Genomic DNA, 144,179 nt, shown 5'->3' with positions numbered 1-144,179 from the left:
ATGAAATGGAAAATGAACGAAATGTAACGGAGACTTGAGGGAAAAAGTGAAATGAGTGAGGATGCCTCAGAGTTAATTTTACATCTCTGGCTGGACTAGAGAGAGAGAGAGAGAGAGAGAGAGTAAAAATTTGCGTTATTTACACCCCCAGTGCTGGCGTTGGTTAAGTGTGCAATATATTACCTGTTTTAAGACGCGATATTTTTCTTACTTCGAACGGGAAAAATATTAGTGTCATGATACCCTGCTTACAACAACAACAACAAAAAATAAAAGGAAAAAGAAGAGAGCCAAAAACATAAAAGAAAAATTCCACAGTATATAATTATTCTTGCTTCTAGTTTTTTTTTTTTTTTTTTTTTTTTTTTTTTTTTTTGTGGTAACCCTTTTTGTGAATACTGTCGGTCGTGTTATTAAAACCTGACTAGAGGAAGGGAAAGCATAGACCCCAATTTTTGACGACACTGTAGGAAATGGCGAGGGTAAAAAAACGTCTGACCTTTTTATTATCACTGTTGACCTCACTGTAATGCAGGATGGAGTCTAATCATCTTTTACAGTCACTGGCGTCCCATGAATAGCCGTCAGAAATTAGAGAATGTCATCAGAGAGAGAGAGAGAGAGACGTAAGTGAGTATTCCGATGTACCCATTATACAGTAACGTTAGCTGTGATTGAAGAGTTACAGAATATTCCTCCTTACTAAACATTCTACACTTAGCGATTTATCCAAGGAGCATTATTCGTTTTTCACTGCTCCTCTTTCGCTCTCAGGTGTTAGGAATTCGTGGCTTAATCACCAGGTGCGTGCGACATACCTGTTATCATTGAAGGTGTTTTGTGTTTTAATTATCTCGGCTTTATGGGTTAATAAACAGAGGCGGGCAGCGTGACTTTGGCCTTTATTGAGTGTGTGCGTGCGTCTGTGGGTCTGATCTGTGAATATTAATACGTATATAATGCATGTATATCTGCTAATAGATAGATAGATACAAGTAGATAGGTGGATGGATAGATGGATGGATGGATAAATAGATAGATGGATGAATAAATGGATGAATGGATGCATGGATAGATAGGTAGATAGAAAGATGGATGGATGCATGGATAGATAGGTAGATAGAAGGATGGATGGATGAATGGATGGATAGATGAATGGATGGATGGATAAATAGATAGATGGATGGGTAGGTGGATGGGTGGATGGATGGACAGATAGATAGTTAGATAGATGGATAGATAAATAAATAGATAGAAGGGTTGATGGGTGAATGGATGGACGGATAGATAGATAGATAGATAGATAGACACAGATAGATAGTAAGGTGAATGGATGATGGATAGATAGATAGCTAAGTACAAAGGCTTTTCGCCTCATTAACTTTCCTCCTCTTACTGACTCCCTTCAACCTTTGTCTCTTCGCCGCACTGTTGCATCTTTATCTCTCTTCTATCGCTATTTCAATGGTCACTGCTCCTCTGAACTGTCTGCATGCATTCCTCCACCCCTACGACGGACGCATAGCACCCGTCTAGCAGCAAACTCTCATCCCTTTTCTGTCCAACTCTCTAATGCAAGAGTTAACCGTTACTCCCAGTCCTTCATTTATGCAACAGGTCAACTCTGGAACTGTCTCCCTCTGTCTGTATTTCCTACTTCCCATGATCTCCAGTTTTTCAAACGCAGTGTGTCCAGGCATCTGGAAATGATCGGATCTTGAATTTGGCTCTCTCTTATATTTTGTTTTTCTCTTGGAAGGAATAGTTTTGCAGGCTCGTTGCCTTTGGTTCCTTCTTCCTCACAAAAAAAAAAAAAAAAAAAAAAAAAGTTGAGGCTTTTCCATTCGTAGGGTGTAGCAAAAAGAAAAATCAGAATCAGGACCCATTCACTTTTCGATGCCAGTACACAACGTTTGAAAGATTGGATTTGAATTGCGAAAAGTTTGGACTGCGTTTTACTAATATGAATAAAAATCTCTTTGCAATAGATATTAAAAAAATCTCTGTAGTCATTTTTGCGTGTAAGGTCATCATCATGTCATCCTTGTGTTACTTTATTTATTTATTTATTTATTTTTTTTTGAACAAGTGTCGTAATGAAGCAACTACCTTTCCACTTCGCATAAATAAAATACTTCTCGTTAAGCTTCTGTTCCTTATTACAGACAGACAGACAGGATTACAACACCCCAGCTAAATGAAAGACATAACAAGCGAAAGAATGTATGGTAATAGAGAAATGTCACTCTAGAGGCCAAAAAATAATAATAATAATAATAATCCTTACTTTTCAACCTGTCTTTTTTTTTTTTACGTTTTACATCTTATTTCTTTACTTTTTAGCCTTTTTGCTTTTAGGTGTTTTTTCCCTTACACTTTTTTCTCTGTATAGGTGCTATCGAGTGCCATTTTGCTGTCTTTTATAAAAATTGTTGATATTTGCTGTTTTTTTTTTTATTAATGCTTTTTGTTGTTCTTTATTGATAAGATTTGCTGGACTGGAATTTTTTAGTACACGAAAAAGAAAAAACAGCTACACACACACACACACACACACACACACACACACACACACACACACACACACACACACACACACACACACACACACACACACACACACATTCTGCTTCACCCTCACCCTTCTCCACTGGCATCCTCCTCAATAATATTTCTTCCTTGTTTCCCCTGTCCGTCTCTCCCCTTGCCTCTCTCTCGTCCCCACAGTCCCCAGTGTCCCGAATTCCCCTCATGTTGACCAGAATGTTGAGGAATGGGGAAGGGGAAAGACGGATGGATGGAGGAAGAAGAGACGGGGAAGGGATGGGAGGAAGGAAGAAGAAAGAGTAGGGAGGAAGGGAAGGGGAGAAGGAGTGTGCAGGGAAAGGAAAGAGATAAGGAAAGGGGAGAATAGGGGAGGATTATGGGGAAGAGGAAGGGAGGGGAGAAGGGGATGGAAAACGGGTAAGATTTAAGGGGAGGAGGAGAGGGAAGGGGAGGGGAGAGAGGAGGGAGGAAATGAGAGGGGGAAGAGGAGGGAAGGAGAGAAAGGGATATTTTATAAGTTGGAGCCTGAAGTATGTTTTTTAATCTCTAATATGATGTTGATATTAGTTATAGCGGAGTAGGAGGAGAAGAGGTGGGTTTTTTCCTGATTGAAACACCTGTGGTCGTCCATAGCAACGATAGACGCTCCATTATTCCAATTTAATAGATAGATAGATAGATGAATACTGGAGAGAGAGAGAGAAAGAGAGAGAGGGGGGGGGGACAGCATGCACCGGTTCATTTCAGCGTCTGCCACTACCCTCCAAAAAGCACAGATGTTACGAATGCAGTGTGACGTAAAAAAATAAAGTAAAAAAAAATGAGGACGAAAGAAAAGAAAAGAGAAAATCGTCCTAAAGAAAAGAAAGAAAAACAGATAATCGTCCTATAAGAAAAAAAGACAAAAGAAAACCGTCCTAAAGAAAAGAGAGAAAAACAGAATCGTCCTAAAGAAAAGAATGAAAATCGTCCTAAAGAAACGAAAGAAAACAGAAAATCGTCCTAAAGAAAAGAAAAAAAACAGAAAAGCGTCCTTAAGAAGAAACGAAAAAAAAAGAAAATCGTCCTAAAGAAAAAGGAAAACAAAATCGTCCTAAAGAAAATAAAGAAAAAAATCGTCCTGGTCGCTAGTTCAGTGTCTGCATTGCGCTTTTTTTTTTTTTTTTTTTTTTTTTTTTTAATTCATTGGTGTTTTTTTTCCTTCTGTTTTTGTAGCACTGTGGTAAATTGGTTGGTGGTGCATGGACCGGGAATCTGTTGGTGTGTAAGTTGATGTGTGTGTGTGTGTGTGAGAGAGAGAGAGAGAGAGAGAGAGAGAGAGAGAGAGAGAATGCTAAAACCGGATTCAGGATTGAACTACTCGGGCGAACTCAAAAAAAAGAAAAAAAAAAATCCCTCGGCTCTAATCCTCGGAAGGGAAGAGATTGGCTGGGAGAGAGAGAGAGAGAGAGAGAGAGAGAGAGAGAGAGATGGAAACGGAGAGAAAAGATAAGGGTTGTGAGAAAGATAGGACAGAGTAAGAAATGGGAGACAATTGGAGAAAAATTGAGGCAGATAGGAGAAAGAGATAAGTGAGTCAGTGAGAGAGAGAGAGAGAGAGAGAGACACACACACACACACACACACACACACACACACACACACACACAGATTCTGTTTCCGTTTAGGATGACAATGTGCATATATATCTTTTTCTTATGCAGCAAGGATAATATAACAAGACAGCGGTGCAGAGGGGTGTTTTGGAGAGAGAGAGAGAGAGAGAATCAGCACCGATCACCCCTCCCATCCACCCACCTCCCCCGACAAACCTACCCATCTCCCCCGACAAGCCGTCCTCCCAATATGCAGAATTTCACCCTCCCCTTTCCCCTTTCCCCTCTTCCCTTTCCCCTTCCCCTTCCTCTTCCTCTTCCCCTCGACAAACAGATGCTTCCTCATTTGTTGTTTATTGTCCTAGTCTCACTCACACTTTCACCTTCATCCACACTTTCATCCGCATTTTCACCCTTTCCCACACCAAATCTCACACTCACCCACACTGTCATCCTCATCCTTACCTTTACCATCACCCTTACCTACACCCACACCCACAACCTTACCCACACCCACACATACATCCTTACACACACACACACACACACACACACACACACACACACACACACGCCAGGCTCACAACTGCACGGAAACATGCACATCCAAACAGCCTGCCTCATAGTCAAACGTGGAAGGAAAGCAAACACGTGTGTGCATACATACATACACTCACACACACATACACGCACATACAAAGACACTCTGAAGCGTACCAAATATTCGTGCACACATACAACCTGACTACACACACACACACACACACACACACGCATGGTTACTTTTCAAACGTACACATCACACACACACACACACACACACACACACACACACACACACACACACACACACACACACACACAGCCTTGCCACACTGAACCACACCAGCTTCTCCGATCTGTATATACAACACACCAGGTAGTTTGGCAATATACTGCTGACTCATCCCAACCAACACCCATGCCACCCCATCACCCCTGCCACCCCACACCCCATCACCCCACACCCTCATCCTTTCCCCAGCCTCCCCTCACCCCACCACCCCTGCCACCACACACCCCATCACCCCACACTCTCATCCTTTCCCCAGCCTCCCCTCACCCCACCACCCCATCCCTTCCCCGCCATCACATCTGTTGTTGCCTCCTCTCTCCTTCATCTCACCCTCACATTATTTGCTATGTTTTTCTTTTCTCTCCTTCAACCCTGTCTAGTAATCGAAGAGAGACAAAAGGGGACGGGGAGGAGGAGGAGGAGGAGGAGGAGTATCATCGTCATCATCATCATAACTTTAACATACTTATACAGTTTTAATCATTCAGGCATTCAGAAGCACACACACACACACACACACACACACACACACACACACACACACACACACACACACACACACACACACACACACACACACACACACACACATATATGCGTACACAAAAACAACTTTCCTTTAAATGACCCACTTGGATGCAAACGCCTACATTTTGGCTTAAACACTCATAACAGATTCAGCTGTGGGCCGGCGAGGGACGTACACACACACACACACACACACACACACACACACACACACACACACACACACACACACACACACACACACACAGAAATGGCAGAGCTTTTAAGATGACAGTGTGCATATATATCTATTTCGTATGCAGCAAGGACAGTATAACGAGAGAGAGAGAGAGAGAGAGAGAGGAGAGAGAGAGAGAGAGAGAGAGAGAGAGAGAGAGAGAGGGAGAGAGAGAGAGAGCGCACCATACCTGAACTTTGATCCTGACCTCTGTTAGATCTTACCCCTAATCGACTCACTTCTTCCAAGGCAGTACATAGTTTTATATTTTGGCTCATTTTCCGGACATTATTGACTAGCATAGATAAATAATTCGGTAAATGATAGATAGGTAGATGATAGATAAAAAGATAGATAGACAGAGATAGAGATAGCCTACGTGCCTTGAAATGAAGTCCCTCGCTGTAATTTCACCCTTGACGTCACTAATAATAAAGGCGATTTCACCCTACTATCGTCGAGCCAAATCTACTCTTATTAAATTACCTAACTAGATTATTTTTATTCAGTTGAACCGTATTCTCGTCGGTTGAGGAAGCTCCCTAACACCTTTTCCCAAGCGATTTATTTAGCTTATAACACCTTATTTTCCTATTCCGTGTCATGTAATTCCTTCCACTATCCCCATACCCTGCATAAACAACGTATAAAAAGATATTAACCTCCCATAACCAAAAATAAATCGCTAAGGAAGATGCGTTAGGGTGCTTCCTTGACGGGCGTGGATAAGGAGTTTTGGAGTATTAAACAGGTCCTCCTTCTAACGGTGCATTTATTCATTCATTCATTGCCCCTTACAACTCTATACACGCATTCATTCATAACTCCATACGCCTCAGTACACGCATTCATTCATAACTCTGTAGGCTACTTTACCTGTCCATTCATTCACACGCTGCTCATTACACACACACACACACACACACACACACACACACACACACACACACACACACACACACACACACACACACACACACACACACACTCATCCTCCCCCTACATTCAACTCTCACTCATAAACACTTCGCACGAGAAAATAAACCGTCTTGTATACAGTTCCCAACGTCTGCACAGAACACTCTTCTCATTCGTCTTACACGTCATGTTCACTCACTTTCCTCATCTTACTCATCTTATTCACTCGTTTTACTCACTCATTCAGTCATTCTCTTATTTATCTTCCTCATCTTAATCGTCTTATTTGCTTGACTTAGCCATCTTATTCACACACTTATCTTACTCATACACTCATTGTACTCATAGATTCATCTTCCTTGTCCCATCTTTCCTGTCATCTTTGATTACGCTTCTTTCCACTGAAGGTGGCTCTTCACTGAATAACAAACCTAATGGTTTCGTGTAAGCCAGGAAACCTTTTACAACGTTAGGTGGTAACCATTTAACCAAATAACGGGATGTTTTGGAGCCTGCTATGGTGCCCCTGTTAACTGAGTGAACTGACGCAAGTGCGGTGTCCATCCACGAATCAAACCTCCAAATTCTTCCCAGCGCCTCTCTGGGGCATGACACTGTCTGCCCTAAGGGAACATCGGTTCACGACGCGGAAGGGCGATTTTTTGTCTGTGGTTGATAGGCTTGTCCGACCAGACAGACCGGGATCACTCAACAACAACAACTCACTCATCTTATTCCCTTATCTTATTCACTCCTCCCACTCACTTTACTCATCTGCTCATCTCTTTCACTTGTGGGTACAAGGAGGAGGCAAACTCATGGTTATTTTTACGAGTACTCAGAGTAGACATGATGGACGTCAGGTTAAACAGGGAACAGAGCTTTGATCTGTGTGCTGAATGTTTACGTGGTCTCTGGGAGTGGTGATGGAGACGTGAGGGCCGTGCATGTGTGTTTATATGCGTCATATTTACCTGGATTTGTAAATAAATACGGTAGTTTGATGCACGTGAGGTTACACACACTGATGGATACACAGTACACACATACATACTTGGATGTACATACATACATACATACTGCACACGCCACATCATACACACATATTCACAGACGCACACGCGTGCACACAGACGTGCATATACTTACTGTACACACCATTCAGGCACACTGGTCATACATGCATGCTTACATACATAGATAAATAAGTACATACACTCTGCTCAGAAGTGATGGACAGACAGTTAGAAGAATAGTTTGTTTTTCATAATATCTAAGTTCGAGCTTAGATTTGGCAGGAAATAGTTTGAGAAACGGAATATCGTTAAAATGGTGTTTTGTCTCAGCGAATAGGCACACACACACACACACACACACACACACACACACACACACGATAGAAGCTAATACATTATGCAACCCAGGACTGCGCACTCCTCCGTTTACGAACACTCTTATTAACGCTAAGGCGGTAATAAGGCTAAGTGGTAACGTTATATTATGCTGTCCCTTCCCTCGCATCTCCTCACAGCACCTCCCGCCTTTCTTACACACTTTAACACCTCTCTCACATACCCTTATATCCCTGTCACATACCCTCATACCTCCCACATATATCATAACCCTCTCTCATACTCTTGATACCTCCTTCGCATATCTCTTTCACATACCTTAATACCTCTTTTACGTATTTCTTTCACATACTCTCCCATCTTTCACACACACCCACATACTCTACCTTGTTAGGCTTCCCACTCCCTTATACATCCTCACACTACCCTGATATTAGTTCATCCTTCCTCACATCCTCGTCACAGCACTCTTTCATCTACGCATTTCCTCATACTCCGTACATCCTCTCACCCACCCTCATCTCCGTCACACCGTCACACTACCTCATCCCTCTTATCTCACATCCCCTCATCCATCGCACTCCCCCACCCATCACACTTACTCACACTTCTCTCACGCTTCACCCTGCCTCATAAAAAAGTTTGACAAGGGGCGTGGAGCAATATTCGACCTATTGACCCACACAGTTGTTTTGATGACAGGAGAGGATATTGCTGAGTGAGTCTGTTCTATGCAAAATGAGGATGGACAGGGTACAGTAGGGGACGCTTTACTTGTATCAATATCTGTGACTATATTTTTCTGTCTATGTCTCCGTAATTTTATCTGTATCTATCCCTGTATATATTCCTGGTATCTATATTTGTATCTCTCACGCCCACTTTTATCTCTCTTACTTTACTCATAATTCTTGGTAGAAAAAGGAGATTCTCTTTACGTATCTCCCTGATATCTCAAAAATTCTCTCTCAGTTCACAAATTCTCATCCCACAAATTCTTTCACTCATGCATTCCACCCTGCCTTCCTGTCTGCCTGCTCTTTCTTCCCTGCGTGTTTTCTTCTTGTTTTCTTCCTTCCTTCCTGCAGACCATCCCTCTTCCCTGCCATTCATCCTCCCCTCCTTCATTTCATCCTTCCTTTCTGCCTTTCGTATTTCCTTCCGTCTATTGTTCCTTCTTCCTTACTTCGACTTTCCTTTCTTCCCTTCCTTTTCCTTCCTCGTTTTAATCTTTTCTCCCTCCTCGCCACCAGGCTTTCTCTTTCTCCGTCCTGACACGCATCCGGTTTCCTTCCTTCCAATTTTCTTTATTCTTTCCCCTCTTTTTTTCTCCTTTCTGCTTTAAATCTTTCCTTCTCTTGCTCCTTTCTCCTCCTTCCTTCCTTCCTTCCTTCCTTGCTTCCTTCTTTCCCTCCTTCCTTCCTTCCTTCCTTGCTTCCTTCTTTCCTTCCTTCCTTCTTTTCCCATCCTCTTTCCCTCTCTTTCTTCCTCTGCTCCGTATTACTTTACCTCAGAAATTTCCCTCACTCATTTTCCTCCCTTTCCCTTTTTCATTTCGATTTCTTTCCTCCCTGTCCCCCTCTGTTCCCCTTCCTTTCCTCTTTTTTCTTTATTTCCTCTTTTTCCCGTCTTCCCTTCCCTTCCTTTCTATATCCTTCCTTTCTCTTTTCCCTTTCATCCCCTTCATTTTTTTCCTCCCATCATCCATCGCATTCTCCAATCCTTCCCCATCTCTTCTTTCTTTTTTCTTCTCATCTCTTTATTCTCTCTCTCTCTCTCTCTCTCTCTCTCTCTCTCTCTCTCTCTCTCTCTCTCTCTCTCTTCTCCAGCCTCACCCTCTCTCTTGTGACATTCTTCGGCTTCCTAAGATGTGATCTCGCTTTCTTGCAATTTCCTTCTCTCTCTCTCTCTCTCTCTCTCTCTCTCTCTCTCTCTCTCTCTCTCTCTCACACACACACACACACACACACACACACACACACACACACACACACACACACACACACACACATATCTTTCTTCTGCCTACACCAGCCCATCTCCCAAGAGAATACCCCAGCTCCCACACGCTCCCAATCACACTATCTCACACTCCCACGCACCTACAAACACTCTTACGCTGACAAACACTCCCAGCCACACTCCCAAACACTTACTAACTCACCCACTCACCCACCCACTTGCTGTTACTCTTCCTGCCTGCACTGTTCCTCTCATAGTCACATATTTCCACTCACTCATTCTCCTTTCACCTACACGCTCTTCTTTACTCTCACACTTCCAAGCACTCACTCACTCACTCACTCACATACATTCCTCCCTGCCATTATTTCCTCCACAAACCCACACCAAACACATCCATCACACTGATCCCAAACTTACACCTATTCTCTCTCTCTCTTTCTTTCTCTCTCACACACACACACACACACACACACACACACACACACACACACACACACACACACACACACACACACACACACACACACACACACACACAATCACCCAGCCACCCACAAACCCACACCCCACACAGATCCAAACTTCGTGGCAGGTCGTTTCGAGATCAGTGAAGTTCTCTACGGGGGTGAAATCAGGGATCGTAAATCCTGGGGGCTGTTACTGCTGCCATCGAGTGTGTGGGGACTTCGGGATTTCAGTCCACTTGGAAGACAAAAGAATCGGACACTAGTAAACTTTTTCTCCCCCCCCCCCTCCTTTTTTTTTTGGCCTCTTGGATACGGTGAAGATTTTTTTTTTTATATATATATATTTACTTCTTTTCTTTGTTGCTATCGTGCGTTTTTTTTTTTTTTTTTTTTTTTTTTTTTTTTTTTTTTAAGGTTCATCCATTCAGCTGGTTAGGCAGACAAAATTTCGGACACTTCTAACCTTGTTTTATTTTATTTTTTCATTTTTTTTGGTCTCTTGGATACGGTGAAGGTTCTTATCTTTTCCTTGCTACTACCAAACGATTGTATTGACCCTTTTTCATTCAACTTGTAACTTTTTTATTTTTGCAGCTTCCAGAATCCCAACGATCCGGAGACTTTGTAAAAATCTTATTCTCGTCATTTCCAGACAGTTTTATGTACTTTATTTTTTTCTTTTTACTGGAGGGGTTACACAGCCAAAAATCTCGAGGTAGCGACGGCTGTCATGGAAGGCCTGGAACTGAGTCAGAGCGGCAGATAAAATTTCGGACACTTTTCATCTACACTCTTACACTTTTTTTTAGCCCCTTGACGCCAGTGATGTCTTTTCTTTTTTTTTGTGTAACTTCCTTTGATATCTCTAAATTGATTCATTGAAAATCCATGGCGTTGGTACGGCTGACATCGAGTTAGGGGATGTGAGTCAGCTGGGAAGACTAAATATCCGACCCATTTTCATGTTTTTCTTTCCTACACTTGTGCTTAAATTCAATGATCATGCTTCAAGCGTTAATGAAAAGTAACTGAGTAACATCCATGCGTTTCTCACAAACTTACATCACCTTTCTCACAAGCTTCCTTACTGTGTACCACCTTTCTGACACTCTTCCCTACTCTGTACCACCTTTCTGACACACTTCCTTACTCTGTACCACGTTTCTGACAATCTTCCTTACTCTGTACCACCTTTCTGACACTCTTCCTTACTCTGTACCGCCTTTCTGACACTCTTCCTTACTCTGTACCACCTTTCTGACACACTTCCTTACTCTGTACCACCTTTCTGACACTCTTCCTTACTCAATACCACCTTTTTCTCACAATCTTACTCTATACCACCTTTCTCTCAAGTTAATACCACACTTCTTTCCATCCTCCATACTTAATACCACCCTTCTCCCACCCACCTTTCTCTCAAGCTTATCTCCATTCTCTCCAGCTAATCTTCTCTCTCTCCAGCTTAACCTTTGCCCCTCCACCTCCTGATATTTGCCTCCAGTCATGCGTAGATTAGCTTCCATTTTTTCCACACTCTGCTCTTCCCTCTTTCTCTCTCTCCATCTCTCCCTAACCCACACCACTTTCAGCATGATTCTTTTATTTATTTTTCCCCTCGTAATCTTCTTTCTTTCCACTCTATTTCCCTTTCTGTGTGTGTGTGTGTGTGTGTGTGTGTGTGTGTGTGGACGCTGAACTAGACACATAAATAGTAGAGAGGCTTGGAGTGACTAACACAAAATGGAATCTGAAACACCTTGGGTCTTTCAGGCTTCAGCAGACAAAAGGTTTCCGTCTCTATGAGTGGCTTATCTGGGAGGAGAGAGAGAGAGAGAGAGAGAGAAGGGAAGGAAAATAGGAGGGCTTAAGGAGAACAATAAAAGACAGGGAGTGAAGCAATCAGTTTTGAGGGGAGAGAGAGGATGATGATGATGATGGGAGGGAGACGAGGCGGAAGAAGAGGAGGAGGAGGAAGAAGAAGACAGGAGAAGAAGAACGCAGAAGCAATGAAAGGAGGAGGAGGGGGATTAGAGGATGAGAAAGATGGGTTGAGGAAAAACAGTGAAATGATAATAAGAGAGAGAGAGAGAGAGAGAGAAACAAAAGCGAGATTATAAAAGGGATTAGCACTGAAGGGAAGATGATGATGCGAGGGAGGTGAGGCGGAAGAGAGAGAGAGAGAGAGAGAGAGATGGAAGCGAGAAGCAGGATAAAGATAAACATAAGTGTGGAAAGATAAAAGAAAGAATATGATGTAGAAAGAGAAAAACTGGCCAATAATGCGCCCCTGAAAACAGTACAACATTTGTTTTAAAAACGTCAGTAACTGAGTCTGAAGAGTAGTGGAAAGATGTTAATAAAAAAAGAAAAAGAAAAATATCAGTCGTGCAACGGGTGTCCAAATCCAATAACCTAACGAGCCTCCAGTCAGCGCAGGGTCCTAATTGACAAACACTATACTAATCATCATCATCATCATCATCATCTTCGTCGTCGTCGTCGTCGTCGTCGTTGTGGTTGTCGTCGTCTTATTGTTATTATCTCCTTTATCTTTGTTTTTTCTTCATCGTCGTCTTCGTCAAAATCACCATCATCATCATTTTTATCTTTGTCATCGTTGTTTTCGTCTTCTTCATCATCGACATATTCATCACCTAAAATCTGTCTTTGTCATCGTCGTCTTCGCCTTCTTTATCATCATCATCATCATCTCCATCGCCATCATCATCACCATCTTCATAACCATCTCCATCATCATCACCATCTTCATATCCATCTCCATCATCATCATCATCATTTCCTTCTCCATCATCATCACCATCTTCATCTTCATCTCAGGAGTTTACAGCCACATTCTTAAAGGAGATCATAAAGTTGCTGACTCTCCTTCAACTTCAGAGTCATTTATGATACTTGAAATGCGAGGCAGGTGCATTTGGCTTCACCTCGTAGCTAAGTGTGCTGTGAAAAGTGGCATGCAGGAGAGAGAGAGAGAGAGAGAGAGAGACGTCATCAACCTCAGTACCTGCCCCACTTAATGCTCTGTACCTGCGTGTGAAGAGACCTGTTAGAGTTTTCCACACCTTGCTTCCTACATCACTCTATATGCGCGGTAGCCTAATAGGGGGGCGTAAAGACCCAGGAAGCCCCCAGACCCCCCTCCCCGAGTGATTTATAATTCCCCTCACCTCGTGCATACCTGGTTATGGCCGGTGAAACAGCCAGAAGTTCAGAATTTTTACGAGGATAATTTTGAAGTGCATGCGAAGTTTAGGGTCGAGCGGCTGCGGCTGTGGGCTTGACATACGGGCTGGCGCGCGACACACACACACACACACACACACACACACACACACACACACACACACACACACACACACACACACACACACGAGACAAAAAGGCAAGCGGTCAGTGTCGCATGAATAAGTGACAATTACAAGGCACTTCCGGAGTCAGACTCTCTCTCTCTCTCTCTCTCTCTCTCTCTCTCTCTCTCTCTCTCTCTCTCTCACACACACACACACACACACACACACACACACACAATAGGACAGGACTCAGGAATAGAGGGATACGTAAGAACTGAAGGAAATCGTCAGGTGGGAGAGTGTAAATAGACTTAGGAAAGACCTCTCGTATGGAAAGGGTTAATCTAAAAACCCCTTAAAGAATCTCACTTCAAGGAAAACCGTCTTGAGATAGAAAGAACCAGAGATTAATATGCTTTTAGATGGAATGGGTTTTGAATGAGAAGCTAGACTACGAATATGATGATGACGATGGTGGTGGTGATGATGATGGTGATGACGATGATGGTGAAGATGATGATGATTGTGAACATGGTGGTGATGATAATGATAGCGATAATAATGATAATGGTAAATATCTTTTTTCATCCCTATTTATCACGCTGAAAACAAACACTGATTTATTCCTCCACAGGCACGATTTATTTAGCGCTGGTAATTAAACCGCGGCGTGTAAACAGCGATTAAAAAGGTGATTAGTCTCTTTAATTACCCCCTCGATAAGACAGGATATTCATTAGGGTGGTCATTAGGGAGCGCGTATGGCCAGATGGATATTATCATTATTTTTATTATTATTTTTAGTTTTAATTTAGAAATTATGAAGAAGATGGGTTTTGAAATTCTGATCAGTGTCGTGTGATTAGACTGCAATGTTTATTATTATTATTATTATTATTATTATTATTATTATTATTATTATTATTTAGATTTGGGAAGGGTGGATTTTTTTATTACCAGTGTCGTGTGAATAGGCTGTGATTTTATATTCATTTATTTATTTATTATTTTTATTTCTAGATTGTGATAAGGTAGTATTTTCAGAACAGTGTCGTGTGATTGGACTGTGATGGAAGATGATGGAACTAGGGTCTCAGTAGCGTGCATACCTCCGTCAATTTTTTTTTCTCTGAGGTTGTCTGTCTTGTCCTTGCTATGTTCAGACGGTTTTATTCAGCTCAGGAGAGATATCCGGAGCTGGGGAGGTTAGGTATAGGCTCAGTAATCGTCAGGACTTGGGGGTTTTCTCAGTACTGAATATAATCGTCTGCTGTTGGCCAGAGTGAGGCAGACAAATCGTCTTCAAGGTGTAAGTAGTAGTAGTAGTAGTTGTTGTTGTTGTTGCTGTTGTTGTAGTAATAGTAGTAGTAGTAGTAGTGTGTGTGTGTGTGTGTGTGTGTGTGTGTGTGTGTGTGTGTGCAGGTAAGAGGCACACCGTTTACCGTTGTGCTAACAGTTGGCGTGGCCCTATAAACAGTTTAACTCCTGTCTACCAGCAAACCCTTCCATAACCCAGCCAGGCGCTCGACGGATGGACACACAGGGACTCACCACACAGGGACTCACCACACAGGGACTCACCACACACTGACTCACCACACAGGGACTCGACGGATGGACACACTGACTTGGGACTTACCACACACTGACTCACCACACAGGGACTCACCACACACTGACTCACCACACAGGGACTCACCACACACTGACTCACCACACAGAGACACATACAAGGACACTGGGATCAAGGGTCTTCCTGCTTTTCTGTCCTTGTCTTTAGCTGATAGATTAATTTCGTTAGTTATAACCTTCCCTATACCAAACAGCCACGAAACGACCAATACGTATGTCGGTGTTTGCTTTCCTATATACTCTCTCTCTCTCTCTACGAAGCACACTTTTCCCATAGAACAGAACACCTGCTGTGAAGAATATATATACCAATGTTTTTTATATGCTCGAGGTCGCAAACTAGATCAAGCTCTACTTCAAACTACTGTGTCTATTTGAATTTTGTGTAGATGAGTATAAAAGTAGTTTGGAGTTAGTAGAATAATTACCTGTTTGCGTCTATAACTAAGAGAAAATTACGATGCTGAGGACAGTGTAATGAAAAAAAAAAATCCTCTCAGTTCTCTAGCAAAAGAAAAAAGGAAAATTATTAAAGGAAATATAGTAAAAAGGAAAAAGGAATATTATAAAAAAGGGCAAAGGCTGTATATAAGAAACCCGAGGTGTAAATAAATCGCTGGCTGGACGAAATTATAGGCGAAGCAAAAAAAATTCTGGCCCTATTGTTGACTGTGGTTGTTATCCTGTCTCGTGAGGGGAATTGGGGAGAGGGGAGTGAAGAGGGGAGGGGAGATGGAGAGAAGAATCATGATGGGGAGGGAGAGAGGAAGTAGGGAAATTGGTGATGTGGGTTCAGTTCTGAGGGAAGAGAGGAGGGAAAAGAGGGGAGAGGAGAAACGTGAGAGGAAAGGGGAGAAAGAAAGTAGGAATCGTGATGGGAAGTGAAGGAGGAAGGAGGGAAATTGATGATGTAGGATAAGTGCTGTGAGAGGGGAGGAGGAGGGGAGAGAAAGGAATAGGGGAGAGGGGAGGTAATGAGGGGGGAGTCGAGGGGAGAGGGGAAATGGGGGAGGAAAGGGAGGAATCATGATGGGAGGGGAGCGAGGAAAGAGGGAAATTCACGCTGTAGGTTGCGTGCTGACAGAGAGGAGAGAGGGAAGGGAGAAAAGAGAGGAGAGAGGAAGGGAAAGGAGAGGAAATGAGAGGTAGTAGGGAGAATTATTACTGTAAGGAGAGAGAGAGAGAGAGGAGAGGGGTAAGAATGAGGGTGGCAAGGGGGGGGGGAGAGAAACCATGAAGGGAAGATGAAAGGGAGAAATAGGCGTCTATCCCTCACCCTCTACGGCGAGTACACACACACACACACACACACACACACACACACACACACACACACACACACACACACACACACATACACGACACGACAAGGGGTGTGTTAGGGAGAATGGACACGGGTCTGAGGATGTCAGTCTAGACTTTTTGAGTGTGCGTACGTGTGTGTGTGTGTGTGTGTGTGTGTGTGTGTGTGTGTGTGTGTGTGTGTAAGTGCTTATCTATGTATATCTATCTAGCTATACATATTTATCTGCTTGCTTATGTTTATATTTGTGTCTGATTCTCCAGCTCAGTATTTTTTTATCAGTCTGTCCATCTGTCTACAGTATATCTATCTATCTATCTATCAAACTTTCCCCTCTCTATCTCCTCTCTTCTCATTTCTTTCCTCTTACTATCAGTATCTATCTAGCTCTCTTCCTTTCCTTTCTTTCTGTCCATCTATCTGTCTATCTATTTGTCTGTCTCATCTATCTATACCTACATACGTCGTGGTATTGAAGGATATGAAGGCTTTGATCAATACGTACCCAGATCAGCAGGACAGGTAAGCAAGTGCACGTGCCACCTGCTCCACCATCACTGCTTTCCCCTGTCTCTCTCTCTCTCTCTCTCTCTCTCTCTCTCTCTCTCTCTCTCTGACCAACTTCCTTGTCGAAATTCTCATATGCTGAACAAAACCATCTGTAAGTAGCAAGATTAAAGCGAAAGAAAAAACGTCATCGGACTGAATGGATAAAATATGGCCCGTTTTTTGTTGTCTTGCAAATCATGAGTAAATCCTGAAAAACATTCATTGCGATGTTTGTTATTCAACTGTGGTGCCACTAGACGATTCTGTTGAGCCTTAGAAGGACCTTTTACATCTTCTGGGCCCTTTCCGAGGTGCATAAAATCGTCTGGTGACAAAGAATTTATCAGAAAGCAGTAACAAGACCGACGGAGAGGAATCGAAAGCTTCCCACGATAATTTCAATTTTTCCTGTCGTTATTACAGCGAACCCGAGTAATGTAAAGGTACCAGGGATATCAAGACCAATGTGTCTTGCACTGTAGCTATTAAGTGAATAACGTAGTCAGCATTAAATTAAGACTTTCTGTGAAAAAGTTACGTCTCGCTGATGCTAGGCGCCACCGCGGATGCGAGTCAAGGCTGCCAACCGTTCCAATAATGATCCCAAAATGACGCTTTAGTATATTGTTATTTTTTCTCAGGTTATTGTACCATATGATCCCGTATATGCACACCTAACGTAAATAATATTGATTTTTAAAAGAATGTGTGGAGAAGGGCTGAGTAACTGGTATTTCAAGCTTTTATTTTTGTTAGGATATTTACTCCCTGGTTCGTATGCCTCGCTCAGCTATGTTCGATCGTCAGGTATTAGTTGGACTAGAGCTGTGCCGACTATGGAAACGTTATTAACGACTATATTAGTACGAATCTTCAATAAACAGATTAATTTTATCATATGAATGTTGCTGGAAATGAACAACCAAGTTATTTCGATATTTACAGGATGACAGGGTTGGCTATCCTGATGTCAACACGCCGCGGACCTCAGTCGAGTTAATAATGTTCGGCGGGGCGGTGTATGGTTGTATTTTTCGCCACAATACCACATCTTTGTTTTGAATTACGTGTGTGGCGACCCTGTGCATGCTGAAGTGACAGGATAAATACTTAGTGAAGCTCCAGGAGTGGAAATAATGCGTCAACACAGCCTACTAGTGACGAAAACGAGTGAAAAAGGACGTGATGCTGGGAAGCACGCGGGTGTTTAAAAGGACGAAGACAACATAAACACTGGGTAATTTAAAAGGAACATGAGATTGATGAAAGCACGTAAATGAAAAGAAGGAAGTAAAAAAGGAGCATGGAGGAATGTCTTGTTTAAAATGAACGTGATGTTGAAGAAAACCCTTGTAAGCTTGAAAGAATGGTGATAAACGCGCGTTAGTTTAAAATGATGCTGGCTCGTTGTGGCATCGCGGAAGTGAGTCCATCTTTACGTCCATTATTTTGCTGGCTGGTGGTTTTACAGCGAAACCAAAAGTGATGGAGTTTGTAGCTGCCAAGAGTAGTTGTGATGGTGAGTTAAATATTATTTATGGTAAATTATAGTCGCTTTATTTTCGTCTGATGGAACTTGCTTCACACTTTTAATACTCATTTGTAACTGCTTCAGATTCGATTATCCCAAGTTACTTGGCAGAAACGAGTATCTTTGGTTGCTATTTTAATAAACCCACTAATCTGACTACGCTTTGCCATCAGCTGAGCAGAAAAGAATCAGGGTTCTGGCAGGTTCGAGTAAATGCGCTGTAATATAATGTGATGACTTCGAACCCCTTCTCTACGAGAGGTGGCTCCAATTTGAGTGAATGTGGTAGTAATAATTTAATTTCAGTCTAATAACGTGCAAATATTGTACGTCCTTTTTAATTGCTATTTTTCGATGGCTTTTTTCTTTTCTCCGACGATTTTCTTCAAGTTAGGAAGGATTAGCATTGAAGGAATTGATGAAGCCTGCGTCTGACCTTACCGAGTACAACATCAGCCTCATGTGAATAAAATGTTGTGGTGTTAGAAAGAATAATTTGGATGTTACCAGACTAGAACTGAACAGTACTTTGTCATGGGCAGGGGGTTTGACTTGGCAAAATCAGTATAAGTAGTTTTTATCCAGTTTTGACCAAACTTAGGAAAGTGTTGAGGGTATGGCAAGAATGAAAAGATTATATTTTAAGAACAATCAAACGTCAGATTCTTAGAGCAAGGTCAAAATTCAGGCCGTGTGTGTGTGTGTGTGTGTGTGTGTGTGTGTGTGAAGAATATATGTAACTGTTTTTTTTACCGATTTTAGGTAGACTTAGTGGAAGTGGTGAGGGTCATCCAAGACACAGACTATTTTATTAACTTCAGCTAACATCTCTAAAATCTCCCTTTGTAATTTCTGCTTTACTTTGGACCGTATTTTTATTGGTTTAGCTGGACTGCAGTGAAGGGGTTAATCGGTTAATTTATAGTCTCGCGTATGTTAACTCTGTGGCTACGATTACCCCCCCCCCTTTTTGTTTTTCGCTACGATAGACGGTTTTGCAGTGTTCGAGAAAACCCTGGGACACCGAAAATGTTAAAGAATTGCTAAGATACTTTAAGTGAGAATAAAGACCATTTTAGTCCGGATTACGACCTACAGTGTTCATTCAGAGACTCATTGCAGTCAAAGGGGTGTTTAGGAAGACTGAAGAGAAGCAGTGTATGAAACAGTCTACCTCACCAGCCATGGCACGACACACACTATCTCCGTCACTACCTGCACGTCACACCTTCATACGTACCCACAATACTACAGACTCACTAAGCAGCACACTCACCGAATCACACCACTCCACACCACACCCATTTCCACCCCTGCCTCACGCCCTCAAGTCGAGCCAAAGCACTGCAGACTTAGTAGCCTAAATAAAAGACCAAACCACACAAAACCACACCACCAAAAAACACTCACTCACACTTGTCAACGTACCTCCACCCACGCCAACATCTACACACACACACACACACACACACACACACACACACACACACACACACACACATCAACGGCCTTGATGAATGCCGTCCTAAATACATCACTCACACATTTCTCGGCCTAAAACGAATGCATGTTTAATCACCGTCATACACGTTCGCTTGCAGGCAGGTACCGGTATTGGCTTTACCTGTTTGAGTCACCAGGTGGAGCAAGATTTTGGGAAAGATTTTGGGATTATAATGAAGATGGATTTAGGGGTGTATTTTGAGTGGATTCAGAGATTTCATAATACCTTTTCCTTAGTGAGTTATTTATTAGTTTGAGACGGATTTGGGGATTATAATGAAGTTGGATTTAGGGATGTATTTTAAGTGGCCCTGAAGATTCCGTAACACCTCTGCCTTAGCGGTTTATTCTGCTTATTATGCCTCAGTGTTTCCTTGTTGTTATTGATCCGAACTTTGTCGATATTAAAATGATATAAATAGCTAGGAGAGAATGTTAAAATGTACTACGCAAAATAAATCACTTAGGAAGAAGTGATACATACCTACCTGCGCCATTTAGAATATGGATGTTAGTACGATGAGAATAAACACTACCGTATAGGTTTTGCTTTTAAAATGACACTGAAGGGGATTTTTACCAGTTAAGTGAATCATGAATTTATGTGTACTCATTACTCGAACGACCGAAAATTGCCATCTCTCCACCTTGAATGCTGAGCTGTAACAATAGATTAACAATAGAATGTGGTGCCAGTCGCGAAGAAGTTATGGAAAGGGTGTAGGACTTTAGCACTTTCTTCCTCTGCCATTCAGCTAGATGAAATAAGCTACAAAAATACGAAAATCTGGGCCAAGGTGAAAAGGCTACAGTATATACATTTTACGTGAAAGTTGGTAGTTTGAATTATGAGGCTGGTGGTGTTATATTTTTCATTGTTACTGAAAAAAGTGCACGATAAAATTTGTACTATAGTTTCAGTTTTGAGGATGATGGTATTACATTTCTACTTGTTATTAGGAAAAAGATATACGTGAAAAATTGTGTTGTTAATTTTGAGGTACTTACAGATTCAGACATGTTTTTTGGGGAGGACGTTGTTATTGTATGTATGTTCAAGGTTTATATCGCTGGAAGTAGAGCTGAAATTTATGCGCCGTGGTGGTGATGGGTCTAAAATGGAAGAAACCTTTTACGGTCACAAGGTTTAGTGTTGTTATGAGGTGGAGTAAAGCAGTGGAGCAGGCCAGGTGGTGGTGTGGTAGTGATGATGTTGTAGGGAAGGTGATAATGGTTATATATGTGATGGTGGTAGTGATGGTAGTGGTAGTGATATTGCTGACGGCATTGTAGTTGTAGTAGCGGGTAGTAGAGGTGATGGTAGTGGCAGTGACAGTGGTACTAGGGGTAATGATGGCAGTAATAATAGTAATGGTGATGATGGTAGTAACTGTAACTAATGGTAGTGGTGATAGTGATACTGAAAGCTGTTAGTATAGTCCTCCTCCTCCTCTGTGAACTAACGTGTAAATGTAATCGTGCATCAACCCTGCAATTCCCAGCCAAACCAGTTCATCATTATTGAATTTCCGTGTTTCCAGACCCAGTATTTTTAGTCTGTAAACACGGACGAGAATATTATGAGTATCTTGCAAATACTGGTAATATTCTCAGCTAGTTATGTGACACGTAATTATTGCCAAAGTCGTGTTGATGTTGATTATCACGCCTTTATTACGTTAAGTTCTCGTCTGCTATTTATTTATTCATTTATTCATTAAACACGTAAGATGGATGATTAGCCTTGTGGGAATGAGTCGAAAAATTTTGAAGGCTTGAAAGATGAGTGAATGGAGGTGTTTTTCCCTGGCCACTCTTCTGATAGTTTTTTTTTTTTTTTTTTTTTTTTTCCCCCCCTGCTTGTGGACCTTTCCCACTTCAAGCCCAGTAGTGGAAATAAGGGTAGGGTGATGGTGATGATTGTTGATAATGATGATGACACTCCTCTTAATTAAAAGAAAAAAATCTCCCAAAAACAGAATGAAAATTTTTTTTGGCACTAACAGGAGAAAGCGAGTATCGGTATTTAACATTTTATCGAAGTCTCCCCCAAGCATGACGAGTTCCAAACGAGTACGGAACAGAAAATGAGAACTTCATCTAATATTCTGCTTGGGTGTGAGATTAAGAAGACGGGCGCAGGATTCCTAGGTCGCCAGGGAAATTAGTCAGGTGGATGTCAACCGTGGTGGATGTCAGATAGCTTGGCTCGGTGGATTTCAGGGTGGATGCCAGTCTTGTGGTTGTCAAATAACTGGATGTCATTTAGGTGGAGGGTAGTTAGGTGGATGTCTGGCGGATGGTAGACAGGTGGATGTCAAGTGAGGCGGATGTTAGTTAATTGGATGTCAGAGATGTCAGATCAGAATCAGAAGTGTCAAGGTTTGTGGATGCCATTTTGATGGGTGTCAGATGGATGTCAAATGAAAGTGAGATGCATACGATTTACTTGGATGATATTTACATGGATGTCAGTGAGGTGGATGTAATTAGATGGTAGTTAGTTGGGTAGATGTCAGATTAGTTGTATGGAGGTTAGATGGATGTAAAATGAGTCACTTAGGTGGGTGACGGTTATTAGGATGATGTCTGCTTGGATGTCAGTCAGGTAGATGTCATTCAGCTCGCGACATCACTTCAGAATTCTCACTCAGCTAAGCCTCTGTGATGCTGGGAGACGCTTGTGTGTGTGTGTGTGTGTGTGTGTGTGTGTGTGTGTGTATCCTCATATTTGCTATATTGAGTTTGTGAGAGTGGAGACCAACACTGTACTCTTTCTTCGCACCCAGCCACCCTTCCCAGTTCTCCTGTCCCCTCGAAACCTCCTACCTACCCTCCCTCCACTACACTCACCACCCTATCCCTTCCACTCCCTTCCTGCCCTCCATCCACCTCTCTGCCTTCCATCCACTTCCCTTTCCTTTCCATCCTCTCCAAACCTTCCACTAGCACCCCCGCTCACTTCCCCTTCCCTCCTATGCTTTCTTAGCTTCATATCCACGCAGGCTACCCCTCCCTACCACTCTCAGTTCCACTCACTTCCCTCACCCTTCCACTTTCTTCCAACTTCCCATCCAAATCTCTCTCCCTCCAAACTTGCCACTCACCTCCCCGTCCCTCCCATTCTCCCAACCTCTCACCCACTCCTACCCTGACTACTAACTCAGTCCTACCCCTGACTTACTGCTCCATTTCCTCTCACATTCTCTCACCATCTTATTCTCTCACTATAGCTTCCCACCCATCCACATTCTATAGCCTACCCTCCTGTCCTTTCACTTCTTCCCCATTACGCACCCCTTCCGTCTTCCATCCACCCCTACCTCCCACACAACCTCATCCCTACCTTACAACCTCCCAGCCTCCAATTTCCGCACCACAACCTTCCCCTCCACCCACCTCTCTCCACTGTGGACCTACCGCTCATTCCACCATCCCCGCCCTCCAACTTCTTTCTCACCTATTCTCCCACCATCCTCCTCCTGAGCCACCCACCCGCTTATCACCACATCCCACTTATATATCTCCATTTCTCATCCCCACCCATCCCCATCTTCCATCCTCCCAGCCTCCCACTTCTCACCCAGCACCCACGTCTCCCCATATCCCACGTCCCTCTCCCCAGTCGTACGTCTCTATCTCTCCCCCAGCACCCATCTCCCCCCACCCCCTGCATCTCAATACCGCCATGTGCCACTCTTACCGGGGATCAGGTAAGGAATTCACTGAGCTTTTGAGTACGACAAATCTGGGTCCGGAATTGACCAAGTAGATTATGAAGCATCTTAGGAGGAATTTTGTGTTTCCCTGAGAGGATATGTGAGTTGCAAGGCAAGTCAGAAACGCAGTCATACGACATGGGTGGGTCGGGTTGTACTAAGCAGCTTGCGAATATCTTACAACGATTTTTTTACGTTAAGGGGATGTCTGAGCTACGTAGTTCATGTCTTTGCTCTCGTTGCTTAACCTTGGTCTGCCTGAGCGAGTAAGCCCGTCGACCACAAGTAAGCAGCTGCATCTTTGGGACTGTTCTACAGGTACAGTGCAGTACGTACACTGTGTAGAGATCCGGCGTCCCCTTGTTGTAGAAAGCGTCTCACAAGGGTCAGACCAAAGTCTTTCCCACGACGAGGTGCAGGGAAATATGAGGAAGTTTGGCTCCTCGGGTGGACGCCGCAGCTGCCCCACCCAGGGTACACAGCACAACCATGTGTAGGCTCCACATCAGCGTCTAGGGTACATGACAAGTCATTACTGGCTCTGAGTTACTGAGAGCACAGTCGAACAACCATGCAGACTATCAGAGCAATGGAGAAAACACATACCACGCAACATAAGATAGCGCTACAGGAAATAGGCACAGAATAGTGTAACGGAACAGGGAATTACTATATTTTCAATGATGAGGGAATTATTGTCTGACCCCATTTGCGCTGGACATGTGTGATTGATATTTCTTTTACTTTGTGTGTGTGTGTGTGTGTGTGTGTGTGTGTGTGTGTGTGTGTGTGTGTGTGTGTGTGTGTTTTCCCCCTCCTACTGTCTTACTCACCTCATGCATTACATTGGAAACACGTGATGATGATGAATTTGCTTGATATTTTTGGTAATATATTTCCTATATATATATTTTTTCCTGTTTATGAATCCTACCCCTCCTCCCATTTAATAGCTACAGTGGCTATCGGGTCGTGATGATGATGATGATAATAATGAAAATGATGATGATAACGATGACGATTAGGCTATGATAATTTAACGCAACCAGTCAACACATATCGCTAAAAATGACCTGCCCATAAAACGCAAGGGCAACACAGCTCATAAAACTACCTGTCAGACTAGCGCATCGTAAATCACAAAAAAATGAAAAATTGCCATCATGTCACAGTAGCTTCATCGGTGTGGTCGTTGCGTAAGTCAGCCGATCTATATGTAAAAAAAAAGATTACTGGCTATGAGTGTTTATAGGAATTTATCTTTATTTACATTGGTGGTTGGGGAGAGAGAGAGAGAGAGAGAGACGTAATGCTTTGTTGAGCTTGCGAGTAAAATCGTGAAAAAATTATACACGTTTTTTTCTGGGTATTGGCATTTATAGGGTGTATGATTATAAAACACACACACACACACACACACACACACACACACACACACACACACACACACGACATGGAGTGCTGACCCATTGAATTACATATCAATATGAAAGAGTCAATCGTAATGGAATCCCTTCGTTGGTAGTGTTTTATTATTTTTTCTTTTCCAGGGATTATATTGTTAACTGGGGCTGTGGATTAACTCGTGACACTGACTGAAATAGAAATAACTGGATGGATTGTTGGCTTTTTGAGTTTTCCCATAGACCATGATAGGATTAAACCACATACACCTTTAATACTGTTTGTCAGGGTGCTGGTCACGCATTGCTGTCTCTCTCTCTCTCTCTCTCTCTCTCTCTCTCTCTCTCTCTCTCTCTCTCACACACACACACACACACACACACACAAAAGATGGCTAGATGGAATTTTTATGCCTGTAATATTTTTACTGTAAACTGCCATCTCTCCATCCTGAATACTGAGTTATAACAATAGATTAACACTAGAATGTGAAGCGTGTCACGAAGAAGAGCTATGGAAAGGATATTGAGCTACAGTATTGTCTTGTTTTTCCACCGAACTGTAAAAGGACGAAAATATTGGTCGTTAGAATAAAAATTGTTTAGTAAAATGAACAGAGCTTAGGTATAAAATGACAGTCATGAGCCCGTATTATCGTCTGTTAAGGAAGCTCCCTAACACCTCTTCCATAGCAATTTATTTTGCTTATAACACCTTGCTGTCCTCTTCTGTGATACTTAAATCATTCTAATATCACCATACGCCTGATAAACGTACGAAGTTTTATTAATCGGCCGTATCCAAAAATAAATCGCCAAGGAAATGGTGTTAGCGAGGCCTTCCCCCAAGAACTTGAACCCGAACGAGTATACGTCTTTCACCTTAGCATGGCCCGGATTTTAGTCCTTTTGCAGCTTATTTCACATACCCTAGTGGCAGAAAAAATACTCTGAGTGTGTATCTTTACGTAACACCTCATCGTGACTTGCGCCGCATTCTACAGCACTTCTTCGTGACTAGCATCGCATTTTGCTGTTTATCTTGTGTTACTACTCGGCACACAAGATGGGGAGATGGCAGTTTTTAGGCCAAGTCAAAGATATATAGGAATCCTGCAGTTGGAGGTAATGGCCACCTCTCCTCTTCCTGGAGTCTTTTTCTGGCCCGCCGTTACCAGCTGCACTAACAAGGGTAATTGGGGGCGAAGTGGTCGTTAGGGGCGTCCGGGTGTAAGGGCCCTGCGTGACGTGAGCAGATTGGCTTGTTTTGTTATTATACTTATATTGTTTTTGGAGGGGTGGATTTTGAAGGTTTTGTTCTTTGGTGATTATGGAAAGTTTGGGTAATTTTTAAAACGTTTGTTCATGTTTTTTATTTGTATTTCTATTTCTTTGCTTCTCTGTCTCTATCTATCTTTCTGTTTGCTCTGTATGTCTTTCTTATCTGTCGAAAGGGAAGGGCAAGGAAAGGGAAGGGCAAGGAAAGGGAGGGGCGAGGAGAGGGAAGGGCGAGGAAAAGGAAAGGGAAGGACGAGGAAAGGGAAGGGCAAGGAAAAGGAAGGGCGAGGATATGGAAGGACAAGAAGGGAAGGGTAAGGAGAGACACACGCAGAGTCTTCCCACGTCTCACGTTGCTCCTGGGTAAACAAATCTTGGTCACGAGGGGAAAAATCATCTCAGGTTTATCCATGTTTGCTTTCCCAGGATGGACAAAGGGAAGGGAAATACATTTTCCCTGGAGAATACAGAATTCTTCCCAATCGCTTGTCCTTCCTGCAAAAATATACACCACAATAATAATAATAATAATAATAATAATAAAAACAATAGTAATGATAACAGTAATCTTCATCATCATCATCATCATCATTATCATCATCATCCGAACATCCTTTCCCACCCTAGAGGAGGGTGAGGAGGATACTAACCCCGGTAATAATAATAATAATAATAATAATAATAATAATAATAATAAAGCTTTACTGCAAGGAATCTGTCACTTGGTTTGAGAATTCCATCCCAGGTGTTGTGTTCAGTGGTTAAAATCCATATGGAGTGACTGCAGTTATTTCCTTTTCCTTTTCTTTTTTTCATGTGATGCTTTCAGGGGCGTAGGACCAGTCACCTGCCTAGCCCAGGACCCCAAGACCATGCAAGGGGCATAATTGGCTGTTTACTGGCTGGTCTGTTGTTAGCTGGCTTTGGCTGATTTTTTATGGAGTTTCTCATATTGCAGTTTGGATATAAAGTCACGGGAGAGACTGTCAGACAGAGCCATATACCTGTGTGTGTGTGTGTGTGTGTGTGCATAGATAGATAGATATACCGTTTAAATGTATAGAGAAATGACTTAGGAAATTGCCACGTGTTTCTCCGAAATTTTTTCTTATTAAAAGCAGAAGTCTTAGGGGAAGACTTTGATCACCCCGGGTACAGAATAAGACACACCTTCCTTTTTACTTGATTACCTGGCTGTGTTGCACCTCTGGCCGTAATTAATGTGTCAAAGAGACATGTAATTAGCGACTCAAAACAGGGACCCGTGTCTAGGCTCTTAATTGCTAGTTAGGATTTTAATTACGCCTGTGAAAGGGGGGCGTGGGAGGAGGGTGGCGGGTCGTAGGCAGCTAAGTGGCCCCAGCTGAAATTAGGCTAAGGGCTGAGAAGGGTAGCCTAATTAGTCTCTTCATCCTATGACGCTTAGAGGATAGAAAAAATAAAGTAAATTAGGAGGATATTAAACGTCCTAAATTTAGACGATTTTGGCATTATGCTCGCTTGTGACAACCATTTTTGCTTGAAACGTCTACTTCACCACCAAAACCTGAAAAGGAAAATGATGTATGTTAGAAATCAAAGAAATGGACATTTGACATCCCTCCTCCCTTTTTTATTCACTTGTATTTTTTCATTTTATTCTCATTACCTTCAGACGATTTTATTCAACTCAAGGGATATTTTTTCGAACGGGGGGGAAGGGGGGAATATACAATAGCCTTAACTTCATCAGTTTGTTTACTTCTGACAGAGATTCCTATCCTCCTTAAGTTGCCTTGATGTCTGGGTGTCGTCAGAGTGGAGGATTTAATTGACTAGTAACCAAGGAGACGGATGCCTGCCTCACAAGGAAGGCTCCTCGAATTTCATGCAAGAATGTCGTCTTCTTAGAGTTCGGGAGTTGTTCAGTTCCATCAGATAAAGATTGTTATAACTCCCACCCCTATCAGAGATCCTTAAAAAAAAAAATGATGATGAAAACAGTTGTAAATCATCATCATCATCATCATCATCATCATCCTGAAGCATCGTATATTCCTCTACCCCTATATTCCTCCCCGATACCGTACACGTGACCAGAAAACATCAGACATCGGCTAAGTGGGAAGTAGAAGATTGGGTTAGGTCCCCAATTTTTGCCTTCAGTTTTACGTAGACTCTTTCGGCCGCGGACAGAGGCTGACGGCACCCAATTTCGAATCCCGGATAATTGAATCAGGTGCAGTTCATGTTTTTGACGGGGTGGAGCGATAGATCAAATGCGTGACAGTCAGGGAGGTGGGGAAAAATTAGTGTAGGTCTTTTCCGTTTAGGGATTTTTGGAGAGAGAGAGAGAGAGAGAGAGAGAGAGAGAGAGAGAGAGAATACTTATAACTTTACTCTGTATTAGGTATCATTTATTGCCGAAAAAAGGCCTTTAATTAGGGACTGCTCTTAATTACTTTTTCTAGTCATTGTCTTAATTAATTCACCTGTAATGACGGGTTATTGCCTCTCCCAAATTTTTCCCTGATGTTGAATGGAAGGTTATTGGGTTTGTGTGTGTGTGTGTGTGTGTGTGTGTGTGTGTGTTTGCATAATTTTAGTTTTCTCCGTGATTCACATGTTTTTTTTTTTCATATACGGTACCTTTAAATTTTTGGTTTTCTTTTTTTGTGTGTGGTTTCCCTTCGTGGTTTTCGTTTTCCCTTTGCTTTCCTTCTCTTTTTTTGTCATTTCTTGGTTTCATTTCTTGTGTTTTTCTTAGTGTTTGATTTCTCTTGTTGGTGTTTGTTCCTGTTTTTTTTTTTCTTGTGTTATCATGTTTCTCAGTGTTTTTCCTCTTCCCCTTTTCTTTACTCTTTTTGTACTCCTTTTTTCTACTCTTTTGTTCTTGCCTTTGTCTCTCTTGTCCTCTTTTCCTCTGTTTTATTCTGATATTAATTTTGTCTTTCTCGTTCTGTTGCTTGCCCTGTTTTTCTTCTTTAGTCTTTGCTTTTCCCCTCTCCTGCTCGTCTCCTCTCCCCTTCCCTCCTCTTCCTCATCCTCTTCCTCACCCTTTCCACTCTCCTTCTCTTTTTCTGTCCTCTCTCCTCTCCCCTCGTCGTTTCCTCCCCTCTCCCCTCCTCCTCCTCCTCCTCCTCCTTATCATCATCATCATCATCATCATCATCATCATCATCATCATCGTCATCATCATTATCCTTTTTCATGTGCGCAGCAATAATCCCCAGAATCTGAGAGAGAGAGAGAGAGAGAGAGAGAGAGAGAAACAGAACAGGGAGGAGGAGGAGGAGGGGAAGGTCGAGGAAGTGAGAGAAGAAAACAGAGAATGGAGGAGAGAGACATGGAGGAAAGTGAGGGAGGCAGGAGAAGTAATGGAGGTAGGGTAGGGAGGCGTGAGAGCAATGTGGGGAGAAGAGAGGAGGGGGGAGAAGGAGAGAGGAGGAGAGAGGAGGAAGAATCTCAGTAGTTTAAAAAAAATCCCCATCTAAAAAAAAAAAAAGTCAAAATGCGAAAAACAGGATAGAAAATTACGAGATCAGACAGTGGGGATTAATGATGTCAATTAGAGGTCAAACGAGGTCATTCCAAAGAAAATAACCCTAAATGACCTCGGCACACACTAGGTCATTACCACTCAATGTCCCGCCGTTCACCCAGGTCAACAGAGGGTGCTGAAATACAAGGTCAGAGGTCATTTAAGGGGTAAACAGAATAATTACCAGTCCTTATGGGGTTATTTGGAGGGACACTCAGTTAAATTATGTCATTATGGTCTGTTTTCACGTGATGGAACTGAGCCACAATTTCAGTACTAAGATATTACATACGAGTCTCCTTGGTTACTATACTCTTTTCACCTTAAGTTGGACCAGATTTCTCTCCTTTTTGCAGCTGATTTCACGCAGCACATTGGCAGAATAAGACAGTAGGCTACTATGGCACTACATCCTTTCCCTGGCACTTCTTCATGACTAGTATCATATTCTCGTGTTAATCTACTGTTTCAACTCGGTTTTCAAGATGGAAAGATGGCAGTTTTAGGCCAAGTTGAAATTGGGAATAGTGGTGACCTTTCACTTCCTTCCCCTACTTGCACGCTGTTGGTTTGTACTGAGACACACACACACACACACACACACACACACATTCCATTTTTATGAATCTTGTCTCACAACAGACAAGGAGAGAGAGAGAGAGACAGACAGACAGACAGACAGACGGGGACAGAAACAGACACAGAGACAGAGAAGTATGCAACAGGAAGCTCAATTACAACTTTTCCCTCGCTCTTTCTCCTGCAACCAGCCAGCCAGCCTGCAGCAACAGACAATCCCACGCAGGCTACTCATCATTGCAACTGAAAACCCGTCCTTAAGAAACACGTAGGGGAAGACAGGCTAATTACACGTCAGTCCCACAACAAATATATTCTACAGTTCTTTCACCTTAACTTGGCTGTGATATTTCCTTTTGCTGCCTCTTTCCCGTAGCTCAGTGGCTGAAGGTAATACTACGACCCGTCATCCTGTCCATAGCACTTCTTCGTGACTAGCTCTTTAGTGTTAATCTTGTTTTTATTGCTCAGTTTTCAAGAGGAGCGATGGCTATATTACGTCTACACTACTTTTACTCTAACTTGGCCCAGAATTTCTTCCTTTTGCGGTTTATATCACGTAGCTAAATGGCTGAATAAGACAGTAGTAGGGGTCTACATTCCCTCCATAGCACTTCACCGTGACTAGGACCATATGAGAGAGGGAGAGAGAGAAAACGTCATTACTCCTTACTAAGAGCCGTGAGTACCAAAGAGATGGGGAAAAATAAGATTGTGTGTTGAGTGGGGTGTGTTGCCGTGGTGATTCTGTCGTCACGGAGGAGGCATGTGCTGGGAAAGAAAGTTGGACGCTAATTGGAATAGGTAGATAAGTAGGTAGGTAGGTAGGTAGGTAAGTAGGGAGAGAGAGAGAGAGAGAGAGGCAACCACAAAAAGAAAAAAGCAAAAGAGAAGAGAGACAATTACACACAAGCTGGAATTCTTGGAAAAAAAAAAAAAAGAAATCTCCCCACCGCCAGCAAAGAGTGTGGTCTGAGCATAATGACTTGCCAGCTCTGCCTTTGGGGTATTAGGCGCTTCTTAAAGACGTTATTAAGGTGCGTGGAAGAATAATTACTGGAGTCTTTGGTGTAGTTTTGTCTCGTGGTTTTTCTTTGTTATGTATTTATTTTTGGGTTGGGATTTTAGTGGGTGTTATTGAGGGCTTTGTGACTCTCTCTCTCTCTCTCTCTCTCTCTCTCTCTCTCTCTCTCTCTCTCTCTCTCTCTCTCTCTCTCTCTCTCTCTCTCATTTTTCAAGTAATATGTCACTGATACCTGTTATTTTCTTCCTCAGGTAAGTTGAGTCCCGGATCTACACCTGAAGTATTCCTGTGGTGAGTAAATGAGAGAGCGATTTGTCCATTAATACTGCATTCTCTCTCTCTCTCTCTCTCTCTCTCTCTCTCTCTCTCTCTCTCTCTCTCTCTCTCTCTCGCAGACTCCCACTTATGTATCTTCGTCACTTTCTCTCTCTCTCTCACATTTTCTCACAGCCTTCCTCTCAGAAAAAGAAGACATTTTAGGGTATACTCAAATATATATTTTATCATCACGCCATGTCCATTACCCCGAGCCACGCTGCATTATCCTCTGAGAGCGTTCTTTATCTCGCTCCCTTCCCTTGCCCCGGCAGGTTACGAGAGAGAGAGAGAGAGAGAGAGAGAGAGAGAGATGGGGGGGGTAAGGAGTTTTTAAGGGATCAAATTATCAAGGGTTTGAAAAAGATGAGCTGGTGGTTAAAGTGAGAAAAATGAGAAAAAGATAGAGGAGAATTAGAGATGTGCTGATGTAAAAGATTTTAATGTGTGTGTGTGTGTGTGTGTGTGAGATGAAAGAGAGAGAGAGAGAGACGAAAAGCACGAGAAAAGAAAAAGAAAAATAAAGGTGAACGGTAAATAATAAGGAAGGTGGAAGAGCAGGAGGAGGAAGACGAAAAGGAGGAAGAGGGAAAGACAGAATTGTTGACAAAGAAACACGAGAAAAGAAAAAGGTTTATTGCACCCTGCGTCCTAACCCAAACCAAAAAAAGAGAGAAAGGAAAAGAAGTAAAATATAAGAAAAAATAAAAGTATATATGAGAAAAAGCAATAAAAAAAAAGTGGAAGGGAAAAAACAGTGATGAAAACGAAGGGGAAAGAATATTACTGGGGGAAATTAGTGCCCTTGTAGTAGAAAATTCTCTCTCTCTCTCTCTCTCTCTGTCTCTGTCTCTCTCTCTGTGTCTCTCACCTGTTTTTTATCGCTTTTTGTCCCGTATTTCCTCAGTTTCCTGTTTACCGGCACACATGCTTATTTTCTATATTTGCCTCCCTCCAATTCTTCTTCTTTCCTTCTTCCTTGTTCTATTTCCTCCTATATTTTTCCTTATGTTTTCCCTTATTTATTTGTACATTTTTTTTTTATTATTGTTCTTTATTCACTGCCTTTCTTTTGCAATTTCCGTTTCCTAATTTTTCTGTTTTGTTTTTTTTTCTTTCATTTCCTCTTTCCTCTGTTTCATTTTATTTCCCATCTCTCTCTCTCTCTCTCTCTCTCTCTCTCTCTCTCTCTCTCTCTCTCTCTCTCTCTCTCTCTCTCTCTCATCCCGTCTTCTGCCTCTGCCTCGCTTCACCATCATCATCATTATTCCAGTTTCTCGCGTTTTTTCCTGCGTTCCCTCTTTTCCACCTTCATTCCTTCCTTCTTGCTTGCTTCCTTCCTTCCTTCTTGCTTGCTTGCTTGCTTGCTTCCTTCCTTCTTGCTTGCTTCCCTCCTTCCTTCTTCACTCCCACCTTCTCTTGCTCCTTTAACTCTGTGCTGTGAGTAAGGTGCCAGCAGAGTATTTTATCCCACTGGTATCTGTCGTCCCATCCTCACTCCTCCTCTTCCTTCCCCTCCATCTCTTCTTTCCCTTCCACCTCTTCCCCTCTCCCCATCCAATTCTTCCCCTTCCTCTCTTCTCATCAGCTTCCTGTCCATCCCCTCGTCTCCTCCTCTTCCCTTCCCTTCTTTTCCTTCTCCCTTCCTTTCCTCCTTCCCCTCTCTCTTGTGCCCACATGCCCTGCTCTCCCTCTTCCTTCTCACCTCTCTCTCCATCCTTCTCCCGTCCCCCACTCTCACCTCCCATTTCTCACCTCTCTTGCTCTCCTCTCCCCTCTCCTATTCATCCCCTTCCCCTTCCTCTTCCCTTCCCCCCCCTTTTTCTCTCATCGCCCCTTTCCTCTCACCCCTTTCCCCCCTCTTCCTTCCCCTCTGCTCGTCTCCCTATTTCCTTGTCTGCCACATCCCTCTATTTTTTCTCTCTCCCTACTCCTCCTGTGTTCTCCCTCCATCTCTCTTCTTCCTCTTCCCTTCCTCCTCTTCCTCCCCAGTTTTCCCTCATGTCCTCCTTCCTCCACCTCTCTTCCTCCTTCTAGCCTCTTCTGTGTTCTGTTTCTCTCTCCTTGTCTTCTTTCTCCCTTCTTCCTCCTTCTTTCTTCTTCCTTCTCTCCTCTTCTTCCTCCCTTCTTCTTCTTCCTCCTCCTCTCCTCTTCCTCCTGCCCCTTTAACTTCTGTGGCTGAGTGTGGTGGAGGCAGAGAAAGTATTTTATCCTCCACAAAGTAAGTCTTTTTTTCCCTCCCCCCTCCTTCCTTTCCCCCCCTCTTCCCTCCCTCGTTTTCTCTCCTTCTCCTCTTTCCTCCCCCTTCCCCATTTCGCACTCTTCCTCTCCCCATCTTTCTCCCCCCTCCTTCCTCTTTCCCTCTCCCCACCATCCCTCCATTTTCCTTCTTGTCTTTCCCTTTCCCCCTTTTCCCCCTCTTTTCTTTAATTTCTCGTTTCTCTTCCCCATCTCTGCTTTTTCTTCCCTTCTCCCCCTTCCTTCTCATCCCCTTCCTTCCTCTTCCTTTATCTCTTCTCTCCCCTTTCCTCTTCCCCTCCCCCTTCTCAATGCCACCTCCCTCTCCCTTCCGATTTTTCTCCCCGTTCTCCCCTCTATTCCCTCATTCTTCTCCCTCTTCCCTCCTTCCGTCTCCTTGCCCCCTCTCCATTACTTTTCCCCTCCTCTCCTCCCCCCTCCCTTTCCCCTTCTTCCCCTCTCCGGTCCGTCTTCTCATCCTTTCCCTTCCTGCACTTCTTTCCCCTCTTCTCTCCTTCCCTTCCTTGTCCACCATACTCCTCTGTCTCCTCCATCTAACCATTTTCTCTCCTTCTTTCTCCCTTATACCTTTTCCATTCCTTGTTTCTGCCCCCTTCCCATCCCTCTTCCTTTCTATGCTTCTCTTCCCTCCAGCCCTTACCTTTCCTCTCTTTCCGCCTGCTCCCTCCCCCTTCGCTCCCCTCCCCTTCCCTCCCTTTCTTTCCCCTGTCCTTCCATCTCCTCCTTCCCTCTTCCCACCCATCCCTTTCCCTCGCCTGTCAACTCATAAATTTTTCTTTCCCCTCAGTGTTCTCTCTTTGCCACTCCCCCTTCTCTCCCCTCCTGTCCCCCTTTCTCCCCTTCTATCCCCTTCCTCCCCTTCCTTCTCTTACCCTGCCCAACGCTACCCTACCCTACCTCCTGTCCCGTCCCTCTCCCCCTCTCTCTCCTGCCTCCCCCCTCTCCTCATACACACCATGTACGGTAAACAGAAGCTTTATATATTTGCCTCCCTAATTAGTAATAACCCCATTACCATCTTATTTATGAAGGGGATGCCCCGCTAATTAACCCCATTATTCCCTAATTGAAAGAGCAATAAAGGCAATTATTGGCCACACACGTGATCCATCCACACCTAATATTGTGATAATTAAACCTTGTACACATTATCGTTATTCATCTCTGACATACGTTTTTTTTATATTTTTCTGTGCTGAATAAAATCATCTGGCGGTAACATCGATGAAGTAGGATAGCCCTTCGTGGTATTAGATGGGCTGGCTTTTTTTTTTTAACGGTGAACAGAGGAAGGAAAACCAATAAAAAGATAATAATTCCTTACACCAGATTACAGGTGTCCTCCATTTATATATAAAAAAAAAAAATCTTCCATATGTGAAGTTTGTTATATTAAGGAAGACCGGGCTGTGAAAAGAAAGGCACTTTTTTTTTGTTTTTTGTGCAGTGTGCAAAACATGGTTGGGGTGGTGGTGAGGGCAGCAGAGGCAATAAGAAACCGGTGAGAGCAAGGGTTTCAGTCTCACGTGAGCCAGACTTGTCTTCCTACTTGGCGGGCTTTTCCTACCAGGCAGACGTTTCCTATCAGACAGACTTTTCCTACCTGCCACACTTTCTTTACTTGGCACGCTTTTTCAACCAGGCAGACTTTACCTGGCATACTTTTCATAACTGGTAGACTTTCTCTACCTGGCAAACTTTTCTCACCTGGCAGACTCTTTACCTGGCAAGTTTCCTGTCGGGCAGACTTTCTCTGCAAGGCAGACTTTTCCCACCTGGCAGGCTTTTCCTACCTTGCAGATTTTTACTGCCTGTCAGACTTTTCTTACCTGCTACACTTTCTCTGCCTGGCAAACTTATCCTGCGTGGCGGAGATTCTCTACCTGGCAGACTTTTTGCACCAGGCAGGCTTTTTCTACATGTTTACTTGTTAACTGGATACACTGATCTACCAGAGAGCGAATCCTTGCACGGGTCAAACATTCTTCTTGGCCAAGTATCGCGTAACAATTTGTTTCAGTATTTCGCCGAGAAAGGTGGGAAAAGATATTGACTTCTAGAGAGGCTTTTATAAATATGGAATACCAGAGAATAGCTACTTTCGATTCTCCCGAGTCTGGTATTTGATTGTATATTCACAGATTCCTTTTAACAGTGTCTTCCTTCGGTAACAGAACGGGGGCGTTTCTATCCCGTACTTCTCATTTTTTCTTTTTTATATATAATTTTCTACAGCTCGGATTATGTGGGTAGGATTTATCTTCAGCCCATCAAAAAATAATCCAAACTAAGAAAAAACGAGTCGGCTTTAACCAGAACATCTTGACATAGACAGGTTATTTCCCCCAGGCATCAGCACAAAATCCAGACCTAAAACCCCAGCCCTACCGTCCTCCTTCCAGTGTTATTAAAAACCCAGAAAAAAGATCAGCAAAGAGGGATGGTCGGCATATGTGAGACTCTTGACTCTTATCGCCTGTTTTCTATCCACTCAGGAGGGTACTGCCCAGGTCGACGGGTATATTGTCTCTGTCCATACTTTCCTCCTCTCTCTGTCTCTCCTACGTCGCTTTCGTTAATTTCCTCCTCTTTCTCCCCTTCCTTTTCCCTTTCGCTTTCTCCTCCACGTCTCTCCTCTCCGCGTCCCTATCCTCTTCCCTCCACCTCGTCCACTTCTTTCTCCACCTCCCTTCTACTGCTCCTTCATTTATCTCCTCCACTTCCTCTTTTGCCTCCACCCAATCTCAGCCACACAGCCCCCTTATGAAGACCCCTTATTCAGATCAAGATTAATAATTTTCAGGGAGTCGCTTTTCTCATCGACGCTGGGAGAGGAGAGAGAGAGAGAGAGAGAGAGTTACGTAAAATTTTAACTTAAACTCCTCAGTATGCGATCTGGTCTTAATATCAAGTAATACATTTTCATTTTGAGAGAGAGAGAGAGAGAGAGAGAGAGAGAGAGAGAGAGAGAGAGAGAGAGAGAGAGAGAGAGAAAGAGAGAGAGGGAGAGGGAGAGAGAGAGAGAGAACGATAATTCTTCAGTAGGCTATGCAGATGGAGGGTGTTGATGGAGTCTGCATTTTCCAGACCCAGTTTATTTTTCCGATTAAGTTCTATTCTCCAGACCTCCCTTCCCTTGTGTGTGTGTGTGTGTGTGTGTGTGTGTGTGTGTGTGTGTGTAATTGCAACGCGGCTCCCCTCAGGCCCCAGGGGATGACGGAGATGAAGGGAAGGGAAGCACGCTGACAATTTTTACTCCTCCCCCACACCACACACCGCCCTTGTTACCTGGCCCGTAGGAGGAGGAGGAGGAGGAGAACGAGGGCGAGGGTAGGAGGAGGAGGGGCGGGAGACTGAGAACGAGGTGGGAGGGGATTCATTATTAATCCTTCCTAACACCCTTTTCATTGCCATAGATGATGAGGATGGTAGGGGAGGAGGACGAGGCGAGGGAGAAAGAGTTTTACATTTCTCCCTTCCTCACACCCACGCTTAACACATCCATCCAGGGACAAAGTCTCTCTCTCTCTCTCTCTCTCTCTCTCTCTCTCTCTCTCTCTCTCTCTCTCTCTCTCTCTCTCTCTCTCTCTCTCTCTCTCTCTCTCTCTTACACACACACACACACACACACACACGGACCATCCTAATAGAAGCTGGGCAGAAGTTTAGTGAAAGTTTGGGAGTGTGCTTTTGGGGTGAAGAAGGCATGAAGTTACTATAGCAGTTTGTGTCGGGGGGAGGGAAGGGTGAGGAAGGTGTGTGTGTGTGTGTGTGTGTGTGTGTGTGTGTGTGTGTGTGTGTGTGAAACCGTGTATCTTATTGTAACTTCTTAATATCAGAGAGAGAATTATGTGTATGTCAGGTTTGTCTGTGTATGTCTGTGTAATTTTTCTCAAACAACGCTCGTTTTATCATACCACATTAGCAGTACAACAAACACGATGAAATAAACTAAAAAAAATCATTGAACAAAGCCCACCTTTTTTTCCCACGAAGCAAATTACGCAAATGAGAAAGTCACCATCATTTCCACACAAGCCAGCATGACCTTGAAATCTCGTTAACGCTTATTGTCTGTATGAAAACGAAACGTAATTATATTTTCACCTCAGGGGGGAGAGATTGGAGGGAGTGGGAGGGAATATGAGGGGAGACTGGAGGGGGGAAGGGGAGGAGAGGGAGAGGGAAGAAAGTGTGAGGGTAAGGGGGTGTGGGGAAGAGAGGAGGGAGTGCGAGTGAGGAAGGGGGGATGAGGGGAGGGTTATTGGGAAGAGGGATGTGTTGAGAGGGAGATGAAGTGTTTTGTCGAAGGAGGGGGAAGTTTGATGTGTGGGGGAAGGAAGGAGGGGAGGAAGGGTGTGAGGAGAAGGAGGTTGTTTGGGTGAGAGGGATGGAATGTGGGGGAGGGAGGAGGTGGGGAAGGCAGGGAAGGTTTTAGGGGAGGAAGGGAGGGAGAGAGAGTGGGGTAGGGACAAATGAAACGGGTGTGAGGAGATGGAGGTGATTGGGAGAGGGGAGAGAGTGGGAGGGGGTAAAGGGATAGGTGGTATGAGGTAGGTGGAGGGAGTGAGGGAGGAGAGAGGGAGAGGATAGGGGGAAGGGAGGTGGGAGGTAGGTGGAGGGAGTGATGGAGAGCGGGGGGAGGAGACGGGGTTGGGGGAGGGGAGGAAGCACAACAGATCCGATAATTGAGAAATCCGATAACGATAATCTGGAGCGGTGTAGGAAATAACTCAAATCAAGGCAGAAGCATGGCGAAATCGTGTGCATTGCCTGATCATCGTCCCACTGCCAGTCTAACATTGCAGCTTTTCCATTCTCTCTATATTTAACTGTTTTATTTCACAGGTGCATATGTAACGTTATTTCATTTTCTTATTATTTAACCTTTATTTGACAAATGTGTCCGTAACACTTTATATTCTTTTTTTTTTTAACTTTTATTTCGTAACTGGGTAAGTGTGGATGTTTGTGTCAGCGGGGTGGAGTCAGGATTCCAGGGGCTTCAAGAGTGTGTGAGTGAGTGTGTGGCTGATTTAATTGCACAAGGAGCGAAAACATATACATTGGCTGCGTCATGAAATCAGTAATGACCCATAATATCAGTGAAAATAAAAATTACAACTTAAAGCAAAAAATATATATAAAAAAAAAAACAGGTTATGTGAAGCGAGATAGACACTGACAGCCGTCCCCGCAACACACGAGAGCCGGGATGAGTTATATATGAAACACCCTGTATGCAAAAAAAAAAAAAAAAAGTTTGTCCTCGAACGATCAGGGTTAAAATTCTCAGAGGTGAGCGAAAAATGAAAATTAATGAACAAATTTTCCTAATATACCTTATCAGTTGTGTGTGTGTGTGTGTGTGTGTGTGTGTGTGTGTGTGTGTGTGTGTGCGTGCGTTTTGCGTTTGATTATGTGTGCCAGTATGCTGTCGAGTTTTTAGTTCGTCTTTTTTATGAGGCCTATGTATGTATGTTTGTATGTAAGTATGAACGTGTGTGTGTGTATGTATGTATGTATTTATAAGTAGATGTTTGTATATATGTATGTATATTGCGTTTATGTACATACGGATGAATATAAAGGTATAAACGTATTCACATATGTAATTATATATGCATGTTTGTCTGTCTGTATGTATGTATGTGTGACTTGTATGTTTGTGTTATGTATGGTGGAGCATGTTTGTTTAGGAATCTGTCATCCGGTAACCATGACAACCACGAAGCTAATTAAGCGTGGAGATGGGGATACGAACTCCAGCCTAGGCATCCCATTATTCTGTCGAGAAATGTGTAGGTTTGGTCAATAGTCCCTTTACATCCTTCAGAGAGAGAGAGAATATTCTTGTACTCAGCATGTTAAAATTACCTTAACTACTCCTCAAGCTAACAAAGACTCACGTATCAATTTAAGGTAAACTACACGCCTTTGCTTTCGGGAGAGGAATCACTTTCACCTGGACTAGTCTCCCGTAAGCTCAGCAAAATCGTCTGGTGGGCCGGATACTCATTCACCCGTCACGTAAACCCTTGGATTCCTGGCCTCACCTCCCAGGCATAACCATGTATACACACACACACACACACACACACACACACACACACACACACACACAACATAACGTCAGATGCGCTTCATGTAATCACTCTAATATAGTCTCTATGCAGTAAAGAAATTTCACCTTCGCCCTGTTGAAACCAGTTACAGTGAACTCAGCCAGGTAGACCCACTAACAATGTAATTACACTTAACAACATAACTACAGCCGTCTGAGACCAATTATAGACAATTATTGGTGATCTAACAGTAGGCTTAACGATAGTAGACCTAAAATTGTAAATTGTGGGTAGGAAGAGAGAGTTATTTTTTTTTTCGATAATTTTTGATGTACCCGAGGAAGATTATGTACTCTGTAATGTGTGATGCAAGCTGGTTACATTTTATTTCCGAAGGGGTTCAGAGGAGGAATGTGAAAGGGGAAATGTGTGTGTGTGTGTGTGTGTGTGTGTGTGTGTGTGTGTGTGTGTGTGTGTGTGTGTGTGTGTGTGTGTGTGCCGCCCTTCCCCTTCCCCTATATCAGTTTTAAGCACACAGTTGAGCGCCGGTGATTTCCACAGCCTTCTCCTCCACACCCATAACTCCACATGCATCTACTCCACCTCACTCCACTCCACTCCACTCCACTCCATTCCATTTCACTTGTTTCTGCTCTAGTTATATCCAATCCACTCTCTTCCACTCATACTGTTACGCACCATATCACACACACACACACACACACACACACACACACACACACACACACACACACACACACACACACACACACACACACACACACACACACACACACACACACACGCTATCTCCCCCACCCCAGCCCTCTCACTCGCCACAACAGCCCTCTCACTCAACAAAAGACATCCAGATATATAGTTTTCTTTACCATCCCCTTCGTTACCCTTTTTATTTTAGGGTATTTTGCAGTGTGAAGCAAGTTTCTCTTTCTTTACCTGGCGATTTTATGATTCCCGTAAGCTGAGTCGTGTAGCGTTTACCTGAAGAGGATAGGTTATTGATTATTAGCCAGAGCAGTAATTAAGGTAGTTTTAAAACGTTCACTGCAAGGGACATTCTCTCTCTCTCTCTCTCTCTCTCTCTCTCTCTCTCTCTCTCTCTCTCAGTTTGTTCCATCTTCAGACGATTTAATTCAGATTAAGGAATATTTTCGAACGGGGAGGGGGGTAGATAGGGTAGATACAGCCTACATCGTCGCCTTCTACAAAAAAAAAAATCTTCCTGAAGGTGAATAACATCGTTCGGTTGCAGCCAGGTCGAAAAGACGTCATCGTACCGAAAAGTTAATGGGTCGACTGTCAGAATTTCTCATATTCCCTGCTAAAATATGTACGGTAAATGCATCGTAAACAGCGAAAGGGCGTGAAAACAGATGCTGTAAACTAAGTGCAGCTGTGTAGATACTGTACCCTTGTGACCACCTCCCACTCCTTCCCTCTCGCCTCCTGTTGCCTTTCATGGCCCGCATCCCGACCCCCTTTCCCTCCTTCTCCGTCCCTGCTTCTCCCTGTTTACCTCCCCCCACCCCCTCCTGTGGACTCACCTTCATATTAGCCTGTTTAGATAAGCACCTGATGAAATCCTAGTAGGCAGATGTTAGGATTAAGGAGCGCACATTCATCTTGGTTATATTGTGTGTGTGTGTGTGTGTGTGTTATTTGTTCTGTTTTATACACCTTTCCTGTACATGGTTTTCAGAGTCCGTTCCCAGCATATAGTAGCCCATAAACCACTTACCAACAGATGTATTGTCCTCTTAAGCGCCCAATGCATTTGTTTGGACACTAATTCCCACCAGCCCTATTGTAATATGGTAAGGATAGCGCGTTTATAATTAGTAGTGGGCGTACATTAATATTTTGGCACGTATAAACCTGTGATGATCATTACTTTTTATTATATTGTTTTTCATGTTGTTGTGTTTTTGTCGTATTTGATGATTTTACCTTAATTTGGCGTTGATTTTCGTCCCTTTGAGCTTATTTCACGTGTCGTACCTTAGAAGGAGAAGACAGTGCTACAATTTTATGTCCTACCCATAGATTCTCTTTCCCATAGATTGTCTTTGAACATTCGAAAAACTAAACTAAAATTAATAGAAAAATGTTAAAAATATATATTAGTGTGAATGTGGACTGTTAACGAATATAAAAGATTTTAAAGTTATGATATTTTGATTTTCTCTTTCTCAACCCCTGACCTCACTCGCTTGCCAAATCCTCATCTTTTATCTCATATCTGTCCCCATCTGCTGACCTTTGACCTATGACTCTCTCTCTCTCTCTCTCTCTCTCTCTCTCTCTCTCTCTCTCTCTCTCTCTCTCTCTCTCTCTCTCTCGCTCTCTCTCTCTCTCTCTCGACATAACATGACAAGGAACATAGGGCTACAAGTCAGACAACGCTATTCTGTCTTTACACCGTCCCATCATACCCTCTTGCATTTTTCAGACCCTTCAAAATCACTTAACACCTGTTAGACACCTCACAAATACTTCACACCGTCTCATACCCACATTTCCATACCCTTCCACACACTCTAGACCTCTCAGAACACGATGACGCTCCAACACGCCTTTCCACTTAACTTTCAATCCCCTCACGACTCCCTCATACCCCTCCCACACACCTGTCAAATCCCTGTGCCTCTTCCCACACACCTGTCAGATCCCCCCACACCTTCCCACACACCTGTCAAATCCCCATACACCTTCCCACACACCTGTCAAATCCCCATACACCTTCCCACACACCTGTCAAATCCCCATACACCATCCCACACATTTGTCAAATCCCCTACATCTTCCCACACACCTGCCAGACCCCACACATCTTCTGACACTTTCAAACCTTCCACACATTCCCACACACCTGCTGGACCCGTAACAGCCTCGTCACACCTTTCCACACCTTCCTCCATGCCACACCACTCACAAGCTTCACTACACTCTCACACCTCCCTCTCACCCCTCTTTCTCACCCCTCTCACTTCTCTTTGCCAAACACCCTGCATGCTTCTCACCCTTCTCTCAGCGCTTGATCTGACGTGGGATGTGATTATGCAACATCCCTCTCCTACTCTTCTCTCACTCTCTCTCTCTGCCCACCATCCTCCTCCCTCCCAGTCTGTCCCATTCCTCACCTCCTCTTCCCATCTCCACACTCTCCTACCCTCCCCTCCTCATTCTAGAACTTCCCCCTCCTTCCCCACGCTACCTTCACTAACCCTCTCCCATTCCACACTCGCGTCCCTCTCCTTTCTCTCCCTCCCTCCTGTCTCTGCACTTCCGCCATCTTACATCTCTCTCCCCCCTCTCATTCCTCACCCTCCCCTTGGTCATCCCCCTCCCTTTTCTCTCCCATCTCCTTCCCTCACTTGGTTCTTCCACTCTTATTTCTTCCTACCTTGTCTCTCGCTGTTCCCTTTCTCACCACCTGCTCTTTCCCTTCTCTCTCTCCCCCTTCTCTGTCCCCAAACCCGTCTTACCTACATTCCCCACGAACCTTTCCTTTTTCCCCTTCCCTCTCTCCTCTTCCTTCCCCCTCCCCTCACTCCTCTGCGGCGCCCTTGACCCGCCTTAAAGAGGTCACACAACACGGCGTACCGTCTTCAAAGGAGGACTGGCGTGCTGCTGTGACTTAAGTGAGGCCGCCTTAACATTCTCACAGACCACTAAGTCCACCTTGCAACTGAGGCACACCTGCAATTTATATGTTTATCCTTTTTTTTTTTATGTGTGTGTGTGTGTGTTTTCATATGTATAATTTTTCCCTACCGTCGTCGTGTAATCGTCTACCCATCTCGAGTCTGTCCCCCGTCCATCACACTCGCCCATCAGCCATCACACGCTCACCCCTCTCCCCACACCTCCTCCCTCATCCCCATCTCCCCTTCTCTCCCCGCCATTACCCTCATATCTCATCTCATCTCCTTGTCTGCTGCTTCAGGGAGTCATCTTCATCTCTTCTTAGGGCCTCACCTCTCGCACATTTACTCACCCCTCCTTATCCCTCACACCTTATCCTTCACGCCTTACCCTTCCCTATCCCCCACTCCTTCTGCACCTCACCTCTCCTTATCCTTCCCGTCCCCTCAAATTCCTCCCTCATACTCCATCTTCATACCTCATACCCAAAACGTATCACTCATTTCCTCATCCCTTACCACTCTCTTATAATTTCCTCAACCTTCCTTACCCCTTACACCGCTTACACCTGATCACTGACACCTTTCCTCCCTACCCCTCACACTGCCCCTTCCTATTCCTGCCTCATACCTCACATCTCATACTTACAGCACCTCGCACACTTCCTCACCTATTGTGCCACGACCTTATATTTCATCCCTCACACTTCTCACACATGCCTTCATTCTTCCTCGCCACCTCATCATCCCTTATACCGCATCCTGTCCCTTCGCCCCTAATCCCTCAACCCCCCTCCTAGCCCACCCTGCTCTCCACCTTCCCTTCGTGATGAGTCCTGTGATATTCTTGAGCTTTCTTAATTAAACACACATTCTTGCCCTCCTGTTCATCTCTGTTTATATTCTTTCTCTCTCTCACTTACCCTCGGGTTTTCTCTTCATTAGGCTAATTTCCAGTCTGTTTTTTCCTCTCTTTTTTTTTCCTTCCCCAAGATTTATTATCCCCTCGACAATTTCACTGTTTATTTTAGCATGACTTTCATGTTTATATTATTTCCTCTCTTTCTTTCCCTCTGATGTTTTCTCTCAGTTAGACTCCTTTTATCTTCCTTTTTCCCTTCCAGTTTTTTCTTCCTTATTACCCTCTCTTCATCCCTCATGTTTGTAATTTTTCCTCTCTTCTTTACCCAGGTTTTCTTTCTATTAGACTATTTTCTGTATAATTTTCCCCTTTTTTTCTTTCCCTTTACTCTCTTTCTTGCAGTGGTCCTTCTCTTCCCTGCTTTGTTTTTCTTTTGTAGTGCCCCTCGTCCCTCTTCATATATTCCTCTTTTTCCTTGGGTGATTTTGCGCCTTTCCTCTTCATATATTTCTTTGCTTTAGTCTTTCTCATCCCTCTTGATATATTTGCCTGTCTCTCGCTGTGCTCCTCCTCGTTTCCTCTTGATACATTGTCCTCTTTCTCCTGCCCTGGTCCTCCTCTTTTTCTGTTGATATTTTTTCCTAGCAAAGTATGTTATGGCTCAGTAATTTCAGTTTTTTATTATATTTTTAGTGTGTGTGTGTGTGTGTGTGTGTGTGTGTGTGTGTGTGTGTGTGTGTGTGTGTTTTGTAAAGGATGAACGAGCCAGGATCATCCCACCTTCTCTTTGGAAAACGTAATTATATTTTATACCAGGTCATTGTCACCCTCATGAGCAGGATTAAACACACATACTCACACTCATTCATTCTCTTAACTTTCATTTATTGTGATCTGCTCCAAAGCGCCTTTATTTACACGTTCGGAACTGGATAATTGTTTTGCGGTTTACCCCGATTGCATCACCACTCGCTTGTTATAGATCTCTCACATTGAATTGCCTTTTACATGCATTTACAAGGGCACGTATTCTCGTCGGCCAAGGAAGCTCCCAAACACCTCTTCCTAAGTGATTCATTTTGCTTAAGTCATTTTAATATCGCCATTCTTTGCATAAATAAGGTATAAAGCGATATTAAGCAGTCGGATCCAAAAAATAAATCGCCGAGGAGGAGGTGATAGGGAGTCTCCTTTGTGATCGAAAATACGGGCCCACCACCTCGTAATGCATGTGTATTCTGTTATGTCCCCCACTCCATTATTCAGAGCCACAAATCATGCTTTCTGCCTCTCTCCAAGTACCTTATTTTTGTCCCTGCACCTTGTGGCTGAAAATTAACGTCCCTTGATTTAATTTCGAGCTTAGGTAATTTTGGAGAGACCATAATCTTAATGTATACTGCGATTATTAATTTTTGGGTCGTGTGGAAATCTTGGAGAGGCCGGAAACTGGCAATGAGAGACCTTGAAAGTGCTTATGTCGCTCTCAAGTCTTGCTCTCATCTCCTCCCCCAAGCCTCCTCTCCCCCCTTCTCCCCAAGCTTCCACTCCCCTTCCTCAAACCTCCTCTCCCCCTCCCTAGCTCCTTCTCCCCCTCCTCCCCAGTTCCCTCCTCCCCTCACCTTCTTCCTCCCCTCCCGAGCTTCCTAACCCCAACCCAGTCTTCTCCAGTCTTACCCCACCCCCATCCTATCTCTCTTTCCATCTTTCCAGTCTTTCCTCATTCCCACCTGCTTCCTCTCCTCTCCATTTTTCTCCCTCTTCCATCTCCCCCTCCCCCCCTTCTAGTGTCTCCTCCCTTCACAATCTCTTCTCACTCATCTCAGTCTCCTTACCTCTCACTTTTCCCGCCTCCTCCCCTCCCCCAGTCTCCCCTCCTCCCAGCCCCCCTCAGTTTCCCCTCCCAGCTCCCTCTCCCTCACCAGAATCCTCCTCCTCAACCTCTTCTCCTTCTCAGCCTCCACTCCATCCTCCTTTTTCCCCCTTTCATTTGCTCTTTCCCCACTCATCTCTCGCTCCGCACGGCTTCCCCTCTTCTCCTTTCAATTTCCCCTTCCTCCCCTCAGTCTTCCTCTCACTTGACCTGTCCCTCTTCTCCTTTCAATTTCCCCTTCCTCCCCTCAGTCTTCCTCTCACTTGACCTGTCCCTCTTCCCCTTTTAGTTCCTTCTTCCCCACTCAGTTGTCTCCTTCCCCACTCGCTTCCCCATGCACCCTATCACCTCTCTCACTTCAGTCGCACCTCAACTTAGCCTTCCACCTCCCTTCTCTTCCTCACTCAGCCAGTCCTATCCCCCGCCTTTACCTCTCTCTCCCTAACAGAACCATCCCCCTCTCCCTCCCCCTACCCCTTCTCTCTCCTATCTCCCCCCCCACTCAGCCTCCCAAACCCCCCTCTCCCAGCGCTGATCCCCTGCATAATAGCGGGTGGGATCCTCTTATGTTCCCCCAACAGGACCGGCCACCAGGAGAGAGAGAGAGAGATGCGTGAGAAGAAAATTCATAAGAAAAAACGATAAATTTGGAGGAAAAGATATGTGAGGAGAAAAACACACATGAGAGGAAATACATAAAGAAAAAAGATATATCAGGAAAAAGACACATGACGGAAAAAAAAAATGAGAGTGAAAAATGGCGGTGTCTATATTGGTTACGCCTGACGGTATGAAAATGCATGGCCAGACCGTCAAAGTAATAATATGAATTTTATGAATATTCACTTTTAATTTCCATGATACTATACACTGATGCCCCCACGAGTGTGTGTTGGTGTATGTGGGTGGATGGGTATGTGGGGAAGGTGTGGGTGTGTGTGTGGGTGTAATGTAACATAGGATAGCCCAACATGGAACAGCTCAGCACTTCATAGCGCAGCATAGCATAGCACAGCACAGCAGACCTGGAAAAACATAGCGTAACATCAAACCACCCTTCACGCCATGTAATCATCCCGAGTGCTGAGAGTTGATCCCAGGCCAGAGGTTCAAATCACACACACACACACACACACACACACACACACACACACACACACACACACACACACACACACACACAGAGACACACACACACCTCACCTCACCCATCATGAGGATTGAAACGAAAGAAAAAAAATCTCAACCTGAGTGATTTACGCAGAGGCCGAGACGTAGAAATCCCAAACGCAATTCTCAGGAGGCTAAGAAGAAAGGGGACACGAAAAAGGGAGAAATGAGAGTGGAAGTCTGTGAGATATCCTTCGCTCAGTCGCACACCCGCTTCAGAGAATTTTTCAAGGTGGTTTTCCTGTATGTGCTGAGTCGTCCGGTCTAATGTAAATGATATAGTGTCTTGTGGTAAATAAAACTCTTGAAATTGTAAGACGTTAAATGATATAAAGTATTGCGTGAATGCTGATATATTTCCTCGTATATCGGTGGAATATTGATGACTAGAATACCGCTGGAATGTTTATATGTTTTCTGGTATATCGGTTTTTCGGTATATCGGTGGATTATTGATGACCAGAATATCGCTAGAATGATGTATCTTCTTGTATATCGGTGGAATATTGATGACTAGAATACCGCTAAGAATGCTGATATGTTTTCTAGTAAGTTGCGGGGATAGTAATATTTCTAGATTGTTGATAAAATGTTAATATGGCCTCAGGAAGGTCATTAGAATGTTCGTATTAACTAAATCGCCTTGTTGTCGCTAGAGTATTGACAAAACCTCAAGTATATCCCCACAGTTGTGTAGTTTCCAGAGTATTGGAAGAAAATTAACGAAATCTCAAAATTGTTACTATAATACAGGTAAAATCCATAGAATTTCTTCATAATATTGGTGGAATCTCTAAAATACCGCTGGTTTTTACATCGGTGGCTCTCAGAGTGTAGCTGAGAATGTGTAGCTGTGATGTACAAAGCGGTGATGTGTAGCTGCGATGTACAGAGCTGTGGTGTACAAAGCTGAGAACATGTAGCTGTGGTGTACAAAGTTGAGAATGTGTATCTGTGATGTACAAAGCTGAGAACATGTAGCTGTGGTGCACAAAGCTGAAAATGTGTATCTGTGATGTACAAAGCTGAGAATGTGTAGCTGTGGTGTACAAAGTTGAGAATGTGTAGCTGTGGTGTACAAAGCTGAGAATGTGTTGCTGTGGTGTACAAAGCTGAGAATGTGTAGCTGTGGTGTACAAAGCTGAGAATGTGTAGCTGTGATGTACAAAGCTGAGAATGTGTAGCTGTGGTGTACAAAGTTGAGAATGAGTTGCTGTGGTGTACAAAGCTGAGAATGTGTAGCTGTGGTGTACAAAGCGGTGAATTAGCTGCCAGGTGTGGGTGGCGCAGCGCTCATCACGTCACCTGAATTAGCTTACCCACCAGAATTCTTTCATTTGCGGCGACCAGTGTATATTTTTACCCCAGATACACGGAATTAGATTCTTTTTGTGGAATTAGATTTTTTGCGTCTACTCTCCACTTGTCTGTTCGTGTGTTAATGGAAAAACATCTTGAAATGGCATTGCTTTTGGTAATATTTCGTCGTACCGAGCTTCCTCATAAGACTTAAGAAAGCCTGGTAGAAAAAAAAGGTCTCGGTGAATTTTTGATCTTATGACAGGACTTTCACCGTTCATTGACTAGCTAGGATACTTAGTTTATATATTTTTTTTTTCCTCATTACATGCTTATTTATTTATTTTACACTTGTACTTACTGAGTAGCCATGATGCAGTGGCAGACCTGTAGAGGGGTAAGTTAGGTGGCTTGGAAGGCTGTCTAACTTCTCTTATTATATTATGCTGTACGTCCCTCAGTGCCACCACGCGAAGGCACCTCTCCAGCACTTTCGAGAGGAATAAAATCGAGAAACAGCTGTAAGTAAAGCATCATAGAACCCAGCAAAATGGATCCTCTACCCCTGTCTGTCAGTCCTCCACCACTTTATGCTTTTTATACAGTGTTGAGTTATTGCGTTGGGTTTTTTGTTGCGGAGGAAAAATTATGCACATTTTTATTGGTTCCCTGGAATTTATGGATATTAAAGCAATCAGTGGTAATGAATACAGGTGTGTGTGTGTGTGTGTGTGTGTGTGTGTGTGTGTGTGTGTGTGTGTGTGTGTGTGTTTTAGCATCATAGCCTGTTTAGGTTTCAGTAAGCTCCCCATATTTCTCTCTCTCTCTCTCTCTCTCTCTCTCTCTCTCTCTCTCTCTCTCATGCAGATTGGCCTGAAAATGTTGCTACTGGTGGTTAACTTTCTCTCTGTTTTTTGTCTGGCTAATTTTCCGGAATTGAAATGGTTGACTCTGGATTTGGGGGTTTCATTGCTCCCATTTGTGTGTGTGTGTGTGTGTGTGTGTGTGTGTGTGTGTGTGTGTTCGGGGATTTTTTTTTTTTTTTTGATGCGTTTTTGTTTAGTGGATTTGGTTGAATAAGTTGAGAGTGTTTTATCGGATGCGCTGTCACTGTCCCCCTTCTCCCTCCCTCTTTCTCTCTCCCTGACTCATCCCTCCCCTATCACCTCCCCTTCCTCTCTCTTTTTCTCCCTCCTCTCACTTTCTCCCCACGCTCTCACACCCCGTTCCACCCCTCCATCTTTCGCCTTCTCGTATTTCACCTCCTCACCCCATTCTCCTTCTATTTCACTTCCCCGTCTCACCTCTTATTCCCCTCACTTTCACGCCCTACCACCTCTTGTGCTCTCATCTCTTCCCATTCTCCTCCTCCTTCCATTTACCCCCTCCCCTTCCCTCTCTTTCACCCCGTCACCTTCCTCTTCCCTCACTCTCTTCCCCACCAATTCACCCCCTCCTCTTCCACAGCCTCACCCCTACCCACACACAAAAAAAAGTCACCCAAGCTCACTAATGAAAACTCGACACTACAGTTGCGTGGTAAGACTTCTGGGCTTCAGGGAACGGACTGTGTAGCCTAAACCCGGAATCGGATAGGAAGAGGAAGGCAAAGTTAGTCCCAATGCATTTAACAGGGAATTGTGCTGGTGAAGCTGCGAAGTGTCGAAAGTTGGCATTTTTCTTCTCCAACTTTAGAAAATCTGTGTGTGTGTGTGTGTGTGTGTGTGTGTGTGTGTGTGTGTGTGTGTGTGTGTGTGAGAGAGAGAGAGAGAGAGAGGGGGAGATGAATAACTGCATTTGTGTAGCATATAGGGATACTGCTGAGAGAGAGAGAGAAATATGCACCAAAAAGACTCTACCCACTGTCCTGTATTTAATAGCCCACCTGGCACTGATGGACAGGTGCAGGCCGCTGGGAAAATCAAATATAAACCATTTCAATTCGAGAACGCTTTTTTAAACCTTTTTTTTTTCTATTTTCAGATGATTTTAGATGATATTTTTTTACTTGGGGTTTGAAAATAGTGCTTTCCTTAATTCCGTACCACCAGACGACTCCTCAACTGAAAGCAAAAATGGAAAAAGACGGGCTCATACTGAAGGAATTTATTAGATGTTATATGGGGTTTAAATTGTCTGGATCATTTTTAGAAGGGAAAGTAAATCAAAATAAGCGTATATTATAACCCCCATCTCGCTACCATGGCTGTCTGCTGAGATGAATAAAATCGTCTGGGGTAGGAGGATGCAAATATATCAGGTGATCGTACTTAAAGGGTTATTAGGGGATGTTTCTAGCCTCCGCACTATGAGAGGTCTCCCCGAAGCTGAATAAAATCGTCCGGAGTTAGCAAAAATAAGCTGAAAAAAAGCGTCATTCTGCTAAACGTATTCACTGCTTGCTTTTATAAATTAATTATTCTTTAATCAGTAACCCCGCCTGCCCCAGAAAGCGATAAACAAATTTTACTTTTAGATTCTTGTAAAAGTTTAATCGGTATGACTAGTTTAGAAGCATTTAATTTTTGATAGCCGAATTTTGTATGTGTGTGTGTGTGTGTGTGTGTGTGTGTGTGTGTGTGTGTGTGTGTGTGTGTGTGTTGGTGGGAGGGGTTGGTACAGGTCTGTTGTGGGCTTGTGGTGGTGTGTGTCCCTCTCTCATCCACACCTCTCCCCCTGTTCCTTACTCCCCCCCACCTCCCTCACCCACACACTGTTTCTCCCCCCACCTCTCTCACCTACACATTCTTTCACCCCCCATCCTTACCCCCACCCTCCCCTTCCCTTCTCTCATTTCACCCTTTCTGCCCCCGTCTATTCCCATCTCTCTTTGTCTCGCCCTTCCCCTCCCCTCCCCTCCTTAAAGGCTTGTTTATAACCTGAAGACAAACATTGTTCTCTCCCCTCTCCCACTCTCTAAAAATTCTTCCTTTCATCTTGTCCTCCTCCTTTCTTCTTCTCCCTCCGCCTTCTTCTCTCACTGCCTTTACTTCTCCCTTACCTTCACCCTCAACCTGTATCATCCCCTTCCATTCTTCCTTTCTCCCTTTCCTCCTCCCTCCCTCAATCCCGCTTCTTCTCCCTTTCGATTCATCTCTCCTCCTCCCTCTTTCCCCTTCCCCCTTGTCCGTCCCCACCTTTTTTGTCCCTCTCCCCCTTCCATTCCCTCTCCTCTCTCCCCCTTCCTCTGCCCCTCTCCCTCTTGCATATAGGGAGGGCGTAACCACCAGCACTCCCACATCTCACCTGTTGAGTTTCGGGTCAAACCTCAACGCACCTGTCGCAAAGCAAAATACTTTTTTTTTTTTTTTTTTTTTTTTTTTTACACCTGCAGCTTATTTTTGTTGAATTATTTTTTTGGTTTTTGGATATCAATACGGAGAAATGACTGTATTTGGATTCTCTCTCTCTCTCTCTCTCTCTCTCTCTCTCTCTCTCTCTCTCTCTCTCTCTCAAAAATAATAATAATAATAATAATAATAATAATAAAAATAAATAAATAAATAATTAAATAAAAAGGGCAACATCATAGGCAGAAAATGATGGAAAAAATCAATTAACATCCCTTCCGGCCGACGACGTTCTTTTTCTGTTTTCCTCATTACCCCTAGACGAGTAAGACGATTTTATTCAGCTTGAGGAGAGGCTTTTCGAACTTGAGGACTTTGATATGTCCTTAATAACCCTTCCAGCACAGCGGCGCCCTCCTCAGCTGAATATAATCGTCTGGAAGTAGCTGGTGGTGGTGGCGTGAGATTGGTGCTCGTGGGAGGTGAGTTTGATGGTGTTGCATGCTAGGTTGATTTGTGGTGGTGGTGTCAGTGGTGGTGGTAGTGGTTGGTGGTGTTAGTGGTGGTGGTGGTGGTAGTGGTTGGTGGTGTTAGTGGTGGCGATAGTGGCTGGTGGTGTTAGTGGTGGTGATGTGTGGGTTTGGTGGGGGCACGAAAATAGGATTGGGAGGGGTTGAGCGAGAGAGCAAGGATTTTAAGGACGATAGACTGACTGGAAAAACAAACACCCCAAAACATATATATTTACATTTTTCTTTCCACTATACACTCTCCCTTCCCAAGCCATTAACTAAACCTAATTATCTAGTGGTAAATAATAAAAAAAAAAAAAGCAGAAAAAACACGAAATTATGGTATCCTAAAAATCACTCGAGATATTAGTTCAGAAATGCTGGTAAATGCCCGCGTAATTACCCTTGTAAATTCCCACGCAAGTTCTCGTAAATTCCCACGTAAGTTATCTCGTAAATTCCTGTAGCTTGGCCTTCAAAATCATATACGCTGTACCTAATAATAATAATAATAATAATAATAAATCCGTGACAACTTATTCCCGACACAGCGCTCGCCAAAACAGCGGCAGTATTTCTGGCGTTTGGTAGCGCTGAGGGGAAAACGTAGACCGGTTGGGAAATGAATTGCGCGTGTGACAGATGCGTGGGCAACTTGGGAATTGAGAGAGAGAGAGAAATGAATGTCCGGCTGCTCTTCACCGCTTTCCTCATCTTTTTTGTTTTTCTTCTCCGTGGCGATTTATTTTTTATTTTTATTTTATTTAATGTAACTTGGGTCCTAAAATCAGCTGACTACAGTGTTGACATCATATCAAACGTGAATGTGTGTCAGGATGTCAGTCATGATAGATGATACATAGATATAGATAGATAGATAGTGATACAGATAGATAGGTGGTTGGATGGACAGGTGGATGGATAGATAGATAGATAGATAGATGGACGGATGGATAGATAGAGGTAGATAGACACAGATAGATAGATCACCGTGAGTGGGGAGAGAAGAAAACGAAACTGAGCAACAAAACATTTTCATATCTCAATGGCTGTCCTCCACATTCACAAAATATACTGTATAAATAGTTACATATCGATATTTAAATTACTGCGAATTACAATTTGGTGGGGGACTGCCGCTCTGAGGACGGGAATTTCAAGAAGTCGTTCGGGGATAAGATATGTATTTATAAGTCGTGCAGTTGGAAATTGTTAAGTTCTGGCCGCTCCCCGATGCCCTTGTGTTACCTGGAAAAATTAGTGGAACGTTGGAGGTGAACACAGGTGAATGTCGACCCGTGAAATGTCAGGTAAACAATGCAGCTGTGGAGGTGTATGGTACGTAGGAGGACAGCTGGGCATCAGGGAAAGGGTTGTTTAGTTTGTGCCAGAGTTGGACGAAAATATTCAAGGGAGGAATTTCCCGAATGGTCAGAGGACAGTTAATTGCTTCTGTTTGTGCTGTTTTATATAGAATTTCTTGTTTCTGATAATGATTGAGAATTTACTGTGCCTGATAATAATTGAGAGTTTAGTGTAAAGTAGGCTACTCACACACACACACACACACACACAACTATCTGCCAAACAAAAAGCAGAGGATAATGCCTGAGATGGGCCTTGATGAAGACTTTTAAAGCACTTACCGAAGTTAGCCGGGCAGAGAGCGAGAAGCAGAGGCGGCACTTCAGAAATTTGTCAGTTTTTCTCTTTCATTAATTCACTTTGCTGGAGTTGAGAAGCTTCTTTTTTTTTTTTTTTAATTGTTCCAGGGAGCGCAGTTTTAAGATACAGTGATGATGATGGTGAGATTGATGATGATGATGATGATGATGATGGTGATGATGATGGTATGATTTGTACGTGATGTCAAGTTTAGGATTTGCGTGGGTTTTCTTTTCAAGGTCGATGGTTGAAGGTTCTTGAAAAATTAACCAGGGTAATAGAGACTTACGAGTATATAGACTTTCTCCTTTCCTGTGTCTCCTGGCTTGTTTGATTGCGTGATGGTGGAGGTTGTGGTGGAGCAATGGGGAAGGGTGAAGTAATCTTTCCACCCCTCACCCTGCCATCTTTCACTCCACCTTCCTCCCCTCAGTCCCTACCCACCATTTCCCCTCATACCTACCACCCTCTCGGCACACTCCCTTCCCCTCCTCACTTCTCCACGCTCCCTTCTTCTTATTCCACCTTCCTCCTCTCACACCCCCTTCCCTTCCTCACTCCTCCACCCTCCCCTCTGCATCTTCCTCTTCACTTAACTTCCCTCCCGCCACATCCACCCCACTACGCTCCCCTCCCTTATCACCCTCCCCTCACTCCAAGATCCTCCCCCTTATCCCACCTTCTTCTCCTCACCTTCCTTCCTCGCCTCCCACCCCATTACCCTCCCCACTCCGATCATTATCCTCACCGGCGTTAAAATGAAAATAAATGATAAAATGTACTTAATTTCGGAACGTTACTCATAATTAAATTCGTCAGGAGCAGCTATATTAATTTTTTGGAAGTTTATGACTTTATAACTATTAATTTTATCATTTTGGAGGACGAGAGGAGCCTTGACGCTGTGTCCATGGAGAGAGAGAGAGAGAGCATCAAAACTCACTTGTCAAGAAAACCATTTAATATTTCATCTTTAAAACGAGGAAAGATTGTAGAGATTTTTTCTTGATTAAAACTTGACCTCCTGGAATGTGATGATAAACTTTTGCAATATTGAATTTTGACCTGATTATCATAGAAATTTGCCGATAAAGTTGCGGAAAGTTGTAATTTTATGGTGTCATGGAACAGGATCAATCTTCTGCATTTTCTGTCCCTTATTAATCATTTTCCCTCTTTTCTTCCTTTCCTTGGCCTTCTCCTCAGTCTCTCATCCCCCATTCTCTCTCTCCATGGCCAAACCCTTTCGATGTATTTCTCGTAACAGCTTAAATCACAATGCACCTGTACTTGCTCACCTGCCCTGCTTCTACTTCCTCGTTTCTCTGTATTTTTCTCTTTGTACTGTACTCTTAGTCATTCTTCCTTATTATTCTCGTCTTCTTGTTTTCTCGTCATTTTTTTTTTCATTACTCCCCATTGCGTATTTTTCTCTCTCAGGCTTTTCATTCTTCCAATTTCCCTTCCTTTTTTCGTTCTCCATTCTGCTTTCCTTCATTGTCTTTCCTTTTTTCATTTTCCTGTTTGTTTTTCCTTTTCTTTCCTTACCGTCCTTTCCTTTCGACGCATCATCACTTCCTTCTGCATTTTATTTTTAACGAATTTTTTTCTTCTATTCCCTTCCCTTTTTTATCTTCCTTTCTTCCTTTATTTTTCCTTACTTTTATTCCATTTCTTTTCCCCTCTCCTTCATCTTACTTCCTGTTTTCCTCCTCTGTTCCCTCCTACCTCCTCCCCCGGACAGTCCCACCCACCCCCTTCATCTGATCTCGTGCCCCCCTCCTTTGTTGTCGCCCCTCCCCTCCCCTCCCTTCCCCTCCCCTTATAATGTATCTTTGGTAGCCTGAGTAGGGTAAAGTAAACCTAAGCTCCTGTATTCTTTTGAGATTTTGTACTCTTATTGTAATAGACATGATGCTGATCTCTATAAATGTTTTCCAATCCAGATTCCTCTTCCCTCCCCTCCCCCCTTCTCTCCCCCCCTTCCTTTACCTGGCTTCCTACCCCCTCCCACCCACTGTCATCCACTCTTGCTCCTCTTAGAATCCCCCCCCCCTTCCCTGTCCCCCCATCTCTCTGCTCGCAACCTTCTCCTCCTACCCCTTCCCCCTCCCCTGTGCTCACTCTTAATTCGCCCCACCCTCTTCAAGATTCCCACTCTCCCCCATCCCCTGAAACCCCCCTCTTTCTCATCCCAGTGACCCTCCCTGCAACCTTCCCCGGCCCCCCTCTCCCTCTTTTGCCCCCTTCCTTACCTTGTTCTCCCTTCCCTTCTCCCTCACCTTGCTTTACTTTTGTCTCCCCTTCTTCTCCCCTCCCCTTTCTTACACCCCTCCCTTCTCCTCCATTTCCTGTCCTTGTTTTAATGTCCACCTCCGCCCGATAACACTTAGGGTAATGGCTCCCAGGTTGAGCTTCCTATCTCCTTCTGTTCAGTCCTCCCCCTCCCTCCTTCCCTCCTGTCCTGTCTCTGCCCCTGTGGCCTGCCCCTCCCCCCTTGTCATATCTCCCTTCGCGCCTCTCCCCCCCTGGTCATATCTCCCTTCGCCCCCCTCCCCCCTTCCCGCTCTCCTGCCCTCCATTCCTCACGTGTCTCCTGTCCTCCTCCTCAGTTTTTCACCGTCTCTGTCCTTCGTTCTGTTCTCATCTTCATCATCATCATCATCAGCCTTTCCCCGTCTCTTTCCTTCGTTCTCCTGTCTCTCCCCCTCTCCTCGTCTTCCTCAAATCACCACCGTCTCCACCCTGCAGTATAGATGGAGACTTAGATGGAGGCTCGACAAGTTTCACTCGTAGCTAGAAGTGACTATCTGCCATAATAACCCCCGCGTAGTCGATAGGCACACGCTGACCCCCTCCTTTTCTGTCCCTCTGCCTCCCCTTCTAATGATTCTTCCTCCACCCCCCTTTGAAACCCCTTAACTCCGCTTCATATAGTACTCCCTCATGCACCTGTGATTCCCTTTTTTGGAGAGTGATTACTAGAAACTTCGCCCCATTCTTTCGTGGCAAAAAGTTGATGATGATGATGATGATGATGAATGGTCAAGGCGGTGCAGTAGGTGAGGTTTGGTCAAGAAGATGCGTTGAGTAAAACAACAACAAAAAAATAGTGATATTCTTCCTTTCCTTCTCAATCTTACTCCTTCTCCCCACCTCCCCTTCCATCTTCAGTCCCACCGAGCTTCCTCACTCCAATAACACTCAGGCTAATGACTCACACGCCACGTTTTATTTATTTACTGCAATTATTTTTAACAGGGTGGTTAGTATGAGGAGAAGATTTTAGGTCAAGAAGATGAAGTTGATGGAACAGAAAATAGCAGTCTTCCTTCCTGCTCTGCCTTCCCCCCACCCACCCACCTACCCACCCTCATGTACCCCTTCTTGCTCTCCCCACCCTGTCTGTTCCATCCCTCCCCCTCCGCTCTCCCCCGAGCGTCTCTGTTTCGACCCCTAATCACCTTTTTTCCCTCTTTCTACTTTGTCATTTTTTTTTTCCCCATGCTTTCTACCCCTCGCTTCCCATTTGCTCCGTCTCTGTCCTTCCACTCCACCATTCTCTGATTTCTGTTCCTCTGCTGCCCTGTTCTGCGTTCATCTGCTATTCTCTGTTACTCTGCCGTCCTCTGCCTTTGCCAATCCCTGTGTTCATCTGTGCCGCTCTGCTTATCCCCGTCTCTTTGCTGTCGTGTGTTATCAAGGGCCAGTCTGCGTGTACGTCCGAGGCAACAAACACACACACACACACACACACACACACACACACACACACACACACACACACACACACACACACACACACACACACACACACACACACACACACACACACACACACGTCTTGCATTTAAAAATATGACACGTCTTGCATTTAAAAATATGCCCAGTATTATTAGTAATATTTTTCTCTTGTTGATGATGATGATGATGATGAGGAGGAGGAGGAGGAGGAGGAAAAGAAGAAGATTGGTGATGATGATGACGGTGACGATGATGATGATGACTGGTAGCCCATTCACACACTGATTACCCTCCTCGTCACTGGTTAATGACAATATATTGCACGGCAGCTGACAGGTAGAATGTGATGAAGTGGAGAGAGAGAGAGAGAAAGAGAGAGAGAGAGAGAGAGAGAATGATTGCCAGCCAATTTCCCAGCGTACTGTGCACTGTGATCCGTAATTTCATATGCATTGTCGTTGTTGGCGTGGGCTAACAAGGGAGCTTAATTGGTTTGGTTTGTTTGGGTCAGTTTCCAGGGAGACCCACAGTACAGGTAGTCAGCATCTTGCCTTCATTCAGACGCGTGCATATAGGCTTTACATACATACATACATGCATACATACATACATGTGTATACATACATACATAGGTACACAAGGAGACGGCCATGTACATGGAGAGAGAGAGAGAGAGAGAGAGAGAGAGAAAGTATGTAAAGTGCGTAAGGACATTAACGCACCCTTCGAGGCAGCCACCAATCCATGCAAACGAAGCCTCACCACCGCGGAATCACATTAAAAGTCACCCCTCACTCTCTCATTCGTCTTCATAATTGATGGCAGGAGTGTGAGTGAGTTGGGGACAGAGAGTGGCCGAGTAATTAAAAGGTTTCTGTGTTTTTTTATGCTTTCTTTGACCTAGTTCATGACTGGACTGTATTCTGAGAGAGTGGTAGCGGTTTTAATCCTTCCTTCTCATGGCCAAGTACGAATTACAAGAATTAAAAAACATAAATTGATGAGGGCTGGTCACGTCCTTCATAGAGCAGATATTGGATGGACAACCAGGAAAAAGGTGTGGCAACCCAGAGATGATGTGAAAGAGGCAGAGAAAGAGCAAGATGTCGAGATGAGTTGTGTGTGTGTGTGTGTGTGTGTGTGTGTGTGTGTGTGTGTGTGTGTGTGTGTGTGTGTGTGTGTGTGTGTACCTCTATGTCACAGTCATGAACGGACAGGGTACAGTTATATAATTATTACCATATGAAAGGACACACTGCCAGCATCCACCATAACTGTCCACCGCAGAGAGAGAGAGAGAGAGAGACTGTGTGTGTGTGTGTATGTGTGTGTGTGAGTAGCGATAAAGCGTGTGATTGATGGAGTGGCTGTGTGCATGAAGGTGGAGAAGACAGTGAGTGACATTGCACAAATTGATTTCACTCACTTTGTTAGCTTTATTGTCGTCTTTCACTCACTTTGTTAGCTTTAGTGTCGTCAGTAAAGGACACGTCGTAGCCCCTTTTCCATGGCGACTCATTTTCCATAGTTTAGCGTCTTTTTCTATATCCCAGCGTCTTTTCTTCAGCGACTCATTTTCCTTACCACACCTAAGTATTCTCATGTATGTTTTGTGTTTAGTCTCTACTCAGTCTGCTTTTGTTAGCCTGTGTTCAGTCACTTTTGTATGTTAATTTTATCACTTCTTCGTCTTTCACTCAGCCACTTTCTATAACAACTCTCACCGAACCTCTCTTTCATATCCACTCGCTTTCATTTCCACCCACCTGAAAATCCACATATCCACTCGCACTGACATCCACCACTGCCTCAGCATCCTTTTGTTTATCCACCCACCCCTCAGTCCCCGTGCGTATTCGCCCACTCTCCCTCACCCTTCTACTCTCATTTATATTTCTGAGCCTCTCATTCCCATCCTCCTTTTCACCCACTCAGTTCCACCCACCTTCACATCCACCCAGTTTTGCCAGCGCCCACCAATCCACCCACCCACACAACCCACTCACTCCACCCACATTCACCCAGTCTTTCCTGCACCCACTCCACCCACGTCCACTCTCCTTCACATCCACCCGGTCTTTCCTGCACCCACTCCACCCAGATCCACCCACCTATTCACCCACCCACCTCCACCCACACCTCACTCTTCCTTAATACGCCGCTACTTCTACATTTCATTCCCCATTGTCCCACGCTCCGTCTGCCTTAAGTATAATATTCTCTCTCTCTCTCTCTCTCTCTCTCTCTCTCTCTCTCTCTCTCTCTCTCTCTCTCTCTCTCTCTCTCTCACACACACACACACACACACACAGCCTATGTAGCTCAAGGTGTGTGCGTCTTAGAGAGCGGAAAATTATAATTACCTTTTGCAAAACATTAGGACGCTACAGTGACCCCTCAATTTATTTCATTTATTTCTGTTTGTTTTCATTTATTTACATTTTATATGTTTTGGTTCTCTCTCTCTCTCTCTCTCTCTCTCTCTCTCTCTCTCTCTCTCTCTCTCTCTCTCTCTCTCTCTCCTTTGTTTATTGCTACTGTTAAACGATATTATTGAGCTTAAGGCAGACCATATTTTCCTTCAGTACTGTGATGTATTTAGTTTTTGCTACCGACCCTTACATAGAGAGAGAGAGAGAGAGAGAGAGAGAGAGAGAATATAGCTATCTTAATGGAGGGGTTGACGGCAGTTGCTTCAAACCCCCTTCCTTACGAGAAGCCAGTCTTGGTCTGAATAAAATCGTCTGGAGGTAGCAAGAATAAGGTAAAAATAACATCAGCTTTTATTTACATTCAAAGAAAAAAAGAACCAAAGACGAAAAACACAAGAAGAAAAGGTGTAGCAGGAGGAGGAGGAAGAAGGTGGTGATGATGATGATGACGACGACGATGAAGAAGGAAAGAAAATTGAATAAAAGAAAGACACATTTAATATTCTTCCATTTCGAGATCCCAAGCGCATTAGGACGCATTACGTATAAAAGAATGGAGTTAATAATCATAATGTATTCTGCTAGTGTTCGTTTGTTTTGTGATTAATTATGCAAATGTGTTAAAATGTGCAGATGAAGCATTGGAGACTATCTCGCCCCGTAGCAAGATAATTGAGACTAGTAATGCAATAATTATACTGATGCATCGGTTGTTTTTCTGATCTCTTGCAGACCATCTCCCCTTGTTGCAACCTGTCTGCCTTTGTTGCAGTCGTTCCCCTCCCTGTTGCAAGGTTTTTTCCACTGTTGTAATCTCTCTCTCCCTCTCCTGATACCTGTTCTCACATCTTTGCACATTATCCCGTGTACCTCTCAATGTTTTTCCCTGTTGCAACACTTATATTCTGTTGCAACTCTCCACCTACCCTGTTGCACCCTTCCAATCACCGTTTTGCAGTCTGCCACCTTTCCTGTTGCAACGTTTTACCTTCCCCTTTGCAACCATTCCCTGTGCTGCATCCTTCCCTCTCCTCTCCACCGTGTTGCAACTTCTCTCCGCCCAGTTGCAACGCCTCTCTCCTGTTGCAACTTCTCCACCCTGTTGCAACTTCTCTCGACCCTGGTGCGCGTTCTCCCTCCTGTTGCAACTTCTCCACCCTGTTGCAACTTCTCTCGACCCTGGTGCGCGTTCTCCCTCCTGTTGCAACTTCTCCACCTTTATGCAACTTCTCTCCACCCTGTTGCAACCTCTCCCCTTCCACGTTTTGGTCATTCTTCCTCCATATTGCACGCTTTCCTAACTTCCTTTTGCAACCCAGTTCCTCTCTATTATATTTACTGTGCAGTGTTGCAGAATTTTTCTATTTCATCAGTTCATTGTCGCAACCCCTCCTGTAACCATCACTTTCATCTTTGTAATTTTTCCCCTCCTGTCTGTGAACTGTGCCCCCTGTTGCAGACATTCATTTTGTGCAACCTCCTTCTGTAACAACCATTCTTCCCTTTGTTGCATCCCTTTTTATTCCTTGTTGCAACCATTCTTCCTCCTCTACATCCTCTCTTCCCTCTCGATGCAACCATTTCCCTTGTGTGTTGCAACCATTCCTCCCCATTTAGCAAACTGCCCCCACCCCCTGTTCATCATCATCATCATCATCATCAACAACAGCAGCAGCAACAGAATTAGCGTCTCTCATCTTTGTTGCAACGTTTCTGTGCAGTTACAACCTTTTTCAGCCTCTTCCTGCCTCTCCAGTATCTCTCTCTCTCTCTCTCTCCGTCATTTATATTTTATTCCTGCTTTCTCCAGACGATTTTATTCAGCTTAGGGGAGACTTTTCGAACTGGAGGGGATAGACACAGCCTTGATTAACCCCTTCAAAGCTTAATGTAATCCTCTGACGTCCTCGGGCTAAAGAGGCTAATGCAACTTTTTGTCAATCTTCTGCACCTTTCTTCCCCTCTGTTGCAATCCCTCCTCATCTTTGCAACCCCCTCTTACCGTCCATTGCTGGTTTTTCTCACGGTCTTCTGCAACCTACTGTATCTTCCGCACTGTTACAATCCCTCCTCACCTTTGCAACCCCTCCTCACCTTTGCAACCCCTCCTCCCCTTTGCAACCCCTCCTCCCCTTTGCAACCTCTCCTCACCTTTGCAACCCCTCCTCCCCTTTGCAACCCCTCCTCACCTTTGCAACCCCTCCTCCCCTCTATCGCAATCCCTCCTCACCTTTGCAACGCGTCTTCCCGTCCATTGGTAGTTTTTCTCACGATCCTCTGCAACTTTTCTTTCCTCCAGTGCCATCTTCTCTCGCTCTTTCAACCTGCCTTCCAGTTCATTGCAATTCTTTTTCACATGCATTTTTTTTTTTTTTTAAACCTGGCCAGAGCAATAGGATCTTACTCTCTCGCATCCCGTCTTCTCGTTCCATGCAATGTTTTCTCACTTTTGCAGCATCCCTTCCCATTTCTTGCAATACTTTTTCACTTCTGTGCAGCCTGTCCTCCTTTCACGCACAGTACTTTCTCACTCTTTTTTAACTCGTCTTCCCGTCCTTTGCAATACTCTTTCACTTTGCAACCTAGCATCCCATTCCTTGCAGTACTATCTCGCTTTATTCGACATTTTTTTTTTTTCCCCGTCAGTGGCATCCGTTCCTCTCTCCCTATCAATCTCTCACCTGATGGAATTATTATATTGACTGTTTATTCAGCTTCTTGCCGTTGAAGCCATCCTCACCCGCCTGCCCTCTCCTGCACTTCCTCTTCGCCCCCTGCCCTGCTTTTCCCTTCCCTTCCCTTCCCTTCCTCCTCGTCCTCTCCTGCCCTTGTCACGCAGGGATAAGAAAGGAAATAAAGGTGCCAGTGAGATAAGAAGCCGAAGAGACCGGATGAAATATGAGGGGTAAAAGTAAGGCACAAGAAAGGGAAGTGCAAATGACTATATCGTATTAGGAAACTCGGGAAAAATGGGATGAAATGTGGAATGTCAGATTGTGGAAGAGACGGGATTGGGGAGAAAAAAAAAAATGGCAGAAAATTGATGGGTAATTAAAATTCACGTAAAAAGGTAGAAAGTGAAATTATGTGGCGTCGAAATAGGATGTGATTTTAGAGGGAAATAAGTGGAAAATTAGAGGCTGAGGACTACAAAAGGTGCATGTGCATTTTTTTTATTTTTCGGTACTACCTGCTTTAGCGGATGACGCCCAGAAGCGGGTTACACACACACACACACACACACACACACACACACACACACACACACACACACACACACACACACACACACACACACACACACACACACACACACACACACACACACACACACACACACACACACACACACACACACACACACACACACACACACACACACACACACACACACACACACACACACACACACACACACACACACACACACACACACACACACACACACACACACACACACACACACACACACACACACACACACACACACACACACACACACACACACACACACACCTCTTGGTAACATATACTACCATCAGGCCCCAGTTTACCCTCCAGTTGACCTCGATAGCTTCACCACTGACATCGACCCCCTTCCTTCCCCTTTCCTTCCCTCGTCAGGTACATCATTGGATTTTTATAAGAGAAAAACGGAAAGGGGAAAATTGATTGTAGAAATGTGCGATAAAAATGAACACAACTAACCTAAGGAAATGCATAGAGGATGTGAAGAATGTAAAATGCAAGAGATAGTTAATGAATAAATCCAGAGAGCCTGCATGGAAGAACAGAAGACTGGGTATTATTAAAAGTGAAGAAGAATTTTGGTGTTATAGACTTAGGAACTTGTATGAATAAAAAAGGGATAATGAAAAAATATATATGAAATGCAAGATAAAGGCGATGAAATATTTAGAACTTGCAGAGGAAAAGGGAGGGGAAAAAAGAGTTCAAAGGAGTATAAAAAAGGGAAGAGAGGGAGAGAGAGAGAGAAATAAGTGAAGGGGGTGAGGGTGTAGGATGAAGAATAGAGAGGGGACTGGAAATGTATAGGAGGAGTAATGACGTATGGGGTGAGAGAGCTGGTATGAGTGTAGGGAGAAGGTGAGTGGATGAGAGAGAGAGAGAGAGAGCGAAGAGGAAAAGGGACAGGGGAGAGGAGTGGAGGAAGGTGGATGTGTATTAGAGAGAGAGAGAGAGAGAGAGAGAGAGAGTGGGGGGGTGGGGCAGAGAACTCTAAGAGAGAGGCGACAGGCGAAAGAGCGAGAGAGGAAAGCGGAAGATGGAGGAGAATGGAAGGGAGAAGATGCCAGAGTGAGAAAAGTCGTGTGTTGGGGGAAAACTGCAGGTTGGTGAGGTAAAATACGAGAGAGAGACAGAGACAGAGATGCTTAGGTGCGTGTGTGTATGTAAGAGACAGGGGGCGGGGAAGTTTTGCGGAGGTGTGTGTGTGTGAGAGAGAGACAGAGAGAGAGAGCATCCTCAGGAGAGTGTCTGTGTGAGAATTATATAACTCTGTCTCTCCACTTACTTATCCCAGACACGGAGCTTAATCTCATCCACTCCTGAGCTCATCCCGCCGAGACGAGGGCAGGAGGAGGAGGAGGAGGGGGAGGAAGAGGAATTACAGTTCTCGCTCTTACGTCCTTATTACGCTCACACGAACAATTGTTTATTTTTTCTTCGTGCTCACAACTTCGCGGACTTTAATTGTGTCCTCCTCCTCCTCCTCCTCCTCCTCCTCCTCCTCCTCCTCCTCCTTCTCCTTGTCTCGTTCAGTTTAATTCTGTCCTTCCCTAATCGTCTTAACTGTTCTCTACGTTTTAAATTCATTCTTTCACATTACCAGTTTCTCTCTCTCTCTCTCTCTCTCTCTCTCTCTCTCTCTCACACACACACACACACACACACACACACACACACACACACACACACACACACACACACACACACACAATTCCTTCTCAGTCTTTCTTTTCCACCCTGTCATCACCCCTTCTCCCTATTCCCCGTTCCTCTTGTCTTCTTCCTTTTCTCCCTTCCCATCCGAGTTCTTCCTTGTCTCCTCTCCCCTCCTTTCGTCTCCTCTATTTCCAGTTCCTCCTCCTCCTCTTCTCATGCCTCTTCTCTTAATTTCTCTTCCCCTTCCTCCCCCTTCCTTTCTCATATATTCTCTTTTATCTCGCCATTTACCTATCTTTATCTGCTCTTAATATTATCACTTCATTTTCACCCTTTCTCCCTATTTCTTATTTCTTGCCTTATCTTCTTACCGTCTCTCCCTCTCTTCCTCCTTCTCTACTGTATCTTCATTCAGCTTCCTGCTTTTGTTCTCCTCTCTCTCTCTCTCTCTCTGTGATATATAGATAAAAATAAATACCTCATACCACCATTGTTTTCCTCCTCCTCCTCCTCCTCCTCCTCCTCGTTAATTCTCTTTTGTTTTACTGCTGCTACATCTTCGTTTTCCTCGACCTCTTCCTCTCTTCCTTGACCTTTCTCCCACCCACCTTCCTTGTCTCATTCCGCCACACCTGCATCCACCAGCCGTGCAAATCTCCCCTCTCTTCCACTAAACCTTTGCATTTCACACCCCTTCCAACTCAGCATCTTAGGCTTCTTCTCTCATAGCCATTACTTCTACCGTCTCGCTTTCTAATTTGGTCTTCTTTTTCGCTTTATCCCTTTATTTTTTACATTCATTTTCGCGTCTCCTCTCCTCTCGTCTTCCTTTTTTTACATCCCTCCTTTCATCTCCTCTCCTCTCTTCCCTTCCTCTCCCTTTTCTCAGTTCTGCTTTCTTTTCTTCTCTTATATCTTTCTCTTCTCCTCCCATTTCCTCTTCTCTTCCCTTTCCTTCTTTTCTTCTCTTTTCTCATCTTTCTTTTTCTTCCTTCACTCACTTTCTCAAATATCATCTTATAACACTCTTATAACTTCCTTCTTTTGTATCATAATCTCTCGTCGCTCTCTTTAATTCTTCTTATTTTTTACCTTCACTTTTTAGGCTCTCTTCTCTCGCTTCCTTTTTGCACTCCCATTGTTTCTTATTTTCTCGTCTCATTTCCATTATTATTACTCTCTGTCCTCTCGTCTGTCCTTCCGTCATCTCTCCTTTCCCCATCTTTCCTTCATTTTTTCCATCTTTCCATTTATCCTTGTGTCACTCTAGGTTTTCTCTGACTGTTTAATTTCACTACGAACCTTCTCTACTCAATTTTTTTCCTCCCCTCTCCCCCTCTCCTCTCCACTCCTTCACATATACTTTCCCGTGTTTATCCCTTTTACATACTTTCCCACTTATTTCCTCCTCGGTTTTCTTCTTTCCTTTCCTCTTTTCCTTCTCCTCCTCTCCTCACCTCTCCTCTCACTTGCACCTTCCCGTCTCTGACTGATTTAGCATCACAAGGTTCTTTCTCCTTCCTCCTTTCTCGCTATCGCCTTTCTCCTTCTCTTCTCTCCCCCCGTGTCCCTTCCTTCCCTCCTTCTTTCCTTTTCCGTCCCTACTTCCTTCCTTCCTTCCGTCCTTTCTGTTTTGCTTCCTTTTCCTTCCTTCCTTCCTTCCTTCACATATGCTCTCTCTCTCTCTCTCTCTCTCTCTCTCTCTCTCTCTCTCTCTCTCTCTCTCTCTCTCTCTCTCTCTCTCTCTCTCTCTCTCTCTCTCTCTCTCATATAGGCCTAGATAGATAGATAAATTGACGGTACAGGGAGAGGAATGGGAGGATGAGTAAATATGGAGATGAATGCAGACAGACAGACACAACCCTGTTTCTGAAATGACTTAAATTTATAGACTCAAGAAATGTCAAATAAATCATTCTTTCTGACACTCAACATTTTCGCTCAGTGGGAGAGAGGCTTGGCGTCCTCTTATCTTTATTAAGTGTTCACCCCCCAGAGAGAGAGAGAGAGAGAGAGACGCCTTCCTGTAGTGGCACCGATTGTCATCATCATTATCATCTTTATCACCATCATCGTCAGCATCATCTTCATCGTTATCGTCCTCATCTTTCTCACATCATCATCATCATCATCACCATCATCATCATTAGTATCAGCATCATTATCATCAGCAGCAGTAGCATCCTCATCGCCATCATCATCGTCATCATCATCATCGCCATCATCATCATCATCATCAGCAGCATCATCATTCTCGCCCTGTTTGTCGCCCTGGTATATACTGTAAGCAGGATCCAGTCACAGAGAAGGGAAAACACTGAAGGCAGAGAAATTATCCCTGGATGAAATCACCACAGATAGATAGATAGACAAGCAAGTAGGTAGATGGGTAGGTAGGTAGATAGGCAGGTAGTTAGGTAGGTAGATAGGTAGGTAGGTAAATCGATAGATGGGTGGGTAGATACGTAGGTAGATGAAAGATAGATAGATAGACAAGCAGGTAGGTAGATAGATAGATAGGCAAGCAGGTAGATAGGTAGGTAGATAGATAGGTAGATAGATAAAGTAGACAAATAGACAGGCTTAACCCTACCAACCTTACGTAACATTTTAATACAAACCCACGTCCATTTAATCATCATCTTCGAAAACCTATATATTGGATTTCCCTTTTTTTTTTTTTTTTTACCCCGTCCTGGTGATTCAAAAACTGGCCCTGATTCATCCCTTCAGCCCGAGGACGTCTTTTTTTTTTTTTTTAGTGTTCTTGCTGCTTCCAGACGATTTTTTTTTCAACGTAGGGGAGACGTCTTACGCTGGTGTTGCTTCTTTCCCCCCATGACGCAGAACTGGATGTAAATTTTGATGTTCTTGACGCATAAACAGACGCAGTGTTGAGGTCTCTCGCCCCATGACGCAGAAGAAGACGCATTTTTGATGTTTCTTCCCCTGTGACGCAAAAATACACGCAGTTTTGACGCATCTCACCCCATGACGTAGAAATAGACGCAGTTTTGATGTTTCTTCTGTGACGCAAAAACAGACGCAGTTCTGATGTCTCTTCCCCTGTGACGTAGAAGTAGACGCAGTTTTGATGCTTCTTCCCCTGTGACGCAAAAATAGCCCTAATTATAATTTTTTCTTCCCCTGTGGCGCAGATGGAGGGAGTAAGGGTATAGGAAAAGAAAGAGGAAGAAAAATGAAAAACTGAAAAAAGAAGGATGAGATTGAACATAAAGAAGAGAGTGGATGAGAATGAGAAGAGAGAAAGAAGAAAGGAGAAACTGGATTAAAAGGAAGAAGTGGAAGAGAACGAAGGAGGAGGAGGAGGAAGAAGCGATATAATATGGAGAAAGAGAAGAGAAGAGGAAGATAGGAAAGGAGGAGAATGAGGAAGAAGAAAGGAGGAGGAGAGAGAGTGAAGAAAGGAAGAGAAATAAAAAGGAAGAGGGAAGGGAGAGAAGGATTATGCATGACGTGAAGCTTATAAATTAAAATAAAAAATGGGAAGAGGGGAGAGAGATAAAAATAACCTGACGACGAAATAATAGAGAGAGAGAGAGATAATGATGAAACATAGGACTTAGAGATTGTATTCCTGGACATTTCTTGAAACAGCACGTCTGTGGATGTGTTAACTTCCTTGTGTGTGTGTGTGTGTGTGTGTGTGTGTGTGTGTGTGTGTGTGTGTGTAAGCGGAAGGGTAGCAGTGAGTTATGATAGTCTCAAACAGATGCAAATGAGGCTGTTCTTAAACTGAGGGGATAAAAGATTGGAATCATTTTTGTTCCTTCAAACTTAATCGCTTTTCTGGACTCCCTCTGCTTCCCTGTGATCCTTTCCCCGGCCTAATTTATGCGTATATTCTCACGCTTTAGATGTGAAAAGACCAGGAGAAACAAAAAAGCCGGCGGTTCAGAAGCCAGCTAAATTATCCATCCAAAGAAAGTTGGACAAAAGAAGGAAAAAATTTAGACCTGTTCATTTCACACACACACACACACACACACACACACACACACAGTTCATACTTGGCCATATCACCTGCGAAGGAAGCAAAGTAAGATTTGTTTTGCCCGTGTAACTTTATGTAGCACCGGCCCCATGCAGTAACAGCAGTCGGGGAAGTCATTTATTCACGATAATATCAATAATTTACCCGTGAACGCTAATGTGACGAGCTAATTACGTGCAGTGCGATAGAGATTTTGACACAGCTGATTGGCTAACTAACTGACTGATTGACTGACTGACTGACTGACTGGGATGAGAGAACTGTGGCAGCAGGATAGAGGTTATAGCATAGCGTACTGACTATCGGGGATGGGAGATACAAGAGAGAGTGTGACACAACTGACTGCTCGAGTGACGTGGATGTGAGATGGAAATGTGACAGAGACGTCCCGAAGTTGAGAACATAATACAAGGTGCGTGTGTCCGCCGGCGTCACTTCAGCCTCGGGTGAGTGGCAGGCGGGTGACGCATATCAGATATCACCACAAAACAGACTGCATCCCTTATTTCACCTGATGGCGGGAATACGGAATTGGTATAGTCTGTTTTCTTTTACCTGATGGAACTGGCACTCAGCCTGAACACTACGTCGTGGTTGCATGAAGTTAGGTATAAGCCTTAGTTATGAGGCAGGAATGAGTCACATTGGGTACTAGTCAGTCAACCCTCCAGTCTGCTCTCTCTCTCTCTCTCGAATTAATAAATAACAGGAACAGTGCCATTACAGTACCCAATAAAATGACCATATATATTCATTTACTCATCTTTCAAGCTCTGGGGATTTCCACCTCAACGGCACACATAAATACACCGCATTGAATTAAATTACAATATTATTTTTACTCTGACATGGCCGAGATTTTCGTCCTTTCCCACCGTATTTCACGTTGCTCAGTGGCAGAAAAAGGCAATAATGCACTGCGGCTCTGCCTTTTTGTGTAGCAGTTCGTGACAAGCATCATTTTCTGGTGCTAATGTATTCAGCATGGAGAGAGGGCAATTTCAGACCAAGTTCGTGTAAAGAGAGTAGTCTATAGCGCCATTTATCGTCTGGAGAAATGCTAGTAAATTTCGTCACGTTTGAGAGAGAGAGAGAGAGAGGGAGGGAGAGAGAGAGAGAGAGAGAAAGTGCTTATGAGTCTTGCTGGTACAGTTGTGGAAATAGTTATCAATTCAGTTAATGACGATAGAAAAGGAGAAAGTGAGCAGTGTCTTTCGGAATTTGGCGGGGCGATCTAAGGAACCTGCTAAGTTTTTCAGTATATTGTGTAAGGGTCTCATAATGATTCGAGTAGAAAGTGGACCAGTATTTCTGTCCGCAACTGAACATGATCACTGATATCGAACGTAGCATGTAATTAATGGGACGCCTGAGTAATCATATCCACTAATTACCTATTCCCCAGTATCCTCAGTGGTAAAATTCCAACCAATTACCAGGTACACTAATTGATAGGCGTCAGGAAATTAGGCTAATATTTCACTATCCACACTTTGAGATGTCCATGGTACTTCAGTATCCCAGTACACCTGCTGGATGGTAGTGAGAGGATTAACGTAATTAGCTTGCAGGTGAGATGAGGTGAGGTGAGGTAAGGGGAGGTGAGGTAAGGGGAGGTGAGGTAAGGTGAGGTGAGGTGAGGTCGGGCGTAATGGCACTACCTGAACCACGTAATATGACTAAATAGCATTCAGGCACGGGAGCTGTAAGGAGGGGGGATTGGGGAGGGGATGGGAGGGGAGATATTATAGGGGCAGAGGGGTAGGGACTGGGGAGGAGATGTGGATATGGGGAAGAGGGGAGGGGATGGGGGCAGAGGGAAGGAGGGATAGGGAGGTATAGCGGCAGAGGGGAGAGACTGGGGTTAAGATTGAGAAATTTGATGTCAAGGAAGAGGAAGGTGGAGGGAGGGGCAGGGGTGACTGGGGGTTGGGGAGGGGGGAGGAAAATAGAGGGACGGAGGGACTGGGGAGGTTAGGGAGCTGGTAGGAGAGGATAGGATTTCGGTATGGGAGGAGAGGGAAGACGGAGGAGAGAGGGGGAGGGAAGAAATTGGGAGAGATTAGAGGCGGCAGAGGACGGAGAGATAGAGAAGAGGAGGGGGAGGAGATGGACGTGGTGGTGGTGATGGAGAAGGAGGGGATGGAGGGGGACAGGGAGGAGAAAAGGGTGAGGGGAGGAAAGGAAGATGGAAGGGGATGGAGATGAAAATGGGACGGAGGAAGGATGAGACAGAGAGAGAGGGGGGGAAAGGCGGGAAATGGAGGAGGGAGGAGGAAAATGGGAGGAGGGGGAAGAGAGTAAGAAAGAAAGAGGAAGGGAAAGAAAAAATGGGAGGGAGATGGGAGTGGCTTTTGGCAGGAGGGGTGGGAAAAATGGAGGGGGACAGACTATATAAAGAAAGAGGGAGAAAAATTTTGAAAGGTTTAGGGGTCTGTTGCCTATATTGACAACGAAAGAACCCCACGTTGTTTAAAAGGTAAGGTATGGAGGGCTGGGGTGAGAAGTGCAGCGTTGTTAAGTCAGTGATATAAGAGGGAGAAGGAACAACGAAGATACGAAACGATTGATGATGATGGGTGGTGGTGATGGTGAGGATGCTGATGATGATGACGATGATGATGAAAATGATGATGATGATGATGATGATGGCTGGATGTGTCTTCAAAAGTATCATAAGTTGCTCAGTGAGACGGATTTCCCATATGTGAAAATTGTGTATATTGTGAAGATGCAGAAGTATCGGCTGCAAACTGAGCAAGGCGACCGAAACAAAATGGGAATTCACCAATGGACCTGAGAGAGAGAGAGAGAGGGACTCAGAAAGTCATGCACAGCTCTTCAGCCAAATCATGCAAACTGGGACTGATCAAAGAGTGGCTAATTAATTCCTGGTGAGGCTTGGTTGAAGGGAGGAGGAGGAGGGGGTTGTTTGATGCAAGAAACTGAGAGGGTATCATTGGTGGGTGAACATGAGAGGCAGACTGATTACACACACACACACACACACACACAAGAAAAAGTAGAACGATGAACACATAATGGGAGCAAAATAAAGAACGGAACTTGAAACTGAAATTGTTTAGGAAGAAACTGATGGATTTGGGGGCCCACCATCCGTTCACTGGATGTAGTATTGCCTCCAGGTGACAGCACTGAATGACAAGCCAAATGGTTTCCTGTAACTTAGAAACCGTTTATTATGTTGGGTAGAAATCATAGAACCAGCAAATAGGTACCTGGTGGTCTAGTGGGTCAAGGTGCTCGGGTCTGGTGCCATCCATTAAGGGTTTATGTCCGAGGAATTCTTGGAGTTTATTGGTTACGAAATGCTACTCAGGGATCAGCGATTGGTCCTTCTTACCTTAAATGTCAAGTCTGAAAGTTCATGCATCAGGCACCCATGCTTCCGATGCTGCAAGAAAAAAGAAAAGAAAAAAAAAGAAAGCAAAAAGGAAAATGTAACGCTCTGGAAGAAATAGAAACTAGGGGTTGGGATGGCTAGTAACCAAGGAGATTTATGTCTGCCTCAGTGTTAAGCCTCGTCGAACTTCACGCAACCACAACATAACAGTATTTTAGATGTGAGAGTGATCCAGTTCCCTCGAATGAAGACAAACAGAATCTAAGATCAAGTACTGTTACACAGCATCCGGGCTAAAGATGGAAGACGAGGTGGAGAGGGTTGGAGGACGAGGTGGAGAGAGTTGGAGGACGAGGTGGAGAGGGTTGGAGGACGAGGTGGAGAGAGTTGGAGGACGAGAGAGAGAATGGGAGAGCAAGTCGGTATATTTCCCTGTCATGGATGTACTTTGGCGTTTATTCAGGCAAATTCAAACTTTTTCCAGTTCAGACGTTTTTTGTGATTTTCCAACTCCTTTTTTTTTGTTTACTATAATTCAGACTTTTGGTTATTCATTCTGGTGATTTACTGACTCTCCTTTACTACTATAATTCAGATTTTTTTTTTTTTAATTTCGTCTGGTGATTTTCTGACTGCCCTTTTATCAGACCTTTTTTCTTTTTATTTTGGTGATTTTCTGACTGCCCAAAAATATAATAGGGATAGTTTTTACATCCTGTGAAGTTAGCAGGGGAGTGAAAGATAAAAATGGTAGATTACTAGTGGAGAAGGGAGAAAAAGTGAGCAGATGGAGAGAACACTTTAAGGAATTGTTGAACGTAGAGGATGGAAGTAATGCGAGTATAAGTGGCTGGGGAATGGCTGGGAGAAGGAGGGAGGTGAGAAGACAGGAAGAAATCAGTAGGATAGAAGTTGTGGAAGCAATGAAGAAAGTTAAATCAGGGAAAGCCCCAGGAATTGATGGAGTGTGTGGTGAAATGCTGAAGCATGGGGGAGAGATAGTAGTAGAATGGATGTGGAAGATGTGCAGATTGGCCTGGGAGGAAGGTAGAGTCCCGGAGGATTGGAAGTCAGGTATAATTATTCCCTTGTACAAAGGAAAAGGGGAAAAAGAAGTTTGTGGTAATCATAGGGGCATTTGTCTTCTTAGTATAATAGGAAAAGTGTATGGTAGGATACTTATAGACAGAGTTAGAGAAAGAACAGAGAAATTAGTTGGAGAAGAACAGGGAGGCTTTAGGAAGGGAAGAGGTTGTGTAGATCAGATATTCATTCTTAGATCTTTAGTGGAAAAGTTTCTAGAGAAGGGAAAGAAGTTGTATGCGGCTTTCATGGATTTGGAGAAAGCATATGACAGGGTGGATAGACAAGGATTGTGGAAAGTGTTAAGAATATATGGAGTAGATGGGAAGTTGTTGAATGCTGTGAAGAGTATGTACGATGGTGCGAAGGCTGCAGTGCGTGTGGATGGTGAACTAAGTGAATTTTTCTCTTTGAAAGTTGGTTTGAAACAGGGATGTGTCATGTCTCCATGGTTGTTCAATCTGTACATGGATGGGGTAATAAAAGAGGTACAAGGTAGGGTAGTGGATGTTGGAGTGGCCCTGGTGAGAGAGGATAGTGTTTGGAAACTCCCTGTACTGTTGTTTGCAGATGATACTGTGTTGTTGAGTGAAGACGAAGGGGAGCTGCAAGGCTTGGTGGATGAGTTTGAGAGAGTGTGTAAGAAACGGAACCTAAAGGTGAATGTAGGGAAGAGTAAAGTGATGGTCTTTGAGAGAGGTGAAGTTAGTGAATGTACAGCGAGGTTAGATGGTGAGGAATTGGAAAATGTGAGTACGTTTAAGTATTTGGGTAGTGTGATGAGTAAGGATGGAGGTTTGGAGGGTGAAGTGCTTGAAAGGGTACAGCAGGGAAGAAAGGTTGCTGGTTCCTTGAAAGCAGTGATAAGAAACAGGGAAGTGAGCATGGAAGTGAAAAAGTTACTACATGACAGTATTGTGATACCAACTCTAACGTACGGAAGTGAAGCTTGGACATTGTTGGAAGGACACAAGTCAAGAGTGAGAGCAGTGGAAATGAGTTATTTAAGAGGAGCCTGTGGAGTCACGTGGAGAGACAGGCTGACGAATGAGGATATAAAGGAGCGTTGTGGTGTGGATGTGGATGTGATAGGAAGCGTTATGAGGAACACACTGAGGTGGTTTGGCCATGTGGAGAGGATGGAGGGTGAGAGACTGACGAAGAGAGTGTATGTGAGTGAGGTGGAGGCCGAGGATGAGATGGAGGGATGGGGTGGAGAGGTATATGAGAGAGGGGGGTGTGAGTTGGGAGCAGGGCAGTGAAATGGCGGGGGACAGGGCGACTTGGAGGCGATTTGTTTGTGGCCACCCCAAACGGGATTGAGGCGTCTGGCAATAGATAGATAGATAGACTATTAGAATTTCTCACAGCAGAAAAAATAAGGTCTGAGAGTGGGAAATTTGCAGTAGGTTAATACGAACATAGGGAGAAGAATAGTAATTAAGGATCGGAGGAGTTGGTTGTAAAGAGTGTAGTATGTCAGAATGTGGTGGTGGTGGTGGTGGTGGTGGTGGTGATGATGATGATGATGATGATGATGATGATGATGATATGCAATCCCCTGTTGGTGTTGCAATGGAAACGCTGTTCACTTGCAGATTGTTGCATGGTATGAGAGCTGTCGAAACCAAGTATTAACTTTTATCACACATTCAGAGAGAGAGAGAGAGAGAGAGAGATTTAAAGTATGGTCGACTGCAGGATGTTGCATGGTTGATGACTCCATGGAAGTCATTAGGTCAGTCAGGCAGAAGGGAGGTCAACAATAAACGCTCATAAAAGTGTGTGTGTGTGTGTGTGAGAGAGAGAGAGAGAGAGAGAGAGAGAGAGAGAGAGACACCCTGTGACTAGAACAAAAACCCACTAGACAATAACTCACCTTCATTTCTGTCCAATGAACATTCGGTAGTTTATATTCATTTTTTTTCCAGTGAATTTTTTGCATAGAGAGTTTTAGGTATATCAGGAGAAGTTTGTTTTGTGCATAATTCTGTCCTTACACCATGAATTTTTGCCTCCTTTCATAAAAAAAAAAAAGTGTAGTGTCACTGATTAGAGGAATCGTGTGTGTGTGTGTGTGTGTGTGTTTTAACCAAGCCCACAACAGAAATACTACCACTACGGCCTCTCACCTGAACAATTTATTCTGGTATTAGCCCGAACTAAATACCTCAGTGGGTCCACAGCAGAGGAAGATGTAAATATTCGACATAGCACTGAATATTACCCGACAGAATATTCCTTAGTGAGAGGAGAGCAGATTATTAACATTAACAGTATTGTGTGGGGTGTATTTAGTCGTTGGTGTGTGCAGTCCAGCTGAGAGAGAGAGAGAGAGATTCTTTCACATTTACGCAACGTTGAGTTAGATTTAATCTCCCCATGTCGTGTGCACTCAAGAATGTCACTTCACACATCCACAGTTTCTCTCTCTCTCTCTCTCTCTCTCTCTTTCTCTCTCTCTCTCAGCGATAAAAACCTTGCCTACGGTACTGCCATATTTCATTTATTATTCCTTCCTCTCCGGCGGCTTTATTCACCTAAGGCAAACCTCTCGTAGTAAAGCCAGTCTCATTTTGTCCCCTTATGCGCGTAGTGGGCCGAGGCTGGGCTGTCGTAACACCTCGTCGTAAGCGATTCATTTTGCATGTTACACCTTGCCGTCCTCGTCCGTGTCTTTTAAATAATTCTAGTATCACCCTACTCTGTATAAGTTCAAATACGTAAGTACAAAACAGTATTAGCCACCCATATCCAAAAATAAATCGGTGAGGAATTGGTGTCAGGGAGAAAGATATAAATAAGAGTTTACGAGAGATAATAGCCTACATGGAGATACGTCCCTCTTAATCTCCTTACCTGGGTGTGTTGAGGACTTAACAAGGAAAATGAAATATGCATAATTTTCTAAGTTAGTCTGGCGCTGGGAAGGTGAGAGGCAAACTGAGAATGTGTGTGTGTGTGTGTTTGTGTGTGTGGTGATAGTGTGGTGATACGGTGCCTGGTGTGGTGTATGGTGGTAGTTTATGATGTGTAACAGAGAGGGATTTATGAAAAGTGAGGGAAGGAAAGAAAAACGGAAGGGAGAAGTATGGAAGAAAAAGAGAGACGGAGTTTGGGAGGAAGTGGGGAGGTAGGAGAGGGAGTGAGAGAGAGAGGGTAGAGGAAAAGAGGAGTGGGGAGAGAGAGAGAGAGAGAGAGAGTAAAAAAGGAAAAACAAAAAGGGAATATGCTGCTAGGGATGGAGGGGAGATGCGGCTAAACAGGAAGCAGGGAGGTCAGGCTATATGGACGGAAATAAGTCCATCATGAGGGGACAGGCAGCAAACAGGATGAGAGACAAGCAGAAAAGAGAAATAAACAGACTGGCTAGAGGCGGATGTGGGAAGAAATAAATAGACATAAATAAATTAGTTGATAGAATAATGAGAGGGGCAAACTAGATAAAGCATGTATGAACCTTGACACAGTAGCTTATTGAGACGAGTAATGGGCAGATAGACTAACAGAATAAACAGAAACGATGGACAGGTAGACAGATGAGACAGGTGGAGAGGGAGGGATAGACACAGAGGCCTAAGGTTTATGGGCCTTGATACTAAGATGAAAGAAAAAAAACAGGTTCGTATGTCGGAACATTTTAAGGTAAAAAAATGCATGAGATATACTGAGATACCGGAATATATAAAAAAGTGGCCATTCAGGGTATACTATGGTTTAAAAAGAGGATGTGTCGGAATACACTAAGAGGAGAAAAAGGTGTGTGTTAAGGTATAGCAAGATCAAAAATGTCATAATATACGGAAAGAAGTGAGTATCATGGTGTACTAAAGCATCGGAGGATTTAATTATAAGGTGAGTGGATGTGTGAAGTTCATACTAAAGTGTGTGTGTGTGTGTGTGTGTGTGTGTGTGTGTGTGTGTGTGTGTGTGTTCGTTTCATTAAGTATTCTGATGCCCTTTTTTTCTACGTGCGTGTCTGTCTATTCCTGTTTCTGTCTCCTTCTCACTCCATTCGCAGTAGTGGTAGTCGAGTGACGATGATGATGGTGATGAGGAAGAGGAGGAGAAGGAGGAGGAGGAGGAAGAGGAGAGGAGGAGGAAGAGGAAATGAACGTGATTTATTATGTGCCTCCCACTGAATTCCAACACTAAACTGAATATCCAGCGGAAATTTCACTCCTTTGTCCCTTAGTGAAATGGCTTGCGTCACCCACTAAAATTGCAGCGTTCTTCATATTGTTTTCTTTTTTTTTCAGTTTTTCTCTTCCTGTTCACCATTTCCCCATTTCCCTTTCCTTAACTCCCCCTCCTCTTTACCCTCCTTTTCTCCTCTCCTTTACTACTCCTTCCATATTACTTTCTCCCTCTGCTTTTCCCGCTTTCCCTCCCCCGTTCTTTACCCCATCTTTACTCTTGCTCCTTTACCCCTCTTTCCTTGCCGCTACTCCTCTCCGCCCATCCCAAAAGGTCAAGGTCTGCTACATCGTTGAGCACTCCAGAAACAAGTATAAAAACACCCACAGCAGTTTTGTTTTTCCATATTTCAAAAGCGGTGTCTCTTTCCCAGAGTGCGGTGATGTTGACCACGACCCAGGCAAGCGAGTCAGCGAGACACGAAATGCAGACGAGTGCAGGCAACACCATGGAGTCATCAGGGTGGAGGGAGAAACAGCTGCTGACTTCACCTGAGGGAGAGGATGAGGGAGAGAACTTGGATCTCCCCACAACGCTGCCTAGTGAAGAAAACGGGGAACCTGGAAATGGCGACCTAGACACAGACCTCGCACGAGATCACATAGACGAACTGCACTCACCTGGTTCCAAGATCGGTATTTCTGACGGCTCCAAGTCAGATTCCACCCATCCGCCAGTGCTTGAATCCAACAGCTTAGACAGGAGAAGAGACAGCACTACCGAGGAAAGACCAACAGAGGAGACAGGGAACGGGGACATCATTGGCGATCAAGAGGGCGAATCACAACCACGGGGTTCAACTCTCTCTGATGTTCACGATTCCAGGTCAGTTCCCACCCTTCCCTTGGCGCCCAAACCCGACAGCCTAGACAGGAAAAGAGACAGGGGGGAAGGAGGAAGGAAAGCAGTAAAGGAGGACCTCACCAGTTACGAAAATGACGAATCACACTTAATAGGCATGACTGTTGCTGTTTTTCACGACTCCAGGCCAGACCCCACCACCCTCCTGTCAGTACCTGAATCAGACAGCCTAGACAGGAGAAGAGACAACAGCTCCATCCGTAACGTACAGGAGAGAGACGTGGAAGGACAACCAGAGGGAAACAGAACAGCGATAGTAACAGCATCCACAGACTCCATCTACACCAGCGAGGGAGTGGATGTGGATGCAGTGGCAGGTGTGGATGTGGAGGGAACTCATCCACCTCCAGACAACAGACCCATCCTCAGCCCAGACGACCGAGTGGGAGAACCTCTGTGTAGGAATGGGGTAAGTGACATGTCTTTGGAGGCCTCTTAATACCTCTTTCTAAGCAATTTTTTTGTACATCACACCATGGTGTCTCGGTGTTGTCTTGTTGGTGGCTTTTGAGGCTTCGTTACACATATCCCTGAGCTATTTATTATACACGTTATACCTCATTTGTCCTCCCTGTATGTTTTTTATGTAAATTGTGTCGATAATAAAAAAGCATAAATAACATAAAGGAGAATAATTAAAGTGTAAGATGTACCAGGTAAGATGAATCGCGAAGGAAGAGGTGCTAGTAAGTCTCCAGTACCCCCTGGACTACGGGTCTGTTTCCAAAATACCGTCAGTTATTCGGATGTTTGAAATCACACATGCATACTGAAATTGTTCTTCTCTCCTCCACTATTTCTGTAACCAGCAGTGATTTCCTATATTATATCACTCATTAAAGACGCGATAAAAAATACTGCCCATATAAGAAGCAGAGTAATTCAGTAGCATTGTGAGTGTTAATTACTTGATAAAATTGGGAGGTGGAGGCAGGATTCCGGGGGCGTGGTGAATAATGGGTGTGTGGCCCATTTGTTTAGTCATGCTGGTGTTTAGTTTTCCCACTGTCTTACTCTTTCCTTTTCCCTGCTTTCTGGACCCTGCTTCACAGCTCTTGCAAGTGGGGGAAAAAAGAGACAGGATGATGAAGATGATGATGATGATGATGATGATGATGATGGAGTAACTTGGATTCATCTCAGCTAAACCTGAAGTAATAATTTAGAGGGAGAAAATTATTGTGGATTGGCCGTGTGGTATGGAAAAATAATTTGGTGCAAAGGTTAGTGAGTGGAGGGTGAGGTGATGGATGAGCGGGCTGGAGATGAAAAGGGGAAGGTGGCTGGCTGGATGGATGGAGTGTAGTGGATGGCGGAGAGGGAGAGGGGGACGAGGACTGTGAGAAACGATAAAAGTAGAGAGAGAGAGAGAGAGATGGCATTCAAGACTGAAGATCATAATTCTTTTAAATAAACTGAATAAGAGGAAACATCAGTCAAGAAGAGAATAGACAAATTGACAGACAAAGACCAATTTTCTTAGGCAGGGTGTGAGCAAGGCAGCATAGTTTTTGAGGAGAGAAGAGAGGCCATTAGGACGGTATGCATGACTGGCTGACATCAAAAGGGAGAGAGAGAGAGAGAGGCAGGCAGACAGACAGACAGAGACAGACAGACAGAAATAAACTAGAATGGCCCATTGGCCTAGCCCACCTGGGGACACGGCCTGTTAGTGTACTGAGGGTGGGGGGGGGGGCCGTGAAATAACTCCAAGTGAGAGAAAAAGAGAGAGGGGAAATTAGTGTCCATTAAGGATACTGTGTTTACTGAGGATGGAGAGAGAGAGAGAGAGAGAGAGAGAGAGAAGCCGTAAAAGCTACATTTTCTAGAGTGAAAAAGAAAGGGAAACAGACAACAGAGATAGATAGAGAGAGAGAGAGAGAGAGCGATATAAAAGAGAAACGTGATTGCATTGGCGACTCATACTCGATCGGTTGATGTACCTGTATACAGTATGAAAGAAGAAGAGGGAGAGGGGAAGAGGAGGTAATGAAAGAGAGAGAGAGAGAGGCTGAGACTGACAAGGGAAAAGGAAGGAAGCACTGAGGTGAGAAGAGAAAGAGGGAGGAAAGGAGGGTGGAGAAGAGGGAGAAGTCTGTGCAATTTAACACACACACACACACACACACACACACACACACACACACACACACACACACACACACACACACACACACACACACACACACACACACCTGGCGTTAGGATTGGCCAGCCAGTTAAGAGAGAGTCCATCACAGCCTGACTAGCTCACCTGCGTCCCAGCCTCTCAGATATTGCAGGAGTCAATAATTCCTTTACACTGCTAGGATTTAGGGCTTTGGGGAGAAGAATACAATCCCTTTTATTATTTTTTTATTTGACCTTTGACGTTTTGTGATTAATTGGCAATCAGAAGACGATTTTATTTAATTTTCGAAAATTTTAAAAGAAAAAAGTCAAAGCTATCATTGATCCTCTGCAATACTTGATAAATCCCCACCCAAGTCATGGCTTGTGGAGTTAAAATGAACGCCGTGTGGAGTTGATGCTTGTGGGGCTAAATTAAGTACCTAAGTGCTAAGTGCGTCAATTTTATCTATCTTATCACTGTTATCTTACGACTGTGGATCATATTCTCGTTGGATGCGGTTGCTTCCTAACACCTTTTCCGAACCTTTTTATTTCTAAATGTGCCACTTTAATCATTCCTTTAATCTTATTTATGCAATCTGTGTCGATAATACAAAGGAATAATTATGACAGAAGAGACTGGTAAGGTGAACAGGTAAAAAAAAATAAAATCGCTACGGTAGAGGTGTTAATAAGCTTCCTCCAAGGAGAACACGAACCTATAATTTTCAGATCTGGAGACATTTTTTTTAACTCCAAAGGATAAATATGCCCTACATTGAGTAAATAAATAAATAAATATGTAAATAAATTATGAGGTTGGAGCAAGAGTAATGTAAGAAAAAAAAGAATGAAAAGTAATTGTGACCTTCAAAAGCTCGAAAAAGACTTGCCATAGTAAAAGATTTAAGGTACTAAAAGGTCTCTCTCTCTCTCTCTCTCTCTCTCTCTCTCTCTCTCTCTCTCTCTCTCTCTCTCTCTCTCTCTCTCTCTCTCTCTCTCTCTCTCTCTCTCTCTCTCTCTCTCTCTCTCTCTCTCAACTCACCTTTTTCTCCCCACAGCACACCTACCTGCCACCTGACCTCTTCGAAGCCTCCTCCTGCGCATTCTGCTACCTGTACCTTTACCTGCTGAACAAGGCCTACTTCGCGGGGGTGTGGGGCGTAACCCATGAGTCCGCGGAGGTCAACACTACAGGGGTCACCAAAAATTATACCATCGCTGTCCTTCTCGACCCTGGGGACAACTCGACACATTGGGTAAGTAGTGCTTTCTTTTTTATTATTATTTATTTATGTACTGTATCTATTTTAGCGGTTGAAGTGTGTGTGTGTGTGTGTGTGTGTGTGTGTGTGTGTGTGTGTGTGTGTGTGTGTAAATAATAGGAATACTTTGTGGTGTGATTAGTGGTAAGTGGTGGGCAGCGGGTTAGTTTGGGGTACGTCTGGGTGGAGAGAGAGAGAGAGAGAGAGAGAGGGAGAATAATGAGCAACCCAGGACGAAAACATGGACAGTGTGGTAAAACTCTAACCAAGATGTGCCCAGTAAGAGCGAAATTAGAAAAGACGATTAATATGTCAATCCACTTTTCAGGGAACGTCATAACATTGACTCTAGGCATTTTCCAACCCTACAAGCAATGATCCAACGTTCTTCCTTGCCTGTCTCTTATTCTGTAAAGCTTTTCAAGTCTCATACGTCATTCTGCTTGTTCTCGTAGTAATGCTTTTGCTTAATTCTCTTTGCCAGTATGATTTCTTAGTGTCTGCTTTTCTTTGTACTTTTTTTTTTTTTTTTTTTTTTTTTTTTTTTTTTGCTATTCAAGAACATACTGACTTTCCCCCCTATCATTTTTCTTTATTTATGCTGTTCTTGTTTGAATTTCCCTTGTACACCTTTTGTTAATATATATATATATACCTGGGCTGCTTCCCCCAAGGAAAGGGAGGTAGCCGAGACAGGACGACACACTCTTCATTTACTCATCCATTCAAACAGTGGTAACGTTCCCGCTTGCTAACTGGTGGACGGGAGTTCGCGCCTCGCTCAGGTTGCGAAAAGTTTCACTGACGAAGTGGGTGGTTACTGCCCCCCTTGAGCAAGGGGACGGGTGTGTGCGTGTGTGAAGGTCACAGCCTTGCCCTTAGATCGGACTATATGAGCTCTCAGCTCCCTTCCGGGAGGGTAAAAGCTGATGATCACGACCATCAAGTGATCCTGACCGACCCGGTGAATTACATTCATTCACATCTTAGCCCCAAAGGGGAGAACGGACAGATCCTCACCGCACCACACCGCACAAGGGTCAACTGCGCAATGCAATCAGTGACATCCGCAGCAGGGCCCGACAGCAGAACTGGTTTACCCCTGCCACATCATAACAGACCCATCCCCTTACCCGCACCTGACCTGACTAGCTGATCAGACCAAATGCGGGAGAATATCCCCTCAGGGCTGCGTCATCACTTATGTATTCACAATTTCTCTCCATTTATTTGTCACGCACAGCCACTCTTCCTTGCTCAACAGACATCCCTCTCGCATCCAGCGCTCTCTTCACACTGTCCATCCATCCTATTCGTATATATATATATATATATATATATATATATATATATATATATATATATATATATAAAATACGTGTGTGTGTGTATATGTGTGTGTGTGTGTGAATTTGTGTGTGTGTACTTGTTTGTGAGTGTATTTGCTTTGTGTATATATACATATATGTGTATGCGTGTGTTTTTTTTGTGTGTTCGTGTGCGTGTTTGTATGTGTGCGTGCTTCTCTGTGTTTTAGCTGGTCAAAAGAATGTTCCCTCTTCGTTGACAGTGGGAGGGTAAACTTCCTGGCCTTCCTGCCACTCCACAGGGACCTCTTTCTGCTTTATGACCACAGGCACATAAGCTTTATCCTTGTATTACTTCCCTCCTCTTCTTCTCTTGAGGCTTCTTTTCCTTCGTTGGAGTTTAGTCGTGGTGTGTGTGTGTGTGTGTGTGTGTGTGTGTGGTTTGTTAGTTTATGAGTGTGTGTGCTTTTGTTAGTTTAGTTGTCTGCTTCGATGAGTATACCTCCTTTACTGTAAAATATATGCGTGCGTGCGTGCGTGAGTGAGAACAGTGATAAAAAAAGGAACCGGATTGGAAGCAAGGAGGGTGAGCCGGAAATCCTAGGAAATGGAAGCAACTGAGAGTGTGGGAAAAAAAAAAAAAAAAAAAAGAGCACGGGAATAGAGTGGGCAGGGTATCCGCGGGGGAGGGGGGGAAGGAAAGTGTGTGTGTGTGTGTGAGAGAGAGAGAGAGAGAGGAAGGACGCGAGGTATCTTGAAAGTGACAGAGGAGGAGGTTCACTGAGCGGAAGAGGGAAGAGAGGAAAGAAGACAGGAGAGGCGAAGATTAGAGAGAAAGAGAGAAGTGGAGCAGAAAGAGGGGAAGGGAGGGAAGAAGTGAGAGGGGAAGATGATTGATAGAAGGTGGGGAAGAGAAAAAGGCAGAGGGGAAATGGAGGTTAGAGAGAGGAAGAGAGGAAGAGGAGGAAGAAACTGGAGGAGGGATGAGAGTGAATGGAGAGGAAAGGGAGAGGAGACAGAGAAGGGAGTGAAGAAAGGCAGTGTGAGAAAGAGAGAGAAAGAGGGGTAAAGGGAAGGCAGAGAGAGAGAGAGAGAGCACAGGTGGTGTTAATAAGGAGATGCAAAGAGGCTTAAGATCAAAGCTCGTGAAGAAAGCATTGACAGCACTTTAAAGAGGAGAGAGAGAGAGAGAGATAATGGTGGTGTCAGTGTGGGAATTTATAAGGTGGTGCAGTGGGCGTATAGCCGTTGATAGTATTGGAAGAGTTTTGTCATCTGGGCAGGGTTGTTTGTGTGAGGTTGCTGATAGGAGGGGTTGTGGGTGTGATTGTGAGGTTGTGGGTGTGATTGTGAGGTTGTGGGTGTGATATTGAGGTTGTGGGTGAGACTAAGGTTGTGGGTGGGAGATTGTGAATGTGATTTTGAGGTTGTGAGAGTGATTGTAATGATTGGATGCTGTCAGTGTGATTATGAGGGTTATGAGGTTGTGTGGTACGATTGAGTTTTACACACACACACACACACACACACACACACACACACACACACAAACACACACACACACACACACACACACACACACACACACACACACACACACACACACACACACACACACACAAAACACGTGCTGTTTCGCGAGCGCGGGTGTAATAAAAAAAATACCCGATTCGCCGGGCCTTTCTCTTTCGAAAACACCTTTTTATTTTTATTCAGCTTACATGGAGAGAGAGAGACGGACAAACGAAGAAGTGTAGGGCGTTATGGTGTCGGTGTGTGAATGTGATTGGTAGCGTTAGGAGAAAATACTCTGTGATGGTTTGGCCATGTGAAGATTTTTTTTTTTTTTTTAATGGAAGGAAGAAGGAACCAAAGGCCAGGATGGAGAATGTGAAATTTAACTAATGAGACTTTTCGAACCGGAGGGTTTTATATATATAGCCTGAAATGACCCCTTAGTATAAAAAATCTCGTCTATATACTGTATGTACCAAATTGCCTCCTGGGGAAAAAACAAAATCGTCTCAAGCAAAACTATCAGTAATTAAAAGAATGAGGACCAAGGCTCGTGGGAATGGGTGACGCGCTTGGTTGTGTGTTGCATCTTTTCCCATTAATATTTATTAATAGTATACGTAGCGCGACCTTTTTGTATTTCCGGTTCAAGCTACCTGAGTAATTACCGTAATGTACTGATTCTGAGATGGTGTGTTCATACTCTTCCCCTGTTGCTTAGGCTTAGATTAGAGTGTTCGGACACTCTGTCTCTGTCTCTCTCTCTCTCTCTCTCTCTCTCTCTCTCTCTCTCTCTCATCCAGTCCTTTCTTCCCACCCTATGCTTTTCACTATTTCCTCTCCTCCCTTCTCCTGTCTATTTTTCCTTCTCTGTTCCCTCTCCTCCCACCTCCTCTTCCTTCTCTATCCTCTCTTCTCCTCCTATCCTTATGTCCCTTTCTTCCCTCCCACCACCACTTCACCCCCACCACCGCCAACACAGAGAGTTATAACACTATCCATCTCTCTACTCCTCCCGCTTAAGCAACACCACACTCATAACCCTTTCTTTCATGTTTACAACCACCCGTCAAGTTTTGTGAGAGAGAAGGTTGTTGGAAGGTCAACTTACTTTCAGTCATAAGTCTTGCTGCCACCAACACTTAATTCTGTACCGGGAAGATCTCTCAAAGGCATAATTTAGCAGCTGTAATGGCAATAGAAGGATACAGGACGCAGATACCCTCTCATATTTTCTCTTTTATTTCTCCATCTGAACGAATTTATTCCTGGTCGTAATGGACTTAGGAGCTGTGGGTATTTTGACGTAGATATCAGCACGAGGGGGGAAATTTCTTGCAGGCACCATTTCATTTATTTCCATTTTCCCTCCTGTAATGCAACTTTCTCCTCCCCGCCCCGAAGAAATTTAACAATGGAACTATATTTGGCGAGCGAGATACTGCCCCGCGTTTTCTATCCCGGCCAAAAATGTAGCGGTGTATATTTTCTGCCAGTCGGTTTCTTAAAAAACTCCCCCGAGGAACTCTTTCAGTGTGAGAGGAGGTTGCTTTTTCTCTTGTGTTTATGTTGCGCCATATCCCGTAGCCTGGTATATATAGGGAAACACGTGCATGTAAATTCTGTGTACTCACTGCTTGTTTATGTAGGCCTACGTACTCTCTCTCTCTCTCTCATACACTGGTAAAGAGAGAGAGAGTTGATATTGCCAGCGCTTAATAACTTGCCTGGGACGAATTATGGTTTAATAAGACAAGCGATGGTGCAATAAGGTAAAATATATTGCAATAAGACAGACTGTGGTGCAGTAATGAGCGACACCCAAACAGTCTGTAATAAATCTTTAATGATAAACTCAGAGGCAGACTATAGGAAAAAAAACTTAACAGACCACCATTGAACATAATAGTGAGTAATTAAACGTAAACTGCTTCCATTATCATCCATCTTCCTCTCAGTACATTTTTTTTCCTTTTTAACTTTTTTCCCTAAACTTTCCTCTTTTAACGCTCATCAGTCTCCTCGCTGTATTTCACCTCGTCCACCTCCCCCACTAATTATTCTTTTTTAGACTTGAAGCAATTCCACAACTCGACGTGAGAAAAAGAAGAGTTGAAAAACAGGAGGAGGAGGAAGAAGAGGAGGAGAAAGAGAAGGTGGTGGTGGTGGTGAGAAAGTTTAGGAGGAAGCTTGTTTATATCGTGTATTTTAAGACTTTTCCCGGGATGGTGGAGGGTGGAGCTAGGGAGAAAGTGAGGAGGGAGCAAGAGAGGTGGATGGGGAGGAAGTGAGGTGGGTGGGGAGGAAGTGAGGTTATTGGGGACTGGGGAGAGAGAGAGAGAGACGGAGACAGACAGACAGATAGACAGAGAGGGGGAGGGGGTCAGTGGGAAGAAAGTAATGTCAGAAAGTGGGCAGGAAGAAGTGACCTGATCTGACCCGGAACTTCGAGGTCAGCAGAAAGAAATGACGTGGGATGACCTGGCACTCCAAGATCAGCAGGAAAGTTAGGTCGTGAGAGTCAGCAGAAATTTAATGACCTGAAGCTTACGAGGTCAAAAAGTTAGGAATTTAAGTGAGAAGTAACCGACGATTAAGAAAAAAAAATGAAGTGATCTGCACTGACCTGGGAGTACTGGGTGAAAAATTGAAGTGAAATGACCTGAAGGCTTAAGAGATAAAACAGGATAAGCAGTTATCTGACCTGAAATGACCTGACCCCGGCCCGAGGCACCTCAGGGCAGAGGGCGGAAGCTGTGCCAATCAGGTTGTGCCGTAAAGTTAGAGAGGAGACAGTCAGCTCGTCAACATAACATACGAGCGTCCAGAACAAGACAAACGGAACTACTTTTAAGGATGTTGAAATTGCCTGCTTTCCTGCCTGGTTTTGTCTGTTTCTTTATTTGTCCCCCGCGTTTAGCTTTCATTATATCCACTTTCTCCGTTCCGTTTCCTCTGCCGCTGTTTATTTATAGATAGATAGATAGGTGTAAGGTAGTCCATTACTTTCTCCGGCTACCTATCTGTATCCCATTTTGTATTCTTCTGTCAGTGTTCAGTCTGCTCTCCTAAATTATTCCGACCCTAGTTATACTGTATTTTCATGTCAAAACGTTATAAAGCGTCTACGTAAAAATATTAGCCTGTGAGATGGAGCAGAAAACTATGGAATGACAGTGAATGAATGACTGATCCACACAAGGGTACTGTGTTGGTAGTCTCCTAATTGTGTGCTATCCTTTTCCATTTGATGAATCCTGCCCACCTCCTTATAGCAGTGAAAAATAGAGTTTGGATAATGATGATGGTGATGTTGATGCTTCCCCTTGCTTTTGTGTTTTCCTCTTCCTGTTCCTAGTTCCACCCATCTCATTAAAACAGTGGGAAATAGGGGAGCGAATACACGGGCGGGGGGACGAGAAGGAAGAGAAGGTGATCTTTCTTCTTTCTGTTTACTTTCACCATTTACCTTCATCATTCCCCGTCGTCTGTCCTTTCTTCATTTTCACAACGTATTTTATCCTCCTCCTCCTCCTTTCTCTGTCTTTTTTCTTTTCATCATCTTTTTCTCCCTTACCTCTCTTCCTTTTCCTCTTCCTCTTCCTTGGTGCTTCTTCCTCTCGCTGCATCCCAAATCCTCTTACTCATCCTACTTGTCTTTGATCTTCTCCGTTCTTTCATTCTCCTACTTCTCCCGATTCCTTCCTTCCATTGGCTCTTCTCTCTTTTCTTCCATTTCTCACCCCCCCCATCTCACCCCCCCATCTCTCTCTCTCTCTCTCTCTCTCTCTCTCTCAGCACCACCACCACCAACGCACCTACACTATTTTCCACATCCCTCCCGAAGCCTTCTGAACGAACTCAATTCCACGAGCGAGCGATAAAACCGTGCTAAATACCCTTAGGTTCCACTTGCCATCGTCTTCCTGTCACATTGTTTGGTTCTTGCGTGTGTCCCCCTCGAGCACAACAAGTATGCAATCCGCTCAGACACTCGGGGGGAGAAAAAGAAGTTGGTAGAGAAGGAAAAAGAAAAGAATTTGGTTTTGCTTCGCGCGTCTGTCGAATTCACACACACACACACACACACACACACACACACACACACACACACACACACACACACACACACACACACACACACACACACACACACACACACACACACACACACACACACACACACACACACACACACACACACACACACACACACACACACACACACACACACACACACACACACACACACACACACACACACACACACCTCTCTCTCTCTCTCTCTCTCTTCCTGCAGCAACCTCCACTGTTTGTGTGTTTTGTTTTGGAACGCTTTTCCATTTTCGCTGCGTGATTAACGAAAAAATGCATTGTTTTGCCCTTCTACTCTTGCATTCATCGTTAAACTGTTATAGCACATTATTTATTTATTTATTTACATGTTTATTTATTTATTTACATGTGTATTTATTTATTTATTTTATTTTCTGCTACCTTTTACAATTCAGAATTTCATGTAGCAAATTTTCAAGGACAATAATAATTAATTTTTGAGACATTAATTCAGGTATACACTAATTAAATAAACGAATAGTTAAATAATAAAGCAATATCCAGTCCCAAATGATCCCTTCCTAGGCGTAGGGGCCCAGGGCTAGGCTACCTTAGTGCAGATCATCTAAGGACAGGACACTTACCTACGCCCCTTCATTTAACCTGTAGTGGATTCGAGCCTTTGTGCGTAAGACAGGGTTGTTACCTCGACCCATGGACTGTGTAAGGCAAGGAACTCATCATCATCATCATCATCATCATCATCAAAACCACCATTATCACCATCATCGTCAATATTACCATCCTCATCATCATCACAAACATCAACAGTACTACGTCATCATCATCATCATCGTCATCACTACCATCATCATCATCATCATCATCAAAACTATCATTATCATCGCCAGTACTATCATTTTCATCATCATCATCATCATTCACACTACTGACCCGACCCCCCCCCCTCCCCACACTTAGCCACAAAACACCCTCCACTTTGCATATATACCTTAATTGCCTCGTCTACGGGAACACTTGAGTACATACTAAGTTGCGCAGATGTCCATAGGCTTAAGTAACGTCGGGTAATTTTTGCACATCTTTGGTTCTTCCTTTTTTTCATTGTTTTATGCTCTGTGGATGTTTATTTCCTTGTTTTTCTCTATTTCTTGGTTCATTCTTTCTCTTCAGTGTTCATTCCTTCCTTTTCTCAACCTTTTCTTCTTCTCTTTTTCTTTGGTCGTCCGGGTTTCATTCCTCCTCTTCCTCTTCTTGCCAAAAGAGAATAAATTACATTAAGCTGTTCCTCCAGCCTCTTGTTATCTCCCCCCCCCTCTCTCTCTCTCTCTCTCTCTCTCTCCTTTTTCGTCTTGCTTTTGTCTTAGTCTTTCTTTTCATGTGTTTTTCTGTCAATTTTTTCTGCATTATTTTTAGTAACTGTTTTTTTTTTCATTGCGCTTCCGTTTTCCTGTTGATAACTTAGTGCCTCCGTCAGCGAGTGTAGTGCTGTCACCCGTATCTCTGTGTCTGTCTGTTTGTCTGTAAGTCGAAATACAGGAGAACTATACCGTTTTCACTTTGATTTGGGCCAGAATTGCCCTCCCTTCATCTTGAATTCTGAATTTTAGCAGTAGGTTGGCATTAGAATATGATGCTAGTCAGGAATAAGTGCGATGAAAAGGATGTAGAGCCACAGGAGAGAGAGAGAGAGAGAGAGAGAGAGAGAGGCTTATAGATAGACATGAGGTATTGATATGGACAGAAAAACAACAGACAGAGTTCAGACATACAGACACAAACAATAAAGAGACGGACGGTAGAGAAACAGACTAATTGACAGACAGACAGACAGGCAATTTGGCGTCAGAGGCCGGATCTAGTTAGCGTAAAGGCCCCGTTCCTTCGCTAAATACGGAACGCTTTGGCCGCTACGGAACTCCACTCACACGGAACACGGGAGAGTCATCAGGAAATTGGAATGTAGCGACACCGGCTGCATTCTTCACCCTTTCTCTCTCCTCTCTCATTTCTCGCCTCTTGTCTCTCTCTCTCTCTCTCTCTCTCTCTCTCTCTCTCTCTCTCTCCCTACCTACCTACCTACCTACCTACAGCCGAGCAACTTGTAATTCCGTGTTAAATCAGGCAGCCAAGGACCCACTCAGCTGTGTCGGGGGAAGGGCTGCCATTAACCCATTCCCCTCCGTACACTCACCTTGTTTGTTCAGATTAACACTGGAAGGTTTTGTTCAGCATGTCGAAAGTGTATGAGTCAAAATTAAAGAAAAATGAACAGGAACAATCAGGTAAATAATTCTCATCCGTACGTGTGCTGACCTATTTCGTGTCAGCAAACATTAGGAGATTTTGTTCTGAAAAAAATAGCAGTGAGATTTTGTTCTGCTGAAAAAAATACTCCAAATTTTTTCAAGTGCTTAGGGAACAGGGGTGTCCGTCAGCGAAGTAAAATCTTGTGGCGTCTGGCAGTGTGAAGTTCGTAAGCGTCTACTTGTTGTTTAAAAAAGGCCCATTAAATCAATCTCCACTTACTATGATCCTCTCTAACAACGTACCCTGGTGTTATAATTAGAGTAATACCAGACCACTTTGTTCGACACCCTAGGATACACCAGATCACAGTATTTAACACCATAAAGAGTGAAAATGATCTCTGGTACACAGCTGCGTGGTAAGGTAAAAAAGCTTAATTCCTTCACGTAAGAGCTTAATTACTTCGCTTAAAGAGTTTTATTCCTTCACTTAAAGAGCTTAATTCCATCACTTATAGAGCTTAATTCCATCACTGATAGTACTTAATTCCCCCACTTAAAGCTTAATTCCTTCACTGAAAGAGCGTAATTCCTGCACTTAAAGAGCTTAATTCCTTCACTTATAGAGCTTAATTCCTTCACTTATAGAGCTTAATTCCTTCACTTATAGAGCTTAATTCCATCACTTACAGAGTTAATTCTTTCAGTCGTCCCAGTGTTGTCCCTCCCACACAAACCCACTCGTCACCATACCCCATTTTACTCTAACTTACTCCAAAATTGCCATCTCTCTAACCCTTTCAGCTGGGTTCATGACCAAGTGCGGTTAGAGTGGAGGGTGGATTTGACTAGTAACCAAGGAGATTCATTCATACTTCATAACTAAGGCTCACTGAATTTCATGTATCCACGACATAGTACTTTTTCAGCCTGATTCGTGGGCAAGTGAAGTTAGAGGGTAAATTTTGCTAGTAACCAAGGAGATTCATTCCTGCCTCGTAAGTTAAGGCTCATTGAATTTCATGCATCCCCGACATGGTATTTAAATTTTGAGAGAGGACCAGTTCCGTCAGATGAAATAGACCGAGTTTGTCGAAAGAGATGAGAAATTTTATATAGTGTGTGGGAGCTGTATTGAGCTTGTCTACTTTGACCTGTGAGCGTGAAGCCTGTGGGGAGCTGACCTTTCTTTGTAGGTAAGGTCACAGTGGGTTGCGCCAGGGAGAGAGAGAGAGAGAGAGAGAGAGAGAGAGAGGAAATGATGGATTGATGGATGGATAGATGGAGAAAGAGGGAGGCAGGCAGATGAAGTACAGGCAGCAAGACTGACGCACAAACGGCAGATAGATAAGGAGAGAGAGAGAGAGAGAGAGAGGAGGGGAGGCAACCCAGGAGATAGATAGTAAGACAGAATAACTCATAAATGCACAGACAGAACAGAGCAGATGCATAGATAAATACACAGAGACAAAAGGCGACAGACAAATACAGACATACAGACATAATTCTCTCTCTCTCTCTCTCTCTCTCTCTCTCTCTCACTCAGGAAAACAAACGGATTTTTCCTTTTAAGATAACCCTAACAATCAAAAAGTAAAACAAATGACGACAGCCAAGCCACGGACCCTTACGCTCCTGATAGATAAAAAGACAATTAGAGGATAGATAAAAATGATGGCTATTTTTAGCTAGTACTCTGTCATCCTAAGGGAGCGTGACCTTTGGAAATGAGGTCACTGTGATAAGGTCATGCGAGGCTCCAGGGGGTGAGAGAGAGAGAGAGAGAGAGAGAGAGAGAGAAATAGCTATACTGATAAATAAATATATAGAGAGAATGGAATGTTACCTCTTAATTACTTCTACACTTGCGCCCCGAATCCCGCCTCGCTCTCTAAGTTCGTCAAGGAATTTAATATGTTGGCGGAGAGAGAGAGATAGAGAGAGGGGGGGGGGTGTTTGTGTTCGCACGTGTGTGTTCGTGTGTTTGGTGAAGGATCCACACACACACACACACACACACACACACACACACACACACACACACATACACACACCATTTACGGGGTCTGTTGGCGTTTGTGTGTTGGGGAGAGTCATGTTGTGTGTGTGTGTGTGTGTGTGTGTGCTTGCATGTATGTTTGTGTGTGTGCATTTGATTATATTCGCTCCAGTCTGTGTATGCGTATTTTTGCGTCTGTACGTTTTATACAAGAATCAGCAGCGCAGTATAAGCACCACTAAACATTTACCGATATATTTGCTTCAGGCCTATGTTTTTATCGCCGTACTATATATTTATCGCTATCGCCCAGGAGTTCAAAGGAGGTCATATGCTTAGCTAGGGAGAGTCAGAATATCAGCTGGGAATATGGGGTTTGTGGATGTAATAGTCAGTTTCGTATTCTAGGTGGAGGCTTCGTAACACCTCTTCCCTAGCGATTTATTATTATTATTATTATTATTACTACTACTACTACTACTACTACTACTACTCTCATCGTCGTCATCATCATCATCATCATCGCCATCATCATCATCATCGTCATCAAACTCACAATTCAACCCATAATAACAGCAGTTTGTGGGGCATCTAAAACTTAACGCAGCATATCAGAAATAAAAATTAAAACGAGAAAATGGAGAAAATTCAAACAAAAATTAATTCGGAAAAATAAAAAAGACCTAATACCAAGCGAAGGAAATTAAAGGTTTTATACTCTGAAAGCAAAATGATATAACCTCAGCCAAACCATTCTGACCAACTAGAGAGAGAGAGATTCGTGCCTCGTGAATTTGTCGTTTGGCTGCCATCTCTCTCTCTCTCTCTCTCTCTCTCTCTCTCTCACTTGGAATATCACCCTGACGCTTTGTGAAACAGTGGGAAGACTCAGGTAATATCCCGCCTTTTTACCTCGCTAATTTTTCTCAGGCCTCAAAAATTGTCTGCCTTCTCCAGAATTAACCCATTAGTGCTGGAATTAGCTGTACAGGCAGAGGCAAAAGTTAGGTTACCGTTCCACTGTGTTTACTTCTCATTTAGGGCACGTCTGTTACTTTTCTGTCTTTACTATTTTCATATTTTCTTGACATGGAAACATACAAGGCCCCCTTCAACTTGGGAATATTAGCCTGCAGGGAGAAGCGGGAAGCAGAAAGGGTGAAATATTAGGGAAACTTTTGCCCCCGCTCTGTATGTGAGACGATGCAGGAATGGCACTCAGCATACATACCACCTTTCGCTTACTGGCTCGTAGTCGTCTTGCGCATTGGTCCGGTCTTTGGGGTTCTTATCTTAATTTACCTTTTAAGAATTATCCCTGACACTACCTTTTCGCCGCCATTGACAGTAAAGGGCTAATACTTTTGAGGGTAATATTGTGAAGGTGAATATTACTCCGACTAAAACCCATACTTGAAAACAGTACGAAACACCAGCGGATTACCTTAGCGAAATGTGAAAGACTGATTAAAACAAAGACCTTACGGGAGGTGTCTGGTAGTGAAGGGGTCAAATTGCACCAGGAAATATTGCACCCATCGGAACCCTCCCCCTTCAGGTGTAAAAAAAGAAGAAGACGAATAAGAAGAGGAAGAAGATCACCATGAATACATATTTTTATTGACCCCAGTAACCTCTGCATTTCACTCATGGCCTCCGTATTCACATTTGATCTTGATGTGGTCAGTAGCCGCCAGTCTAGAGAGAAAAATGGGTTTCAACGCAGAGGCTTTGAAAAGTTAGAAAGAAAACAGATTAAAGGCAGACATAAAAAAGAAAAAACAGAGACGCAACTTTATCAATACTACTCGTTACGTGGCAGGTAAAAATAAATAAATGCAATAGATAAAGAAATACATATATAAATAAGTAAATAAATAATAAAAAGTAACAGTATTCGTAACTCAGCAGAAAACAATACGCCCGAAAGAGGAGGAAGAGAAAATTGGGTCTGTTAATGAAGGGGGGTGTAGCTTAAATTACCGTCAGTGGTGGTGAAGACGATAAGGGAACACCGCCCCCCTCGAGCATTATCACATCAGCCTTGTTACGGCGTGGTGGGGGAGGGGCAGAGTGGTAGGAGGCTGAAGGGGAGTTGGGGGGGGGAGGGGAAGGCAGGGGGAGAGTAGAGGGGGTCGATGAAGAGAAGAGGAGAGGTGGGAAGGGGCAAAATAGGAGAGGAGGAGGGGGAGGAAAACCGGCAGGACAATAGGAGGGGGAGGAGGCGAAGGGAGATAAGGGTTAGAGGGGAGTGGAGGAGGGGGGAGCAGAAGGGGAGCGGAGGAAGGAAGAACAAGAGGAGCAGGGTAGGAGGTGAATACAAGGTAGGAAAGAGGGAGAGAGATGGGGGGGAGGGATGAAAACGATACGAGAAGCAAAACCTTGAAAGTTTGAAGAAAATGGAAAAGTTAAGCCAATAAAAACCGTGGAAGATGGAACATGAAACTTAGAGAGAGAGAGAGAGCGGGGGGGAGGGCAAGGGGCAGACAGAACATAAGTAAAACAAAAACTCGAAAAAAAAAGTATAAGAAAAGAGAAATCCAGAAAAGAAAGGAGAAAAACGAAGAAAACCAGGAAATTTATGAAAAGAAAAAGTAGACACAGAATAATCCCCTTTTTCCTCACGTCAGAAAATAAAATAACTTATTCCTTGTTTTCCTCCTGTGAATGAAAAAAAAAAATAGTATACTATCTTTTTCTCACATCAATGATTAAAAAAAAAAAAAAAAAAAAAAACATATATTGTTTTTTCTGGTAGGCGAAAGTGGGCTCGGGCAAGATAGAGTCAAGCTTCCGAGGCGAGGAGGGTGTTGGGAAGTGGAGGCAGTGCTGTGAGGCGGCCGCTGCGTGCTGTGCCGTCATGCAGCAGAAGACGCGGCCCGCAGGTGGGTGAGGTTATGCTGTAAGGTCATGCAATGTGGTCATGCAGTGAGATTATGCTGTAAGGTCTTGCACTGAGGTCATGCTGTAAGGTTTTCCATTAAGGTCATACAGAGGTCATTGTGTAAAGTCATGTAGTTAAACCGTAAGTTCACACAATAAAGTCATGGTGTTAGGTCATGCAGTAAGGTTGTGCTATAAGGATATGTAATAAGTTCATGCAAAGATCGTGTTGTTAGGTCATGCAGTAGAAGTTGTTGCCGTCAGGTAGGTGGGTGTGCGGGCAGGGAGGCAGGTTTTCGAAATGTAGTGAGGTTCATGCAGCAGATAACAAAGCTAGAGGTAGGTAGGTGAGGCCAAGGTGTCTTCATCATCATCATCATCACTGTCGTCGTCATCTTTACCATTCTCTTTGGAAAGCTTGAATGATAAGTATAGTAGTAATATATCTCTCCCATACCCTCTTCTCTCCTCCCTCCCTCTCTCTCCTGCTCTCCTCTTTTTCTCCCTCTCACTCACCCATCTGGCCTCTCCCTTGCTCTCTCTTTCCTGACTGCTCTCTCACCTGCCTCCGCTTACTCCAACGTACCCTCCGCTCTTCCCTCTCCCTCTCTCTTCCTCCTCTCTCCCCTAACCCTTCTTCTACGTATCTTCCCCCCTCTCTCCCGCCCCTACTTTTTCCTACCCTGGCTCTCCCCGCCCCACTCTCCTCTTGTATGTCCTCTCTCACCCTACCTCGCTTCCACTCTTTCTCCCGTCTCCTGTCTCCCTCCCCCTCTGTCTTCTATCTACTGTCTTCTATCTTTATCATTTTTTTCTATCCCTTCCCCCCAGGTCAGTGTCCTCACACGTGGGATGGATGGCAGTGCTGGGACTCTACCCCCCCGGCCACACAGGCGAGGCGGCCCTGTCCTGCATACGTGTACTACGATAGGGTACCTTCCTGCACAAGTAAGGCAAGATGGAGTTGGTCATGGTGGTGGTGTTTCTCTCTCTCTCTCTCTCTCTCTCTCTCTCTCTCTCTCTCTCTCTCTCTCTCTCTCGCGGTAGGTCAAAGGAGCGTAGGTGTTAGCGAAAATGTTAACGCAAATAATTAGTGTTTAATCTCCGCCTACCAGCATAATTGCGATGTTGCGTTGGTTGGCAAATATTCCCTCGAGGCGTTAAGACCTGGGAGTTTATAATGGCGTGGGTGTGATGCAATGTTGAGAGAGAGAGAGAGAGAGAGAGAGAGAGAGAGAGGGAAAATTAAAAAGGGAAAAGGGGACTTGAGAAGGGGGGAGGAAAGAAAAAAACAGGTGTAGAGGAGAGATGGAAGAGGAAAATTAAAAGGAGAAAATGGAATTGAGAGAGAGAGGGGAGGGGGGGATTAAGGGAAATCCATGCTTGCTGTGGTAAATATGTGATGTTTTTCCGTAGACCACAAGTTGGTCTCAGGTCAAAAACAAGCTCCACACTCCCACCCCAAGCCGATTATCCCAACACTAACGGGGATGCAGATGAAAAAGTAATAAAAAGTGAAAACTCAAAAAAAGCACTCAGCCAGCGTTTTCAGCCGTCATCACCAAATAAATAGGTGTGTGTGTGTGATTTGCTAGTGTACGACCTCTATCCTACTAGACGAATACTTTTACTGCCTTACATAGCCAGGTAATTCTTCGGTCTCAGTCTGCCTTGTTAAACAATATCAGGGACTGCATACCTTCGCCAGCGCCATTAAAATTTATATATTCCTGCATCCGAATCTATACCCTGCCGTAATATTTAATCACTTCATCCTTGACCCTCTACGCACCAATCCACCAAATCACACTAAAATCCAATAACAACTTTTTGAGATTGTACACAGACAAAGACACAGGTGAATACACAACCTCCGTCCAATTCCGTTGCTGGAGGTAATAATAATAAAAAAAAAAAAACACCAATGAAAGATAAATGAAAGGTCAGAAAGGTAATAGAAATAGAACATTGGGGTGAAAATGGTGAATGGCAGAAATACGCGTGGGAAAAACAGGGCGATGTGCACCATTGGAAAAACAGGCTGGTGGCGAGGCAGCTTATAGACGAGAACTCTAGGGAATCGTGTGGTTGTCTGGTGTTTGAATTCATTATCTGTGTTAGGGAAGCCTTGATATAATTATGGGGTCTATAATCTCACTCACATAGCCTTGTCAGCAGTAAAATTAACCCACAACCTCCCAGTCTCAATTTATATCTCTAAATTGTCCACAAGTCACCTTCATTTTGTCTTGGTGTTCATATTTGTCTTAACTTTGGCAGGGTTAGGGTAATTATAGTTTAAGATTCACACTTATAGCCATTTTATCATATCTCTATTATTCTAGATGTAATATTAACAAGGTTGGTTTATTTAGGGGTCCCGTATTATTTTAAATGACTGGAAATTATATAACATCCTTTCCTATGTTGTTTTTCTTGCACGTTAAACATCAGTATCGTTTTGTATGTGATTGACGTAAAACATATTTACATTCAGGCCCTGTCAAGAGCATTCTCTCTCTCTTGTATGATGCTATATCTATGTATTCTTTTGACGCTGCCCCTTCACAGGATGAGGTGTGGGGTGTCCAATAAACTAGCCCCATTGGGGTCAAATCAAATCAATCTCTCTCTCTCTCTCTCTCTCTCTCTCTCTCTCTCTCTCTCTCTCTCTCTCTCTCTCTCTCTCTCTCTCTCTCTCACACACACACACACACACACACACACACACACACACACACACACACAAAATGCAGTTTCTTGTCTTTTTTCTCTATCTCCAACAATGACTCTAGCATCTACGCACCTCACTATATTCCTTTTACCGTAACGTGGCCTAAATTTGCCATCTCTCCATCCTGAATGTTGGGTTGTAGTAATAGATGAACACTGTGATGCTGCCCACAAAGAGGTGTTGATGATAAGGATGTAGAGTCTTAGTATTATCTCTTTCTGCCGCTCAGCTGTGTGAACTAAGCTTCAATAAATATGCTTAATAAAAACAGGAAAGAGCTAGGGCACTTAATTAGACAGACAGATAGATAGGTAGATAAATAGATATATAGATAGATGGGTCCCAGATAACAGCCTCAAAACGTACCCTTGTTTACACGTGTAGTCACAGGTGTTAGTGAAGTCTGAGTGCTATTCTTGATGGCCGGGTACATTCATAAGCACCTCTCTTTTGTCATCTATAGGTGGGTACATTAATAAGCTCCCATTTATGTGAACTGTGGGTGGATTTGCCCCCGTCCCCTCCCCTCTGTTTCATTACACTCTTTTCGCTTTAACTTGATCTAAAATTGCCATGTGTGGGTCTATTGATAATCTCCCCTCTTGTGTCCACTATACTCTCCTCACTTTACCTTGGCCTAAAAATTGTCATCTCTCCATCTTGAAGGCTGAGTCGTAATGAAAGGTTAACATTAGACTGTAATGCCTGTCTCTCCATCCTTTTCTCCAGTCCACGGCCTTTACGTCTGTCTGTCTGTCCTTCTATCTCACTGTCTGTCCATCTGCCTGCTTGTCTGTCTGTCCATTTACCTGTCTCATCCACGTACAGAGGAAGAACGAGTATGTGCCTGTGTGTCTGTCTATCTTGATTCCTTTTGTCATTTTTCCATTCTTGTATCCACCCATCTACAGTATTTATCATTCTACCAGTCGAAATTTTTATTTGTATGTCGGTATGCCTATATACTTATCCACCCACAGAGGAGGCCACGAAGCGGTGTGAGGCCGGTGGAGTGTGGTACCGCAAAAGGGGGAAGGAGTGGAGTGACTACGGTTCATGTGGAGTGCAGGAGAACATACGCCGCCGCCTCTACGTGCACATCGCCGCCTACAGCCTCTCCGTCGCCGCCCTCCTCCCGGCCCTGTGCATCTTCTTCTCCTACAAGTGAGTGGATGGTTGTGGCGGTATATAGAGGGAAAATTGGAAGACTGATCGTGGGGTAGGAATTTCCCGAGACGATAAATTTTGCGCTGATGATGAATTTTGCGCTGTGAGTTATCGTTCTTTACTATTGTTCATAATAATAATCACAAATCATAAAATACAGCCAGTAGGAGAAACAGTCTCTCTCTCTCTCTCTCTCTCTCACATTTCTTTGCTTCACTAGCGCCATCTGGACCCTAAAACTTTACGTCTCACTCCACTTCGCAATTATGGTAATTTCTGGAACCTCTGTGTCTGCTGAGAGAGAGAGAGAGAGAAAGAAAGAGAGAGAAATTTCCCCTCTCCCCTAACCCCTTCACAGCTCTCAGACGATTTTCTTGGTTTTCATGGTAAAGGAAGAGCCCTATAGTAGTGAAGGGGTTAATGAAGGCTGTATCTAACCCCTCCAGTTCGAAAAGTCACTCCAAGCTGCGTAAAATCGTCTGGTGGCAGTACGAATGAAACATATCAGATATGCTTATAGAGTACAGTGACACAGCGCCAAGAGTTTACCCTTTGACCTGTGACCTTGACCTTTACTCGTGACTTTGACCTTTGGTGGATCTGTACCCCAACCTCAACTCTTCTCCTTTAATTCCTCCTCTCCCCAACCGCTCCCCCCTCCCTCAAACCCTCCCTACAGACTCCCTCCCTGAACCTCTCCTTCCCTCAAACCCCCCCCTCAACCTCTCCCTCCCCCAAACTCCCTCCCTCAACCTCTCCCCTCCCTCAAACTCTCTCCTCAGACTCGCTTTCTCAACCTCTCCCCTCCCCTAACCCCATCCCCCAACCCCACTTCTTCCCCTACATGATAATTTTACGTGGTGTTTTTCTCAGACCTATTTGACTACGCCTTGTGGTCTAGTGGTTAGGACGCGCCAGTGGGAGTGACGCCTTGCTTGGCTTCGATCCTGGTAGCCAAGCCTCGGGACCCTACGCCTCTGTGGGGTAATATGGGACCGATTACTATTTATCTTATTTATTGATACACTTATTTTATTACTCCTTTACTCCCCCCCAGGCAGCTAAGAGTGCATCGTTTCACCCTCCATAAGCACCTGTTCCTCAGTCTGCTTTTGGAGGCCGTGGGGACTATCACGCTTCGGCTGCTGCAGATCTCACACAACGCCACCATAGAGCAGGTTAGTGGGAGAGAGAGAGAGTTTGTGTGTGTGTGTGTGTGTGTGTGTGTGTGTGTGCGCAGGGTAAGGGATAGGTGTGGGCAAGACAGCCTGGGTGACTTTTAATATCCTCTCAGTAACAAGGTGGACGTCCAGGTCAGGGCAAGGTGGGAAAAAACACACACACACACACACACACACACACACACACACACACACACACACACACACACACACACACACACACACACACACACACACACACACACACACACACACACACACACACACACACACACACACACACACACACACACACACACACACACACACACACGCACCTGTTCCTCAGTCTGCTTTTGGAGGCCGTGGGGACTATCACGCTTCGGCTGCTGCAGATCTCACACAACGCCACCATAGAGCAGGTTAGTGGGAGAGAGAGAGAGTTTGTGTGTGTGTGTGTGTGTGTGTGTAGGGTAAGGGATAGGTGTGGGCAAGACAGCCTGGGTGACTTTTAATATCCTCTCAGTAACAAGGTGGACGTCCAGGTCAGGGCAAGGTGGGAAAAACACACACACACACACACACACACACACACACACACACACACACACACACACACACACACACACACACACACACACAGAGCGAGAGTAAAAGTCCTGTCGCCTATCCCGTTTCTATCTCCATTCGCTTAGAGAATCAGGGCCATTAAATCACTGCACACACACACACACACACACACACACACACACACACACACACACACACACACACACACACACACACACACACACACACACACACACACACACACACACACACACACACACACACACACACACACACACACACACACACACACACACACACACACACACACACACACACACACACACACACACACACACACACACACACACACACACACACACACACACACACACACACACACACACACACACACACACACACACACACACACACACACACACACACACACACACACACACACACACACACACACACACACACACACACACACACACACACACACACAGTCCTGTCGCCTATCCCGTTTCTATCTCCATTCGCTTAGAGAATCAGGGCCATTAAATCTCTGCTGTCTTTATCTTTAGACAGTTAATCAGTGTCGGTTGCTGCGGACTTACCTGGCTGATTTTTCGAAGTCCATGGAGAAGGAAGCAGAAGAGACGACAGGACTTTAGTTGCTAGCACGTTCGACTGTCGTGCACACACCATCATGCATACCTTGTCATGTCCAGCTCACAATGCTTACCTTGTCATGTCCAGCTCACAATGCTTGCCATGTCATGCACACCCGATCATGTATGCCCTCTTGTCATGCAGCGCCATTATGCACACCATTGTCAAGCACGCCACCGTCATGAGACCGCTCATGGAGTCTCGTCAGGTACATCTAGTTTTACACACCATTGTCCTGCCTACCCCTTTCATGCACACCTTTGTACAGCACACCCCTGGCATATAATCTCGTGCACGCCCTGTCATGCACACACTGGCAGTCATGAATACCCGTCTTGTTCTCTTGCACAAAATTATACGTTTCCGTCATGCACAAGCGCCACCCCACTGGCTGCGTGGCGGGTTGTCACGTGCTGCCCCACAGACTGTTAACAATGGCCCCAGCTGACGCCATTCACTCCACCCCAACACCCCTTCCTATATCTCCACCACACACCCCTCCCTGTTGTGCACTCCACCCCCCCCCCCCCTCCACACACAGATACACACCGCCACTCCGATTTTCCTCTCCCCCTCCTTCCTTTCTCTTCCTTCCTTTCCCTCCATCTTTCCTTTTCCCTTCTCTTCTCTTCCCTAACGTAACCTAACCTAACCAAATCTGCCATGATCTAACCATCGCACTTGGCCTGACCTTGCCTGACTACCTAACCTAACCAAACCAAACTTAGCTTAACTTCACATATTGCCCGGGGCTTTAACTAGACCTGACCTGACCTGATCTAACCTAACCTAAACTCACCTAACAAAACATAGCGTGGCATAATACCATAACAAGCGCTACGTAACCCTTCTCTGCCTGCCCCCAGAGCCCCGGCTGGTGCATAGCGCTGACCCTGCTGACTAAGTACACCCGCATTAGCAACTACATGTGGTACCTGAGCGAGGGGTTCTACCTACACAAGCTACTCGCGTCCGCCTTCGCTGAGCAGAGCAGCCTCGTCATCTTCTACCTCATCGGATGGGGTGAGGGGAAAGGGAAAGATGAGGGGAAGGGGCGGAGGGGAAAGGGAAAGATGAGAGGAAGGGGCGGAGGGGAGAGGGAGAGGTGAGAGGGAGGGGAAGGGTGAAGAGGTGAGAAAGGGTCAGAGTGAGAGAGTAATAGGGAGAGAGAGGGGAGAAAGAATAAGAAAGTCAAGGGGGAAAGGTCTTTAGAGATTTTTACCAAGTTTTGTTAATAGTATAGTTAGCTTGTTTCTTAGATATTCGTGTAGTATTTTAGCACATTTCTCAGCAATATTTTAATACTGATAAGTATATTTTAACTGTTCTTCCGAGATTTGTGCCTAGCGACTTTCCAACACTTTTTGAGAACAAGAGAACATACCTTTACATATCTAACTCGCCTGCTACGCCTCCTGACACGCCTCTACGCCGTCTGTACCTCCTAACCCGCCTTCTGTCCCTCCTGTCGCGCCTCCTAAACTTCCTGTTGCCCCCCAGGCTTCCCCCTCCTGCCGGTGGGAGGGTACAGCGTGGCACGGGGGCTTCTACACCCAAACGAACATTGCTGGATCCTGCCCTGTGGCCCTCTGGAATGGGTCATCAAGCTGCCCCCTGTCCTTGCCATGCTGGTGAGTTTGTGGATGGGGAAGGGAAGTGAGGTGAAGCTGGGACATGATTTAAGGTTTAGAAATGACGAGAAAGTGAGGACAGGTTCAGACAGGTTGAATTAAAAGAAGTGAAATATAGACGAATATTTGTCTCCAATTGTACAAGCCCAGTGTAGATAAATAGATCGGTAGATAGACAGATACTCAGATAGGTAGGTAGATAGCTTAGAAGATGTGGTACAACTATAGCTACCCCTTTTATGTATTAGGTTATAGACTGATACGTACTAGATACAAACACCAAAATATAAATATGTTTATAATTACAGATGCATATATAGAAATGTGGTTACATGAATAGACAGCATGGTAGATTGATAGATATACATACGTAGATATCCCAGCTCCTTCAGTGCGAGGACATTTTTCAAGTCCTGCAACTTCCGCACCATTTTATGCAACTTGGGGAGACTGATTGTTAGTGAAAAAGTGAATGAAGGAAATATGTAATTACCCACTTCGAAAACTGTCTCCAAAGCTGCATAAAGCAAGGAAATAGCATGAATAAGAAGCAAATTACATCCTGCTGCTGAAAAGGTTAATAGATAAAAAGTAGATATATGAATTAATACAAAATAGATATATATAAATTGAAATGATAAAATGGATACACAAATTGATAAATGTTGTTGTCCTCAGATCAACATCATCTTCCTAGTGAACATCATTCGCATCCTGGTGAGCAAAGTGAGAGCCACGAGCGGTACGGAACACAGTCAGTACCGGTAAGTAGGCCACTAGTACCAGTCAAATACCAGTCGGTGGGCCCCCGGTATCAGTCAGTACTCTCCGGGTGTCAGTCAGTAGTCCCTCAATGTCAGTCAGTAGTTCCCTGGTATCAGTCAGGAGTCCCCTGGTATCAGTCGGTAGTCCCTCCGTATCAGTCAGTAGTCCCGTGGTATCAGTCAGTCCCTCTGCAGATCTCTCTCTCACATTCCATACTTAATTCACCTCACTCAGTCACAAACATTCAATGGCATTTTTCTTGCAGTAAGGCGGTACGAGCGACGATGATGGTGGTGCCGCTGTTCGGGCTGCAGTACGTGGTGACCATCTACCGTCCACAGGCGCTAGGGTGCGACTGGCTCGACCTCTACCAGATCTTCAACAACGTCATCGAGGGCAGCACCGGGGCTGTCGTTGCCATCATCTTCTGCTACACCAACGGGGAGGTGAACATTTATTTATTTACTGTATATTGGACAGTTACCTTTTAATGTTTATCTCTAGTTTGCCCTTAAATGTTCATCGTCACTTTTCCTGTTTTGTTGCACCAATGGGGACGTGAATTTTTATTTGTCCGTTGATTTTAACACACCCGTTTAATGTCTGCCGTTAGTCATGGTCCTCTACATCAGTGGGGAGGTGATCATTGACTTATTTACTTATTAACGATCACTTATTTTCCGTTGATTTGGGCAGTTACCTCTTCAGTGTCCATCTCTCGTTTTCTAGTTCTGCTGCATCAACTGGGAGGTGAACATGACTAATTTTCCTTTTTATATTTACCTACATTTATTTATTTTACCAGTGATTGTGGGAGCTGCCCCTTTAGTGTTCATCTTTACTGGCATAAACACTCCCAGATTCTTTTTCTTAAGGTCTCTGCTGAAACCTTAAATCGGAAAGTGGAATCCAAACTCCTGAATACTGAAGGACATTTAGGAACGCTTGTGGTTATTAGGTATGGTTAGCCTGCATCCCATATTACAGAACGCAGTCAGCAAACACATATAGGAAGGGCAGATACGTTACATCATCATCACGCTCTTAAAAAATAAATAAATAAATAAAAAGTGTGCGTCCCATTTTTCGATTTCATGTTTAGGCATATGACTCTTAAGCCTGTATTGACGTCAAGTAAGGAGGGTCCCTAGCACCTCTTCCTTAGCGATTTATTTTTGGATATGGCGGTTAATATCCTTGTGTACGTTATTTATGCAGAGTATGGCAGTGTTAGATGGATTTATGTAACAGAATTGTTTGTGTAATAAGTAAAGTAAATCGCATAGGAAAAGGTGTTAGGGAGCTTGTTTGAGTACGGGCCTTTTCTCAGTAAAATAAAATCTGGCATGAGGTGGAATAGAGGCTTAGAGTTGTCCCGAAAATGTAAGAGTTAAAGTGTGTGTGTGTGTGTGTGTGTGTGTGTGTGTGTGTGTGTGTGTGTGTGTAAAATAAACAGCTTAATTTACTCACTGACTGATTGATGTCCGTAATTATATGTTGGTAATTGATGAATGTGTTGTCATGTTTTGTTGCTTTTGTTGATGGTAGTGGGGGTTTGTCTGTAGTAGTTGTAGTTGTTGTGTCTGCAATTGTTGTTTTTGCCTGAAGTAGCCGTTGTTGTGCGTGTGTAATTGTCGTGTTGGTGTTGTTTGTGGAGTTAATTGTGTACCGTTAGTTTAGCCAGCCAGCGGAGTGATAGTGGAAAAAAGAAAACTACCAAACATTTTCTCCTCTCCCCTCCCCTCCCCCATTCTCTTGCCATCCCCCATCTCCCCCTTCCTTCAGTCTTCTCCTCCCAGTCACCCACCCCTCTCAACCCATCTCCTCCCTCCCGGCCCCTACTCCATCACCCCTCCCCTCCCCTCCTCCCCTATTCCCTCACTCCGTATCCCCTCCCCACCCCCTGTTCCCTTTCTCCATCTCTCTTACTTTTTAATAATTTTATTGTATTTCATTTCCTGTTATTTTTCTTTGTTGTATATTATGTGGCTAACATAAAGTCTAGTATATTTACGTACTTTGTGCACTTTGCGCATAACTCCATAATGGAGATTTTCAGAACATTTTAAATCAGACTTATTATAGCAGCGGATAACTATTTATCAGCTCTTAATTGCCTTGCATGTATTATGCCATTGGTATTAAAACTTGATACTAGTGGTCATAATATATATCATCATTATCATCATCATCATCATCATCATCATCATCATCATCATCATCATCCGGTCCTCCTTTCCCTCCTTAGGGGAGGGTGAGGAGTAGCAACGTCCAGACAGCCCAGATTTGCTCAATCCAATGGGCCACGCTTCCATTCACTCACCATTCAAGCCCTCGGAATTGCGGCTGAGACATTGTAATCGTTGTCAGATTCTTGTAATCTGTGTGGCTGTTGGATCACAAACATTACAAAGGCATCCATGTCATTTATAGTCAGCCATACAAACGATAGCTTGCCGGGTGATGGACGCACCAAAGTGGCGAAAGATGTCCCATCTCTATTGCAAAATAGCAACGTGATCGTCGATGCACGAGATGAACACCCACAGAAGTAGACGAAAAGTTTGCTCTAAACAGATTTCGCGACAGCTGTCATCTTCATCGTACAGTACTTAGGGACGGAACAGCTTTTCTTGGTTGTTCACTGAGGAGGGTGAAATTGCTTGAAAGAAAATATTCGACTGTCCGTGTAAGTGTTGTCCCATCTTTGTTTACTAATAGGGTCTTTATGAGGCCGGTGGCACACTATGACGGACTGTGGGTGTTCCGGCAGGTCCTGGCGCTGTTCTCGAGGTCCTTCCAGCGGTATAAGATGAAGAGGAAGCTGGACAGTGGCCACACGCGCAACACGGGGACGCACGACGTAACAGGCAGGACCAACCCATCCCACCAGTAGCCCCATCCTGCATCCCGCCAACCCCCACACAGGTTCTTATATCTGGGTGTCAGTAGCTGTCGCATCACTGTATCTTTTTTTTTTTACCGTAGAGCCACTGCCAGTCTTTGCTTCCTAACTCACAGGCTTGGCAATTAAAGATTCTAGAGCGTCATACCTAAGGAGTGTACCTTCCTGTATGGACTGCTTCACTCAGCTTTGACCAAGTGTGTGCCCGCTACCTCCTCTGGGTTATCTTTTTTTACTAACCCGTTGGCGTTGTAGATCTGTGTGAGCTAGCTAATGAGGCGTGTGTCATGGCCGCAGTAATGCCAGCCTGTTTACCTTTTTGCCACATTAATATCTTCAGCTTATTCACTTTTGTTATGGTACAGGTCATTATAACTTACATCTCATTGATTTTGAAGAGAGAGCATATCCCACTTTCTTCCTACATTTTGTCACAGGCACTGAAAAATACAGTTAGATCATTTTTTTTTTTTAAGTGGAGGAGCAGCCCAGCCATTTGTTTGGCTAGAAGTGAGGATCCAGGAAACAAAAATAAAATTCTTGAGTAACGGCACGTGGTGACGGGTACCTCGCTGGCTCACAGCTTGATTGCTTTGATTAATCAACTGGAATGGAGGTTGATTTGCATGCACCTGAGCGAGTTCCCCGGAGCACACCTCCCCGCCTCACCACCACCACCACAGTAGTGCGCCTTGCTGCATATTGGCACCATCCGCCTACATTATCCGTCCACCCGCCCATTTATCCCTCCCACGTTAAGCACCGCCTGTATGAAGCTCAGTTACAGCACTGAAGTCTGGTTTACTTAAGGATTGGAATATCACTGTTCGTATTAATTACCTTATTACTGTCTCAGTCTGGTCAGCGAATACCGTTGTTCCTAAGAATTACTTGAATAATTATGAAGCTGGTGTGGTTTACTTACTGCTATAGCGCAGTGTTCCTGCCAGATTACCAGTAACACAATTTGGTTTGTGTGGAGTTTGGTACATCTCGTTGTTCGTACCAGATATTCATTACTAATTCTGTCTGTTCTGCTTAGAGGTTGGGATATAATGCATTTCATACCAGATCTTAATATCGTCTGAACTGTTCCTGCAAATTACCTTTCGTATTACTGACTGAATCTAAACTGTTTACAGATTGGGATATTTACCTGATCACACCAGTTACCTTCTTTGTTAGTAACTCTGGTCAACTTCGAATTGAATATCGTGCCGTTCCTACCAGCTACCATACTTATTACCAACTCAGTCTCATCTAGGGGTACCGGACAGATCCCTCGTATCGCCTTCCTTATTACTGTCTCTAGAATGTATATACGGTGGGTCTAGAGGCTCCTACAGTTCCCATCAGTACTTACAAAATGGAGCAAAAGTATGATGCTTGGAGTTGTTGCTTGATTCTCCTTTAGTTCATGCGTAGTGTTTTGGATTTTCACCGCCACCAGAAACAGAGTAACGGAAGTGTCAGTATTCTGCATCACCAAGTAACATCTCATTCACTACCACTACCACATCATAATGGTAATCATCATCATCATCATCAAAATATTCAGCTTCATTATCTTCATCCCGTTTCCCATGTTCACGTGAGATTAACGTTGGAGAATTGACTAGGTACAATTTCCTTCCTTGCTGCAGTAGGTACAGGGCTGCCTCTAGAAAATGTGTTGGGAGATGGGACCAAAATATTACAATGTCAGTACAAGAAGAGCTATTTCCTGCTCTCACTCCAACCTGTTTTAGTAACGTTTGAAGATAACTAGGAATTACGTGGATAGCATTTGTTACTTGTCTATCCCCATGGAGAAAGGCAACACGGGCTGTAAATGAAGAATGGTTCAGTTAATTCAGTAAATTTTCAAAACAGTTGCACAACATTGGTACTTCTGTCCCTGGTTTTTGCTCTTCCTTGTGCACACTTCCCTTCACTTACCCTCCCCTCTACCTGACCCCCCTCCTCATTGTCTTCCCTTCCCCTCCTTACATTCTTCGCTTCCCAAGTGTTCCTTTCCTTTTCCCCACCCCATCGCCCCCTTCCTCCCCCCTCATCCTCCACCATTACTACTGCTTGCGCTACGGTAGGCAGGTGCGTCATTCTCAGTGCCCGCAAGCGACGCAATATCGGGGACACATTTTAGAGATTTTTGTGTCATGGCTCATCGCGTATTGTACCCTGCCTCTTTGTAACTCTTTTTTACCTCCGGACGATTTTATTCAGCATACAAGAGACTTTGCCAGAGTTCAGTAGGACGTCTGGAGGTAGCAAGAATAAAATAAAAGTACACCAGCTCCAAAAATTTTCGGGGGGGGGGGGGAGCGGGACTTCGATGACATCCGAAATTGTCTTTTGATGTTCCTCCAAGAAAAAAATGATGATCATATTTATATGCTGTTAGTACGGCATAGACTCGACAGTTGTTCCCTAAAGTCCGACAATCCTCCTATGTGCTAAACAGCTTTGCATGTCACAACTTCGGCCCTGATACCCACCGTCCTTGTTGAATACATGCTAGGGTTCCCATTTAGAACTGATGCGATGGACCTAGCGGTATTGTTCCTCTGACATGTCGGCGGGTCTTGTAAAAGATAAGTAAAGTGTGTTTTAATGCATTTCAAAGGATCAAAATGTTGCCCTGTCCTGGCGTGGGATCGAACACACGTCATTATGGACAGCAGGTCACTTCTGCCTGAGGACAGCTGCCAACTCTGCATGACGCTTTTTTTGTATGTTGCATTGTTGTGTGAGATTACTTGTTGCATGAAGTTACGTGCGTGAAGTTACTTTTGCATGACGTTTTGCTGTTTAAAGCTGTGTTGTATGACGCTTTGTTGTGTGACGCCGTTACATGAGGCTATTTTGTGTAGCATTGTTATGTGGCGTTTTGTTATAACACGTTTTTGCCCGGCGCACCATGCTGATGTATCGTACTTTTCTACCCACACCCACCCATAGCCACACCCGCACCCACTCCTACACTCACAACCAACCATGCCTATACAAACCCATACTAACATCCACCCTCATCCCCACCTGTATCTGTATTCAAGCATACCTCACACCCACATCCCTACTCGTATTCACCCATACCTACCCACACCCACACCCTCACCCACAATACTTCAGTGCCCACCTATACCTACACTCACGCACACCCACGCCTATCTACACTTACCTTTCCTACACACCCACTCCCCCCAAAGTCACACACACACACACACACATACACACAGAGTACCCTAGTTATATTGAGAGTGTAAATTTACTTCAAAGTAATAACCATTCTTTCACTTAAATATAGTACCATTAACTTCTTCACTAAGAAGGATCTCTTTCCTGTGCATGAGAGAGATATCCTTAGATGAATTAAAGCGTCTGGCAGCATCGGAAATAAACGTAAGTCATGGAGCGGAAGGATGTTAGCTCTGCAGGACATTCTTTTGTTTCATTACCACTTCCAGATGGTTGTATTTAGCTCAGTGCAAGGGTTATGAAGTACTAACATTGCCCGCTTTGATGATGTGGGACAAAGCTGTAACGTATTAATTATATTCACGTTGAATGACGTGTGTTTTATGTTGGCTGCTCAGACAGTAACTTGTTTCGGCTCAGGGAAAACCACTTGATCGCTTAATGGTATAAAGACACCATTTTCGTGTATAATTTCAGGCTGAGTGGTTGTTATTATATCATTGCTTTCCCTCAGTTAATCGGCATCACTAAGGAAAATCTCGTCTGGCTGTAGCCAGAAGAAGATAAAGATAATCTTGCAGGAGTTAATCCCTCAGCTCCAGGAAATCTTCCCTAAGTTAGCCCGAAAGCAGTTCAGACTAAGCTTACAGTTTGGCAAGTACCCTGGCACCTCCCTCTTCTGGCAGGTGCGGACGCTGCTGCTGCGGTGGTGGGGGCGTGTAAGGGAGCGACGCGCCCCCCGTGGCTGCGAGGCGCTCCGCAGTCGCAGCTTCTCCACCCTCCACACCACCCTCCTGCCGCCCCTCCCACGCCGCCACTCATCCCTCGCCTCCATCGCCACCACCACCGCCATCACCACCACGACCACCACCACCATCGCCACGGCCTCCCTCGTGTCCATCCCCACCGTCACAGCTTCCGTCGTCAACCACCAGCACCCATACAGGCAGTCTGACAGCGGGATCAGTCAGACGATTACGTTGCCATATATCACGGACGGCACTGTTTTAACCACAGAGAGCTGCTTGATGTCCACAGAAAATAACGTAATGCCCACAGAATGTAACGACATGCCCACAAAAAATAACATCATGCCCACAGAGAGTAGCGGTATCCCCACAAAAATTAGCGTTATATCCACAGAAATTCCTAACTGCGGGACTTTGGTGACGTCTAGTGGCCGTCAGGTTCAAAATTACACTCGCCTAGGCCAAAGTGCGTCTGGTTTTGACTCGGCTGGGAAGCATGTGTCCGTGGCATGCCCTCCTGACGAGGGAAGTCCGTTGGTGATGTTCAGGAAGGGAGAGGGGATGGAGGTCAGTGTGATTGGGCTGAAGGTGGGAGCTAACACATACCAGTAGATCCCCCTGACACACACACTCACACACACACGAGGGAACGGCATTAACAGGTGATTATATAACTGTTGGAACAGTGAACGAGGTGGTGACATCAGTTCATGGGGAAAAAAAAGAAAAAGCTTATTTCTCTGTCGCATAATCTAAGGCTGAGCTTGTGTTTAACAGTTATTGTAATGAAGGAAATATAGTAGTATCCTCCACATCTATCAGTAGAAAATTGGATGATGATGATGATGATGTTGAATGCAAGAACAAAGTGAAAATCGTAGTGACATTAACGAAAACAGTGATCGGCAACAAACACATTTATTATTATTATTATTATTATTTTTTGTTTTTTGCCGTATGTGTCGGAGTGAAGGATGTAATCATTACACCTGTATTTAAGTTGAACGAGACCCGTGGCCAGGTTTTTCTTTACCCCAGTCTGTTTGCTCCTAGAACTGATAAAAAGGGACCTGCCTGCTAAAGCGACTTGCGTGTCGTAGTGTGGGGGAATATCTGAGTGTTTTTCTTGTCAGTCACGGCTTGAACTGGCCTGTAAGTGCGAGGGAGATAAAAGTTCAGCCTTGGGACCGCATCGGTGTCTTCCTGTGTAAAAAAATCGGTCGTTTCTTCACCAGGACGTGGATTCACATAGTTACGATCCACTCCTCTTTGTAACATTATTTTTAAGGTAGGAAGGACGAGAAGAGTGCTGATTGTGCCCACGTCACTTGTAGTTAATTCTTCCTGCAAAAGGAATATCGTAGTTACCAAGGGAATATTATTATCATTATTAACCTTTCGTGTAACTCCGCCCAGACTGAGTTGATACAATGGGCATCCTCGAGGGCAGGGGTGGGATGCTCGAAGATATTTACGATCTGCAGGAAGAACTGGAGACATGGGGATATTATGCACCCTCCTGTCCTTATTCTTCCTGCGCAACACAGATTTAATCCACGATCACTTTTTCCTCGTACCCTGAGATTTGCATTTTGTAGGAGAAACGAGGGATATGGGAAGACCTGACACTCTCGATTCCTTGTCCTTCCTGCAAAAACCAAGTCCGAGTTATGTTAGAGGATCCATCGTCAGTCGAGCATCCCATCCTATTACTAGTTATTAAAAGATTATATAAATGTTCCTCAAATTATATGCCATACTGAATAATTAATGTACAGTTATTATTATTGTTATTACCTGTTTTGAGAGCATGTGGTATTTTGTCAGCTCATGTGAGTGTTACCCAGAAAAGACTGTTATTTGGCCCTTTTTCGAGATGCCCCACTGAGCCCTGATTTGTTTTTGTTTTTTTCGCATTTTTTCGCCCATGCTCAAGGTTCTCTCTCTTTTTTTTTTTTTTTTTTTTTTTTTTTTTGCGGAGATTTGGTTGTTATTTGAGTTTGGTTTTGAGAGAGAGAGAGAGAGAGAGAGAGAATTTTCTTTAGTTTGTCTTGGTGATTTTGGCGGTTACGTAGTCGCTGCGTCCCTCTTTGGATATTTCGTGATGCGTCTTCTCTAGCGATTTATTTTGCACATCACACCTTAAGAATCCTCATATATTTTATCAGTGGAAACTGTGACGATATTAAGATATATACTTAACATACAAATAAGTCATAAGGTGGAAAATGAATCGCTAAGGAACAATCATTACGAAGCCATCTCAGCGAAAACACCTGTACACTGATGGCCGAGTGCTGGGTCGCCCTCAGGTCCATCCATAACCCCTTCTGACCGGAAATATATATATATATATATATATATATATATATATATATATATATATATATATATATATATATATATATATATATATATATATATTTTTCTTTCCTGCTGCGTCCAGATGATTTTATTCTGCTTCGGTAAGGCGCGTCGCACTGAAGTGGTAAATAATGGCTGTATGTAACCTCGCTAGTGTGAAGAATCTCTCGTGAACTGAAAAATAATCGTCTAGTGTTAGCATAATAATATAAAAAAATACTACCTAAATATTTATCAGCAGTAAATCTAAGTCATGATTTCGACCAGAGTGCGACATGAATTATTTTACCTTGTTTAGAAACAGTGATGGATATCAAAATATTTTGATGCCATCTGCTTCGACCTTATTGGTGCGTTTTTTTTTTTTTTTTTAATGCATCATAGCCATTCCTTCCTTCTTGCCCCTTCACTGTGCGCAGACGCACACAAACCCTACTGATTAGTGACACGAGGCACCTCAGGACGATGGCCATAGCAACCTTAAAGCTATCTTGAAGTCCAGAAATCTTTAGCGCCAGACTTCCCTCAAGGGAACGTGAAATCTTAGTTTAACGACCTTCCTCGTAAAATTTTTCTTCTAATTTTCTGTTGAACCACCTTCCTCGTATTACCTGTGCCCCCCCTCCAGCTCCATCCCTCTTCCTCTTCCTCTTAGTTCCATCACACTATTCTCTCTCTCTCTCTCTCTCTCTCTCTCTCTCTCTCTCTCTCTCTCCCCCCCCCCATCCCCGGACGCCCGGAGCACTCCTGGTAAACAGGCTTTGGGGTGAGGCCGCTTTCCCAGCTCTGCTCAGGCGCGTCACAGTCTGAGGGCGTCACATGACTCGCCAAACTTCACTCTACAGTATCTTAGTTGGTTACCGCTCAGCTTACTGATTGAATTATGGTTCCTTTATCTGCATTATTAGTCTGTGTTGTCTCAGTTCGCGGATTTACTTCCTTAGTTCAGTTTACATTTTGTCATTTCCCATTGTTTCCTTTCTCGTTTCACTCCATCCTGTTTCATTTTACTATCTTTTTACTTCACGTGTTTTTAACCCTCAATGTTTCAGTTGCCAGTGTTCGGTGTTGTATTCTTCGATTTTCCTTTAATGGAGACGAATTAAGTGGTTTTCTTGAAGTAGGGAAAGAGGCTATTTCCGGAGTAAAATATATCCATTCTGAGGTGTTATTTCCCGACGGTTTTGTGGTGTTGGCGCATCGATTCAAATCCCCAAGAAGTGTGTGAAGGTCTTAGAGTGAAGGTTTTAAGAGTATATATACAGTGTCATTAGAGGGGTGTGGATTTTTTTAGTATTAAGATATATATATATATTTTTTTTTTTATTTAGCGGGGGGATAGGTACGATAGGTGTTTGTTTTATTTTCTGTAAGGGTGTTTTACTTAGGTCTGGTTTGCTGAAATGAATAATAGATGTTTCTTTTCTGGAGTTACTGGCTAGGTGTTTTGGGACTGCAAGTAAAGTAGATGTTTTTTTCTTTTTTTCCTGAAGCAAAGTAGGTGTTATATTTTGTAAACGGGTAGATATAGCTGTTTAACCCCTCCAGCCTGAGCACGTCATTTTATATTCTTGCTGCTTCCGGACGATTTTTTTTTTTTTTTTTTTTTTTTTTGGGGGGGGGGGGAGGAGCTTTTAAAATTATAAGGATTAGACATGGCCTTCATTAGTCTTAATAGTTGCCACCCGAGACTCATCTGGACGTGAACTGTGTGGACTGCAGGCTGAAGTTGCTCCCCCACCTACAATCCACCATCCTCCTGAGAAGATGGTGGAGAGGATGGTGGATTACAGGTGGGGAAGCCGAGGGACGTTTTTGTAACCAGGCAGCGGAACCGACCGGCCACATCGGCGCCACCACGTGAAGGCGTCCATCGCCAGAAAGAATAGGGGTAATATATGACCTTCATGAACCCTTTCAGTACGAGACGCCCCCTCCCCCTTTAACCTTAATAAAATCGTCCGGGGGTTGCAGGACTCAGACAGCATCACAGTGAAGGGGTGACATTCTCTCTCTTCTGTCTTACTGGTGAGATATATCTAGTTTTTTACACCCAACAAAACAGTACCAAAGATAGCCCATGTATTCATCTCCTTCACTGCCCTTAACCTCTTTATTCATTCATGCTACCTTTACACGGGTTTATGGAGCTTGAAAACAGAGTAAGCGAAGGTGTAAACAAGTCCATTATTATAGAGTCAAGATATCTGTGAGAATATGGAGTATACAGTTGGGTGGTAGCCATATAACCCAATGACGCCTGGTGGTCTGGTGGGTTCAGGCGCTCCAAATTAATGAGGCCCATCTGGGATTTGCATCTAAGGGTTGGTTGAGGTTTAGTGCTCACGTAATGCCATTGGAGGGCGAGCGAGGCTGGTCACCCTCGCCCTAGATGTCGGGGTTGCGTTGTCTAACCTCTGGGACCCTACGTATTAAAAAAAAAAAAAAAAAAAATGGAAGTTTGCGTTTTCCTTTTTTTTTTTTTTTTTTTTTTTTTTTTTTTTTATTTTCTCCAGCCGTAGAACTTCCGAACTGGAGAGGTAAGATATAGCCTTCATTAACCCTTCAGCACCTTGGGGCCTTCTTGTTCATAGCCATTAATTTCTCTTAGCAGTAAGAATGAAATATAAAACAGGTAACTGACTTGAAGGATTTTCTCAGTACCTTTACCTCCAGTTTTATCCTGCTGCCACCAGCCTCTTTCATTCAACTAAGTAAAGCTGCCAACTAGTAAAAGGGTTAATGAATGCATAATCTAGTCCCCTCCAGTACAGAAAATCTCTCCTCAGCCCAATAAACTCGCCAAGAGATAGCAAGAATGAACCGGAATATAGAGGTGGGGGTAGTGAAGGAGTATTGTGGTGGTGTTCCGTGTGGGAGCGCGACTGAGGGGTGTGTTAGCCTCCTTGGTCTGCTGCTCAGTAATAAAGTGCACAAAATATCAGTGTTCCCATTAACCTCAGGAGAGAGAGAGAGAGAGATGAAGTTCATTACACCATTACATTGTCGAACTCCCTCCTCTGAGAAAGAATGACAGCCGGAATTAATCCTTCTCCATGCTAGCGATGTACGAATGGGCTGAGGATGTCCTTTGTTAGTGCATGTGAAAATCTCAGTATGGCATTGGTTACGGTTGTCTTTGTGTGTCACCGCCGTGACTGTATATTGAAAACCTTGATTTTGAAAGAGCATACTTCCAGAACTCAATTAATCCGATGTTGTTTACCTTTCGAACTCTGAAAATCGAGTAACCCAAAATCTTTCTCAATTTCACAGAGGACATGAGTGTTTGGGTGGCCAGGACATCTGTGTTATTTTCTTACAACCAACACAAGATGATTTTATTTAGCTGTGAGTGTTGTAAAAACATGAAAGTACCATGTCACCACCAGCACCAATACTGGCAGTTATAATGAAAAAGACAAGGTAAATTGCTTAAAAAAAAAAAAAAAAAAAAAAAAAAAAAAATGAATAGCTAGCATATTCTCCTGCATGACTGAATAGTCGGTCCCTATTTTTTTATTTTAATATCACAAAAAAAAAAATCCTATTTGCAAGAAGCATCGAAAATAATGCCACTTTATTGTTTGTATCAGTAATTGGCATGGCTTCATAAGAAATTCCCAGACAGATGGTTAGGATTGTTGTGTGACTGACTGACCACCGCGGAGCCCTAATTTAACTCCACGAGATTTCTTTCTTGGGGGTGGAGCAAAGGACGAAGTTTACTAGGCGAATCCGGAGATGTTGATGAATTGGAAGACAGGGTGGGGCAGGTATTGGCAAATGCACTTCCAGATGTTAGCAGCCAGCATTAACGCCATACCCAGGCGACGTCACGAATGTGTCCAACGGGCAGGATCTTAAGTTGACCTGTAATGTAAAAAGTTGTGAGTTAGGTCAGTTTAATATAAACAGTTAAAGTGGCTTCACTTTCTGATTTAATGTCTGTTTCATGCAAAATCAGATTATACAGTAGATTATTAGAGTTTAAATACAAGGACTGACTTTTCACTTGCCCTGTACAGTACGCGTAGTCTCCAAGCAATACGAACAGAAAGGACTTATGAAACAAGCCAGATATGATAACAAAATGGCTACAAGTTTTTAAAACTAGAGAAGTTAAACTGTTTACTTCTGAACCCTAGGGCTGGCTCTCCCCCCCTCCCCCCCCCACTTTGAAAAAGTCCTAAAAGGACCCTAAAGAGCTTTGCTATTAATGTTACTTTACGAAGAATTTTAGGTATTTATAGAAATTCTCAAGACTCCAATCCCTGGGAATCAGTTAGGGGGTCCCAGGAAGGCATGTATAGCTGCCCAAAAGCCCCGGAGGCTCTAAGAGGGCAACAAAGGGCTTATTTCACATCAGTCCCTCAATCAGTAACAAAGTGAGATTGGCTTTTCTACTGTTGGCCGACCTCTCAAAGGGTCCACTGATGAACCTGTTGAGGCTTGAGCATGAACCCTAGCTGATGCTTTAAAATGACTAGTCAAGGTTTAAAATGAACTTCGGTTATTGATGCTTTGGCATCAACCTATTGGTGCTTTAAGATGAGTAGTGAAGGCTTGGGATGAGCTCACTGAACCTTTGAGATAAACCTGGTGAAGCTTAAAAATGAACTCCGATACTCGACTCTCCCTGCTGGAATAATGCATTTGGCGCCAGCTGGAATAATTTAAGATGCGACAGTTAGAGGGTGAAAACTATATCTGGTAGGCTTGTGGAGATTTTTCATAGGCCTTTAGGTCATTCACCACGAGCGTTGATATAAAATTGTCTGGCGGCCGCAAAATAAATGCCATTGTATTGCAGGGTTAAGGAACTACTGTACTTGATGACGATTCCTATGTAGTGTACAGTTTTTTCTAAAAAAAAAAAAAAATTAAATAAGAAAAAAGAAAAAAAAAGCGATATTAATCACTGAAATTGAAAGTTTCATTGAAGTGTTCCAAAGTAAAACAACCTAGCATGGTAACTATGAGTACATTATAAAGCTGATTCGAACTATGGCGATAGTGAATATTGGATGGTTGGAAACTTGGTAAGAGCCAATTCATCCTCGGCCTACGAATCCTCTGAACCTGTGATTTCCTCCAGCAGTACTTCCAGTATAGTGTCCTTTTTCCGTAAAATCAAGAGATGACCCTGACGTTTAGCGACGACTTTTTAAATGTCTAGTGTTAATAAAATCTAGGGTTGTTCCAGAAGAATTTGCAAAGCATTGTCATTATTCTAAAGATTCAAGTACAGTACATTCTCCCACGTTTTCTGAAGTATTTTGTGCTCAGAGTCGTTCTAGTATTATTTAAAGGTAAGATTGGTGATATATGTGGAGCTGCATTTGTCAACTCTGCCCACCGTTGAGTCCACCACTGCTCGAGTCACACGCTGGCGCGGTTAAGAGGGGATGCTGCAGACAACATCGAGTGTGAGGTAAGTTTGTTTTTCACTCATTTGTTTCGTCGTCAGTTGTTTTGAGGTCAGTTATGCCTCTTTTTATTGTAGAACTGCTCTCTTAGTTGGCTTTTATTATGAATTAAAAGATTTGTGCCCGGTGGCGGAGCCAGGGGTGATGGTCAACACCCTGGTTTTCGAGAATAACCCCGTACTTCTTAACCTTCCTAGGATCCCCCAAGGTTTTGGTCCTTTTTTATTTTATTTTTATTTTTTTCATGCTATGCCCAAGTTCTTGACTTCAGATTTACTTTTAAGCACTGCTTAGTATCTTAAGGTTGTGACCACCAGTGTCAGTTTGCAAGGTCGGCGCACGCATACATGCATACATGCACGCACCTCGCCCCCACACACACACAGGTGAGATATAAATGCAGAACACCACTAAGGTAACAGATTCGAGTATGGGCTAAAAGTTTTTTTTTTTTTTTTTTTTTTTTTTTTTTTTTTTTGAAAGAAAAAAAGAACCAGAGGCCAGAAAGCCTGCAAGATTGTTCCGTCAAAGAAAAACAAAAACAACAGAGAGCTTCTTCAGGGGCAGGAATGTTAGTTTGATGCTTGTGTTGCCTTACAGTGATGCACCTCATGTTAAATATTAATTTGTATGTGATTTGAGTATAGACAGAATATTCCAAATGATTATCTGTTTGTTTAACCCATCACATCCAGGGGTTGTTTTCACCACCCAAACCACCAGAAGGTGTTTTTCTTAAAAATCACCATTATTTAAACCATAATTTCTCAGCTAAAACTATAATATAATAGTATAATATTATAGTATATTATAATATAATACTATAATTGTAATAATAATAATACAATAAAATACTACAAAACACTAGATTATGTATTCATGACCCCTGGATGGCCCCGGAAAGACATGTATACATGTCACCTGGATGGGAGGGGTTAAAGATGAGAAGTAGTGATAATGACCAGTGCTATTCAGTCTTGTACAAGTGTGATTTGCCTGTTGTTCATGAAGTTTAAGTCTGTATTTAGATAGGCTTGAAGGACTTTTATTTTTATTATTTTTTTTTTTTACAACGTTTCTCCGAATTAGGGGGATCTTTGCTGACTTTTCATGTAAATGCCTCATTTTGTACTTAGTAAATAAGAAGGGGGAGCAGGTACAGCAGCTCCTGACTTTATCCACTATCGCATCTACATAACGGTTATGTTAGCTCATTTTAATGTATAGATAAGATAACAGAAGGAGTTCGGAGCTGGAGAATTCCCACTCTTGCAACGGAAAGGTCACTCCCCCTCTCCCATCAACTATTTGGTCGCAATGTAAAAAAAAAAAAAAAAAAATGAAGATCGTCCCAGACTTTGGACCGAAACTTTAATGAAGACTGCATTAAGTGGATCTCTCCCACCCCATGTATGTTATTTGTGTTAAACAGAGTCAGATTTTTTTTTATTGCTGCAACTACTACCACTACTATTACTACTACTACTGTTATTGCTACTATTACTACTACTGCTACTATTACTATTACTACTACTGCTGATGCTGCTACTATTGCTACTCCTACTATCACTGCTACTGCTACTACTAGTGCTACTGCTACTTCTGTTGCATTTACAATTCATAGGTATTGTTGGCTGGTTGAATTATTAGTATTATTTGTTTCTAGTTACTATTATTATTCCCATTCCTTTGTAGCCACCCCTGTGGAAGTATTATTATCATCATTATTATTATTATTTGTATCCACCCCTCAGGGATTATGATTATTATTAGTTTAGTGAGTAATTATTCTGTTCCAATTGATTGAGTGAGTGAAAGTTTATATCCAAGGGATGGTTGGGATTGATTGCTCATGTAATGCCACTCAGGGATGAGTGAGGCTGGTCACTCTCATCTTAAATGTCGGGACCAACTGCCTAGCCCCGGGCTCCTATGCTCCTCATGGGGCAGTGTAGGATTGGATGATGGATAGATGGATGGATTATTATTATTATTATTATTATTATTATGATTTATTATTATTATTATTATTATTATTTTTATTATTATTATTATTATTTATATGGTGAATGATTACAATGCTGATAACACAGATGTAACTCATCTCACTCCCCCAACAGGCTGCAGTAATCCCCTCTCGCTGCCGTCCAGACTCTGCAACCCACAGTGTCTTCTCGTCGTATCATCGGTCACCAGCAGCCCTTTCTCGCCGTTGTCCAGGCTTTACAACACCTAGCCTCATCCATCTGTCAGACCACTCACTAAGCCATGTTTATTGATCATAGGTAGAATGTGGTGATGCTTTTAAGTGTGTTTTGTAGATATGGAAAATTGTGTACAGTGCTCCCTCTCTGCTCATGGGGGTTAGGGAACATAGACTGCCATGAAACTAGAAATCAGTGAGTTTTTTTACCTCCCAGTGAAAATGCTCCTACAGCAGAAGTTTGTTTGTGTGCATTAAAACATCATCAGAGGGGCCATGTGCTGAAAATGTATATTGAGATGACTTAAGTCATCTTGAGTTACGGTTATGTTAGGTCAGGTTAGATTAGCTCATTTTAACGTAGATAAGATAACAGACTGAGTTCGGAGCTGGAGAATACCCACTCTTGTATAACGAAAGGAAACATTTGCAATGGAAAGGTCACTCCCCCTCCCCCATCTGCTATTTGGTCACAACGTTAAAAAAAAAAGAATGAAAATCATGCCAGACTTTGGACCGAAACTTTAATGAAGACTACATTAAGTGGATCTCTCCCTTCCCATGTATTTTATTTGTGTTAGAGTTGAAGATTTTTACTACTACTACTACTGCGACCACCACCACCACCGCTACTGCTACTACCACCACCAACACCACCACCACCACCACCACTACCACTGCTACTACTACTACTACAACTGTAATGGGGTGTATAAAAGCCGGCGTTGCTTAGAGGCAAAGCGGGGATCTTCTCTTTGACTCAGTGGTAACATGCACACGTATCAAACTTGAGGGCCCGAGATCGAATCTCGGCCAGACCAGTGATTAATTTGTTAAGTTTCAGTTTGGTCCTTTACATTGGTTGGTAGCGGTGTGGGATGTGAGGCGAGGCTCAGAGGTCAATGACGTGTTGTTGGTTAGCTGGCAGCGTCCCAGTCCACATCCCAGGGATGAGTTGTCTGTGTGTGGTTCGCAGGCTCTCCCAATAGTGGCCTTCATTGTGCTACGCTACCACGTGTGTTTGAAATTGACCAAATTCATCACCAGGGGGAGAAAAGAGTGTTGTATTGGGGTGTATAAAAGCCTGTGTTGCTTAGAGGCAAAGCGGAGATCCTCTCTTTGGCTCAGTGGTAACGTGCGCGCGTATGAGGCGCGAGGGCTTGAGTTCAAATCCCTGCCAGACCAGTGATTAATTTGTTAAGTTTCAGTTTGGTCCTTTACACTACTGCTACTATTGCATTAATATCCATAAGTTTGGTTGGCTGGTTGAATTATTATTATTATTTTTTCTAATTATTATTATTACTCCCATTCATTTGTAGTCACCCCTCCGGAAGTCTATCTATTTATCTATTGCCAGACACCTTAATCCCTTATACGGGGTGGCCACAAACAAATTACCTCCACGTCACCCAGTCCCCTGCCATTTCACTGCCCTACTCTCAATTCACACCCCTCTCTCTCATATACCTCTCCACTCCATCCCTCCATCTCATCCTTGGGCTTCCCCTCCCTCTTCCCCCTCCACCTCACTCACATACACGCTCCTTGTCAGCCTCTCACTCCCCATCCTCTCCACATGGCCAAACCACCTCAGTGTATTCCTCCTAACGCTTCCTGTCACATCCACATCCACACCACAATGCTCCTTCACATCCTCATTTGTCAGTCTGTCTCTCCATGTGACTCCACAGGCTCCTCACAAATAACTCATTTCCAGTGCTCTCACTCTTGACTTGTGTCCGTCCAACAACTTCCAAGCTTCACTTCCATACGTCGGAGTTGGTATCACGATACTGTCATGTAATAACTTTTTCACTTCTATGCTCACTTCCCTGTTTCTTATCACTGCCTTCAAGGAACCAGCAACCTTTCTTCTTTGTTGTAACCTTTTAAGCACATCACCCTCCAGACTTCCATCTTTACTCATCACACTACCCAAAAACTTACGCATACTCACATTTTCCATTTCCACATCATCCAACCTCACTGTACATTCACTGACTTCACCTCACTCGAAGACCATAACTTTACCCTTCCCTGCATTCATCTTCAAAATCCGTTTCTTACACACACTCCCAAACTCATCCACCAAGCCTTTGCAGCTCCCCTTCGTCTTCATTTAACAACACAGTATCATCTGCAAACAACAGTACAGGGAGTTTCCAAACACTACCCTCTCTCATTAGGGCCACTTCAACATCCATTGTCCTACCTTGTATCTCTTATAACCCCATCCATATACAGATTGAACAACCATGGAGACATGACACATCCCTGTTTTATCCCAACCTTCAAACAGAAAAACTCACTCACATCACTATCCACATGCACCGCAGCCTTAGCATCCTCATACATACTCTTCACAGCATTCAGCAACTTCCCATCTACTCCATATATTCTTAATACTTTCCACAATCCTTGTCTATCCACCCTGTCATATGCTTACTCCAAATCCATGAAGGCCGCATACAACTTCTTTCCCTTCTCTAGACGCTTTTCCATTAAAGATCTAGGAATGAATATCTGATCTACACAACCTCTTCCCTTCCTAAAGCCTCCCTGTTCTTCTTCAGCTAATTCCTCTTATTTCCCTAACTCTGTCAATAAGTATCCTGCCCTATACATTTCCTATTACATTAAGAAGACAAATGCCCCTATGATTACCACACACTTCTTTTTCCCCTTTCCCTTTGTACAATGGAATAAGTATATCTGACCTCCAATCATCCGGGACTCTACCTTCCTCCCAGGCCAATCTGCACATCTTCCACATCCATTTGCTACTATCTCTCCCCCATGCTTCAGCATTTCACCACACACTCCATCAATTCCTGGGGCTTTCCCTCTTTTGACTTTCTTAATGCTTCCACAACTTCCATCCTGCTGATTTCTTCCTGTCTTCTCACCTCCCTCCTTCTCCCAGCCATTTCTCAGCCACTTATACTCGCATTACTTTAATTCTCTATGTTCAGCAGTTCATTAAAGTGTTCTCTCCATCTGCTCACTTTTTCTTCCTTCGCAACTAGCAATCAACCATTTTTATCTTTCACTCCCCTACTAACTTCATTGCCACCCACTCTGACTCTCTTTACCTCTTTCCAGAACATTTTCTTACATTTCCTCCACTTGACACTCAAATTCCTTCCAAATTCCTCATCCACTCTCATTATACTCACACACACACACACACACACACACACACACACACACACACACTACTATGCTCTGACGGGTCTTGCTAATGTGTGTGTGTGTGTGTGTGTGTGACTGCGATGGTGTGGTGAGGTGGGAAGGTTGCCATGGTAACATAGACTCCCTGCACCAGCCAAGCTAAGACCATGCGTATTGCCCACTGAGTCTCACACTTTATATAAAACATCTTTGTACTCATATTTCAAGACATTATAGCCGTTTTTTCATCACAGTACAGGAAAACATACTCGAACCTAATTTTAAAAAAGATTATGAATAATAAAGTTTTCTATGGCAAGAAATGAAGTGAAAAAGTGATGGGGGTGGGTTGGAGTGGGTGTCTAGCGATGCATTGGGGTGAGGCACACGTGCACTCATAGGACCATATGTAACACACACACACACACACACACACACACACACACACACACACACACACACACACACACACACACACACACACAATACTCTCCAATGGAACTTACTGGTGGGGAAATGTGTTTATGTTACCGTGGTGGTGTGGGAGGTTGCCATGGTAACACAGACTTCCTTTGCAATTTATTTTTTAACGGCTGGTAAAGAGAGCTGTATGATCATGAGAGTTAATAGAGACAGCATGAACACTCTCAGAGTAGTATGACTCACTCTCAACTGAATGCATTCGCTAAGCAGTACCTGGAATAGAATACTAGAGTTGCCCCTACTATGAAAGGGCCCGGGTACCATCTAGTGGTTGTAAAAGTAGCTGGACAAGTTTCTCGTCTTAGTAGGCGTCGCTACTTGGCTATTTTTACTAGTGGCCGTATGACAAGGGAAGGACGAGGGTGTGTGTGTGTTACTCTTGGATCATTCCCCTGAGGTAAGTGTTGGATATTTATTGTTTTTAGCCATTAAGGTGACTACATTAGGACACAAGGATATCGGTCTCACAGCCAGGAAGTATCATGGCCCAAATAAATAATCCCCATAAGGCTAATAGACGTAATTCTGATGAGACAAGGGGGATGTTAGTGTGAGGCAGATGAGGAGGCCTTGTAGTCCAGTGTTACCGTTTTGTGGAAAATCGTCTGCTAATATGGTAAAACAAATGAACGACGAGCATGGATGTGGGTAGGTGGACGTCATTGTAGTGTGGAATTTTTTCCACTAATTGTTCACATTATTTTGTAGGAATAAGGGGGATTTTGTCATGATTGGGAGGCATTAACATGTATTGTTATTCAGACCCCTCACAGTTAAACCAACGAATATGTAGCGTTTGTCTGTAATACAGCCATTTACAACAAGGAAGAACACGTCGTTGAACAGTCTACCTCTACCCACCTGGCGATATCAAAAAAAAAAAAAAAAAATTTACAAGACATGCCAACCATAAGTAGTGCACAGTTTCTTTGTAATATTAAAGAAATACCGAGACAATGTTGTAAATCGTGTACAGTTGATATAACTTGGATGTAGATACTTGTCTCTTGGCTGGTTATTTTTTTTTTTTTTTTTGTGTGTGTCTGACTCTGGGCATAGGCTTCACAGCCTGCTTTCAAGCCCCAGTAGTCCTCCCACGTACCGCATACCTCTACATGTCACCACTTCGGCGCTAACACCTACCGTCCGTATTGAATACATGCTAGGGCTGTCTCATACAGGACTGGTGTATTGGTATTAGCGGGGGTGTTTTTACATGTCGGCGGGTCTTCTGGTAGATCAGTAAAGTCTGACTTTTATGAAATTCATAAACTGTTCCCTGCCCCAGCGGGATTTGAACCCGGGTCCGTTAGGACTGCAGGTCACTTCTCTACCGATTGAGCCCGCGCCTCCCCCCATTTGTTGACTTATTAACTCTCTTAATCATTTAACGTCCTTACACTTGAATCATAATAGGTTTGACATCATGAATTATACCCTCACTTCCAGTATTCACAGTATACCAAATTTTATGGTAGTTATACCAACAATACATCCTCTGTCATCCTGGATGCTAAACGAGAACGTGTGCAATAATGACGTCACAACCAGTGTGCAATTCACGGCAACTCTGCCTTGTACTGCCTCAATCTTGATGTCTCAGCTCCAGTGAAACAGCAGTGTGAGTGTCGTCCTGTAGATTCTCGTGCCGATCAGACTGGTGGACTAGGTTTGCCTGCCCCCTTGTTCCTGTCCACCCAACAGTAGGCTACAGTTTGGGACCTGAATGTAAAACTGATAAATGCAATTCAGATTTCAGAGGGACAATGTGATGGGAAAAAAATTATTGTATGTTAATTATTTTTTCCTGAAACACACACACACACACACACACACACACACACACACACACACACACACGTACTGTATATTGTGGTGGTGGTCCTTCATTTTACGAAGGCCAAGATAGTCGTTTTTTTGGCAGCTTATTTCCCGTAGTTCAGTGAAAGAATTAAACTTACAACTCTATCATTTCCATACCACTTCTTCGTGACTAGCACCATCCTAGTGTTAACCCCTTGTCACAACGCTCAGTTTAAGAAAGAGACTGCAATTTTACGCCAAGTTAGAGTGAACAGGGTATAGTAGTGATGCTGCAACACACGTATATTTGTCCTCTTGTTTAAAGGTCACTCCACACGCAGTCATTAGGTCACGTCTTCCACATAATAGGTAACACATGGACAGCCAGCGTAACTAAATGGCAGACCAGAGTTGGAGTGAGAGGATGAGGCACACGGAGAACAATATAGAGATGATACTCGCAGATCCACCGAGCTGCGACGGAACAAGCTAGCAACCAAAGGATCGGAGTGGAGACAGGTGAGAGGGGTCCTTATCCTGCAGTGGTGTGTCACAGGCTGATGATGATAATGGTGATGATGATGATGATTATAATACAGCTAGTAGGCTACTGGCGATAGCGGGGAAGATTTAACCTCTGTACGAACTAACAGAAATGGGATGCATATGATTATACTAACGATGATAACTGTGATGTTGAAACTTCTGTACCAATGAACTAAGTTGGGATTATTGTGACGATGATGATTATGATGAAACTATATACTCGATGAAACAGCTGGGATGATGACAGTTATGATGATGACGATAATGAAGATGATGATGTGACTCCCGTACAAATTCTACAGTTTGATTAGAAGGCAATGATGAATATGATGATAAAGGTGATGACTCTGATATAACATCTGTTCTACATTTTTTACAGTGTTGGGATGACAATAACATGCTGCTGACGTTGATGATGATGACTAGGACGACGAGGAAGATGATGATGATTACGACAACGAAGATGAAGACGACAACGACGATGATGACTACGACGACGATCTTCAGGTCACTGGCTGAGTCACATCCTCCTTTCCTTTTCGTTTAACCTCAAATATTTTGGTGACTGGGCATGTGTGTGTGTGTGTGTGTGTGTGTGTGTGTGTGTGTGCGCGCGCGCGCGCTTATGTTTGTGTATGTATATCTTGGTTGATGATACTATAGTTATTCAAATGGCATAATTATTTCCACACATTCTTATTTTTATTTCAAGGGTAAATATTAGGCCAAGAATATAGGACCTTTTACTTACACAATTACGAGACACTTACGCAATATTCAGAAAAGCTTATTACATCCCATAGATCACATAACAGGGTTTCATAAGTCACTGATCACCGTCTCTTTATGTATCTTTAGGAAGTGGATGAATATGAGTGAAGTAATACATATATTTTGGTCTTTATTTAAAGGAAAGAATGAAGCTCACTTTTTTTTTTTTTTTTTTTTAAGAATACAACACATGATTTTCTACATTTTATCACAGTAGCTCTAGGACCGGCCCTGACCGTCTGCTTCTCACTAACCATTTTCGGATGAGAGGTGTTGTACTCATATAGGCTTTAGAGATTATAGTGAAGCCAAGTCACGTTCTACCAGCCCCACACATTAAGTCACACACCATCACCCTCTCACACCACACCATACCATACCACCCTCCCACACCGTATCGCACCACACCATACCAATCTCTCACACTACACGACACGAAATCACACTCCCACAGCACACAAAATCACCCTCCCACACCGCACCACAAAAAATCCTCCACCCACACCACACCACACATAACCGCCCTCCCACACCACACCAAACCACCCTCCCACACCACGCCAAACCACAAAAAATCCTCCTCCTACACAACACCACACCATACCTTACAAAATCACCCTCCCACACCACACCACACATAACCACCCTCACACACCACACCAAACCACAAAAAATCCTTCTCCCACACCACACCACACATAACCACTCTCCCACACCACACAAAACCACCCTCCCACACCACACCAAACCACAAAAAATCCTCCTCCCACACCACACAAAATTGCCCTCACACACCACACCGCACCTCGCCACACAACCCTCCCCACACCACATCACACAACCCCCCCCCCACCACACCACATCACACAACTCCCCCCACCACACCACACGACACCACACCAAGGAGATTAACCTAAGGGGCCTGAAGCTCCCGCATCTAGTAATCCTGAGCTTGTTTCCAGGTAACTCCACACACACACCTCAGGTCACGTCTTTCACAGAAGAGAAGGACAGCGAGCGTAACTGAATGGTAAGCCAGAGATGGAGTGAGAAGAAGAGGTGCACAGAGAACAAGCTTCAGAGATCATATGATGCAGATCTGCCGAGCAAGGACGGAACAAACCAACAATCAATGGATCAGAGTGGAGAAAGGTGAGATGGTCCTTATCATGCAGTGGTGTGTCACAGGCTGATGGTGATGATATTGATGGTGATAATGATGTTGGTGCTGATGGTGGTGATGCTTTAACATCTTCAACGTATAAGGTTACAGAATGCACAGTGAGGCTGCATAGCCAGGAAATGGAAGAATACGAGTGCATATAAGTATTTATGTACGGTAATATGATGAATAAGGATGGACGATTAGAGGATGAAGTGACTGAAGTGATACATCAGGGAAAGAGGGTTGGTTGTTCTCTAAAAAGCAGTGAAGAGGGAACTGGAAAAAAAAAGGGGGGGGGGGGGGCACTGCATGCTGAGATTCCCACTTGAAAGTATGGAAGTGAAGCTTGGATGTGTTGAAAGGACACAAGTCAAGAGTGAGAGCAGTGGAAATGAGCTACTTGAGAGGAGCATGTGGAGTTTCATAGAGAGACAGACACAAATGGGCACGTGAAGGAGCGTCGTGATGCCGATGTGGATGAAAGTGAAAGCATTAAGAGAAATACTTCGAGATGGTTTGGCTATGTGGAGAGGATGGCGAATAAGAAAATGACTAGAAGAGTGCACATGAGTTAGCTGGAAGGATAGAGGGGGATGGGGAGACTGATGATGAGATGGAGGGAAAGAGTAGAAACATACGAGTACGAGTGGGATACTTGAGCTAAATGGTAGAGGACAGTACATCATGGAGGCGATTTGGTTGTGGCAACCCCTTACGGGATTAAGGAGTCTGGCTATAGATAAACAAATATAGATAAATAGATCGATAGGTAGGAGTTGATGATAATATGATGATGATGATGATTTTTGTCGGCAGGTGGAAGGACGAAACAGCAGGAACTCTACCATCGGTCCAAGCATCCACGATTCCACATCCACGATTCCACATCCACCCATCCATCCATCCAGCCGTCCATCCATCTTGCTTTATGTTAAAAGCTAAGTCTATTTAACTTAAGTAGTACCAGTTGCTTCTTCGTAAGCTTTCCAGCTGTCTGAACAGATCTGCAGTAGTTTTAAAAACTAAAATAACTCGGTTCTGGTGCTCAGTTTGGTACTTTTATTTTCCTTTTATCAAAACTGCCGCGGCTAATTTTGTGAAAAGTCCCGCAAGTAACTCCTATTAAATTTTTACTAGGTTTCTAATGATGTCCATAGATCCGTTGTTGCTTTAATAGTTTCCTAGACAACACAGTCTTGGCGCTTTTCTCTGCCACCCTATTATACCATGTCATACTGTGTTCTCGCTCGCTTGCTCTGTACGCTCGCTCGCTTGAACAATAAATCACTGAAGAAAAGGTGGTATAAAGCCCCCTAAGCCGCCACAGTATTATAACCCTTGGTATGCAGTTCGTTCCCTGTGGCCTTGTAACTTCGTGTTCCCGGAGCGCTTACAAAATAACTTGAAATAATTTTCCTTTCGTAACTATACTCGTTTCACTCTAACTTGCCCTGAGTTGTTGTTGTTGTTGTTCTTGTTACATCTTAGGCTCCTCTGGATGTGAACCCAGTGCTATGTTGAAGGACTGTCTGTGTTGTGGTAGTGTGGTGCAGGAAGTGAGTGGGTGTGCTGTGGTGTGGGGGTGCCACTTTGCAGTATGAGCACAGGGGATTGTACAGTATGTGTGTTATATTTTGTGTTAGTATTGTTGCAGGGAAGGTTGGTGTGGTCGTGTCTCTGGGTTCGGTAGTGTCTGAAGGGTGTATTGCTGGTGGTGGCACATGAAGGATGCTGTTTGGCAGAAAGTTTTGGATGACTAGGGTGTCTGTGTGTTTTTTTATGTTTGGTAGAGAAAGTTTTGGTTGGCTGGGGTGTCTGTGTTTATGTATGTGTTTGGTATAGAAAGTTTTGGCTGGCTGGGGTGTCTGCGTGTTTTTTTTATGTTTGGTAGAGAAAGTTTTGGCTGGCTGGGGTGTCTGTGTGTTTATGTATGCGTTTGGTATAGAGAGTTTTGGCTGGCGGGGGTGTCTGTGTGTTTATGCATGTGTTTGGCAGAAAGTTTTGGCTGGCTGGGGTGTCTGTGTGTTTATGTATGTGTCTGGGAAGTGTTAAAGTTGGGTGGAGGAGGGGACATGTTGCAAAGATAATCTGTGTAGTGTTGGGCGGTTGTTCGATTTTACTTCTTTGTGGAGAGGATGATGCAACATAAGGTTACAAGGGTGGGACGGATCTTGAGCTGAAGTGATGAACTGTGTGCCTCTCATATTCACTTGGTCTCTGACTGAAATTAGTTATGTTTCTTGGTGTAGGCCGTCAATACTTGTGGGCTTGGTGTCTTCTGCTATCAAGGTATTGTTTTCTGTTCTTTAAAGCTTCTTCGTGTTTGTATTGGGTAAGATTAGAGCTCAGCTTGTGCGACAGTAATTCACGGTTGTTTTAATTATTTACTTATAAGTGGAGGATGGAGTTGGGATTTATGAGAGAGGGTGTGTGTGAATTAGGAGGAGTGATGCATAATGACAGGGGACAGGGCGGCATAGAGGCGACTTGTTTGTGGCCACCTCTTACGGGATTAAGTCGTCTGGCTATAGATAGATGGATAGACAGATAGCTTGTAAATAGTTTCCATACGGTTTACCGAGTAGTAGCGATAGTTATCACTAGAATATGATGCCAGTCATGAATGAGTGCTGTGGAAAGGATGTAGAATTGTAGTATTGGCTGTTTCTGGTACTGATCTGCGTGACATTCTGGTATGCTTTAAATGAAAATCTGTGCCAAGTTAAAGTGAAAGGCGTGTATGTTTGTGTAGGAGGAACAAGAGACAAGGAGGTATTCTTTGGCCTGTTTTCTTTGTGCTTCCTACAAGACACAGTAATAGTTATGACGGGGCATTGATGGCAAGTTTGTGAGTCAGCACACACTTATGGCCTCTCATTATACAAGGTGGTCCATATATTACGCCACCCAGTTCTTGTGTGTTGCGGGCACGGCTCAGTGAACATTACTAGTGTCTATCCTGCATCATTATCTACTTCCCACAACCCTCTTCATGCTCATCTTTATAATATAGGCTTTAATTTAGCTCCATTGATTGCATGGTGGAGAATTCCTATAACCTTTTTTATGCTTATCTGTATGTCATTGCATTGTTTAATCTTTTATGTCCACTGATCACACAGCTGCGTAGTAATTTGGTGAAGCACTCAGAATGTCTTAGCTCATCACAAAAGCCGTCCCCACATTTACTTCAGAATAGACTACAGTAATAGAGACAGCAATATAAAATATGCATTCAAAAGTAGCATTTGCCCACAGAACATCCTGGTGGGGAGCGACCCGACTTGCAAGGCAGATCACACCATCACCACAGGCTTCTTTCGGCATGTCAGGGCAGATCACCAGCAGCAGCAGCAAGTCATCTCACGGCTGGGGAAGACACGACATTGCCGCTGCCGCCGCCACCGTCACCACCACCACCACCAGGCATCTCAGAGTAGGGGAAGACACCACACCACCATTAGGCTTCTCACGGCAGGGCAGACCAAACTTAGGTAGGGTATGACCAGTGTGGCTAGGAAGCAGCATCAAGGCAGCAGACTCCAACACGACCTGTGGACCAGATGTGTATTAGTTCAAATCAGTGTTAGCTTTAGTTATTTAATCTTACATTGCAGAAACTTCATCTTGGCACTATTCCTTGTAGCACCTTTTTCTTACGATTATTTCTACGTATATAATTAGTGTATCTTACTGTGTAATATGCAAAACAGGCAACAAAGAGGTGCTAGAGAGTCTGAGACAATGGGAATATATACCTTATATCCACACTAAACCTAGTGAATAAGTAACATTTAGGGACCCAAGGCTAGAAGAGCTTAGTTTTAGTGATGTTAAGAGGTAACTTATGCTAGTCTTCACTCAGTTCAAGTCTCTGAAGCCTATGTGAGCCTCAGTTGTTAGGTATAGATCTGAGACTATTAATTACTTAAAGAAAACGTGCCATAATTCAACATGTAATTATTAAGGCATTACATTCAGATGTACGAGTAATTGTAACCAATAAAAAATATGTTACGAGTTCTGTGTATGTTATTGACCCTAATGTACGACAAAATGGTCTTTGAATACCTGACTTTCTGGATTTATCGAAAAAAGGTCAGATTGGCTAGATTTTACGAAAACACGAAAAGATATAGATTTATCTGTAATAAAAGGACTAAATGTACTAGACAAAGTTGGATTGATAGAATATACGGGGCAAACCTGATGGGTCTCGGAAAAATAAATCACCCAAAATAAAGCCTGGGACACTGTATAATACCATAAGAACACTACCTTCCTCGATAGAGAGTAGCCAGACCAGAGTGACAGGCCAAGTAATCCGGTCTACGTCAGACAAAGAAAGCTGCCAGGCCAGCTGTTTCACTGTTATAACCACTGAACGGACAAGTCGTCGCCACCCTTACCCACACACACACACCTAGACCGTTGAGTATGGTCGACAATGCTTCGGATATCATGTGTCGTATGATGATGATGAGGGGAGACCAAAATATTTTAGTTTCCCATAAAATTTCCGGTTCAACCGTTTTCTATGATTAATAAAGGGGTAACTAGGTTAAACTTATTGTTTTTAATATCCTTTCCTCGGGTCCCTACGCTCCTGAGGGTGCAATGAATGTTACTGTGTGGTGTACTCCACTTATTAGATTGCAATAAAATTAATTACACACTCGTACACTTCGTTTTAATCACCCCTTGTTGCTGTTGCTCCTACTGTTCTTGTGGTCGTAGGTTGGTCTGTACTTGATCCCAGTGGACTGCAGGCTGAATTTTCCATTTCCTGAAGTCCACCGTCCTCCTGTAGGGAGATAGGGGGCGTTTAGGGATGGTTATGTGACCTGGCAGCTGCACCGCCTGCTGTGGTGTGCTGGGGTGTGTTGTGATGCATGTATTGTGTGTGTGGTGATATGGTGTACTGTGCTGGGACATAAACTACCCACTAAATAAATATAAACAGTAAAAAATACGTCAATTATTGATCCAACCTTCCGTTGTACGTCTGGCAAACCAATCTTTCAAGCACTTGATCGTACAGCATATATAACACAATAACTTTCCCAAATTATCAAAATCCCCCTAAAAACATTAATTTATCGCTAGTGTATTAGCTTATAGTATAAAATCTGGTGGAATTACAAGCAAAGTAAGGAGAATAGACTGGCAAATCCTCCGAGTTGGGGTCAGAGTGGAGTCGGGGCGAGTGTGGCAGCGAGAAAGACATCAGTTGCAGCCAGACCTTCGTGGTGTGAGGTCTGGCGTGCAGCTCTACTCTGCCAAAATCACTGGCTCTATCTCTATCGCTGCCTCTGTCTCTATCTCTATCGCTGCCTATCTACATTTCTATCTCCCTGTCTGTCTCTCATACACATACACAGTTTTACACCATACCATCGTCATTTACACCATTGACAATTATATACTGTATCATTCTTTAACATACTGTATGCACCTCCTAACATCTCTCTCTCTCTCTCTCTCTCTCTCTCTCTCTCTCTCTCTCACACACACACACACACACACACACACACACACACACACAATGCTAAAACAACATACAGTACACCACACACACACACACACACACACACACACACAATGCTAAAACAACATACAGTACACTATACCTCCATCCGTTGGGTGAGAGGGTATGCGTGACGAGAACAAGGCCCTCCAAACAGGCTACTTCTCCCCCCACTGGATGTGTTACAAGAGCGCATACCTCCCTGGGTGATGAGAGTGGTGGTGTTGCTGGTTGTGTTGTGGTTCAGGCCCTGGTGCTGTTGGGGATAGAGATTGTGTGAAATTCCATCAACATAAACATAACACATCTATACCATGACTACACACACACACACACACACACACACACAAAACCCAACCCACCACACACTCACCAAGCATCCACAAACACCCTCACTGTTGGACCACTTCACTCACTTAAATAAAATAACCTGATGTTGACTAGAATAGCTGTCCCTACCATGACCGGGTTAATGGTACCAGTATCAACACTATCAGGCTCCTAGGACTCTATCTAAGCTCTAGAAAATAGTCTGAGTTAGCTAGAATAAAGGAAAGAAGGCCCAACACAATAGGAATGCCTATAAAATATCTAAGACAGTACTATCTCCCTAAAAATGTTTCAAAATAATCTATATTAAAACCACACCTTATGACAGTACGGGAAGAAAAATGCTCTAGAAGTATTCTCTAGACGTATGCCCTAGAAATATGCTCTTATGGCCTAGTTTTATACAGAGTTAGGAATGGAGATCGAGAATAAAACAGTACTGAGATAATGATCCAAATATGAGGCTTCGAAGAATAAGGTGAAACGAAGCTTAATAACTTTATCTGTTTAACTATCAGTAATTTGGTAGGACATATTCAAAAGCACATAATATAGAAAGAAGAATCATGAGTTTGGGAAATAACAGACGTATGGAAAAGTGTACAGGATGGAGTTCGACTCGTAACATTGGTTTCAAGGCAATAAATGATCCCATTATTTAACCTAGGATATGATTTGCACGAGATTTAAGTCAGCTGTATTAATTCTATGACAAAAATATAGGAATATAGCACTAGAGGTAGTAATAATAGCATAAACTGACCTTAAAATGGCGGAAAACAAGCGGAGGTGGGGCTGGGGAGGCGGGTGTAGTTCTGGTGGCAATGCGGTGAACTAACCAAGCTGATGACGTTCTGGCGGCGACCACTGCCTCTCATTTGAACCCCAGACGCCCAACAGGACGGACCTCCCAGCTCCACCTGCCCAGCTGATGACTTTGGCGATTTTTCCTCTCCATTTCAGGTCTGTTAAGGGAATTTAAAAGTGTAGTATTTCAAGCATGACTTATTTTCCAAGTTTTTGGTGGCTTTCGGCGGAAAAGAAGCTTTAATTTAATTTATATTACTTTTTTAAAGAAATAGCCAGATATTCTTAGGAATTTTACCGGTCTTTGCAATATGTCTGCCAGTGAGGTGAAGGAAGCCGGCAGACTGTATTTTCAACTTAGTGAAATATCAATGCTACCAACACCAAGACTCTTGTCCTTATTACTGCCTGCTGTCAGGCTAATTCATTTTTAATATACATAGTTTTACAGTAAGAATTTTTCCTACTCTGCCACAAACGGTAAGACTGGCAATAGGTCACGTATGTTGGTGCCTGATCGTGACTAAATCCTCCCGTTAACCCCAGTGAACCGATGACGAATTATCCTATTTTATTCCTCGCATCTGAAGACAACCGCATTTTCCTTATTTTTACGAATTAAAAGAATTTTGGGTATTTTTCTGTAACTAGGAATATGTTTTCAAAATGTAGGGATTATTTTTCGGACTTCAGAAATTAGACACAGCCTTCATTAATCCTTTAACTACGAGATCCCTTAAGCTGAATAAAATCGTCTGGTGGTTGCCTGATATCAGACGGGAAGGGTTTATTACAGGATCAATTTCTGCCACTGATGTTTCTTCAACAATGCACTTAACTCCATCAATATAGCGTATCTTGCCTATTATTCTTGCTATCTCCAAACTATTTAAATCACCCTAAAAAGAGGGGGGTGGGTTTGATATAGCCTTAATCACTGGACTATTACAAATCCCGTGTTGGATAAAATAGTCTGAAGGCAGCATGAACCAAACGAAAAAAGTCACTGAATCGAGGTTAAAACTGATTTATGGGTAGTGTAAGATGTTAGTTCTCACGTTTTGGCCCACAGTTTCGTTCTTTTACAGCCTATTTTACCAAGTTCAGTGGCAGAATAAAAAATGCTATGGCTAAATAAGTCTCAGTAAGATAAATGACATATTCGTATTTCCTCAATCTTCGTCTCCACAAATTAGCTAAACTCTGCATTTTTTTCCAGGCTCTACTTCGCTTGCTGGCACAATGTTCAGCAGCAGTGAGAAGTGAATATCAAGCAAGAAGTAACACCTTCACTACGAGAAATGCATGTATGAACCATTGGACTGATTGCTGCAGCCCACCATCCTTTTGGTACTATCAGTGCCACCACATAGTGTCCCTCTCCAGCACCAAAATGGATGGATGGAGGCTGCTTTTATTCCATTCTGTTGGACATCCTTCTTGATCTGAATTAATCCGTCAGAGGCAGCCAGAATAGTTATAAAGGCGTCATCGTACTGAAGGGTCAACACAGTAGCTTCAGCAAGAGGTATATGCAATAATTTGGTAAATTGCTATCATATTTACTTATAATTTTGCGATAATCGTTGTTGCAAGTGAGCATTTATAATTATATAAACAAACGAGTACACTCTTGAATGCACTACTTAATCCTTTACATGCACTTATTAATAATCTCATATAATAATATGCCCTAACCTTTTATACTTATATGGTTTAATCTTTTTCCCCACAGGTTGACGCGCTGGTGTGTAGTGATGGTAGGGTGGAGGGGAGGCTGGGGTGGGGGTGGGGGGTAGCCAGGAGCAGGGAGGGTCATGGGGCAAGCTTAGGTGGGTTAGGCAGCAGAGTTACGGTCATCTAGGTTAGATTTCTAGGCTAGGTGAAGTTAGGAGTGAGGTCTTAGGTCATCTGTTTAGCTTACTTGGTTGGTGTTGGTTGTATGGTTGTCCGGCCGGTCATGTCTGTGGTTGTCCATGTTGAGACACGACAGGTTGTCGGAGCGGCGATACATAACACACAAGGAGCGACAGCATCTGCAGCAGCATCGTCGTCGTCGTGGTTGTCGTCGTCGTCGTTGTCAGCAGCAGCAGCAGCAACTTCAGCGACTAGACAGGTAACTGGATATTCCTGAAATATAACTGAAATTAGCCAAAGGTAACACATACCAAGAGATTTTCAATAATGACTGAATATTTGAAGAATAAAGACTTCAACACCTAACATACATGCCAGATATGGTGCATTCAACAAGTGTGGCTTTACTGGGCTAGTTATAAGACAGCACTTAAAGCAGATTAGGTTTTGATAATTAAGTGGTTCTGTTATGACAGGCGAGCACAGAGGAGCGGATACACAGCGTGGACCACCCAGCTTCCCTGGACCTGATGTGCTGAGCGATGAAGGGCGGATGAGGGGGCGAGGACCGACAAGGACGCAAGAGAGTGGGCGAGGACGCAAGAGGGTGGGCGAGGACGAGGGTGCGAGGACGAAGCGGGGAAGCAAGGACGAATCCAAGCCTAGGCATTACTTCAACGGGATGCTGGTAAGTAAGCTGTTGGCAACCCTTTCATTATTGGCCCTGTTCTCGTCGGCTCAGCGGTTTATAGAGTTTACCCTAACCTGACATTCAGACCCAATATGGTCGGTTGATGGCTAAGTGTGCCCAAACTGGAGATTCTGTTTTATAATTGATACTCATTCCTGTTTTGTAACTTAGAATTTGTTGGAAGGACACAAGTCGAGTGAAAGAAGTGGAAATGAGTTATTTAAGAGGACCCTGTGGAGTCACCTGGAGAGACAGGCTGACAAATGAGGAAGTGAAGGAGCGTTGTGGTGTGGATATGGATGTGATAGGAAGCGTTAGGAGGAACACACTGAGGAGATTTGGCCATGTGGAGAGAATGAAGGGTGAGAGACTGACGAGGAGAGTGTATGTGAGTGAGGTGGAGGGGGGTAGAGGAAGGGAGAGGCCGAATATGAGATGGAGGGATGGAGTGGAATGGAATATGAGAGGGGGGTGAGAGTTGGGAGCTGGGCAGTGAAATGGAGAGGGTGACAGGGCAACGTGGAGGCGATGTTTGTGGCCACCCCGTACGGGATTGAGGCGTCTGGCAATAGATAGATAGATAGAATTTGATGCAACCAGGACATACAGGTCAAGTTGCGGGAGTGGCCAAGTTCTGTCGGGTGAAAACAGACTATAATAACTCTACTTACCATGTTGCTTTTAGATAAGAACATTGTATTCTGATAAATTACCTAGGAATGCTATGTGTATATATATATATAAGACAAAATATAGGGAACAGTTAAGGTGCAATGATCATGCAAAATCGTTAAGAGGCATAAAAAATTAAGCTCAAGAGAAAGTCCATGTATGCTGTCACTGAAATATACTGAAATAATACAAATGATAGAGAATTATAACTGAGAATTGTTGCTGTAACGATGTTAATCTTCCACAGTGATGCTGACGACGCACCTACGACGTCGGAGAGAGGGGGTACCGCTGCGACTGCAAAGTGTCGGCGTAGGGTTTTTGTGTCGGTGTAGGGTTTTTGTGTCGGTGTAGGGTTTTTGTGTCGGTGTAGGGTTTTTGTGTCGGCGTGGTGGCTTGTGTCGGCGTGGTGGCTTGTGTCGGCGTGGTGGCTTGTGTCGGCGTGGTGGCTTGTGTCGGCGTGGTGGCTTGTGTCGGCGTGGAGTCGTCGTCGTTTCGGAGTGAGACTTGTGGCCTCGTCGTCAGGTCGTTGTGTCGGCGTCGGCGTGGGACCGGCAAATACGTCGACAGCAGCTGCAGTGGTAAGAAATCACACTGTATTCAGTCTTGAGCTTCAGTTTAATAAAACTGCTTGTTTATACTTTCAACTTAAGGTACCAAACACCAGGCAAACCAGGGCGAAAATTAGTGAAGAAAAAATACGAGCAACTACCATAAATTGGCATAAATTCACTTTTATGGAGACAAGTCTTCAAAAGTTATGTTTACAAATGCGTAAGCTAAAGACCACATGTACAATCTTTCCATAAAACTAAGGGCATTGCATAAAAACGTAAAGGCACTCCCATGAAGTAATGACTTATTTTACTGAAAGTAACTTACGGGAAGAAATGATGTGGCAATGTTAATGTTCCACAGGGACGGAGGCGGCGCACCTACGACGTCGGAGGGGTGAGGAGTGAGCTGTGGCATGGGCATGGTCTGTGGCGTGGGTGTGAGCCTCGTATGCTGCAATGGTATGATTTGATGCTCTTTACTAAATCAACTTCTGACTAGGAATATCTTAAAATATCTGCATGTGTAACTAAAACATCCATGTGCATACAAACACCTTAGAGAACTGCTGCTGAGACTACGTTCATCTTGCAGGGGGTGAGGAGCTGCCGAGACAGAGCTGTGATGTCGCCAGGATAAAATGAGGGCGGGAGATGAAGCGTCAGCGTGGGGAACCGTGGAAGCAGTAAATGGTAAGATGTATTTTAGTGTTATCTGACTCTAATTACATATCTTGGTGTCATTAAATACTTTGGAACAATAACACTAAATTATCATTTGCCACAAGGAAGAGGTGTTAATGAAAGACCAACAAGATTACCGCTCAGATTCCATGTCCAGTTATAGATGGTGAATAATTATGGGAAAAAATAGTTTTATGTAGCAGATGAAATGACTGAAATAGCTTATCGGACTCGAGATTGTCTATTCATCGACGCTGGTATTACAGGGAGGGACGTGTGAGCAGAAGTGTACTGTGGCTAGAACAGCAATGAAGGTACTACGAGAGGAAACCAGAGGACGAGATGAGCAAAGAATACAAGAAATTATGCCTATGACACAAGAAGTCAGAGATAAAATGAGTGGATAACTGAACCGGGATGCCAGAGCAGTGTTGCCATTTCATCACGCCAGGTACAGTTTAGTTATGGCTTTTGATACAGGTATCGCATATGACTGATTATACTATTCAATATAACTATTATACCGTTGCATACGTTGATCAGCAATTTAGTTTCGTCTCCAAAATGCTTACATGAAATCAATCCATCTATCTATTGCCAGACGCCATAAGCCCGTAAGGGGTGGCCATTTGACTGAGTTATTTGTTTTACGGGGAGGGGCACTAACCCTCCACCAACCCACTTGTTGACACGTAGGGAACACATATGGTTTGGTTATATGGTTACCACCCAGCGTTGTAAATGGTTTCTTGGCTTACAGGAAACCATTTGGCTTGTCACTCAATGTAAAGCCACCTGTAAAGGAAAGAAAAGCAATAAGAACTGACAAGAAAGATGGGAGAAATAGGAAGAGAGGAGGGCAGGCACACAAAAAGAATGATAAAGGCTAAGGAAGAAGTAGGCAGCGCTACATCAAGTGAGTGGATGATGGTCGCCACCACCTACCACGGTCCTTGAAATTATTGACTTAAATAAGATATAGTCTCCGTACACTTAATAAAGAACTGGAAGTCCTCGCCATACTGAGCATTTTCAACGTTCTTGGTCGTTAAATTGCAGTTATTTAGGAAGATTTTGCTTCAGTCAAACTTCCACTGCTAACTTTAAACTAAATCGCTAGTTTCTTGAATCTGTAGTTTTTAATGTATTAGAAAAATGTTGGAATCAAGCTGACATAATGAATGGCTGAATCTGACATGCTTATTTTGTGGAGACGATACATTAATTTTAGTTTGGCTCAAAATTGAATCCCCGTCTTGTCTGATAAGTTTTAGCATTATTAACAGAGAACTTTGTGCCAGTTACGAAAAAGTGCTATGGATGTGTAACACCGTAGTACTGTCGTAGTCTGTCTGAGCTACTTAATATGGCCGGAAAAAAAAAAAAAAAAAAAAAAATCTCCTAAATTGACGAATGAACTGTAGAATAAGATACCCACTTGGCAGGTGGAATGAAGGCTTATGATGCTGAAGAGAAGCCGATGGTGGAGGAACGCTGGTGATGCTGACTGTGGGAGGGATGATGCTGACCGTGACCGTGACCGTGGGAGGGATGATGCTGACCGTGACCGTGACCGTGGGACGGATGATGCTGACCGTGACCGTGGGAGGGATGATGCTGACCGTGACCGTGGGAGGGATGATGCTGACCGTGACCGTGGGAGGGATGATGCTGACCGTGACCGTGGGAGGGATGATGCTGACCGTGGCCGTGGGAGATGATGCTGACAGCGACCGTGAGAGATGATGCTGACAGCAACCGTGAGAGGGACCACAACAAAGAGCCTCATCTGAAGGGAAGATTAGGTAAGTACTTCGCAAAACACTATGTACAGTAAGACAATATAACAAGAGCAAAATATCTAGTACAGTAAGTGACAAAGCCAAAATAATGTAAACATATCTGACGATAATATAAGTGTGGATATTTTGGATATTTTCAACAAAGAGAGTCAGAAATAACGAATACACTGTTGTAAGTCCTGTTAATTTTGTATAGCATTTACAGGAGGGAAATCATCCAGCTTGTACCACCTCAACATACTGCTCGGTGCCACTGATACCTCGTCTTGAATTTACCCCTCCGAGGATGCGCTGCCTACGCAGAAGTATCCTCAACTTCATTATCCGGTAACGTACAAGGACTTTGAACCTAACAATATTTTAGTTGACTTTACACCAATCAGTCGTTAGTTACGATATAGCAGTTTTAGTTCACGACTCTGTATATCTCCAAACACTCGGCTTTCAGTTAATCATATCTAGGCTATGGTCACCCCTTAGTCGTCGTCAGTTCTGTCATAGGGTCGTATTATTTTAAAAGAGCACCAAGGTGTGGACATGACCCATATTATTTACTTCTTGAAACGTAATGAATGCCTGACTTTTCTGCATCGTTGCTGACTACACTATACTGTGGAATGCAGGCTGATCACGTAAAGGCGTTTTATAAATAACTGTATACGTTATGGACTTGCTTACACCTTTGTGCTTTTTATTAATAACTCAAATCATTTGCCTCTTTTGTCAGTTGGTTAGCTAAGTCCTACCTCATCACTGGCCTTTTATAAATTCATATCACGCCCCGTCCTGAATAATCAACCATCTTCCCTCTTTGTTACACCCCCAGTCAGTCATGCAGTCACAGGCCCAGTCACTCCACAGTCACTGATTCCACCTCTCGGTACCTTTAACCAATTGACTCGCTGATCAGCAGTCGGCACAGTCAGTCAGTCTTCATTCTAGTCGATCACATTCACTCTAGTCAGTCCACACTCTTTATCACTCCACCCTTATGATTCAGCCCACATCCATCACTACAAACCCTT

General features: G+C 43.7%; 1 protein-coding gene across 1 annotated transcript; it reads left to right on the top strand.

The window, feature by feature from the left end:
• The first annotated feature begins 49,657 nt into the window (after positions 1-49,657).
• On the top strand, positions 49,658-108,339 carry LOC145411432 (calcitonin gene-related peptide type 1 receptor-like). Its single transcript, XM_080281472.1, has 13 exons — positions 49,658-49,684; positions 78,868-79,319; positions 79,482-79,764; positions 82,529-82,726; positions 96,638-96,764; positions 97,594-97,710; positions 100,477-100,660; positions 101,721-101,841; positions 103,914-104,070; positions 104,548-104,678; positions 105,357-105,442; positions 105,709-105,889; positions 108,217-108,339. Exons 1-13 carry the CDS (start codon positions 49,658-49,660, stop codon positions 108,337-108,339), a joined length of 2,187 nt encoding a protein of 728 aa, XP_080137598.1.
• The last annotated feature ends 35,840 nt before the right edge of the window (positions 108,340-144,179 follow it).

Source organism: Coenobita brevimanus, chromosome 89 (genome assembly GCF_032717465.1).
Source record: "Coenobita brevimanus isolate Jiangsu-jjx chromosome 89, ASM3271746v2, whole genome shotgun sequence".
NCBI classification, from domain to species: Eukaryota; Metazoa; Arthropoda; class Malacostraca; order Decapoda; family Coenobitidae; genus Coenobita; species Coenobita brevimanus.
The sequence above is the reverse complement of the archived record's forward strand: the minus strand, read 5'-3'. Positions and strand labels throughout refer to the sequence as shown.

Coding starts and splice junctions, on each gene's coding strand:
- LOC145411432 (XM_080281472.1), top strand. CDS start 49,658: ATGATGCAGTGGCAGACCTGTAGAGGG. Junction 82,727..96,637: donor GGGACAACTCGACACATTGG/GTAAGTAGTGCT, acceptor TTTTTCTGGTAG/GCGAAAGTGGGCTCGGGCAA. Junction 105,890..108,216: donor TCTGCTACACCAACGGGGAG/GTGAACATTTAT, acceptor GTGTTCCGGCAG/GTCCTGGCGCTGTTCTCGAG.